The sequence below is a fragment of the Erpetoichthys calabaricus genome, chromosome 11, assembly GCF_900747795.2.
Source record: "Erpetoichthys calabaricus chromosome 11, fErpCal1.3, whole genome shotgun sequence".
In the NCBI taxonomy this organism is placed as follows: Eukaryota; Metazoa; Chordata; class Cladistia; order Polypteriformes; family Polypteridae; genus Erpetoichthys; species Erpetoichthys calabaricus.
In genome coordinates, this window is record NC_041404.2 from 93,616,796 (window position 1) to 93,760,974 (window position 144,179).

General features: G+C 37.7%; 2 protein-coding genes across 2 annotated transcripts in view; both read right to left on the minus strand.

Moving 5' to 3' along the window:
- The window catches only part of LOC114642651 (circularly permutated Ras protein 1-like), a 334,580-nt gene extending 326,300 nt beyond the window's left edge, over nt 1–8,280 (minus strand). The window contains exon 1 of the mRNA XM_051933702.1: nt 8,181–8,280. The gene's annotated coding sequence lies outside the window, so the exon portion shown is untranslated. The remainder of the gene's footprint in view (nt 1–8,180) is intronic.
- A 12,761-nt stretch (nt 8,281–21,041) lies between these two features.
- Nucleotides 21,042–111,541, minus strand: gys1 (glycogen synthase 1 (muscle)). Its single transcript, XM_028791505.2, has 16 exons — nt 111,301–111,541; nt 106,609–106,731; nt 70,729–70,910; nt 61,908–62,099; nt 61,630–61,815; nt 61,394–61,538; nt 60,549–60,666; nt 60,283–60,403; nt 60,089–60,195; nt 59,649–59,708; nt 32,348–32,540; nt 32,117–32,243; nt 31,936–32,031; nt 31,662–31,825; nt 31,291–31,371; nt 21,042–22,880 (listed from the first exon to the last, which is right to left on the minus strand). Exons 2-16 carry the CDS (start codon nt 106,724–106,726, stop codon nt 22,542–22,544), a joined length of 2,229 nt encoding a protein of 742 aa, XP_028647338.2. The 5' UTR covers nt 106,727–106,731; nt 111,301–111,541; the 3' UTR covers nt 21,042–22,541.
- Between the last annotated feature and the right edge of the window lie 32,638 nt (nt 111,542–144,179).

Consider the following 144,179-nt stretch of genomic DNA (forward strand, 5'->3'; position numbering starts at 1 on the left):
ATATCACGAAGGGACAACACTCTGCCTGGGGTTTTTTGGTTGTTGGTGTCATGCCAGAATATATGCATTGAAAGGCACTGAAGGTACATTTACAGATTTACAGAAATGCTGCAAAAAGTGCATTGAGCAATAAAACAAGGAAACACATCATAAAACAGTCTGCTATAAGCAGTGGCTTGCTTACTTTCCTTTCTAGACAGTACCTACAACTTCACATTTTCTGTTTTATATACAGTATGTTTTATATATGTTTACATATGTTTTATACATAACCACTTTCACATAAATACTTCTTTATACATTGCTTTTGGAATTTATTATATTCTGTAGTGTGACAATAAATGAGCTGGCACTCAGTTATTCAGCTCACAGTGGTGCCATTCTCCTTATTCATGGAAATTCTGATTAAACAGTATTTTTTGTATGGCAAATTTCAAACAATAGATCAAGGCACCCCTGTATTGCTAAAATGTTATCAAGCTTTAGTGATTGGAGTGTTAATTTAAAAATGACCATCAGTATTACGTATACATGCACACTACTACACTAAATGATCCATAGGTGTGACTGGCAATACCTGGATAAACCAATCGGTAACAATAAATGTGTACCCATGCTGCAATAGCTTTCCAAGGCTCTAAAAATTGATCTAATTGGATAACATTCTTCCAAGCAATGACTGGAAAGTTTCTGCACTTAGTTACAGTTAGAGTGTTTTTGGGATAACTACCTTAGAACAAAACAAAAAAAAAAGATGGTAGCCTGTTAGTGACCTTAGGTAAGAATCATAAAATATATTGAAATTGAAGACTGATATTATTTTAAACTGAACAAAAATGAGTAAGATGCAACAATTTACTACCCTCCCCAAAACAAGTCCATCTATGCACTTCTAAAAAGAAAAGTACCCCAGACTTCAACTACTGTACTACTAAAAGTACTTATAAACAAACAACTTTTGAAGCATTTACAAGAGAAGGTATTGAATACAATCGAAAAACCCACTTCTTTGGTAGAAGGAATATGAAAATAGACTTTTCAGGCTATCACAACAGTATGCCTTGGAACAATGTCTCTCCAGGGAGATCCATAAAACTAGATAAACTCCATCATGACCTTGTTTTTTCAATATTTCTGATTGCACTTTTTATGATTCATTTTTATAACCAGTTTCAACTTATACATTTTGTTTGTTATGAATAGGTTATCATTTGTAGTGAAGTCTTTGTTTAAATACAATTTTACATAGTTTGTATAACAAAACAATAAATCACACTGTTTAAATAGAAAATAAATACCTTATATTTTGGTACATTCTACAGGCTATTGCAGGTAGTCATTTACATAGTTTAATTAAACATTTGCACTGTTTAAATACAAATTATTTAATTCAAATTGTAGTTATAATGTTTGATTAAATAAAAAAAAAATCAACCCCACTCCATGACAGTAAATTATACTGAAACACCTGTATAAACATTCACCTGCACATCCATAATTGACTATTTCAGTTGTTAACAGATTTGATTTTAATAGAATACTTTGTGTTTCATCTGTCACAGATATAGTTTTTACCTCTTTTTTCTTTCAATGTTTCACATGTACTTGGTTAATTTAAACAGTAGTATTATTTGTGTAAACATTTCAGTCAGGCAAAAAGTTTTTAAAACGCATTTCTTCTTTAATGGTAGCTAAACTGCTTGTTAGCTGTTTCTTGAGTGTCAGAGTTTAAGGACCTAAAAACTAGAAACATTTCCTATGTAGTTAAAAAAACATAACCAGCAAACACGTAAAGGTAAATGGCTATAAATGTTAGAAAAACAAAACTCTGTGGGGGCCAATAAATCTCAGACAATCAAAATACAGTACTAATTTAGTTCATGCTCACTCAATATTTCTTGAACATTGGGTAAAATGATATATATATACAGTATATATATCACTAGATTTGACTTTTTTTATACAAGCACGATAATGCTTCCTTTCTACTCTACTTTTATTCAGCGATTCAAAGGGATGGTTTTAGATACAGCACATTCCAAGATTTAGGCTTTATTCTATTTAATACACCCAAATTTTCCCATGCTTAGTACTCACATATCCCTGTATAATAAAAACTGCTCAATGTACTCTTCCTTTTTTTAGCACGGTTAACTTATCTTATGTTCTATTTTCTCCTAAACATTTTCTTCTGATCTTGTACTTGTACTTTAGTCTTCCTTTTTTGTTCTTAGTCTCATAAAACATTAAAGATTTTATTTTTTTCCTTTACATCCTTAACCCCTAGTGCTGCTTTCTTTTTGCAAAAAACTACCAGAAATGAGCAGTTTCAAGCTGAACACAATTTTATTTTCAGATGGACTCAAATGAAAATTTGGAGAAACATTAAATTAATTATATTGAATTTAGTGTGTTTATCCCTTAATGATGTTGATATACATTGTACAGTACTAGTTTAATTGATCTAAAAATGGTTTCCTAATAATTTTTGATTGTATACAGCATCTGATGTTGTTAGCCATGCTCTAAAAGCTATAAAGAGCTTTTTAATGTCACTGCCAGATCAGAGGTTGCACAACCTGCACAAAGAAATTTGTTGAATCCCCTTGTGAGCTCTGACACAACAAAATTTTTGTATCTGGAGACAGCAAACCTCATCCTTGTAATCTTGAACCCAGTAGTTCTGCTTTTGACATATCTAAGTTCCTGACCAGATCATTTATTCTCTGTTATCAGATGAAGTTCACTAGACGTACACATTTGAAAAGATGGAGAAATGTAATTTTCCACCTACACTGTGGCATCATCATCTGCCTAATCTAAGCTCCATGTCTCTGGTGGATTCAGTACTAGCAAACCGTTGCCATGCAGCACTGATCTCATGAGTGAAGGCAGATTGGGGATTTCTAATTTTCAGTAGAAAAACCAGATGCATTGTTCAGACAAAAGTAACAGTCTGTCATGTGATCCTTTTGTTCTAGCTATTTAACTGGGACTGTGAACGGCTTTGGCTATTAAGTACCTCTTAAATCAACCTCTCAGATTGACAGCGGATGTGGAACAACAAATGTGAGCAGCCCATGGTTTATCCTGGTCACCAGTTTTACAACCAAACTAGAGCTCATACATTTCCTTAAAAATACCAGTCATACTGCTCCTTTGGGGCCTTATTGTGTATTCGCCAGAAATGTAACAGAATGTATTGTGGCTGTTGAGACTTTGGTGAGACATTTTTGCTATTTACAAATTGTACTCTAGATAATCAATGCTAGGTTTGCACACTATAATATGCCTATAGAACATGTGGATCTGTATATGTTGTGGCAAAGGCGCTGTACAGGCGTCGACCCAACACAGACTGACAGCAAAGGCACGTATAAAAATAAACAAAAAGGTTTTTAATTTTTCTTCGGCCATGGGGCACGTCTTCCCCATGTCTCACAGGCCCAACACAGTCCCAAAACATCACCAAAGAAAACACCAAAAACACCCAAAAATCACTCCTCTTCCTTCACTCCTCCGAGGTAGCTTTGTTGTCATCGTCGTCTTCATCCTCCTCCTCCTCCTCCTGACTTTGGTGCCCAGAGTGGTGACTGTTGGCCCACCCGGAAGTGCTGCAGGTGCTCGTTCACCTTCTTCCGGCTGCACCTCCGGGTGTGGCTGCGTTCCCGCCCAGACGGGCTCGTTAGGCCGTGCGGCTCCCCCTGGCGGTGGAAACGAAGCCCAACAGGAATGAGCTCCAGTGTTCCAAAATTTTGGCCCCGGTTGAGCTCCAGTGTTCCAAAATATTGGCCCCGACGCAACCCGGGGGGGGGCTGCCACCAACTGTTCCGGGGGACGTAGTGTGCATCCCATGGTTGCTTCCCCGGATCCAGTGTCAAAGTGGTGTCCCGACCGGGCATGGGTCCCGGCCATCTTCCACAATGTAATAACTGATATCAGCATAATGTAAAGCATGTGTGTATCAAGCAGACTTTAGAGCCTGTACTGCCAACATCCATCCTGACTAAGCATTCCCACGCACACCTAAGCCTTAGCAAATTCATTTCATGTTGTGCAGCTGGCACTGAGTGCATTATCACGCAGGTCTGGACTAAAATAAAAAACAGCTTACTTTGTGAGTAACTTATTAGTAGACTTAAAATATGAAAGGAAATCACAGAAATTGTCAATTGTAATAAACTGTTACATAATAGGACAATTTAAAGGTAACTTTTCTGATGAGCAGGCTAAACTCCATCACAAACATCCATAAGTGTTCAGGAAGCAATATCTTTATTGTACAGTCTTATTAGTGCTTTGATGATTAGTCTCTCAGGGATATTTCATTAAATGATTTTTAACATTTACTGTACACAAGATAGCATGGTCTACTGCTATCAGATGATTTAGCTGATTCCTCATGATAACTCAGTATACTAAGTTAGACCATTTCAATCCTATCAAAAAAACCCTGCTGTCCACTGACACAACTGGTACAGAATATCACATGTATACAGTTGTCTTTTTCTTTGAGTTACTGAAACATAATTTAAGCTAACTCAATCATAATTACCAGGGTCAGTCTAATCAGAACATCTGTGATCTGTCAGTCTTTAAGAAATTAAATGGTTTTTACATATAATTTCAACCTTTTTTGAGTATTCTAAGATAAATATTATCCAGTCAAAGCAACTTTATAATTTTTGTTATTTTTAATGCATAATCTTTTTACCAGATCATTTAGTATGTCATGAATAATCCTTGCAGCTACTGACATAGAAATGATGGCATCAGGATAGTACAAACTATGAGAATACATTTTCTCCCTATCTTAATATTTAATTTTCTGTTTTCTTATTATACAATTCACCTTTTTCCATGATTGTTCTTTTAATGCTAAAAGAATGAATAACCATTAAAGACTGACTTTTGCATTGTTACAAATTTTTTGTCATACTTCCTTTTGACATTCCTCCTTTTTTCTTTTAAGTGTTATTCCAACAAGGTCATAAAAATCATCAAGGCCTGAATTTAATTTCTAGATGTAGTGGGATTTCCTAAACATAACCAAAATTGGCAGTTTTCAAAGGCTCATGAGGGGATTTCAGCATAGAGTTTATATAATGATCTGATCAATACTGAATGCTTGATATATTTTAACATGTGTATGTATTAAAATGAATGTATGGATATTTTCTGTTTAGTAATTTAAAAAAAAAACTGCTTAAAAATAAATACTAAAAATAAAAATGTATTATTATATCGGTGTCACATGAATTAGTGAATTCCAAGATTATTCGGGGTATTTTCATTTACACAAACTCTTTAAAACTGGTTTTGCAACAACACACCTTTCAAAACAAGCTTGTCAGAAAATCACTTTGACTGATTTTTGACATTGGTTGTCATGTGATTTAAGCGTGCATGAGTACATGAAGGAAACAGCAGCTTGTCCTTTCCTCCCACACACCAAGGGCATGCAGGTTTGACTATCTGATTCCTCAGAATTGGTCTCATATGTGTAAGAGTGAATGTATGCAAGTATAGTGCCTGATACAAGGTTGGTTCCCTGGCACATGCTCCCTCTGAAACTGAACTGAATAAGTCTATTAGAAAATGGGTGGATAGTTAGATGGACAACAGTAGCTACATGCATTACATATAGAGGATAAATAAAAAAATCTCCATTTCTTTATCAATGATATGTGAGGTCCTGTATTAAAAAAAGAATATTCCTTTTTTTTCTAACTTTCTCATTCAAATGTGTGACACTACAAGATACACCCACTGTAACACAAAACTGATTCGTCACATCATTATGCTCTCCAAAGCATTCACAAGTCATGAAATATCATCCCATTCCATAATGTGATAAAAACTACCATAACAAAAGGCTTATTTTTGCCTTGAAAATCCTGTGGGATTTTCCCAGTTTATTAAATCAATGTTTTCAATGGGCACAATCACTCTGAAATGGAAGTTCTGATCATTGGTTAACACTGTCACTACTTTTCTTACAGATTCTTGGAAGCTGTCTTTCTTTCAGTATTTTTTAAAAATTTTATCTTCTCATTTATTCTTCATGAAGCCCTTTTAGTTAACCTATTACTTTTACTTTCCGTCATAAAGTTACTACCTTGTATTCTTTTAAACCTACCCCATTTCTCCTAGACATTTCTAGACATCTGTTGCCTTCATCAATTCAAAACTTGCCCTTTTGAAACTGAATGTGATAATTTACATTTTGTCATATTTACTCAGCCATGATCAAGTGAAACATGTTCTATTATAATACCCAGATCGTAAGTGTTCTGAATTATGTCTTGATCATTACATAATATAAAGTAAAGCTGGGATTCCTCTCTTTCTGGTGCACTGTAATACAGATTTAGACACAATAACAGCTTGAGTGGAGACTCTAAACTGGCCACATGAGTGTTCCCTTAGAAAAACTGGCAGCCTTGCATAAATGATGCTGAGACAGGCTCCTACTTCGTACACCAGAATTAGTGGGTTTGGAAAATTAATGTGTATAGTGTTTGATTTTATATTCATCATCAAAATTTACATTTAATTCCATTTGTATGGTACTTTTTGCATTATATCAAACTGAAACACAGTTATTTGCCTTTAAAACTGCTGATTTTAAAGTACTGTTCTTTGTTTTGAAACACACTATTTTATTAAATTAAGAATGATCAACTCAAAAACATGATGGTGCAGCAAAAGTATAACTTCTTAGACCTCATTTTGATTCAGAAATCAAATTTTCATGAGATTGATATCTATAGTTGAAAGCCATTCATCAAGCCAAATGTGTAACATTCTTTACAGAAAGTCGTCTCCTGACCTGTCAAGGATAGATGCTTACCTTGCAGCTGTTGCTGCCAGAATTAAACAGATGACCTTGACCCTGGATGAAAGGCCAGATTGACCAGATTAGCATTGCTTAGAAGAGATTAAGTGAAATTGGATTTTATCCATTCCTATGTCTACTGAACCAAACACTCTAAATTTGCTAGGCGTTTTCAAATATATTGTAGCGTCCCAGCCGGGTTGAAGGCCTTTTGGAATGACTGTTATGTCCGATTGAGGAAGGCGGAATACAGCGCGGTGGGACGGGAAGAGGGTGGAGAGGCTCGTTGGAGAAGGAACTAGAAGGTTGTGTTGTTGAGTTACGAAGTCGGCGTTTTTTCTTTTTCTGTTTTTGCTTTCCTTTAACAGCGTTTCTCATATCCACAAATATGACAGAAATAAGTATAGGAGATTGTAAATAGTTCAAAGTCAAAGACGTTCTTTTTTTTTTTGCTTTTACAACCCTGTGTTTTTCCCCTCTTTATTGTTCACGTAAACTGTTTTGTGAACTTTACTTCGTCCGTCTGTTTTTTCTCTTCTTTTCGAACCTGACGCGGAGGTCGCTACAATATATTAACTATACAAACAAAAATAGGTTATAATGGGAGGAAAGGGTTTCATTTTTTATGTTTTATTGCGTTTCTGAGTAAAGTCGCAATGTCTTCTTTATTCACTAAATGTTACAGCTGGAGATTTTGTGCTCATTATCGCATGAATAAAGCATAATTCAGCGGCACACGGATATGCTTAACGTTTTTCAGAGCTGCGAATAAGCAGCTAATTTCAGCCTCATAAGTAACTCAAGAAGAAGTATTAGACGATTCCGCGGAATATAAAAACGTTCTTGGTTCCAGCTTTGCCTGTTTAGCAAGCACATCCACGTATTGTATAAATAAATGCAGCACTTGTTAACTCATCAGGAGTATATAAATACAACGAATCGAATGTTTCAATTTGATGATGGGGACACTGTTGAGAAGATAATGTTCCAGGACTTCTAAACAGATTTGGGCCTTCTGGTCAAGAACTGTCTGCTTTACAACGAGTCGCGCGATTCACATACACACACATACAAAAAAGCAAATAAGCGTGTATATTTGTTGATTGTGTGGCTCGTTTAAAATGTTCAGACTTCCAGTTATTGTATTTAATTTATTTTGAATACGAATGCCCTAACTTACAATTACGAACCGATTGTAATTTGAGATGTATGCACATATAAAATGTAAACATTGAAAACAGTGAATTACTCATATGTGAGTAAGAAAAGCATTTTCACTTAATTTGTTTCCCTTTTCTCTCTCTCTTACAAATTAAAGCACTGAAAAGATTCAACTACTTACTTCTGTAAGTCAGAAAAAAAACTTTCCACTTATTGTCTTCCAAAGTACGGTATGTCAGCCTATGCGCACCTGCCAAGTGCTGTTGTGGGTGCCGCCTACAAAGTTACCCTGGATGTGTATTATTATACAAGCTAGCGATAATCTCCGCCCACTTCTCGACGCGTTCACGCCAAATCAAACAAGGTATATTGACTTAACACTTGAGCAAGACATCTGAAGTACTGTAAAAAGACAGGTTTCGTTAACAATTTGCAACAACCAATAGGAAGTCAATGTTTTGGTAGGCTCATAATGTACTGCCTCCATAGGAGGACAATCACAGAATGACAACCGTTTTTGCAATACAGAATTCCCATTAAAGCGTTAACTCTCTCTCTGTTAATCGCCCAATTAATCTGCACACCTTCTGCTTACATTTCATGGAGTTACGTACAATAGCTTCCCCCCTCGTCCCCCGAAGACACCCCCTTTAAGTTGATGAGAGTGCCAAGGTAGGAAACGCTATAAATGCGACTCGACAGCATCAGTGCCTCTCCTCAGATCCAAGCAGACGTGACAGTGAAAGACAGACAACGTCACGGGTACTTTTTAACCAGGAAGGTTGATTATGGAGCCTTAGTTCAGATTAGCGCTGCCTACGTGGACAATAAATTTTTTGAGGCATATTTTTTCTGTGGTGCTGTACATTTCGGGCTCTTGCAGATGTAAGAACTTTGCCAGGGTTACCAGTAGACAAATGCATCCAACTTAATGTCTATAAGGCAGAGGGGAAGCCTGAAGTTTTAAAGCGGGGTCTGGCAACAACTGGGTGCACACGCATTAATTTCTAGACCACAGAAAAAATAATGACTCTTGTAGAACTATCGTGAAATGCACATTGAACCACTGCTTTTCAGTTAGTACGAATAAACTGACAAAAAACTTAAAGTGATTCGAATTTCTCAACACAATTTTATATTATGGAAATTAACAGTTGCAGATTTACATATTGTGTATACAAATATTATACAGACAGTAGAGGCATAATTATCTGGCTACAACAACTTCCATGAAGTTCCATTGCTGTCATTCAACACAGCCAGAGGCGATTCTAGAGACTCAGTGGTGCCCTCCTCTCCTCTTATCTTCCAATCCGGGTCCTGACATGGTAAAATTTATTTCCATTATTTTAGCAGTCTAAATTAAAAAAGATCAACAGGGAGAATTTAATAAACTCAAATCCTTATTTTAATTTTTTGCAAAACAGATTATTTAACTAAAACACTACAATAAATACATTTCTGCAAAAAATTGAAAAAATAATAAAGTTAATTTTGAAAATCTAAAAAAATGAAAAAGTAAATAAAATTCAAATAAATATAAGATACACATGGAAATAAAAAATAAATAAATATTGCAGATTGTAATATTAAAAAATAAACTAAAATTGCACATAAAAGTAAATTAAAACAAAAAAGGTCTTGTAAAGATATTACTGTAGTGTAAGAATGCACATTTGGGGACAGTTTGTTGAAAAATATTATAGTGAATGGCAACGAAATCTACTACTACAAAGGCTCTACCCACACCAGCACCAGCCCCTAACTTCTCCAGTCCATGCACTTTATAGTGCTGGGGTTTCAGAAAGAGAGGAAAAGAAAGTGAGCAAAAGACTTGACACTGAGAAAAAATAAAAAGCTAACATTGCTGTTATCCATTCACGATCACAGTACCACTAGGTAAGTGCAGCTTAAAGATGAATTTGTATAGTAGATTTTAAAGAGTGTGGTGAAAGAAGACACAGATTGACAAATAGACCACTGCAGCTACTTGGCTCCTTGCATTTGAGAAGTTCTGTCTGCAATGATATGTTTCTGTCATTTTGACTATTGCATCACTATATGGCATAACAATAGCAAAAGCACTTTAGATAAGTGGTTTATTTATATATTACTTGTTGTAAAATAATCCACACAACACAGGAAAAAGGTTTGGGGGCAGCTGCCCATATACTTGCAATTCGCTGCCAAATCATTGCAAAGATGTGGTTCAAATTGGTACAGATCAGTCCATAACAAAGAACAAACAATATATGAAAACATGTCACTTACTGTATATATATGGCAGACAGGAAATGATGATGGAACCAGAAGTGACGTCCTTGGAGCCAGAAGTGGCATCTTGCTACCAGAACTGGAAGTGACATCATCTGACCCAAATGGAATTTCCCGTGATTGGTCTGCTAATGGAAAAGAGCAAGGATTAATGCACTCTGCCATCCCCTGGTTTGGCAAGGAATTATTGTCTTTTGAGCCTTTTAGCTGCCTCCCATGCACACGTGCGTGATAGTGTCTAAGCGATGTGGATATATTCTGGCATGGCACGTTTGCATTTCCAATTAGACAATAATGTTAGCTAACTTCAGTTTTTCATTTAGATGTCCAATCCAAAAGTGAATATTGTGCAGCCTTTTCCCTTCTTCTACTGGTGTTGTTAGGCACATTTACCAATTCATATGTTTTTAGTACTGACATCTGCATCTCCTTTGTCTCTTCATTATCAACTCTGTTAATGGCAGTCCTTTTCACCACCTTTTGAAAGGGTGTTAAACACCGTTTTCTTCAAATGTTTATGTAGCAATTCATATTTTCATGAACATAGCTACCAATTCTTTCAACGCTACATCAACTCTGACATTATCATTATAAATGAGAAACAGAGAGCAGCACACACAGCACCTGTCACAATGTATCATTCATTTTTTCCACTAGTACTTCAATGTTTTCGATTGCCAATGTACAATCTGAAATTATGGAAAAGTTTTCCCTTGCAATAGGTTATGTTTATTTTTAACTTGTGCAATGTTCTCTCTGTGCTCAAACACACATCAATATGTTTAATAGGGGTCTTCTTAGGAGACTTTTCAACTGTAAACAGTTTATCGTGATCAAAGGGTTATTCTCTGTCAATCCAGGTTAACAAAATCATCATTGCTCTGCAGTTCAAATCAAATAGGCAGGGCATTGCACTAACAATGTAGGGTTGGGTTCATGAAGCAAGTTCTTATGGGTTCACCTTACGGATATAGCTTTCAAATTAGTTTTAGCACCAGATACTGTTGAAATATGTGCTGCCTCTTTTTAGTCTATGTGTCACTATAACTTGCAAAACATTCAGTGACATGTCTAGCAAAATATTTTTTGTATACACTGAGCCTTGACACATTCTGTGTTACTCATACACTATTGACACTCAGTTCATGTTAGAAATGTTGTTTGGCAAGATGACAGATCCAAATGGACTTTAGGAAGTCTATAACAGGGATAAAAGTAAAGGATAGTAAAAGAATAGGCTGGGCTCAAAATCATGTTTACCAGAAGACCAAATTATCAAAACCAAGACGCCCAGTAAACTCAAAGTCAAAAGCAAACTTCTTCTACTAACAACCTTTCCGTAAGTACTTCTTTGAAGTGTATTGAAATTCCTAACTTTGTTGCTTTGTATTACTATTGGTTCAAAGTTCCTAGAAACTAGTCAGTGTGCTGTCGTCTTTTAAAGGAAGTCAAATGACATCACAAATCAAAATCACAAATCATATGACCAGCAAAAGACCGCATTGCTACAAACAATATGATAGCATCCAAAATTACTTGAGGATGCACATCAGCCATTTATATATTTACCACATGTTTCAGAGACATCAATAACCGGATGCATGCTAAAATATTTGTTAGCTCACTTTTCATGGATTCCCTAGCACAGTTCAAAGCCTGCAATACTGTATTCCCTCTAATCATCTCATCTTCTTTGACCAGTCACAGAAAAAGACTAGCTACTATTTATGCAACATTGTAGGCCATCCCTTCCTCTCCTTTGCAAGTCATGCCGATATTTCATTACAACTTCATTAATTCTCTTTTGGATAAGCACAGTGAATTTGTCAAGGATCTTCCATCACAAAATACCAACAAATCAAAAGATGTTCAGAATGCCATTGAAGTCTTGACTTATGGCTTCTTTTCAGAAGGCATTCAGATTTAAAGACTGAACACTAAAAATGCTCAGTAGGTAAAAATAAATGGAAAGTAGAGAAGCTATATACTTTATAGTGTCCATTTCAAAGAGCAAATGTGGGAAGAGAAGAGTTGAAGGACCTTCTTTTAAATTTTGTGCTTGGAGACTTACATACCGGCTTACAAAGAGAGTCTCAGAAAGCTGGAGCTACAAAGCTGTGTGTCCTCTAATATGTGCTTAATGAGGAAAAAATTAGAAGACATGTAGCAGAAGGTCTCATTGGCAGACATAGACAGCAAAGACATACATTCTGGAATGTTGGCGCTAACAACTTTGTGTGAGTTTGAAAAATGATTTATGCATCGGGTTTCTCAAGTACACAAGTGTCCTCCTAGATTTTAAAATATGGAGGTTGGGATGACTGGCAACTCTAAATCAGTGTAGTCTTCATAAGTGTGTCTTGTGAGAAAGTGGCATACTATTCAGGGTTGTATACTAAATTGTGCTAAATGTTATCAGGGTAGACTCTGGACCCCAGTGTACCAGTGCTGTAATAAAGGGTTCAGTGAATAAATATGACTGTCTAAACGAATGAATGATTCCTTAGGCATATTTTTTTAAATAGGCACAACAATCTGCCTAGAGTGTGTAGTGAGGACTTTAGGAAAATGATAGGAAAGCCAGAAACTTCTGACAATTGTTCACAATTTAGATTTAGATGTTAGACTCAAGTCAAGTCAAGTTGGGGAGCATGCACTGGTACAGTGCGTTGCCGCACCCACTACACGGCGAAACAACTCAGGATCCCGGTTGGCAACCCCCCAGGCAGACAAGCGGTCCAGTCCCACCCTCTGGAAATGACCCTCTATCTGCCACAGCCAGGTGTTATGTGGGCGACCCCTTGGCCTGGTTCAGCAACTCGGGTCCCCAACAATTAGGATCTTACCAACTGGATCACCCTCGGGGAAACACGCCACATGGCCGTAGTGCCGTAACTGATGCTCCCTCACAATGCAGGTAATGTGCCTCATTTGGGACTCCATGAGAAACCACTCATTCGACACAAAGTCAAACCAACAGTACCCAAGGATTTTCCAGAGAGACACAGAACCAAAGGAGCCCAGTCTTCATCTCAGGTCACTAATTAGTGTCCATGTCTCGCAAACATATAGCAAGACAGGAAGCACCAGGAATCTAAAGACTTGGACCTTCGTCCTTTTGCATAGATATCGGGAGCGCCATACACCCCTTTCCAGCGACCTCATGACCCCCCATGCTGTCCCAATCTGTCTACTGACTTCATAGGAAAAGTCACCAGAGACATGAATGTCACTGCCAAGGTAAGTAAACCTCTCGACAAGGTCGACACTCTTTCCACAAACATACACACACTACTAATGGCTTTGTCCAAGAGGTCATTAAATGCCTGGAATTTGGTTTTTATCCAGGACACTCGCAAGCCCAGACACTCAGACTCCTCACTAACTCCCTCAAGTGCTCCTATCAGAGCCTCCATTGACTCCGCGAAGATCACAGCATCGCCAGCAAAGTCAAGATCTATGAACCTTTACTTCACCAACAGATGCCCCACAGCCGCTGGACCCCACAACCTTGCCCAACACCCAGTCCATACAAACATTGAACAGAGTAGGAAGAAATGAACAGATGTTAGACTGATTTAACCTTATTCAGCCTTGATTGTTTACTAAGGAAATCAAATCCAGTTCTGAATGAACTCTGGCTTTAAGCAGCCTATGAAATATGCAGCGCTCTGTAAATGGTCCAATTGAGGGTTTACACAACAGGCCCTTGATGGCTGCTTAATTAGCTTAATGGAACCAAAGGGAGGGGAACAGAAGATTGTCATTTATTCAGACTGGCATATTTCAAGGTGGATCATGTTGCACCCCTCATTATGTATCACTATGACCCATGTGAAGATCTTACCAACCTTATTACATTTCACAATGAATAATACCCTCTCGCTATATTATAAGCAAAGATAGCTTACTATAATGTTTAAAAATTAACAAAAGCAGAAAACCCATTATAGACACATATCAAGGAAAACTCCATCCAACCAGACATTTGTAGAACCTACTTAATCAAACTGAATGCGTAAAAAATGATGGAGCCCACCCGGATAGCTTCGGTTACACTGCATATGAATGCAACAGCAAGACTTAAACCAGGCTAATTTAGAGTCAGCAGTTAACCTAATATCAAAGCCAGTAGGATGTAGAAGGAAAGCTTAAAGAATGACATGAAGCTACTGTAAATTATTCCAGTGAAGCAAAATAAATGAAAAAGAGGCTTTGTGTATCTGTGGGCGTTTCTTCTAAAACAATACAAAGAGATCATAGGATGAAATGCCAACTCTATATTCTGAATGATCAGCAACTTACAAAAAAGCAGCAACCTAGACAGCAAAATTCAGAGTTTATGGAATAACAGTTTAACTCTTTCCAACAGAGCCTATGGGTTGCATTCATGTCTGATCAGCTCTTCATAAATCCTACATTCATCTTTAATCCAAACCCTCCAGATTTTATTACTATATGCAGGAGTGAAAAATTAACCTGACAGCACTTACTTTTCCTTTTCTTAGATGTATAGTGGAAAAACAAATTGCACCGTGTTCATGTTGTTGAACAGGCAGGCATGTTTTAACTGTACCATAATTAAAAAGCTGTCAATGTGCTGCATAAGCAGTGGCCAGGTGAATAAACGACTGTATATTCATCTGAAACTCTTCTTTCTTATTTATAAGATGAAGTGGGTGCCTCTGCCATGGTGGCTCCCACTACAATAACCCATTTTATGGATATCCACTATCCACAATGTATTTCAAGTTCATTTTTATGCCAATGATTTTACTTGAGAGTATTTCTTAAATGCTGCTTGCTGCATTATTGCCAAATGTCCATAATTATAAAGACATTAATCACATTTGTGTAAAAAATGACCTATGTGGAATGTACTAATATACTGTAAATTACACTGCATATTTAACATAAGAGATGTCTACAGACACATATGCTCAGTACTGCCTACGTTTGCTCAAGATTTGTATGCTAAAAGAGCATTTCATTGATGACTCCGTTACACATACTGTGCAAAACACTGCTGAGAACCAGATGCGTCATTTATTTTTATTTTTTAAAATATGAATTTTTACATGTGGTTATTTCACATCTAGCCATTGTGTACCCACTGAAGTGTGTTTTCCTTTAATATATCTGGTATGTTAGTGAGATTATCTATAATAATTAAACATAAGTCTATGAATTGAAGGGGTGGCATACTGTATAGTAAGTGTACAGTAATTAGTGCTGCTTCCTCATAGCTCCAGAATCCTGGTTTCTGTATTCTCACTATTTTCAAATGGCTTTTCTGCAAGTACGCCGACTGTAAAAATAAGGTATTTACCATTCCTTAGAACTGTAAGCTGAACCAGTGTGTGAACGTGTCTGGTGATGCTTCAGTTTTGCATCCAGAATTGGTTCTTACCTTCTACCCAATGTTGTGCCGGGCAGGTCCACTTGACCCAGAAATGGATGGAATATGCTGGTTTATAAACAAATGAATAATTTTTTAATATGACATCAGGAGTCCTTTAAAAGTGTATAAATATTTGCTTCTTCAACACATTATATTTTTCCAAAATATTTCCTTTACAAGCCAGAAAAGGAAACTGTTTCCATCAGTTTTGTGTCAGAGCTGGCCTCATATGGATGTGATCTGGCCAGAGTGTGGCTGTTAGAAGTGCCTGATATTATAGTAGCTCCAAGTTTTGCTTAACTTACTCCATTTATTATTAATGCTAGTTAACTAATAACCATATCTCAAGTTGGCCGGTCAGCACAAGACAGTTTTTGTACTTTGGAATTTAATAAAGGGGAGAAGGCCCAGGTATCGGATTCTATTAGCCACAAACCAGATTTCTTCACCAAACAGTGCTGTGGAAATTTGAATCACATTTTAAAATATACACAGTTTATTCACAGCGAGCTGTATAGGCAGCTCATAAAATAAACAGCCAGACAGCAGGGGAAACTGCAAACGTGGATGGCAACTCATTACATTTTTACAATGTACTGCCATCTTGTGGCTACATAAAGAAAAGAAGTCAAAAGTATTTGTCTCCCAGTAAACCCGAATAGTTAAAAAGGGACACAAAATAAGTATCACGCCATGACAAAACAAAAAAAAAAAAACAAAAAAAAACAAAAAACAAAATGCAAATGAAACATAAGTAAAATTATATGTCAAAAGCTAACATCAGAGTGACGCTACTGTTTTGTACTGAAGGAGAAACTTTTTGAGCAGTCAAAAATATTCATAATATGCAAAGAGGCAACACAATACAGCTCCCCAAGAAAATAATAATTCAACTCCAAATCCTAAATATATTTATGAAACAGAGTTATTTACATTGTTAAATTAAACACAGTATAGGAAGAAGTAAAGAAGAAGGAAGAAGTAAAAGCTGTAGAACACATTAGCATGAAGTAACAAACTGACGGTTTGGGCCATTTCTCATCTAGACAGCAAGAGTTTAAATGTCTAACAGTCAGACATTTAGATTGAAAAGGGTGGTAAAAGAATCTTACAAGACATGTTGACTACTAGCGCTGGCTACATTTACACATTGTAATCTCTTGTGCACTTACGCCAGGCAGTCTAATGTAAATCTGGCATTCTTCTTGTGGCTGTCAAATTTCAGTTTTAACCATATCTTTAAAATAAATGGAAACAAAATAAGGAGTTCTTACTTCTATTAGTTTTATTCACAGCTTTAAACATTAGAAAACAAAACCTAAATGTTGGTACTTTTACTTAAAAAAAAAAAAAAACTAAAAATATTTGCAACCAAGAATTAGTACTTCACTTAATCATCCAGTGACATGCTTCACCATTCTTCAACTGAAAATAGTGGTTATTTTTCAATGTAAGGAGGATCCCATATCTTCCTACTGTTTTCAGTTTCCATAATACTTTTGGGCTCAATGATCTGGTTGTTCATCCAAATCCATTCTTGAGTGCTTTTGGATAATTCTCAGGATCTTTATCATGCTGGAGGATCCAATACTTCTAAAAGCAACCCAGTTTCAAAATGCTGGGATATTGTGTTTAAGAATATCTTCACAATCTTCAGATTTTATAATGTGTAATAAATGATATAAGGAGATTAAAAAGAGTTGAGGTCTTATTTGGGAAAACCCCATTTATTGAAAAGGATTGTGTATGGCTTAATATTGCTTCAAAAACAGTAAAAGAATGTATTCCTCAGCAGTACTGCTGGTCAAATGACTGTGACTTCCCGTATTCTGGTCCTTTTATCCTGACTTCATCAGAATAATAGATGAAACCTTTCCTCCAGTCCTTCTTGTGTCCTGTTATATCAGTCACCAAAAAGCACTCAAGAACACTGCATGCATGATGCCTGTCATGAACACGTTCAGCACTAGAGGTGGCAAACAACTGCACAGCATTACTGAATCCCAAATATATTTACAGTATCTTACAAAAGTGAGTACACCCCTCACATTTTTGTAAATATTTTATTATATCTTTTCATTGGACAACACTGAAGATATGACACTTTGATACAATGTAAAGTAGTCAGTGTACAGCTTGTATAACTGTAAATTTGTTGTCCCCTCAAAATAACTCAACACACAGCCATTAACGTCTAAACCGCTGGCAACAAAAGTACACCCCTAAGTGAAAAATGTCCAAATTATGCCCAAAGTGTCAATATTTTCTGTGGCCACCATTATTTTCCAGCACTGCCTTAACTCTCTTGGACATGGAGTTCACTAGAGCTTCACAGGTTGCCACTGGAATCCTCTTTCACTCCTCCATGACGACATCATGGAGCTGGTGGATGTTAGAGACCTTGCGCTCCTCCACCTTCCGTTTGAGGAGGCCCCACAGATGCTCAATAGGGTTTAGGTCTGGAGACATGCTTGACCAGTCCAGCACCTTTACCCTCAGTTTCTTTAGCAAGGCAGTGGTCATCTTGGAAGTGTGTTTGGGGTCGTTATCATGTTGGAATACTGCCCTGCAGCCCAGTTTCCAAAGGGAAGGGATCATGCTCTGCTTTAGTATGTCACAGTAGATGTTGGCATTCATGGTTCCCTCAATGAACTGTAGCTCCCCAGTGCCTACAGCACTCATGCAGCCCCAAACCATGACACTCCTACCACAATGCTTGACTGTAGGCAAAACACACTTGTCTTTGTACTCCTCACCTGATTTCCGCCACACACGCTTGACACCATCTGAACCAAATAAGTTTATCTTGGTCTCATTGGACCACAGGACATGGTTCCAGTAATCCATGTCCTTAATCTGCTTGTCTTCAGCAAACTGCGGGCTTTCTTGTGCATCATCTTTAGAAGAGGCTTCCTTCTGGGATGACAGCCATGCAGACCAATTTGATGCAGTGTGCGGCGTATGGTCTGAGCACTAACAGGCTGACCCCCCACCCCTTCAACCTCTGCAGCAATGCTGGCAGCACTCATACATCTATTTTCAAAAGACAACTTCTGGATATGATGCTGAGCACATGCACTCAACCTCTTTGGTCCACCATGGCGAGGCCTGTTCTGAGTGGAACCTGTCCTATTAAACCACTGTATGGTCTTGGCCACCGTGCTGCAGCTCAGTTTCAGGGTGTTGGCAATCTTCTTATAGCCTAGGCCATCTTTATGTAGAGCAACAATTCTTTTTTTCAGATCCTTAGAGTTCTTTGCCATGAGGTGCCATGTTGAAATCCAGTGACCAGTATGAGAGAGTGTGAGAGCGATAACACCAAATTTAACACACCTGCTCCCCATTCACACCTGCAACCTTGTAACACTAACGAGTCACATGACACCGGGGAGGGAAAATGGCTAACTGGGCACAATTTGGACATTTTTCACTTAGGGGTGTACTCACTTTTGTTGCCATCAGTTTAGACATTAATGGCTGTGTGTTGAGTTATTTTGAGGGGACAGCAAATTTACACTGTTATACAAGCTGTACATTGACTACTTTACACTGTATCAAAGTGTCATATTTCAGGGTTGTCCAATTATAAGATATAATAAAATATTTACAAAAATGTGAGGGGTGTACTCAGTTTTGTGAGATACTGTAAATGATAATAAAAACCTTTCCTCTTAGGCGGTTTCATCTGTCACCTGTAAACAACAAATGGAAAGGTCAGGCTGGTTCTTCTATGGTTCTCCACACTTTCAGCAGCAGAATACTTGTTGGCCTCAGACCATGTAGCCCTACAGTAGTGGCCAAATGTTTTGGCAGCGACACAAATGTGTTTTGCAAACTTTGCTGCTTCAGTATTTTCAGATTATTTTTTTTACATGTTTCTAAGAAAATTATTTTATACTATTATTTTTTTTTACTCTATGTTCTCTCTCCCTTCAATGGCCTTGAACCAGTGAAAGCAAATGTGTGTAATCCCCTTCTACCACCATTTTGAATACTGCACATAAAGCCTCTTCTTCAGTAACTTCTTCATCACTTCCATTCCTTTTCCCATGGATAGGAACTGAAGGGTGTAAGATCTGGGCTGTATGGTGGACAGGAAAGAACAGACCATGTGAAGTGTATGATGCAATTGCAGATACAGATATTCTGGTCATGGGATATAATGTCTACTAATATCGCCTCTTTTTCATAACAAAAAATAGGGGCCATGCCATTCCCTGCTGAGAGAACTTGGATTTTACAATTTCAATGACTGTACTTTGCTTTCCAATTAGAAAAAAAAATGGATCCATGTGTCATCCCCAAAGATGATCAGAAACAAAACGCTTTGAACCTTAGTCTCACAATAAGAGAGTGAATCTGATCACATTTCTTGCCACATTGTTTTGTTATTAATTGGTTAGGTTTAGTGGAACTCAACATGAACATTTTTTTTTGAATACCCTAATGTTCATACCTAACTTGGATATTTAAAGTTCACTTGTAAGCTTTCTAGTCCTAATTTGTAAGTCCGCTCAAAGAACTCAGTGACTGATGGCACTTCTATTACTAACATTGTCTTTATATAAAAGTTTTTAACTGCCTGTGAATGTTCATTACTGATCATTTTCTCCATCAACAGAGTTCTTTGTTTAAAATGCACATCATGCACAATGCCATTTCAAGTGCCAAATGCACAAGTGCTAGGGACATTTCAATTGAAGTGAAGAGTAAGTTACACATTTTCTGTTAATTTTAACTTAAATATACAAAGTGCTGGACACTATTTCACAATCTTCATTTCTCCAAAGTTCTGTAGGTCACAGAAAAATCCTACAAAGTTAATTGTCACATCCTCAATTACTGGGTAAAGAACAAACCAGGTTGTTTGTTTAAAATAAATGTGTCATAGTACACACCTACATAAGTAAACAGACAGGCCATATAAAACTAAATCATGGTAAGATACAAACCTAGAAGCAGGAATAAACACTTCCATTTTCAAAGCAGATTTTTTTTATTGTCTACAGGCATTATGTGACAGGCACACTGAAATAATAAAGGACTATTTTACTTCTTTAGTATGTTTGTTCAAAGCAAAAATAAACAGTCTTTCAGACTGTAGATTGCACTGTAGTCGTGGCAATAAACTTCACTTCACCATGTTTTCTCAGTGAATTGAAACAAGTGGCAAAACAGTAGTAGTAACACCATCTGTATAAATCATGAACATGACAACTGGAGTTGTTCAGAAACAGGCGATCATCTTTACTATGACATCACATACTTTCTATTTTAATCATACTGGAGCCCCTGCTGCTAAATGTCAGCTATGGCAGTGGTATGCTTCTCTCTGAGTCACCTTTTGCACTTTTTTTCCACACTGGATTTTACTGTATAAGGAATGCCATATGACAAGAACTTTTCTATAAAATTTCCAAGGCTGTAAAACTTGAAAAAATGAATGAATTCAAACCTGCAATGATATCTGCATTGAAATCACCTTCTTTGATGGCCTCTATTACTTCAAACCTCCATGTCCTATTAAGATTAGATATCTTTTCCTTTCACAAGCATACATTTTCAAAGCATATAGTGCTAGAACTTGAGCACTGGTTATTTGCAGCTTTTTTATTTATGCCAATCACAGTATAATTAAACACCTGTTTAAATAACTTAACTAAAACCAGAAATAAAAATACATAATAATATAAATTCATTTCTCACATCATCAGTAACCGTGTTGCAGAAGTCTTGGGATTCCTTTGACTTACTTCATGTTTGATCAGATTCACTTTCTGTTCATTTGCTCATCAAGTGCAAAAACATTTTCAGCAGGCAATACAGAATGATATCTTGACAAATTTTTCTCTTGGCCCTTGGGGGCACAAGAACCTAATCCTCTTATGTCATATAAAATCTTGAATTTGTATTGTATTTCACATTAAACTTGAACGAATCATATTATAAAATGATAAGCTGCAGTTATTTTGAAGAAAAAAAAAAGTTTGGAAATAAGCCAGAAATATTTTGAAGGTTTCTGTAAATTATTAAATTGAAGAATATTTTGAGGATGCATGAAACATTACTATATGAGCACTGAAAAGCAACTCAGTTTGGGTTGCAATGTGCCTTTTAAGCAATATGATCAAAGTCATAGAGCTATCATTCTGAGACTTTCGGCTAATGTGGCTAACATAAAAATCAGGGATCTTCTAAACAGAATTAACACACCTCTAATGAAAGTTTGCGTGAATGATGGCAGGCCTTCATGAGGTGTAAATGATTACAAAACAGAAGGCTGAACTATTATTAGATTGTGCTGACCACATAAACAGAAATGAGAATGTAAAGGAGCACGCGTCCTTTCCATTCAATCCAATAGAACAGAACAAACATAAAAGTATAAGAGAAAGTGACTATAAACTGGTGTATCAATACTGTGCCAGCACAAAATGTGGAGATAAAAATTCACATAACCCACATTTGCCTAAATATGAAATCTAGTGTCTTCATTTGTACACCAAAATAATTTTTTAAATAATTCTTTCATATAAATCACACAATAGACATTTTTATTTTAAATATTAATAAATAATATGAAGCATTTAACTCATCGACAGTATTTGGAAGAAAATCTTCACATTAGCATGAAAAAATTTGTTTAGAAGCAATGCATGCAGTTTAAGATGAAGTGAAAAAAAATGGGCAGAGATTCAGCACTGAGGGGAAAGGCACTGAAAACTGCTTCATGGTAACCTAGTGAAGGTGGAAAGAAGAAACAGCTATCTCTGTATCTGTCTAGAAGGAGAAGTTATTTTCTTCAACCATCTAAATGCGGTATCTTTTTTTTTTTTTTTTTTTGCAAAATACAAACTTGCCACCTTTCTAATTCCTCTCATCAATAATGGAGCTACTTGGTGAGCAAAGTTCAGTGGGGGAACTGGCTGAACTAGTCATTGAAGAGGCCGTACTGGTGGCATTGCTTCCCAGGTCCACAGATCCTTTCTTACTATTACATCTGCGCCAGTCAGAGCCAGAATTCAATGACATATTCATTGTTATCATTGCTACTGGCTTAATATTCTGTCTGTCTTTCTCTGCTTCAAGGTCCTCATCATAGCGCTCATCATCTTCTTCCGTCTCACTGTGATGAGGTGAAGAATGACGAGATAGTGAAGGAGATGGTGGGACAGAAGCTGGACGTGGATATTTGAATCCCTGAACCTATAATATTTAAAAGAAAAAAAAGAATAAGGTCATAAAGATTACTTGGTTGCCAGGCAGTTCAAAGTAAAAACACTTTAAGAACTGACATAAAATGTATTATTTCTTAACTACTAAAAAAAGAAAAACAATCAATTTACACAGGCAGAAAACAACTGAACTATTTTTTAAGATGAGTTCAACTAAACACATACAAATATGTTTGTAAGTCTCTCTGTACTAGTGTTCAGGATTATGCTGAAGTTTTGATTTGTACTATCCATGGTTTATTTTATACATGAACAATGTACTAAGCTTCAAAAAATATACACCAATCTGCCACAACATTAAAACCACTAACAGGTGAAAGGAATAACATCAATTATCTCACTTCAATAGCACGTGTGAAGTAGTGGGATATATTAGGCAGCAAGTGAACTGGAAAAGCAAGAAAAATGGGTAAGACTAACGATCTGAACAACTTTGGCAAAGGCCAAATTGCAACAGCTAAACAACTGAATCCAAGCCTCACCGGGGTCTTTTGGGGTGTTATTGGTATGCAGTGTTAGTATCTACTAAAAGTAGTCCAAGCAAGGACAACCATGAAACAGTAACAGGGTCATGGGCACCCAAGGCACATTGATTCACATGGGGATAAATGCTAGCCTGTCTGGTCCGATCCCACAGAAGAGTACTGTAGCACAAACTGCTGAAAAATTCAATGCTGGACATGAGAAAAAGATGTCTTAACAAATAGTGCATGACAATTTGCTGCATAGCCACAGACTGGTCATAGTGCTCATGCAGACCTCTGTACACCACAAAAGTGTCTACAAAGGGCATATGAGGACCTGAACTGGACCATGGAGCAATGGAAGAAAGTGGCCTGGACTGATGAATTATGTCTTCTTTTATTTCATGTGGATAGCCGGGTGCATGCGTGTCATTTACCTGGATAAGAGATGGCAGCATTATTCACTATGAGGAAGAGGCAACTAGACAGAGGCAGTGTGATAGTCTGTGCTGTGATCTGCTGAGAAACCATGGGTCCTGGCATTCATGTGGATTTTACTTTGACACATACCACCTACCAAAAGACTGTTGCAGATCACCTTCACCCTTTTCATGGCAATGGTGGCATGGCAGTGGCCTGTTTCAACAGGATAATGCGCCCTGTCACACAGCAAAAATTGTTAAGGAATGGTTTGAGAAACATGACAGAGTTCAAGGTGTTGACTTGGACTACAAATTCGCCAGATCTCAATCCAATTGAGCTCCTGCGGAATTGTTGGAAAAATAAGTCCGATTTATAGAGGCCCCACCTCACAATTTCAGGACTTAAAGGACCTTCTGTTAAAGTTTGATGCCAGATACCACAGGACACCTTGAGACGTCTTGTAAAGACCATGCCTCATTGGGACAGAGCTGTTCTGGCAGCATGAGGAGGACCTACTCAATATTAGCCAGTTGGTTTTAATGTTGTGACTGATCATTGTATGGTAAATGTTTCTTGTAAAATTAATATTTGTTTGTGTGCTTCCACCTAACATTTTAAAGCCAGTGTTTGTCGCTCTTTATTCTTAACAGTACTTATACTCAATGACTCACAGAATAAACATTGGTGTGCTGAAGTTTCTGAATCTGTTGCTAACAGCAACACCTTAATTTCTATTCAGTATAGTTTGCTTTTCAATTCACAATGCTTTAAATAATTTATTTTTGGCATAATGTGGAATATGGTTGATTATTCATATATTTTTAAATATAATGCAGTCCTAAACAATTATGCAGGAGTACTTTTCAACACGATTAAATGGATCGTGAGCTATTTAGTTGACTGAAGCTAAACAGGGGCACTCAAAATTAAACTCCTTTCATAATTCTTGCCTTCGCCAGTCTTTCCTCCACTCAAAATCAGAGTCCCTATGTGACTTTGTTAAGAAGAAATTAAAAACTAATTCAATAAACCATTGACTTTTAAAAGGCTTTCTTTGATGTGAAACCAAAAAAGTTCCAATGATTGATTCATAATTATACACTAAAAGTCTGGGATTCTGCAGGTCAAATACAAGTCAAACAAAACATGTGTATGAAACTGACCAAGTTTATAACCTGAATGTTGAGCTGCTCGTGATGGGCTTATGACCTTATTATATGGATAATTATATCTCCCCCTAGGTGGCAATCACAACAGGCAAAGTATATTCTGTAATAAGCAAACTCGCTACTGACCATCCCAGTGCTTTCTCCACAATTTCTGGGGACATTTACCATGTTTTACTTTCCTCTACCCTCACCAATTTTTACCAGTTTGTGGACTGTACAACAAGAGAACATACGAACCCTAGAATGTAATATGCCTATGTTAAAGAGGCATATAATTCAATTGTTTTGCCATCTTTAGGCCAATCAGACCATAATTTGGTACAGCTCATACCCGCATAAAAACCCATTGTCCAGTGGCTGCCAGTCATCACCAGGACCATGCAGGAATGGAAAACAGAAGCTGAGGGGGCTCTGAAGGATGCCTTTGACAATACTGACTAGGATATGCTTTTTGAGTCACATGGCATGAACAATGAGGGACTCAGCCAAGGTATCACAGACTACATCAGGTTTTGTGTGGATAACACAGTCCCCACAAAAACAGGTAACTGCGCTGTTCTCCCAACAACAAGCCATGAATCATAAAAGAGTTCAAAGCCCTACTGAATATGAAGAAGAGAACATTCAGATCTGGAGATAAGAATGAAATCAAGTGGGTGCAGTCAGAGCAGAAGAAGCAGAAGAACAGGAAATCCCACCTATGGTCTCCTGCCACCTCCACTTCCTGGACTGTGTGTCTCTACTGATCAAGTGAGGAGAGAACTGGGTAAACTCTGCATAAACTAGGCTTTAGGGCTAGATGGAGTTAGCCCCAGGGTACTGAAAACATGCGTCAACCAGCTCTGTGGGGTCCTTCAGCACCTGTTCTCCCTTTCCCTGAATTTTCAGAAGGTTCTCCCCTGTGGAAAACATCCAGTGTGGTCCCAGTGCCATAGAAATGTAATGCTAGTGAGCCCAAGGACCTTAGGCCAGTTGCTCTTTCTTCATAAATCGTTAAGACCTTTGACAGGCTGGTACTAAAACAACTACAGCCCCTGGTTTCAGAACATCTACATACTCTGCAGTTTGCCTATCAAGACAAATATAGGTTTGGAAGATGCTCTGATTTACACGCTCCACAGAGCTTACTCCCACTTGGATAAAGCTGGCACCACAGTCAGGATAATGCTCTTTGATTTTTCCAGTGCCTTTAACACCATTCTACCTCACTGACTGGGCTAAAAGCTGAAGGCTTTGAATCATGATACCCCCACAGGTTCCTGGATCATGGACTACCTAACCAACAGAGAGCAGTTTATGAGTCTGAGGGACTGTGTGTCAGAAATGATGATGTGTAATAATGGAGCACCTCAGGGAACTATCCTGCCTCCCTTCCAGTTTACCCTCTACACAAAAGACATCCAGCACTATACCAGTGCTTGCCATCTACACCAATTTTCAGATGACTCCTCCATCACAGACTGCATTAATAATGGAAACAAGTCAGAGTACAGGAAGGTTGTGAAGGACTTTGCCTGGTACAGGGACAACAACAGGCAACTCAGTATCAGCAGCACAAAAGAGCATGCGAAGAAGCCTCTCAGACCAGTCACGAGGGGAGGACATGAAGTGGTGCAGAGCTACAAGTACCTGGAGGTTCACATGAACAACAAACTGGACTGGTCTGACAGCTGAGTGGCAGTGTACAAGAAGGGTCAGAGCAGCCAGTACTTCCTAAGGAGACTCAGGTCTTTTGATGTATGCAAAAAGCTACTGGAAATGTTCTATTCATCCAAAGTAGCCAGAGTGTTGTTTTACACTGTGGTCTCCTGGGGAAGAAATTTGAGCTTAAAAGATGCACAATGCCTGAACAAACTTATCAGGAAAATCTGCTCCATCACCCTAGACACATTGAAACCTGTTATAGAGAAGAAGATGTTGGCAAAATTAGATGCCATCACGAAAAATCCCCTCCATCTCCTCCAGGAGGTGCTCTTTTAACCACAGGTTTATTCCACAAGAGTGTGCTAAGAAGCGTCTCTGGGGTCTTTTCTGCCCATTGCTATCTGGCAATTCTATACTTCTACCCAATGTACTAATTAACTTAAGTTTTGAAACATCTGCATAATATACATTTACTTAATTATTTTATTTATTTTTAAATTGATTGACTGACTGGCTATGTTATTTGTCCCATTAATACTTGATTTTTAATGTTTCTGGTGCTCTGTGTATCTGAATTTCCCCCTGGGATTAATACATCTAATCTAATCTCAAAACAACAAGTTTAAATGGTAACATTGTTATAGTAATAGGGATTTTAATTATCCAGATATAAGATACAAAGACCCAGTAAATTATGGAGAACAGAAGCAAGAACTAATAGATGTAATCAAGGATTGCTTCTTGACCCAGTATATCAAAGCTCCAATAGGAGGAAAAGTCTTTCTAGACCTGATATTGAATAATAACATGGGCAGATTTCACAGCATAGTGGTTATTGAACCAATAGATTTTTTTATCATAATATTTAATGTTTCACAGTGTTCTTTTTTTTTTTAATTTTATTGTAATCATTCCATACAAATAGATCAATTTTTACAAAAAATAGGATTGAAACTACTCAACCCCCACCCCCAAGAAAGAGAGCATGGCCAACGGAGTAAAACTTAAAGCTAGTAAAAATAAACAAATTGATGAGTTTAATAGGCAGACAAAGATAAATGGAGAAGAAAAAGAAATGGGAAGAGAATCTGCTTCCTCAGTGCTTTAAGAGATTATTCTAAAATATTATTGATTAGATCCTGCCAGGTTTTGAAAAAGTTCTACACAGATCCTCTAAGTGAGAATTAGATTTTTCCAATTTTCCAAAGTTTCACAGTGTTCTGACACTTCAGTAGAAGGCTCAGGTTTCAAGGACGCACAGGATGTTTACAATGAAGAGTTAGTAAGATAAAGATGTTTTTTTAATTTTCATTTACTGGAGGTGGGATTACATCAGGGATCAGCTCTGAGCCCTTTTTTATTTGGAATGGTGATGGACAGGTTGACAGACAAGACTAGACAGGAGTCCCCATGGACTATGATGTTTGCTGATGACATTGTGATCTATAGCGAGAGTAGGGAGCAGGTTGAGGAGACCCTGGAGAGTTGGAGATATGCTCTAGAGAGGAGAGGAATGAAGGTCAGTAGGAACAAGACAGAATACATGTGTGTAAATGAGAGGGAGGTCAGTGGAATGGTGAGGATGCAGGGAGTAGAGTTGACAAAGGTGGATGAGTTTAAATACTTGGGATCAACAGTACAGAGTAACAGGGATTGTGGAAGAGAAGTGAAAAATGAGAGAAGAGGAGAGTGTCAGGAGTACAGACAGGTATCAGCAAGAGTGAAAGGGAAGATCTACAGGACAGGACAGTAGTGAGACCAGCTATGTTATATGGATTGGAGACGGTGGCACTGACCAAAAAACAGGAGACAGAGCTGGAGATGGCAGAATTAAGGATGCTAAGATTTGCATTGGGTGTGACAAGGATGGATAGGATTAGGAACAAGTACATTAGAGGGTCAGGTCAGGTTGGATGGTTTGGAGACAAAGTCAGAGAGGCGAGATTGAATTGGTTTGGACATGTGTAGAGAAGAGATGTTGTGTATATTGGGAAAAGGATGCTAAGGATAGAGCTACCAGGCAAGAGGAAAAGAGGAAGGCCTAAGAGAAGGTTTTTGGATATGGTGAGAGAGGACATGCAGGTGATAGGTGTAACAGAGCAAGATGCAGAGGACAGGAAGATATGGAAAAAGATGATCCTCTGTGGAAACCCCTAACAAAAGAAGAAGAAGAAGAAGAAAAAGATCTGAAGAAGTTTTTGCTTACTTGTTGTATTGCTGTCTATTTAAGCAGCTAACTTGTATCCAGTGTTGTGCATGAACTAGTTCAAAAGAGCGCGTACATTAAACAAGCTAATTTTTCTAAGAATGGTATTTGCAAGTGAAGAACTTGAACATGAGCTAGTTCAGTTTTATATGACATTCTGGATCTGATTTAGGTCCAGATTAAATGTTTTGCCTTACAGGGGTGGAGATGAATCCGAATACGGTATTCGGATAAGCAGAAATAGTGGATTTTTACAAATATTTATTTTGTACACATTTTTTGCCATTTATTTGTATTTGGAAAAAATAACGTAAAATCAAATAGAGCACTGTCTGTGTCTGCCTGTTTGTGCTTAAGCTGCACCCCTGCTGACATGAGCACGCAGTGAAGCTCTGCTTTCACGTTTAAGAAAATGTACTTCACAAGGCCATTTTATATTTTTCCCCGTTGGACATCCAATATGTGACGCGAATTTTGACCGGCAGTGCAATAGATTAGTTCACCTACACGCTGGTTCCACAATCACCATTTGTGTCACGCGGTTGGAAATAGAGCGGTAATTTATATGTATACTATTTAATTTCTTTTTTGACCGGAAGGACATTAGCATATATGGTTATACATGTTTGTTGCTGAGTATAAATCAATAAAGTGTACTTAAATAAAAAAGTCTTCACAATTATAGTATTTTATTCAAGAACACTGTAAAAGCCTAATATAAGGCATGCAAAATTGAAAAAAGTAAACTCATGGGTCATTTATTATCACTCCTTAAAAATACAAAATTATCTGAACATTAACTAGTTCAAAACTGAAAGGGTGAACTATGAATGTGAATTTATTCATTTTAATCTGTGTGAACTGAACTTTGAGCTAGTTCTTGTGAGGTGTGAACTTGCACAACACTGCTTATATCCCATCTGAAACAAATGCAACTTGGTGTAATATTAATTTTGCCTTTTTTGAAGGGAAGGAAAACAGGCATTGAAAAACACTGTCAAGGGTAAGGGATCCTCAGGGTAAAGTAAGGCAAAAAGACCTCCTGTACAGAGGGGATTGGGAGCATGCGCTGATACAGTGCGTTGCCGCACCCACCACACGATGAAACACCTGGTTGGGACCAGAGTGCAATGGGTGACACCTCAGCACTACACTTTTTTTTTTTTTTTTTTTAAAACAGTGGCTGGAGTGCCAATCCTACCACTAACCCCCAAGTTTTCCCTGCAAATTGGATGACATGCTTGCAGGGCTTGATGCCAATTAACGTCATACCCTGGACAAATTAATTGCAGGTTAAGGGCCTCGCTCAAAGGACCAATGGAATATAGTCACTTCTGGCATTTACGGGATTTGAACTGGCAACTTTCTGATTGCCGGCAAAGACCCCTAGGCTCACCACTCTGCCTCCTGTACAGAGGGAGCCCCCACATGGCATGTATAGTGCAACTATGCATGCCAGTATTGAAAAGCATGGGTTTCTACGTGCAGAATGGCAACAAGAAGGGACAGAGGTATAAAAACGAAAAGTTAGAAAATTATATTGTGGAATGAAATGTGCAATTCTCCCCAAGGATGAAAGTTAGCAGACAATTCAGCAGGTGCCAGGAGTGCATTAATCTTCATCAATAGAGACTGTACCCAAAAAAGACTGACAGGAGTCAGAACACCTCTTTGCTGATAAGGAGAGTCTATGGTTGTAGGTAAAAAGATGTGTATTTTTAAATTAACTTTGATCTGTAAGCTGAATGAGAAAAGAGTAGTGGGACTAAATTGGAAAATGGAGTCAACAAAGAAAAGCCCATACAGACACCGGAATTATAACTCCATACAGATACTGACCAGGAAGAGACTCAAACAGAAACCACATGATCCTGGAAGGCAACAAAGCTAAACAGTGTATCACCACACCTCCAATATATAATATATTAGATGAAAAATTATTTGAATAACTAATCCAAATCATTTATGTAGATATGCAAGTATGTTTCAGGTCAGAGAAGCAACATAATGTGAAACTACAAATTACTATGAAAATGAGAATAAAAAATACTCAGTAAATACGCTAATTGTTTTTTGATTTTGCAAAGCTAATTCATATACATTTCATAATTAAATGAGATAGCTGTTAGACGTAATGATGATTATACAGTATCAAAGAAGTTCGGTAAAGTTTTATAGAGATTTATGAACATATAGTAATTTATAAAGACTTATAAGGTACAGAGGATAACCAGCAGAGCAAGATGGCCTTGCATTAATCAACAAACTACATGAGGTACATGTATCTTAATGCAGGATATTCAGAGATGTTTGAGCATATTGCATATCAAATACCTTTACAGTTATTATTAAAACTGACAATTACCTGTATGCAAAGGAAATAGTAACATTAAATAATTGTTCAGTCAATGTGTTCATGATGTTCTACTACATGCTCCCATACATTTAAATTAAAATGAATGTGCAGTGCCTTACCGTGCTTGGCTCATGAGGTTCATAGGTGAATTTATCTGGGAAGGCTTTAGCTAGTGCCATGTGACGAGCATACATGTAGTACTAAGAACATAAAGAGAAAACAAATTGGTCAGCCAAATTCTGAGGTATAGAGCCAGTTTTTTGAAACTGGAATTAATCTAATGTATAAGAAGAACATGAATCAACTCCTGACAGCAGTCAATGTGAGAAAACAAATTGGTCAGCCAAATTCTGAGGTATAGAGCCAGTTTTTTGAAACTGGAATTAATCTAATGTATAAGAAGAACATGAATCAACTCCTGACAGCAGTCAATGTTTTATTTTTTCAAGTCAGGAAATTTTATCTGCTAAAACCATGTATCACCACTCACTCGTCCAAGATATTTCCAATCCAACAAATCGGAGAGTCGCTCTGTTCGATTACGCTGAATAATTCTTTGTCGTCTAGTTTGTTGACAAAAGGAGTACAGAAAGGATGTCAGCTGATTGCAGGATTCATCGACACCACGGAATCTCCGATCTAAAATGTAGATACCTAGGAAGCAAGAAATAATCAAACTAATGGCCCTTACTTCTAGAAAGTTCTACACTCCCAGAATCTGAGCTAATAAATATATAATATATAGACCATATCAATCAACTCACCATAGGCAGACGGATCAGCAATATGCTCCTCCATGAAGCAGCCAAAGCCAGACAGATTGGTTGATACACTCGGAATTCCCATAACTGTGCACTCGGCTATAGAAAGAGTAACACAGATGGAAAGTCACTCAATGGTGAATGGGACCCCAAATTTTGTCATGTTGAATTTAACTGCACTTACCAGGTGTATATCCCCAAGGTTCATAATAGGAAGGAAAAACTCCAAGATGACAGCCCCTGACAAACTCCTCATAATCCATGGGAAGAAGAGGACTGGTAGAGGACAAAAACTCTGGGTGGAAGATCACCTACACAACAGACCAGAATTTACAGGGGTAAATTAACAGTGCAGTCTTTCTTTGTAAAAGTGTTCTATGTAAGTTACTCATGTGCCATTTTCCTATGTAATCACCTTGACTCTGTCAGAGCTGCTATTAAAGAGACCCATTCGACGAATGCTGTTTAGGATAGGGTCTGTGGAGTCATCAAGCATATTGTGTGTACAGACTGGAGGTAAACTGTGCCTCTGGGTGCCAAAAATTGCTCTCTTCATCATTGTAAAATCTTCCTTATCCATCATTTTGTTCAAGTCAGGCAGCTGACCCCTATGGCAAAAGGAAAGTGTCAGATGTCATGGTATAAACAGAAAAAAAGTTACAAAATAAAATAGCAATAAATTAAAAAGGCAATTCTTCAGGGTAGTGTTTGATTAGAAATACCAGAATTCATTCATACTACTTCATCAACCATTACATGGCATCAGGGCTATAGGAGACATGGACTAAGTTATTTATTTCATTTTAAAATTTATCATCATTAATTATTCAGATATTCCTGGCAGGAAATACGCACTTGAGACTGAATTAAATAAAAGAGAGACACTGTAGTTAATGTACTTTAATTTGCACAGACTGTGAAAAAGTAAGACAAGGTACACTGTATTCTAAATTAAACAAATTGATCTAATCCCAATTATCAATCAAAGCATATCTGACATATACTGTGCTATAAGATATTTCATATAAAATATACATACATGATAGTAGTACACAAATGTAGGAAACTAAGTTAAATTTGTAAAATTTTATTCAGCTGATAGTTAGAAAGGCTTTTCTTTAAAACAACTACATAGGTTTATGGAGTACTCAGCATCAGCCTAGAACTATACACAAATTTAATGCCTGTATTAACAAAGAGCATGCATCACAAAATTTGATCATATGCTGGCTATGGTGATATAAGTCACATATAATTATCTAATTAATTAATGGACAGCTACTGCTGTGCCTCATTTATATTAATCCATTAAAAACTACTTTCTTTTCCTGTCTGTTTAAACAAATCTGCGTCTTCAAATGTACTCATTATGTAATTAACAACTAGTAAAGATTGTACTTGCATTTCACATGAGCAGTTGTCACAACACTTTCAGCCTATGCTCATTGAAGAGCACTATACAAAAATAAACTAAACTGTGTAATATATAAATAATTGTTGCTTTTTATATTTAACACTTTTTTTACACAACAGTGTAGCTCATGGTGCTTTAAATTTAAAAAAGTAATAATTAAAACTAGAAAAACAAAAAGTAAAAATAGAAAAATTCTTGATGAAAGTCTCTTTTTTAATTTCAAAAAGCAGACCATTACAAGGGCCTGACACTCAAACAAATAATAACAACGACATAGCTGATACAACCATATACTTCAAAAGTATTAAAAAGAAAACAAAAGAAAAATAGATATGCAAAGGAAAAAAAGTAAAACAAGATTCAACCCTCCGGAAAGAGAAACAAAGACCTGAACTTAAAAAAAAAAAACAAAAAAAAACAAAACCCAAACCTACCACTTCTTCCAGTTGAGCAAGCTGAGCATGCATGCTAGTAGTTGTGATATAGGCTATTATAATCAATTTATCCCCATGCCCTTTAAATCCATCCAGTACTTCACCAAATATCACTGTTAATGAACTATTAATGACTGTAAACACCAATGCTCAGAAGTATGTAAAGATTTTTGTCCAAAATAATGTTAATTTAGTGCATTCCCAAAACAAGCAGGTTAGTGATGCTAGAACTAGATAGCAGCCATTAGAGGCTGGATTTCAGGGTACATTTTAAATAATTTTAAACAAGATAAAACTGCTGCGGTGGGCTGGTGCTCTGCCCAGGGTTTGTTTTCTGCCTTGCGCCCTGTGTTGGCTGGGATTGGCTCCAGCAGACCCCCGTGACCCTGTAGTTAGGATATAGTGGGTTGGATAATGGATGGGTGGATGGATAAACTGATTGATACCTTCTGTTGAATTATGAAATGCTTTGGGTATATAGAACTACAGTGTACTCTATGTATGGTTGAACTCCACTCCTTTTCTGGGATGCTTCTTTCAAAATCCTTTTCCCACCATTTCCTAAGTTCACTTAAGGTTTTAATCTTTGACAGCACTTCTAAAAAATATAAAAAATATTACATAGCTTCTGAGATAGATACTGATGTGAGATGTAGAAATATGGGTAGGATTATTTTATCAAAATGTACAGTTTCCATACAGAAAAAACCTGAGTAGCTGGAACGTTACATATGGAGCATATTTGTTCATTACATGCAAATATGTTATCGCTATAAAGATCCCCCAAGTGTTTTATCCCTAGCGTTTTCCACAGGTTAAATACTGAGTAGGTCTGAGAAGATTGAAAAGGTGATTATCATGTATTGGAGCAACATATAAGAGTTTCTTTACCTTCAAATGATTCTGCTTTGGTTCTAAATTTTAACTATTTCCTAAACGACTCGATTGCTGGCAAATTCATGATAGTATTGATTAGAGCACTAAGGAGGGAATAGAAAGGAGATTTAGAACAGATATCATTTTCCATTGCAAACTAGGCTGGTGAGAATTCATGAACTTCTGCCAATTTCTAAGATTATATTGTGTGTATATTTGCTGCCTAGCAGTAAATGTGAAAGATAGGTAGGTGCCATTCCACCTTCTGATTAAGATCTTTGTAGATTTGCCTTTTGGATGTGTGGCCATTTCAAATTCCAGATGAATGACAATATAATTGAATCTAATTTCTTAAAGAATGATTTGTTTATGCATATCGGGATACTCTGTAATAGACATAGCAGCTTATGGTTCATTTTGACAGTACTCTCTGCTGAGGTGAGATGGAGTGTGGAATATCTGCTTAACAGCTTGCTTGATTCTTTCTGTAGCACTTTCTAAACTGTATTGAAAAAGATCTTTATATTTACTTGTGATAGTTATCCCCAGTTATTTAAGCAGTTTTGGTATTAAGAACGAATAGCTATCCAATATGGTATGATGTGCTAGACGCTTTACTGGCAAATGCACATGTTTATGCAAATTCATTTTGAAGGCATATGAAATTCTCCTATTGCATTTAAGTCTAATGGTAGAGATCATTGAGGGTCTGATATATGAAGCACCGTATCGTCTTGATGAAATTCAGAAACTGAACTGAATTCAAACTGAATTCAGGCAGTTTGTTAGTCTCTAATGGTTATCATAACAAAACTCAATATCTAGTCTAAAAACATATTTTATGTTCAGATGGCCTGGGAAGACAGGAAAACAAAAACTCCAACCTGTATGGATGCTGAAGGAAAAAAAAAAAACACTACGGGTTTTAGGGAAAATGAAAACGTATTTAATAATTAGTAAAAAAAACTGTCTCATAAGTGCACATCCTACAAAAAGAACAAAATGAAAAAATACAGTCTGAGACTTGGCTGCACATATAATTTGGTAGCTGCTGCAGGTTTTGGAAGGTGGTGGAACCAAGTGAATAGCTTGGACAAAAAAAAAATTATATCTGTGCAGCACATTAGCCCATTTGTCTGTGAAACTGATTTGATCAATGATTAAGTCCATTTAGTTAGTTTTGATTTCGATAGTCTGGTATTGACTTGTAGTTCTTTGTTCTCAACTCGGTATACAATTTAGGACTGTTTTTACCTTCTCATCTTTTCTGAATGTTTTTTCACTAGTTTTGCATTTGGCTATGGTCAGTGTCGCTACTGGTCGCATGAGGTAATACCTGGACCCTACAGAGGTTGCACAGGTAGTCCAACTTCTCCAGGATGGCACATCAATCCGTGCCATTGCCAGAAGGTTTGCGGTGTCTCCCAGCACAGTCTCAAGGGAAAGGAGGAGATTCCAGGAGACAGGCAGTTACTTTGGGATAGCTGGACAGGGCTGTAGAAGGTCCTTAACCCATCACCAGGATTAGTATCTGTTCATTTGGGCAAGGAGGAACAGGGTGAGCACTGCCAGAGCCCTTCAAAATGACCTCCAGCAGGCCATTGGTGTGAATGTCTCTGACCAAACAATCAGAAACAGACTTCATGAGTGTGGCCTGAGGGCCCAACGTCCTCTAGTGGGCTCTGTGCTCACTGCTCGGCACCGTGGAGCTCAATTGGCATTTGCCATAGAATACCAGAATTGGCAGGTCCACCATTGACACCCTGTGCTTTTCACAGATGAGAACAGGTTCACCCTGTGCACATGTGACAGACGTGAAAGGGTCTTGAAAAGCCATGGAGAACATTATGCTGCCTGTAACATCTTTCAGCATGACCAGTTTGGTGGTGGGTCAGTGGCAGTCTGGGGAGGCATATCCATGGAGGGATGCACAGAGCTCTACAGGCTAGACAACAGCACCTTGACTGCAGTTGGTCCTGGGTTCCTCTTGGTGCACGACAATGCCCGCCCTCATGTGGTGAGAGTATGCAGGCAGTTCCTGGAAGATGAAGGAATTGATACCATTGACTGGCCCTCACGCTCACCTGACCTAAATCCAATAGAATACCTCTGGGACATTATGTTTCGGTCCATCCAACGTCACCAGGTTGCACCTCAGACTATCCAGGAGCTCAGTGATGCCCTGGTCTAGATCTGGGAGGAGATCCCCCAGGACACCATCCCTAACCTCATTAAGAGCATGCCCCAACATTGTCAGGTATGCATACAAGCATGTGGGGGCCATACAAACTACTGAGTACGATTTTAAGTTGCTGCAATGAAATTTCAGCAAAATGGACAAGCCTTCCGGATCATTTTTTCACTTTGATTTTCAGGGTGTCATTGAATTCAGCCCTCTGTAGTTTGATCATTTTTCATTTCCATTAAACAATGTGGCATCCTTTCATTTCTAACACATTACCCAGTCCATATCAGTATAGATATCAAGCATGATTTTTTTTCCCCATTGAGATCTGATGTGGGTGGCACAGTGGGTAGCTCTGCTGCCTCGCAGTTGGGAGACCTGGGGACCTGGGTTCGCTTCCCGGGTCCTACCTGCGTGGAGTTTGCATGTTCTCCCCGTGTCTGTGTGGGTTTCCTCTGGGTGCTCCGGTTTCCTCCCACAGTCCAAAGACATGCAGGTTAGGTGGATTGGCGATTCTAAATTGGCCCTAGTGTGTGCTTGGTGTGTGGGTGTGTTTGTGTGTGTCCTGCGGTGGGTTGGCACCCTGCCCGGGATTGGTTCCTGCCTTGTGCCCTGTGTTGGCTGGGATTGGCTCCAGCAGACCCCCGTGACCCTGTGTTTGGATTCAGCGGGTTGGAAGATGGATGGATGGATGGATGGATGGACCTGTGCTATCAAACGCTGCACTGAAAGAAAAGACTGTGCAAAATGTGTCATTAGTCCTGTTCTGCAAATGACTTATTATTAGCCAAGCCAGTACTCACCACCATGATTCACATCCTTATTTCCTGCTATCCTCTAAAAAGGTCAGAATAAGTTTCCAAGAACTGTGGTAAATAGAAGAACCTTCAAGTTTCATATTTTGCAAAATTAAAGTGAATATGATTTAGTAAAATTAAATGTTAATCATCAATTAAGAATTTAATTGTTCTCTGTACATGTGACAACAATCACCCTGAAATCCTATGATTTATGTTGACCTAAATAACCTGTTCTTTTTACAGTTTGTCTTGTGTTCTTCATAGTAGCTTTCGCATTGAAATGTTTTTTCAGTGAATATTAAATTTGATGAAAGCAGATGGAAGCACATTGGTAAGATGATTCATGCCTGGATCCACAGAGCAATTGTTTGCAGTCTCACTTGGTGTTCAGAGATCTGAAATGAACTCACCATTTACTTATATTTTTAGTTTACTTTTAGTTATAACATTTATTCTTAAAAAAAAAAAAGAATTTGCATATTTGTTTTGAAACATTACATATTGTTCATTACTGCGGTCTTTCTTTTTACAATCCAACAGTAACATGTCATACATCCACAAGAAAAACCCACTTGACCAGTACAAGTTCACTAGGGCTAAACTATTCCAGCAGCAAGACCATCACAAGCAAAATATGAATTGTGGATTAAGTATCAATCAACTCCAGAGCACACTAATTCACTCACCTACATTCATTGTATCAAACCAGTTTACAGTAATTTTTTTTTAACCCAACACATGCATCTTTGATAGGCAGCAGAAAAAAAACACAGCAACTTGATGTAAAAACTACACAGACACAAGGAGAATTTTATGTAGGCTGTGCCTGTGCTGGGATTCTTACCAACCAGGACCCAGGCACTATGCGATACTTCTAGGATTGACAGTGAAAATCTCACACTCTTGAAACAGTTACTATATACTAACTCTGAGTCCTTTACTGACTAATAACTCTTCCTTGAGCTATAACAATCTGCAGTTATGTACTTTTACATTTCAAAACTCCTGAGGTAAATAAAAGTGAGGTTGTGCTCAGCTGGGTTGTCATTTGTTTTTCAACAGAACAATGACCCAAAACACATCTGCAGGCTGTGTAAGAACTCTGATAAAGAAAGGCTGAAAAGTGAAGATTTTTACAATTGCTACAACTAATTTTCATTTCTGAACTAGGAGGAATTTTATTTATTTAAAAATAAATAATAAATATTTAAGTTCAGATCACTTATAATGTTGACATGAAATACATGGTAAATTAAATGAAATGCAAAAAACAGAGCTGAACATAACCAATTCAATAACAGATTTGACACTTTCAAGTAAATCCATATAAGCATTATGAAAATGTTTACAAACTAACCTCCTTTACTTTGCCAGACATATGACAAACCAACTGAAGTGTAAATACAAATCCAGACCATACAGAATGTCTGACAGACTAAAAACAGATGGATTTATATTTATTGCTTGCATGGTAATAGAAAAGCAGACAAACCTTTGTTTCAATTTATTAATTTGTGGCTGAAAAATAGATAGATGTAGTTCCAAAAATAAATACGTCTACCACATTATCCATTAAACAAACCACATAGCTACATAGCTGCATTCCTATGGTTGGAAAATGCAAAAAACATTTGTAAACTCACATTGCTATTAGAGCTAAACCCATTATGTGTTACAATAAAATTTGAAAAATACTTTTGTTGTTCTTACAGTAATTAAGGGAAAATTATAAAGTGTGAAAGATAAAGGAAAAAAACTACTAATACAATAACAATTCGGTTAGAACAAATGAATAAGAACCATGCAGTTTAATAAAAGTTTACTTATGTATCTGCAGTAAAGGGCAGGGCACAACAATGATTATATACACAGCCTGATAAACCTATTAGGACTAAGAAAAAGATGAATGGGGTACAATAAAGAACAATTAATTGGATACAAATGTGCACCCATTAGTGATATTAGCACAGCCAGAACAAGAATGCTTGAAATGATGAAAGTAAATGTTCTTGAGTGACCCAACAAGAGTATTCACATTAATCAACTATTTCCCAATTAAGTGGGCAAGGCTAAACCCACTATTTTTCTTATATTTTGGAAGGTACTTTTTGAAGAATGTATACAAAACTCATAAATAAAATTCTGATATCTATTTCATCTAAAATTCCACACAATTGGGGACAAAATACTTTTCAATGCATTTTTTTCAAAATATAACCCTAGACATTATTTTTAAAATTATATATACATCATGAATAAGTGCAACAAATTTATCCAAATTGTCAGTTTAAATAAAATGTTTTACATTTCTGTTGGATCAACTCACCCTCGACCTGAAAAGTAAAATCTAATATGGTAATAACAATTAACAGTTAGTAAATATTAATAAACATATCTGTTATAGTGGGTGCCATGGTGCCATAGTAAGGACACAAGGAAGGAAGTCCTTCCTGTGCAAAGTTTGTATGTTCTCTCCATGTCTGCTTGTTTGTATGTTCTCTCCAAAGACTTGCTGGTTAGGCGGACTAGTAAAGCTAAATTGGCCATGGTGTGTGTGTGTGTGTTTCACCCTGTGATGGGCAGGAGCCCTGTCCAGGGATTGTTCCTGCCTTGGGCCACATGCTTACTAGATTAGGCTCCAGCTCCCCAGCAACCCTTAAGTGGGCTTAGAGAATGGTATGGTATATCTCTTATATCAAATTACTGTGATGAAAAAGTGTACATTTCTGTGGCCCACAAGTGCAGTGAGATTTTGGTTATACAAAATGTTTGAGGAAATGACCTGTACTTATTTTATCAGCAATGTTTTCACAGTAAGCATAGCCAAAATAAAATTGTTTGCATTTATAAATGCAATGTGTCAATTCTGACTTACCAAGAAAATACAGATTTCCAGCTTTTTAGCTTTACTTATGTATAATATATTTTTATTTTGTTACGCAAGTATAAGAAATTTCCAGTTCAATTAAGGTAAAAAAATAAAAGTAAGCCATCCAGATACTGTAAATACATTGTTAAGTATAACTGTTCAGGTCAAAGTAAGTAGCACAGAAAGCAATGATTAACAATCCGTTTTAAACAAGTTTCTGTTACAACTATGGGTTCAACTTTCTTCTCATTTAAAACGCATTTCAGAGATGAATAATACATGAGAATTAAAATGAATAGACATACAGACCAAGGGCCTCATGTATAAATGGTGCATACGCACAGAAATGTTGCATACGAACGTTTCCATGCTCAAATCGCGATGTATAAAACCTAAACTTGGTGTAAAGCCACGCACATTTCCACGGTACCTCATACCCTGGCGTACGCAATTTCTCCGCTCGGTTTTGCAGACTGGCGGCACCCAGCGTCAAAGCAGTGCTACTGTTCCTGTGTGGTCACCCTTTCTTTCTTAGACCCACATTCCTGACTCAGCTTTATAAATACACTGAAACTAACTGCATATTGATTATTAGTGTAATGCATCTGATTGTAATTAACCTGTAGCAATATAATGGTCCAGGGAATAGCCATAGTATTCCAAATACCATAACTGCTTTAGCATTGTTACTCTCACTGCATCTTCTTCTTTCAGCTGCTCCCGTTAAGGTTTGCCACAGCAGATCATCTTTTTCCATATTACTCTCACTGCACCACTCGGAGTATTTATATCACTGTATCTGAGTGGGGAATCACAGCAGCACCTGATCGGAAACAGAATTATCGGTATACAATATCAAGAACGCTGCCTCAGCCACGGCAAAACGGTTCAAAGCCTTTCCTGTACGGACTTCGTGGTTTAGAAAAAGTTTCATCCCAAGAACTATAAATGCATCAATCAGTCCATCAAGTGCTCCATGTAGAACTGTTTGTACTTATAAGTACAATTACTTCATTGTAAACTTGCACTACAGTTATAATATTGCACAACCTGCGCCACTTTATAAAGTGCGTATTTACATATGATGATGATATCATTTTATGATGAAATGCAGCAAAATATGTTGATTATATTATACAGATAAAACTTTAACTTCATTTAAATAATCTATGTTGTTAATAATTAAACATGTGAGGACATGGTGCCGCAGCGCTAGCTAGTAAAGGGATTGTTCCTGCATTGCGTTGTATTCTTGCTGGCGCGGCACTGGAAGGATAGACGGATAGGATAATTAAACACATACTATGAAGATATTTCAATGTTCCTTAAAGGTTTTGAAGAATTGCCATTCTAAGCTTACAAATGGCTTCACGTCCATTACAGAGCTGATTGTGTGGCGATTGGGTATTTGGAGAAAGAAAAGTAAGGACAGGAATTGGAGGTTAGTACGTTTGAAAGAGACAGTACTTCTGTAATAAATTATTTCATCGAAGGTCGCGCATGGCGCAGCAAGCCTCTTGCATGAGACACGACCAATCACTGTGCTACCGTGTTCCCATGTTTAATAACATGCTTTCATTCCTATCATCATGAAAAAGGTATCACATATACATCTCAGTATTTTAATTATTCAGAGAGCTGTAATATCACGAATGTAATGGATTATGTGTCCTGTTGGAGAAAGTCCCTTTAAGAAGCAGGTAGTGATTCACACACATAGAGCACAAAGAAGATCAAATACAGAACAAAGCATTTAACGTGCTACTTTAGTTACGATGGGATTTGAGAAACTGGTAAATTAAACGATTTTAAGATGAAGTTTATGATGTTCTACTTTAATAACAAAATAAACTATGTGATTAAAGTGGAAATTTCGAGATTAAAGTTGACATTTCGTGCTTTTTTCACACTGCGTGTCTTTTTTTCACTGTACCCCAATAAGCTTTCATATGACACTCAGACGTTGGGCTACGGGTTGCCTTTTCACGCCGACTTTGATATGTGACAACTTTTTTTATTTCGGGCACTGTGCGACTTTGTGAAGTTGAGCTTTCGAGTTTCTCCGACATGCTATGTCACCCGATCAGCTTCGTTTTATTGCTTATATAACTGTTTTAACCAACAAATAGTACATTGTTCTTTGCCTCCATTTGGTATTCGCTGAAATTCTTCTGTTTTTCCTCGTACTTTTGCCATTGCCTTTTAACAGATTGCTGGGCTTAAGGGCTATTTATATTGATTTGCATATTCAAAGAGTCGTAATTCTGGGAGGAGTTGGGGCGGGACAGCAAGCACGTGCATGTGCATTTATTTCCACGCTGAGCGGGATTTATGTAGCAGAAGAACGTGGAAGTTGGCGAACGCACAGATTCCTGCATCTGGATTTTTCTGTGCATAAGCACATTTCAGCTTTTGTGCTTACGTCATGTTATAGTGCGAATTCTACGCACGGCGTTATGCATGAGGCCCCAAGTGACTGACACAGTGAGTCATAAGATCATCAGGCCATCGAACAAAAAGAATGCAACTGAAATACCAAGACTAAAAGCATTTCTTTATCACTCCTCAAACCCTTCTAACCACAAGTGGGGAAAGTCCCTTCTTGAATGCTCAGACACCATCCCCCTCTATAATGATCAGATGTGCCTGTGGTGCTTAATCCATGAAAACACATTCACCAAAAAGAGGTCTTGGAAGAAAAAGACAGGTCAGAGCGGGCATATCCTAAGGAAATACCAAACTTGTGGAAGTTAAGAAACTAGAGCTCAGGATCCCCATATATGCCGTCACCTCATAAATAATCAGGTGAAGACCAGAAAGATCTATAACACTGCATCAGTTTCCTCAGCAATCTTTAAAGAGGAGACTAAGCTTCCAACAAATTTGAAATTATTATTGCAAGGTAAACAAGGTTTCTCATTGCATTACCTACAATAGGAAAGAAACATGGAGTCTCAGCAAATAACTACATTAGACAAGATAAATGGGTACTAGTAGGTTCCCAAAATGAAAAACTCAAAGAAAAAAAAAATGCATTTGTAATGACTAACTCTATACTCCCTTGTACTTTTCATGGGGTACTAGCAAGCTTTCAGTTTTTAGCAAACTACTACACCATGTAAGATATACTGTAGTGTGGAATAATTGGAAAGCATAGTAATTTCATAGAATTGTGGTAAAATTTCTTATTGTGTAAACTCTCTTGACTCACTTATAGGAATATTTTTGGAAAAATAATGTCCTAGTAGCAGTGAATACAAGTCAAAATACAAACCTGGAAACAATGCTTGCCAGTAGTAGGGCATGTTCCAGCACATAGACACACTAAATGACAAATTGTATGCTTACATTCACTGTTTAGCAAGGCACAGCAGGAGATAAGCCTATGAAAATATGATAAGAATGTGAACACGCTGTACAACTCATTTAGGCTTGAAGTTGAAGCCACATGTTGGACACAATAACTAATAAATTTACAATTTTACTTCTGGCAATCATGATGCTGATGTACCATGTGATTTACATTGAAACACTTCCTATATGTTTTTAAGAGTAGAGAAATAAGAACAAGACAGTAAAGACTGTAACAACACATAAAAATTACTGACTGATTTGACAATGACCTCATAATAATTAATTAATCAAACATTAATCAATAATAATGTAGCCAAATCAAAGTACTCTGAGCTAAAAAAGGTTGATGACTTTAGTCCAATAGTGGGGCGGAGTGGCGGCTCTGAGGCTAAGGATCTGCGCTGGTATCCCGAAGGTTGCCGGTTCGAATCCCCGTCACTGCCAAAAGACATCCTACTCTGCTGGGCCCTTGAGCAAGGCCCTTAACCTGTAATTGCTCCAGGGGCGCTGTACAATGGCTGACCCTGCGCTCTGACCCCAAGGGGTATACGAAAACTAACAAATTCCTAATACAAGAAATTGTATAAGGCAAAATAAAGAACAAAAAAAAAAAAAACAAGGTACTAAGAAACACCAGTTTAAAAGAGGAAAAGTAAAGACTAGATGACTTCTGAATATGTGACATGATGACCTAGAACCTTCCTTTTTATTTTCAAAAATGCAATGCAGCCTGATTAAAGGTTTAAAGTGCTCTGCTATTTTGTGGCCGGCCTAACAAATTAAGAAATTAAGAGCTGCACAATGAAAGACACATAACATTATATATTACAGATTGCACACAAGCTCAAAACAAAACATATAACTATTGAAACAAAATGTAATTATAGCAAGGAAATATGGTAAGAAAATGAGGTTAGCTGTGTTCACTCCCTAGTACTACATATTTGAATCCTGTGCTTCATCTCTGACCAATGTTTTTTAAAATAGTTTAATAGTGTATGGATTTTTACTTCTTCCTAAGAATGTTTTAACAGCCAGACTCCATTAGTTTTTATTTTTGTATAGTGCTCTTCACGGATTGCTGTAACAAAATTTACCAGTCAGTATAATTCCAAACTTTACAAACTACCAATTACATGATTACAGTGATCCCTCGCTATATCGCGCTTCGCCTTTCGCGGCTTCACTCTATCGCGGATTTTATATGTAAGCATATTTAAATATATATCGCAGATTTTTTGCTGGTTCGCGGATTTCTGAGGACAATGGGTCTTTTAATTTCTGGTACATGCTTCCTCAGTTGGTTTGCCCAGTTGATTTCATACAAGGGACGCTATTGGCAGATGGCTGAGAAGCTACCCAACTTACTTTTCTTTCTCTCTCTCTTGCGCTGACTATCTGTGATCCTGACGTAGGGGGTGTGAGCAGGGGGGCTGTTTGCACACCTAGACGATACGGATGCTCATCTAAAAATGCTGAAAGATTATCTTCACGTTGCTACCTTCTGTGTGCAGCTTCGCATACTTAACAGCTCAAAGGGCACGTATTGATTTTTGACTTTGTTTCTCTCTCTCTCTCTCTCTGCTCCTGACGGAGGGGGTGTGAGCTGCCGCCTTCAACAGCTTTGTACCGGTGGTGCTTCGCATACTTAAGCCAAACAGCCCTATTGATTTGTTTGCTTTTCTCTCCGTTTCCTTTGAAGAGGAAGATATGTTTGCATTCTTTTAATTGTGAGACAGAACTGTCATCTCTGTCTTGTCATGGAGCACAGTTTAAACTTTTGAAAAAGAGACAAATGTTTGTTTGCAGTGTTTGAATAACGTTCCTGTCTCTCTACAACCTCCTGTGTTTCTGCGCAAATCTGTGACCCAAGCATGACAATATAAAAATAACCATATAAACATATGGTTTCTACTTCGCGGATTTTCTTATTTCGCGGGTGGCTCTGGAACGCAACCCCCGCGATGGAGGAGGGATTACTGTATACATAAGAGCACAGGCCTGTTTAAACAGACAAGAAAATGAAGTAGTTCCAAACTGACCAACATAAATGGGATCCAGCAATATCTGTAAACTTATTAAGCTGTTGAACTATGAACTATTAAATAACTATGTACCTCGTAACCTAAATATGAAAAAATTTAAAAACAGTCAAACTATGGAAGTGCAGTAGTCGCACTGAAGAATTAGTTGTGCAATTCATATCCTACAAATATTTCAAAATACAGGTTGATGATTAATTGACATTTTCTAAGCATGCCTTGACCTTCCTTATGAAATTTTAAAAAATGCTCAATTTTCTTACTTAAACAGAAAGACTTCCATGTTATATTAATTGGCGTGTTTTACTAACGAAGATGGGATGGTGTGGTGGGCAGGTCTAATGTTGCTCAGTGTATTTATATTTTATTAATATTTTTGAATTCTTTACTATAATGCTGGCATGAGAATTCACACAGATATTTTTCACTCATGTTAACAATGTTCACACAAACAACAGTTCCACAAACTACAAGGCACTACGCCTTCATTCAAATCATACATGCTACATTATGACAATGTGTTACATGCATCAAACCAACAATGATAACAAACTACTACTGTAATCACAAATTTAAAAAATTCCAGTAATATGACTGCATTGCTGATGGCTATGATATAGTTCACAAAACCAAAATATAATTGTCTGCCTGCCAACTGCCCAATACTGCTAAGGTAGACTCTTGCTCCCTGAGACACTGAACTATATTGAAAGGTGTTGAAAGTGTTACAGTATGTAGAATTCACGGACTTTGACTGCTTCTATCATTAACAATGAGATGCAAATCTTGAAGGAACCAGCAGCTAACCATCTAACTTGGTCCTATTTATTCCCATGAATGAGGTTTCTGTTTCAATACAAAAGTAAAATAGAAGTGAAAATAGAGAACGACTTAGAATTTCCTATCTGTTCCTGGCTTCAAATCACTTAGATAATAGTAAAACAAAAAAATCTACCATATAAGAATAACCTGACATGGCAGAATTACAACACAGACAACCCATAAAATTAAACAAGTCCTGTTATTGTCAAGAAATGACTTATTATTAAGCAAATAGAATGGAACAGACAACCTGGAGCCAGTGAATAGTACGGCAATCAGCAGTATCATCAGTAGGACATTCTCAGACTTTGGACAATACAATACATTAGTTATGTAAAATGCAATCAGTCATGATCTGCGTATTTTAACAAGAAAATTACATTACACACAGATATAACAATTTATAAACAAAAGAAAAACTAACTTCAACCTCTGAGCAACATCAGGCAGAACAACATCTGTGCCACAGATATACTTTCTTAAAAGGAGTGTAAAACACTAAAATGGCTATTTCATCATCTGCATTAAGGTCATTTTGCATAGTTTGAACCAATTTACCACCCTAGCAAAGATAAGATTCAAGATAAGACTCTTAACAAATGATTGAGGGTTAGAGACAGGTTTTCAAGTCAAAAGCACACAATTATGGGAATATGCCTTTTCCTGTAATGTTTTTAGCAAAAAAATGCATGTGTTTTACACAATTTGAGCATTCAACTGAATAATGGACATGTGGAATACCAACACTGAGTAATGCAAGATTTTTTTCATGGGTATTTTTCACATAATTTGCTATTAGATAGCAAGGGTCGCCATTACATTCCATTATATGCAAAACATTTACACATTTTAGTTAATTAACCAGATTGCAAAACATTGGACAGAAAGATATAACCCACATACATAAAAGAACATATGAACGCAAATGGCATATCACTACAGAAATCAGACCCAGACCACAGTAATGTTATCCTCTGTGTACCCATATTCTTCAGCATAAGGAGCTGGCAATGACTTTTTTTCCATCCATATAAAACTAAGATTATGAAAATGTATCAAAAAACAGCACAAATACAACCACTGACCTTCTTTCATGCCCTACCTATCCTTTTTTATGGTTAACACTTAAAGAAATTAAAACATAATATAAATGTTTTTAAGTAATTGGGTAAAGGCTAACCAACCAAGATTGATAATATAAACATTTTCTACTCTGGTTTGCAAATTTCTGGACATAATAATATATTAGTACCAAGTGGAGAATCATACAGCTTTTTATTCTACAAATCAGTAGGATTTCTGAAAGCTTACTTACTCAGCAGAATGTCATTAACAATGAATCGTGGTTGTTAACATCTGTCTGTGTTATGACTCATGTACTTCAGCTAGATTATATTAATCACATTCTCTTAAAATAATAATAAATTGCCCAATAAGTAAAACATCAAAATGTGCTCAGCATATTAAAAATGAGTGGAGGAGGAGGAGGAGTATAAAGAGTATAAAATGAGTACATTCCTATACTACAGCTCACCAATATCATTGAAAAGTGCAATTAATATACTCTACAACAAAAAAATATTTTACTTAAGAAGCAGGAATGTAATGTACATAAATATTTGCATACTGAACAAGTGATATGCTAATAAAAAATAATCTGAAAACCTAAACTAGGGATTGATTTATTTGTCCAGAAAGGAGTTACATGTGAGGGTTGATAACATTGGGTGTCAGATGGGAATTCTGAAGAGGAAAGAAGAAGAAAAACAAACAAATAAATACAGTGTATTAAAAGAAGCAGGGAGGCAGACAGAGTCATCTATACTAAGTGGTCAATGGCAGATATCATTATACAAATATTGAATGAAACCCCACCTCTGCAAGTTGTCAAGCCATGGTTGAAGGATTTACCTCGTAGTTCAAACCACAACAAACAAAATTCACAATCACTGTAATGTACTTGGGCGGCACGGTGGCGCAGTGGGTAGTGCTGCTGCCTCGCAGTTAGGAGACCAGGGATCGCTTTCCGGGTCCTCCCTGCGTGGAGTTTGCATGTTCTCCCCGTGTCTGCTTGTGTTTCCTCTGGGTACTCCGGTTTCCTCCCACAGCCCAAAGACATGCAGGGTAGGTGCATTGGCGATTCTAAATTGTCCCTAGTGCGTGCTGTGTGTGTGTGTGTGTGCATGCGCCCTGTTTCCTGCCTTGCGCCCTGTGTTGGCAGAGTTTGGCCCCAGCAGACCCCCGTGACCCTGTAGTTAGGATATAGCAGGTTGGATAATGGATGTAATGTACTTCAACTACTTTAAACAGCAGGGAGGATCTGGATGATATGGAAAATAAAATTAAATAAACATTCCTGAAGGAAACTACTCAATTCGTATGAACATATTAAGCATAAATGACTGGACAGTGTTTTGTTTATTCAGTATTTTTGCTCAGTAAATGCTTTAATATAACTGTTAGTCTAGAAGTATTTCTAGTACTATGGTGACATTCTTACTTCCATGCATGTGCTAATCAACATGCAACATCTCAACACTCTCAATGCTTTTTACATTACAAACTTAATCAGTTGGTCAACAGCAGGCATGTTTCACACCATACAGCATATACAGTTAGGTCCATAAATATTTGGACAGAGACAACTTTTTTCAAATTTTGGTTCTGTACATTACCATAATGAATTTTAAATGAAACACTCAGATGTTTTCGCAGCTTAAGGATGGCTTCTTTCATCAGCATGGAGAGCTCCTTTGACCGCATGTTGTCTGTTCACAGCAAAATCTTCCACATGCAAGCACCACACCTCAAATCAACTCCAGGCCTTTTATCTGCTTAATTGATAATGACATAATGACGGGCTTGCCCACACCTGCCCATGAAATAGCCTTTGAGTCAATTCTCCAATTACTTTTGAGCCCCTGAAATGAAGGGATTGTGTTAAAAAAAAAGTTTTAGTTACCTCACATTTTTATGCAATCATTTTGTTCACCCCACTGAATTAAAGCTGAAAGTCTGCACTTCAACTGCCTCTGAGTTGTTTCATTTAAAATTCATTCTGGTAATGTACAGAACCAAAATTAGAAAAAAGTTGTCTCTGTTGAAATATTTATGGATCTAACTGTATAAACAATTACATATACAGAATGCTAATAGGTTTGTGTTAAACTTTACTAGAAAAATGAAAATTACATACTTAAATGTGTAATGAAATGTTAAATACAATTAATACAATATACAGGTCACTGGTAATCTATAGTTTCTTATTAGGAAATATGTGGATCATTATCATAGGTATGTGACTGTCTACACATATTTTTGTGAATCAAATTAGCTGCATGCTCATCTAGATCTAATGAGGAATTCCTACATATGTTCCAGTTATTGGGATCAGGACAATCCATCAGTCTTTTTCCCACTTTGTATGATTAATCTACAGTTAGCTAATATTCTGATAAGAATAAGTGTGAATGTCTGTGAGCTGGCCATGTACCCAGAATAATGCTCCTGAGTTGAACAAAAAAGGGATTTGTTGGGGAAGGAAAGGGTCTAGAAAGGTGAAAAAGAAATAAAACAATGAAAACAAGGACTGTGTCCCTCCTAGTTTTAACTAAATGCAAGTGTTTACATTCTTCCCATCTCCAACCTTAATCCAGGACTTTGGTACAAGGAAAACAGCTATACATGAGAAGTTTCACCTGGTGAACCCAAATGACTCAGCAATCCGAGAGTTCTTATTAATATTTAACAAGTACTGGACAGAAATCTAGAGCCTTGCTGCAATCTGTTGCTGCTGCCAAACTTATTGTTGGAGGACTAAACTTCTATCCTACAGTGCCTTGTAGCACTCTTTTAATAGTTTGGCATTCCATGCAGGTATTCTTTAAATCATCCTAGATGCTAGCAAATACACCGTTTCTGTAAACTTTAAATAAAAATTGTAAAAATGAATGCTGCAGCTAGCAATTTGAAAAAGGTAGTGTAGATTGAGGGATTTTACATATCATATACATTACAGCATCATCGTAATTGTTGCCATTTGTGTTGTATGAGAAAACTTTGTACCACTCTACCTGCCTTACTACAAATTGGACAATTTAATGCCATACATAATTTATTAAAAATCCTAGAACATCCTGAAAGTAACGCGTTGTCCACCTATGAATGCTTGAATCCTCATTCCTCTGAAAATGGTTATATTGTACATGAGAATTAATAAATTGTTAGGGTGAAAAATATAAGATGGAAAGGCATCATAAGTTGGTAGACAATAAAAGAATATTTTTTCCCTATAGTTTTTCACATCATCTTGTAAAAATTACAAATAATAATATATTATTTATCCTATACAACTCTAGGCAACTCACACACAGGCAAACAGACTTGAGTTGAGAGAATTTTCTGTGTTGGTGGGGGGATGGGATAGCAGGCTGCTTGCTGCTTGTGCTTATTGGCACATTTACAACACAAAAGACACTGACGCAGAGGTGCGAAGGGATTTAAGGTGGGCCAGGATTACAATTTTTTTTGTAGGCTTTGGTAATTCTAGTACTAAAATTATATGAAAATAAACTTTAAAATTAGATTTGTGCGCATACATACTCAGTTTAAACATAGAAGAAAAATGACAGTTTCACATAAACCACATTTTTTAGGGTTTTCAAAAGTATTATACGGCAATTGGTAGTATTCATTCCAGTTTTTGTAGTTTCCCCTACAATCTAAAAAGATGGTGTCTCCAAGCTGTGTCCCAAAATGGACCAGTGTCCTACCAAGGATGGTTTCTGGTCTTATGCTTGATTTATTTTTTTTCTATTTATTTCTTGCATCAGGATAATTTATAGTACCACAGTAAGCCTACTTTTAAATTATTAATTGTAGAAGACAGTGAAAATGTTGAAAATAGCCTATTAAACAAAAAATTACATCAATTAGTTTAGCTGAAAAGCTAGGCTAGGAAAAAAACCCACTGATCCTTAAGTTGTGGATCTGAAATGTTTTACTTTATTTAAAATGGAAAATGAGGAAACAATATGTGCATTGATACAGAAAAAGATGCATCAAGATCGAAAAGTCCTTTTCAGTAAAATATGGTTAATTTCCATTTCAGCTGAAAACACTGCTAGCTGCAAATTCTTAAACTGTTACTTATTGAAGTATATTAACTATTTTTGTATTACTTTTTATTTAACCTAACTTAAGTCAAGTCAAGTCAGTACAGTGCGTTGCCGCACCCTCTACATGACAAAACAACTTGGGATCCCAGTTGGCAACCCCCCAAGCAGATATGTGATCCAGTCCCACCCTCCGGAAATGACCCTCTATCTGCCACAGCCAGGTGTTACGTGGATGACCCCTTGACCTGGTCCAGCCACTTGGGTCCCCAACAATGAGGATCTTACGAGCTGGATCACTTTTCGGGGAAATGCGCCACATGGCCGTAGTGCCGTAACTGACGCTCCCTCACAATAGAGGTAATGTGCCTCATTTGGGACTCCATGACCAACGGCTCATTCGACATAAAGTCAAACCAACGGTACCCAAGGATTTTCCGGAGAGACACAGTACCAAAGGAGTCTAGTCTTCATCTCAGGTCACTGGATAGTGTCCATGTCTATGCAACCAGGCAAGCATCAGGACTCTAAAGACATGGACCTTTATCCTTTTGCATAGATATAGGGAGCACCATACACCCCTTTCCAGCAACCTCATGCTCTCCCAATCCATGTACTGACTTCATAGGAAGAGTCACCAGAGACATTAATGTTACTGCCAAGGTAAGTAAACTTCTCGACAAGGTCGACACTCTCTCCGCAAACAGACAAACTGTTGATGGCTGTGCCCAAGAGGTCATTAAAGGCCTGGATCTTGGTTTTTATCCAGGACACTCGCAAGCCCAGACACTCAGACTTCTCGCTCAGTCTCTCGAGAGCCCGATCAGAGCCTCCATTGACTCAGCGAAGATCACAGCACTGTCAGCAAAGTCAAGATCCGTGAATCTTTCTTTACCAACAGATGCCCCACAGCCACTGAACCCCATGACCTTGCCCAACACCGAGTCCATACAAGCATTGAACAGAGTAGGGGCAAGAACACACAGGCAGTGAAGAGTTACCAGACAGCTGGGCAACTACTGCAGAACCAGTAAGGGTGACAGCAAGAAAGGTGCTTGGTGTGACATCTGGACAAAGGAAGGTGGAATGAGGAAGTACAGAACAGTATACAGAGGAAGAGGTTGGCGAAGAAGAAGTGGGAGTGTTAGAGAGATGCAGAAAGTAGACAAGAGTACAAGGAGATAAGGCATAAGGTGAAGAGATAGGTGGTGAAGGCTAAAGAAAAGGCATCTGATGAGTTATATGAGAGGCTAGACACTAAGGAGGGAGAAAAAGACCTGTACTAATTGGCTAACAGAGGGACCAAGCTGGGAGATGTGCAGCTGGTTAGGGTGATAAAGGATAAAGATGGAAACATACTCGCAAGATAGAAGAGTGTGTTGAACAGATTGAAATAGTACTTTGAAAGGCTGATGAATGAAGAGAACGAAGAGAGAGAGAGAGAGAGAGAGAGAGAAAGAAGATGATATAGTGAATAGTGAATCAGGAAGTGCAACGGGTGAACAAGGAGTAAGTAAGAAACGATATGAAGAGGATGAAGAATGGAAAGGCCATTGGTCCAGATGATGTACCTGTGGAAGCATGGAGGTGTTTAGGAGAGATGGCAGTGGTGTTTTAAACCAGATTGTTTAATGGAATCTTGGAATGTGAGAAGATGCATGAGGAGTGGAGAAGTATACTGGTACAGAATTTTAAGAATAAGGGGGACGTGCAGAGCTATAGTGACTACAGGGGGATAAGCTATGGGAAAGAGTAGTTGAAGCTAGAGAAGTTGATAGAAAAGTATAGAGACGGTCAGAAGGAGTTGCATTGCGTCTTTGTGGACCTGAAGAATGCATATGACAGGGTGCCTCGAGAGGAGATGTGGCACTATATGAGGAAGTCGGGAGAGGCAGAGAAGTATGTAAGAGTTGTACAGTATATTTAAGGGGGAAGTGTGACAGTGGTGAGGTCTATGGTAGGAGTGACAGATGCATTCAATGTGGAGGTGGGATTACATCAGGGATTGGCTCTGAGCCCTTTCTTATTTGCAATGGTGATGGACAGGCTAACAGACGAGATTAGACAGGAGCCCCCATGGACTATGATGTTTGATGATGACATTGTGATCTGTAACAAGAGTAGGGAGCAGGTTGAGACCCTGGAGAGGTGGATATATGCTCTAGAGAGGAGAACAATGAAGGTCAGTAGGAATAAGACAGAATACATGTGTATAATGAGAGGGAGGTCAGTGGAATGGTGGGGTTGCAGGGAGTAGAGTTGGCGAAGGTAGTGGAGTGTAAATACTTTGGATCAGCAGTACAGAGTAACAAGGATTGTAGAAGAGGAGTGAAAAAGCGAGCGCAGGCAGGGTGGAATGGGTGGAGAAGAGTGTCAGGAGTGATTTGTGACAGACAAGTATCAGCAAGAGTGAAAGGGAAGGTAGTGAGACCAGCTATGTTATATGGATTGGAGATGGTGGCACAGACCATAAAAACAGGAGAGACAGCTGGAGGTGGCATAGTTGAAGATGCCAAGATTTGCATTGGGTGTGATGAGAATGGATAGGATTAGGAACGAGTACATTAGATGGTCAGCTCTGGTTGGGCGGTTTGGAGACAAAGTCAGAGAGGCAAGATTGCATTGGTTTGGACAGAGGAGAGATGCTGGGTATATTAATAATAATAATAATAATAATACATTTTATTTATACAAGGCGCCTTTCAGAGAACTCAAGGACACCGAACAAACAATAAATAAATAAATAAAAGACATAATTATAAACAATTTAAAACATCAGAAACTCTAAAAATTAAAACCAAACAAAACCACTGTAATCATAAAGAAAAAGAAAAAGCCATTTTAAACAGATGCGTTTTAAGTTTACATTTGAAGAATGAATATGATTTGATGTTTCTGAGCTCGGTAGGTAATGAATTCCAGAGCTTGGGAGCAGAACGGCTGAATGCTCTGCTCCCCATGATGGTTAGATGGGCGAGAGGGACGGTCAGATGGGTGGAGGAAGAGGATCTAAGGTTACGGAAGAGAATGGCAACATGAAGAAGGTCAGACAGATATGGAGGGGCGAGGTTATGAATGGCCTTAAATGTTAATAGTAGAATCTTAAAATCAGTTTGAAACTTAATTGGGAGCCAATGAAGCTGCTGCAAGACCGGAGTAATATGGTGAATAGATGGGGTTCGAGTAATGATGCGTGCTGCAGAATTCTGGACTAACTGAAGCTTATGAAGAGATTTATTAGGGAGACCAAAGAGGAGTGAATTCCAGTCCAGCTGAGAAGTGACAACACTATGAACAACAATGGCAGTGGTATGAGGAGTGAGGGAGGGGTGAATTCGATTAATATTACATAGGTGGAAGTAAGCAGACCGGGTGATGTTATTAATGTGAGATTGGAAAGATAGAGTACTGTCGAGGATGATACCCAGACTCTTGACCTGAGATGATGGGGAAACAACAGAGTTATCAATAATAAGAGAAAGATTATTGGTTTTGGATAATGATGATTTTGAACCAATGAGGAGAACCTCAGTTTTGTCACTGTTTAAGAAAATTCGAAGAAAACCAGGATTTAATTTCAGCAATGCAGTCAATAAGCGAAGATGGTGGAAAAGAGGAGGTGGGTTTACTAGCAAGGTTGAGCTGGGTGTCATCAGCATAACAGTGAAAATTAATGTTATATTTACGAAAAATATTGCCAAGGGGAAGAAGGTAAATAATAATAAGAAGAGGCCCCAGGACAGAGCCCTGGGGCACACCTGAAGTAACAGCGGTGGGTTGGGATGTGAAGATTTTAAGCTGTATGAACTGAGTGCAACCTGAGAGGTAGGATCTAAACCAATCAAGTGGAGTGTGGGTAATGCCAATCAAAGATAATCTATTTAGGAGAGTGGTATGACAAATAGTATCAAAGGCCACACTCAGAGCAAGGAGGATGAGAATAGTAATTAGACCGGAGTCAGCAGCCATAAGGAGGTCATTGGTAATTTTAACAAGTGCCGTTTCTGTACTATGAAGAGGGTGAAAACCAGACTGGAACTTTTCATATAGATTATTATGAGATAAGTGGGTGTGAAGTTGGATAGCTACTATTTTTTCAAGAATTTTGGAGATAAAGGGCAAATTAGAAATAGGGCGAAAATTATTGAAATTAGTAGGATCAGCACCAGGTTTTTCAGTATTGGGGTTATAGCAGCAGTTTTAAAAGATGAGGGAATAATACCAGTAGTAAGAGAAGAGTGAATGATGGCAGAAATGAGAGGGACTAAAGAGGTGAGGCAGGCTTCAACCACAACTGTAGGCAGGGGGTCCAGCTGACAAGTAGATAACTTAGATTTGCAGATGAGATCTGAGATTTCAGAGGAAGTGTGAAGCTGGAAAGAAGAGAAAGAGTGAATAGGCGAGTGTAGTTCAGAAGGAATACAGAGAGGATCTGGACCAAGGTGCTGATGTATCCTTTGGATTTTCTCATTGAAAAAGGAAATAAGAGAATTACAGAAAGCAGTTGAGTAAAGGTGAGATGGTAAAGAGTCTGGAGGTTGTGTGACATTATTAAGTAAAGAAAACAAAGACTTGGTGTTACCTGTATTACAAGTAACAGTGTAATAATTAGATTTGGTTTGGGCTATACAATCCTTGTAATAGAGTACATGATTTTTATACATCTCTTTGTGGACAAAGAGTCCAGATTTTTTATATAACCTTTCAAGTTGCCTGCCCTTAGCTTTCAGAAGCCGAAGTTCAGGCGTAAACCAGGGGGCAGAAAAAGAAAAAGAAACAGATCTGGTTTTTAGCGAAGCAAGAGAATTAAGAATACCATTAAGACAAGTGTTATAATATGAGACTAATTCTATGGGAGTGGATAAATTATAAAAGTCCATTTGGGAATCAATCCTAGAAGACAGCAAATTCAAGTTAATATTCTTAATGTTACAAAAGGCTATGAGACGTGGAAGCTTAGGAACAGAAAAGGTAAGTTTGGCATTGAATGAAAGAAGAAAATGATCAGTTATAGTGAGTTCATCTGCTGTAAGATTGAGAGGAACAACACCACAGCAGCAGATCAGGTCCAAGATATGTCCTTTACAATGGGTAGGAACATCAGTGCGCTGCTGGTATCCAAAACTCTCCAGGCAAGATAAAAAGTCTCTAGTGAGAGGGATATTGATATTGTCCAGATGTATATTAAAATCCCCCAGCAGAATTATGTTTGGAGTAATTGTAGATAAATGGGTAAGGAAGGTAGTAAGATCGTTCAAAAAATTGTTGTTTGATTTAGGAGGACAGTAGACAGTTGCAATGATGGTAAGAACTAGCCCAGACAGTTGACACACAGTTGATTCAAAAGAGATAACAGCAGGAGCACGCAACGGCAGGACTTTCCACTTCTCACGATAAATTATCGCGACACCTCCTCCACGGCCAGAGGCAAGTGTAAACAAACCCCGGGGGGTGCATTCATTAAGTTGTGAAAAGTCTTGAGGTTGCTGCCAAGTCTCGGTTAAACAGAGAAAGTCAAACTTACGGTCAACGAGGAGATCCTGAATGAGATGTCCCTTGCTCGTGAGTGAGCGGATGTTCAGTAGACCAAAGCTGACAATGCTGCTGTCAGCAGTGGTGTTAGTCAACTGAGCTAAGCTGGCCAACACACTATGGTCAGCGTTCCTATCTGTGTTATGTGGAGGGTGCCGAAAATCAGACCAAAAAGAGTTAATTGCTTTCGAGGCATCCATTCGGAATCTCCGGCGGGACCCACGATGAATGTATCTCTGACGAGGGAGAAGTATGACGTCCAGGTCGAAATACAGCACCGACAGAGGCGGCACAGACTGGAGCAGACGCAGTCGAAGAAGCTCAGCAGCTGGGTACTGGAGGAGGCCAGTTGCAGGTTGGATAACGAGTGACAGAAGACTCCAAACAAACATTAACCAGGCGAATATCCTACCAGTCCACATTGTACGCGAGGCCACAGGCAGCTCAGGCATCCAGAGAACAAACCGGTAAGCTTCAAACGAAACGAGGGTTAGGCTGAAGCTAAATACATACACAGCATACACAGCCACACAGAGATGTCAGCAAAAATGGCAAAAAAATACCATCAAAATCACTAGTCATAGCAAAATCAATACAGTAATCCCTCCTCCATCGCGGGGGTTGCGTTCCAGAGCCACCCGCGAAATAAGAAAATCCGTGAAGTAGAAACCATATGTTTATATGGTTATTTTTATATTGTCATGCTTGGGTCACAGATTTGCGCAGAAACACAGGAGGTTGTAGAGAGACAGGAACATTATACAAACACTGCAAACAAACATTTGTCTCTTTTTCAAAAGTTTAAACTGTGCTCCATGACAAGACAGAGATGACAGTTCCCTCTCACAATTAAAAGAATGCAAACATATCTTCCTGTTCAAAGGAGTTTGCGTCAGGAGCAGATGTCAGAGAGATAAAGAAAAGCAAACAAATCAATACGCTGTTTGGCTTTTAAGTATGCGAACCACCACGGCACAAAGCTGTTGAAGGCGGCAGCTCACACCCCCTCCGTCAGGAGCAGAGAGAGAGAGAGAGAGAGAGAGAGAGAGAGAGAGAGAGAGAGAGAGAGAGAGAGAGAGAGAGAGAGAGAGAGACAGAGTTTGTTTTTCAGTCAAAAATCAATACGTGCCCTTCGAGCTTTTAAGTATGCGAAGCACCGTGCAGCATGCCGTTTCAGGAAGCAGCTGCACAAAAGATAGCAACGTGAAGATAATCTTTCAGCATTTTTAGACGAGCATCCGTTATCGTCTAGGTGTGCAAACAGCCCCCCTGCTCACACCCCCTACGTCAGGATCACAGATAGTCAGCGCAAGAGAGAGAAAGAAAAGTAAGTTGGGTAGCTTCTCAGCCATCTGCCAATAGCGTCCCTTGTATGAAATCAACTGGACAAACCAACTGAGGAAGCATGTACCAGAAATTAAAAGACCCATTGTCCTCAGAAATCTGCGAACCAGCAAAAAATCCGCAATATATATTTAAATATGCTTACATATAAAATCCGCGATAGAGTGAAGCCGCGAAAGGCGAAGCGCGATATAGCGAGGGATCACTGTAGTTTAGTTACCGGCAAGCAGCAGCGACCAGTCCCGCCAGCGTTCATTCAAACCGGAAGTCGATGGGAAAAGGATCTTAAGGATAGAGTTACCAGGCAAGAGGAAAAGAGGAAGGCCTAAGAGAGGGTTTATGGAAGTGGTGAGAGATGACATGCGGGTGATGGGGGTAACAAAGCAAGATGCAGGGGACAGGAACAAATGGAAAAAGATGATCTGCTGTGGCAACCCCTTATGGGAGCTGCTGAAAGAAGAAGGAGGCAGAAGATCTGCACTATAACCCAAGAAATGAATATCAGAATACAGGTATGGGAATTGCTGAGAAAAGCATTTTTGCACTAAGCAATTTATTCTTGATGTTTTAATCATCAAAATACTGAACGAAAAAATCTGATTGTCTAGTTTTCTTTTCTGAACATAACACAATAATATAACACATAAACATAATAGATAGATAGATAGATAGATAGATAGATAGATAGATAGATAGATAGATAGATAGATAGATAGATAGATAGATAGATAGATAGATAGATAGATACTTTATTAATCCCAAGGGGAAATTCACATACTCCAGCAGCACCTTACTGATACAAAAAACTATTAAATTAAAGATTGATAATAATGCAGGTAAAAACAGACAATAACTTTGTATATTATTATATTATGCATACTGTATATATCATTCACATACCTACACACACGGAAATTATTGCATACTCACACTAACAAAGACTCGTATAACTTTTTCCCAAACTTCTCTTTAACAGCATTGGCAGTGTCCCTGAAAAAGGAAAACACAATGAAAAAATATCCCTTAAGAAAGAGCGTTTCATGTAAAGCTATACAGATTCCCCGAGTCCCTATAAGCTAAAATGTTACAGTGTTTTTTAGTTTTTAGTTTTTGAATGTAAACAATTGTCCTCCAAAGGACACATAATACTTCTTAAAAAAAAAAAGTGGAAGTATTAAAAAACATTCATGACTCATTTAATGCAAAACAGGTTAATCAATGCCACGGATCTACTTGGGAAATACATGAATTGTGTGTACTTCAATAACATATTCAAACATCAGACTGTTTTTCAGTATGTCTGTGGTAATTATAGATGTACATCATCTATAATTAGAATCAATAAAGAAAGACTCATCTGTCACACTCACCACAGCTGTTTCCTCACGGCCTGGCCTTTCAGAGTCTCCACATTGAAATTGTTTGTTCGTGCAGGCATAATGAAGAATGCAACTACAGTTGTCTCACTTTGGTTTACCTGGTGGTGAAGGAAATGTATTCATTAGAAATAAAATAGTTATTATAATCAAACAGTACAATAGACAAGCTACAATATTTGACTAACCCTTAGCAGATAATTTAGTCTTGAAAGAGCTTCCAAGAAGATGTCTGCACCCTTATTAGAGAACTCGTATCGGCCTGCAATAAAAAAGAATATGGACCGATCCAAATTGAAGTCCAAATGCCTGAAATCAAGAAGAATAGATGGTTTATTGTATTAATGAGTAACATTTTAGCAAATGTCAAAAATATTCAAAAACACATTGATACTGTATAATCACACAGAAACTGCTGCTTCTTCTTCTTGACCATTTCTCCCTTTTCTCTTACCCATAAAAGTGACCACGGATAAATTCCTGAATACGAGCTTTGCTTTGTGCGTGTAGATTCTGGAACTCATGCATTGCTGAAAACTTCTTAACATTCAAGCCATTTGGAGTCACAAAATCTAAGATTAACAAAAAAATCTAAGTAAGTATTTGTGAATTTACAGGTTTCTGACTAGCAAAGGCTTCTGTCAATTAGAGATATCAGGAATATGATTACACATACAAAATAATAATTTCTCAGATGGGGTGTTTTAAGTCAGATAAATTTGATGCTCTCTGCAGCTAAATCAAAGGCAGGTTTAGAATTCATAAGGTAACATTCCAAGTTACGAGGCTGAGGCTAGTCAGGCCATCACAGCAGTGAAATGCTCAAGTTTAGAACTATACATTCAAATATGGTCACAATCCTCCATCCATTTAGAACAATTTAGATGTATCAATCAATACAACAGAAATAATTCCAATTGTGGGAGAAAACTAGATTCTCAGATAAAAATACCAGAAAAACAAATTCAGACTCAACAGAATAGATAGATAGATAGATAGATAGATAGATAGATAGATAGATAGATAGATAGATAGATAGATAGATAGATAGATAGATAGATAGATAGATAGATAGATAGATAGATAGATAGATAGATAGATAGATACTTTATTAATCCCAATGGGAAATTCACAATTAAGGTAAATGCACTTCATATTTAAAGCTGAAATATGTTTTTTTTTTTCATAAAAGAGTACTCACTTTTACAAAGAAGGTTAGTAATAGTGCAAATAACCTTGTACTTTATATTTTAAAACATATTTTACAGTAAAGAATTCACAGAGGCTATCAGTCCTTACCTGGTTTTCTTTTCAGGAGGTGCTCTGCTTCCACAGCAGTAATCTGGGACACAGTAGTAAACACATGGGTACAATGAACAGCTGCCCTCTCCATACAGTAACGATGGTAAATCTGACGGTCACCTGCTTCCCTGTCAACATTGAACTAAAATAAGAAGCATGAACAATAAATGAGAGAACAGAAGAGCAAGACAGAGGGAGGGAGAGAAAATTAGTAAGAATGGGACAACACTCACATGCTGCAAATTGTTGTAGAAGTCAACATTTCCAGCGCAGAGGTAGCGTCCTAAGAGGGTAGCATGAGTGGTGAAGATGGTAGCCACTGGTAACTTTCTGATGCGGCAAAGAATTAAGCCTACCCCAGCAAGCCACTCATGGAAATGTGCAACAATATATGGGTTTTCTTCACACTGAGCTACAAACTGGGGAAGGATTGACATACATATATACATACATTCATATTTAGCTGTGATTTTACAGGGAATCCCTGTAGAGTTTTATAAAAGCCACTCACCTCACCAAGGAACCAGGCTGTTAAGAAACCAAATAAAACAGCATCATTTGCCTCACGATCATACCAGGGAATACCAATGGAGCAGCTATCCCACAACTCTGTCTTCCATTGGTCCAGTGACCATGCTGTGGCACCAATGTCTAGTAAAATCACATAAGGCCCACCTTCAATGAGCCACCTTCCAAAGTAAACCTACAAAAATCAGTCATAAAATAATTAAATGGTCACCATATAAGAAAATGCCATCATAACAGCTAGCAGTTTTGTCTAACCAATTTTTGATACGATTTATTAACAACAATCGTTACTGAATTTTCTGGTAAATTCATTATGCCCTTATCTTTGTTTGTGTATTACTATGAAGATGACACATATCAAATATCAGGTTATGCTACCTTCTGTGTAAAGACTTAGATCGACATATTCCAGTTTGGCTCTGTGGATAACTATTAATTATATACTCAGTATAATAACTGACAAGTAAAGGGTGTAGTCACATTCCAAACTATAATGCAACTCTTTTTTTAAACTTAAGATACTAAACTAGGTACTTTTTAAAACCATCTTACCTTTTAAAAGTTCAGGTCTGAGCACTTGACTAAGACATAAACTCAAATTCACAAACATGTGGTTAAATATAGTCATGATGAGCTACATAATAAAAAAAATGAACTCTTGTAAGCTTAAAGATTGTTATGTACATGCTTTTTTAATTTTTTTTTTTTTTACACCCATGTGGTGGTAGAAATTGTATGCTTTGTGTAAGATAAAGCAATGCAATAAACTGTAAGCAAAATAAGTCTTTTATGAGCTGTGTACCATTTTTTGTGTAATCTTAAATTGTGCACTTATTTTTTGTCTAACATGAGTTGATAATTGACACTAGACAGTAGTGTTGCATGATATACTGGTACTGAAAAGTACAGAAATAGCAAATTTTTAAAATGTCACTAAACCAGCATTCTGCAGATTTCAGTACTGTAGGTAAATGTTTGAGTAGAGCACTTGAAACTTTGAGAACCTATTCTTTAGAATATGCATTTATCTCCCCCAACTTATTCCTTGTTAGAGTATGTGCTAAAGAGTGCTTATTAGAATATGTGTTTAACAGATTGCGCAAAAGACTGAGGGGCTAAACCCCATATGTAATTATACGAGTATATCAGAACACACAGGTTGCCCTTCAGAATGTGTAAAAGGAGTGCGGAACAAAAAGACGTTGCGCATGTGTGTAGCAGTACTAAAGTTTGAAAGATGGTATAGGTGCCAAAGTCAAAATTTTAGTATTGATCCAACATTTCACATATTCAGACCTAGTTTTAGTGTTACTGTGAAAACAGCTAAAGAATCTCTGCTTTGCATAACAGTTTTTAATTACATGTCAACAATGATTCCAATATTCTTCAGAATGTTGAGAAATTTCATATTTAACAATAATATTCATATTTAATAATAATGGTTGTTTATTTTGAGAATATTAAATTCTATAAAGAACATACATAACAAAAATACTGACACCCCTAAAGAATACGACATAAACGTGTATCCTTAGTGAAAAAAATCTTCTATTTCATTGCTCATTTTATTCAGAAACTCATCTATTGACTATGATAATTCCCTATTCCCCTGGGGTATAAATAAGAAGTTGCAGACAAATAAAATCCTTTTGCTATCCATCAACATGGGACACTCCAAAGAGCTTTCAGCTCTGGTAAGATTGTTGACCTATGTAAATTAGGTAATGGTGTTAAAAATTTCATAAGCAGCTGAAAATACAATTAAGCACATAACTGAAAATTTGCCAGGAGGTGAATGCATGAACATACTGCCCCTACACACAGTAAGGAGGATGGTAAGAGAGGCAAAGGAAAAACCCCAAAGATCACATTTGTCTTAGCTGCATAGTTTGATTGAATCTTGGGGTTATAGTATTTCTAAAATAACTGTTAGACACCACCTCTATGACAAGGAGAATTTTGGAAGCGCTTCTTAAGAACAAACCATAAAATATTGCACCTGAAATTTACTAAGCACTATTGAAAATACAACTGGAATAATTTGTTGTAGTCAGATCAGACAAAAATCGAACGTTTTGGTCATGCACACCATTGTTATGCTTGGTACAAAAAGAAGACTGCAAACAAAGAAAAACACCTGACACCCACTGTGAAATATGGTGCTAATTCCATTACTTACCAGAAAGTTTTAGCCCAAAATCTGACTGCCCCAACCAGAAGGTTGAAACTTGGAAATGAAGAAATCCTTTCAACATGATAATGACAGTTGGAAACTTGTTATGGGTAAATTTTGCACAAACATCAGGAAGTTTTTCATTACACAGAGAATCATAGACACATGGAATAAGCTACCAAGTAGTGTGGTAGACTGTAGGATGTTAGGGACTTTCAAAACTAGACTTGAGGTCATTTAAAAAGAAGTAAGTGGACAGGACTGGTGAGCTTTGCAGGGATGAATGGCCTGTTCTCATCTAGATTGTTCTAATGTACTCTATGTACTCTAATGACACCAATCACACATTAAAATCAACACAGAAATGGTTATGAGAACACAAAGTCTAAGTTTCATAATGATTACCTCAATCTCCAGATTTGAAACTAACTGAAAACCTGAAGTGTGAATTGAAGGGGGTAGTACACAGATTCAAAACTAACTGGAAATATTCTGCATAAAGGAGTTGTCCAAGATCTCTACAAGTATTCTCTAACCTAGTTAAACATTACAGGAAGATTAAGTCATTGGCCATTCACTTTTGAAATGCATCAGAGATTAAGGGGATTATCAGAGAAGGACTTGAACAGAAAATATCACTATATGCAGATGATATGGTACTGTATTTAGTATATCCCTCAAACTTCGTTACCAGTAGACCTTAAAGCACTAGCAGAATTTCAAAAGATATATGGACTCAATTAATTTGAATAAATGTGTGCTTTTTTCACTGACCTCTCTAGCACACAATAATAGAATGGACATTTACCCATTTATTCTATCAGATCAGTTCAAATACCTAGGGGTAAACTTCACAAGTATAACACAATTTTGCCACCAGCATGGAAAAAAAATCAAACAAGATGTGAACAGATGGACTACTGTCCATCTAACATTAGCAGGGAAAAATCAAAAATGAACATCCTTCCCAACATTCTTTTTCTATTTCAGAGCATCTCCATATACATTAACAAATCATTCTTTAAGAAATTAGATTCAATTATAACCTAATTTATTTGGAATTCAAGATATCAACACATTCAAAGGGTGACTCTACAAAGACCTAAAGCAGAAGGTGGCATGACACTACTTAACTTTCAGTTTTATTACTAGGAAGGAAATATACCGGTATAAGCTATAAAGACCTGAACATTGACACAAATTGCTGAATATACACAAGCCTTGTCTGCAATAGAAATTAAATTTTGCTGTACTTCTTGACATGCCCTTCTTTGTGCCCCAGTAAATAAAAATTATCAATATACCAATAATCCAATTGTCCTTCAATCACTCAAAATATGGAACCAATTCAGGAAGCACTTCAATGCAGAGAAGCTTTTATCTGTGGAACCTGCACACGATAATCACCTTTTTCTATCCTCTCAAACCTATACAGTACTTAATGTTTGGAAAATGTCCAGGATTAAAACACTCAGAGAAATGTAAAGAGATAATGTTTTTGCATCTCATGAACAATTATGCTTCAAATCTTACTTCCCATCAACACAATTATTCCACTACATTCAAATCATGAACTTTGCTAAACGCAACCTATCCATTTTTCCACACCTCCCACGCATTTCTATTCCAGAAAAAATGCTGATCAGTCTTGAAGACTTAATAATATATAAAAACATATTTAGTCTCTTCCTTACAAAGATCCTATGGTACGGTGGGGAAAGGATCTTTCTCTTAATATCTTGGAAAAGGAGTGGAAGGCAGGCATGCATAAAAATACAATCTAGTTCCATATACACAACGCATTCAATTATTCAACTTAAAATCTTTCATCAATCACATTTATCTTGATTAAAATTGTCCAAAAAGTATCCAGGGCAAATTTCAACCTGTGAATGTTGCAATCTAGCTCCAGCTTCACTGGGCCATATATTTTGGAAGTTCACCAAATTAAAACCATTCTGGACAAATATCTGAATGCCTATCAGTCAACCTTGGTGTCACAATCACTCCTAACCCCATTAACAGCTGTGAGTGGTGTTTTCCCAGAAGGGGTTCAAGTGGAGAAAGACAAATTGATTGTAATTGAATATATTACACTATAGCACGCAAACTTGTCTTGCTCAATTGGAAGAATCCCAGTCTACCTGTCAGTGAGTAACTGAGGTTCTATACTATTTGAAATTGGAACAAAATCAAATTCTTGCATAGAGGATCGGTTCAAACTTTTTAAAAAAATATGGCAAGCTCTGATTGAAAACATTTTAGGATAAGCATTACATATATTAGAGAAAAGGACATTCTCCCTTCTTTATTGATTTTAAAGATTTGCTCTTGTTGTTGGCTCGCATCTCTTTTCCTAGGATAGGGTTGAATTCTGTTTTTGTTAAGTTTGACTTGATTGCACATAATGTCATCTTCTTTGCTGTATAAGTTAGACTTGGCTGCATGGAATGTCATTTTCTTCAAATAAAATGTAAAAAATTAAAAAATAAACAAACATTACAGAAATTGGCTCTGTTCTTTTTGCTAGGAAAGGTCTGACAAATGATTAATTAAGGGAGTGCCAATATTTTTGAAACCTATTTTTTCAATGGAAAAAAAAAAGTGACTACATAAAGGTTTTTGTTTAAAAATAAATTGTTAAAATAAAAGATAATGGTTTATCCATGCCCAAAATATAACTTGTTGAATGTGTAGTTCATCTTATATATTAATGTTTAACTAATTTTCATGAGAGGTTCCAGTCAGTGTAGAGTTCACACATTATACGAGGGATGTTCAAAAAGTTTCTGCACTTTTTTTTTTTTTTTTTTTTAAGAATTTCAAAAACAAATTACATCACTTTTTTACATAGTCACCTTCCTTTGAGATGCAATTTTCCCAGCGTTGTACCAACTTTTTAATGCCATCAGCAAAAAATATTTGTGGTTGAGCGCTGTGACAGACGGCCAGGAACCCTGTCCCGTCAGGACACCTGGAGGAAGGACAGACCGGGAGAGCGGCACTATTCTTCCCTGGGCGCCTGGACGGTCCTTGAACCCTGGAGGACAGCGCTTCCGGTACACCAGGAAGTGCTGATGGACCAGGGTTGGTGTATGCCCAGAGTGCTTTCGGGTGCAAGGGCAGCACTTCCGCCACACTGGGGAGTGCTGCCGGAAGGTCATCATCGTGCACCTGGAGCACATCCGGGGCAAGATAAAAGGAGCCGACTCACTCCAATCGAGGAGCTGGAGTCAGGTGGAAGAGGACAGAGCTTGTGAGAGAGGAGTGGAAGTGGCCAAAAGGAACAAGGACTGAGCTAAACACTGTAAATATTGTACATAAGCAAAATAAAACGTGTGTGTGGTTTGAGCATCAGGAGTCGTGTCTGTCTGTGGCCGGGCTATCTTTTACAGCGTGTAGCTACTGATGCACCACTGCTTTCAAGTCAGGGTTCTTTCTTCATTCCTCTAGGTCGTGGAAATGGACAAACAATCTTCCACAGATGCTCCAATTGCACTTCGGGATGCACTTCAGCTTGTAGTTCCCATTGTGTGGGGGGGTGGGTCCCAAAAGAGTTCAGAAACCTCACAATATGAAGAAGAAAAGGATGATTCGGCTTCCGATTGATAACTGTGCGCCCCTCAACATGCTTCCATCTATATATATAATTCTCTAAGCCGCCGCCAGAGCGGGCAAGACACCCATGAAAGCACGCAGGAAGAAGCCACGCCCGCACCCATGAAAGCACGCAGGAAGGAGCCACGCCCACCAACTCTAAGACCATTGGATACGACGAAAACTCACAGAGCCACACCCACCAACTCAGATGCGACGCCTCGGAAAACACGCCATCATTTCTGTTTGTCTGTGCTACAGTCCACAGCTCTGAGCCGCGTTGACTTTTCGGTTACGACACACGACCACGTGCAACATCACAAACTGTTTTACATGCTACATACAGCAATTCGCATCCACGACAAACATGCGTCTTCTTAGATGGTCCTGCAGGAACACAGAAAACGTTTCCCTGCCCACCAACACTTTATTCCCTGGCCCGCGTCCACCGCATCTGCGACAAACATGCGTCTTCTTAGATGGTCCTGCAGGAACACGGAAAACGTTTCAACGCCCACCAACACTCCTTATTCCCTGGCCTGCATCCACCCTCGCTCTCTAGGCATTCCCACTGCCTGCTCATGTGCCCGGACGCAACAACTAACCGAGTCCACATGCACCTCTGAGCCAAGTTGACTTTTCATTATTCTTTTCGGTTATGACGCACGCACCACAATCGCAAACTGTTTTACACGCCATGGTCTTAGAGTTGGTGGGTGGGTCTCCATGAGTTGCTCTTGCGAGCGGGCACATGACCAGGCGGTGTGTATGCTTTGAGAACAAGGGTGGACGCGGCAGGACCATGTAAGAAGAGGCATGTTTGTCGCGGATGTGAATTACTGAATGCAGCGTCTAAAACAGTTTGCGAGGGGTATCCCATGGGATCCTTAAAACAATCCTTTAAAACTGAGGTTAAAACACAATGAAGGAAGCAGTCTTTAAAAACCAATAAGCCCTGTGCCTCTGTTTCATTAGCATCTCACCTGCTTCACCGATGCAGGCCCTGCAACAGTCGAGACGCTCTCTCAGCAGCTGACCATCTCTGTGCCTGACTCCACTATAGGCTGCAACAAAATTATGAAAGTACGGGTGCATTTGTTTCACACAAGCTGTGTGTGTGGGTGGGTTGGTGCTAGTTAGTTAATTAGTTACTCGAAGGATTTCAAGATTTAATATGCACAAGCGGTAACACTGCAAAAGCAGCCCAAACCAGAAAAGACGGCTGGCAAAAAGTGGCCGACAAATTAAACGCGCGTGCATTGTACTTACTGAAAGCAGTGTTACGGATTTTGCAAATGTTCATTTTTTTCCATCTGCTTAAAAAACATTTAAAAGTGGCGTGATTATGCGGCGTATACTACGCCGCGGGTTGGTATGCAGCGTGTAAAACAGTTTGTTTGTCACGGATAATTTGCCTTTTACTATTATACGAAGACAATTTCCTGTTAATACTTTGTTACATTGATATAGCGGTGTTCTCAGTATTCAAAGCGCTATCCACACAGGGAGGAACCGGGAAGCGAAACCACAATCTTCCACAGTCTCCTTACTGCAAAGCATCAGCACTACTACAGCGCCACAAGGCAGTTAAAGAATACAATGGGCTCGATTTTGTTTTCACTTCTGTTTACAGAGATCGGGTCGTAGATAGCATTGTTGCAATGTTACTTTTCTTGGTGGCTTATTACATTACAGATGTTTCACATGTTCATTTTTTCCCCTGTGCTTAAAAGACATTAAAAAAGTGTTTCTCAACTGTGACTCCAGAACATCTCAGTACGCAAGCTATATTAAGCGTCAACAACGAAGACTTGCTACATCTTAATCTACAAGTACTGACACTTATCCGTACCGATGAAGTAACTTTCACCAGCGTAGCCTTCTTTGTCACAGACAATCCCGCTTTCAGTCACGGACAATTATATGTTGCTCTCTCCAGAGGTCTATCTTTTCATTCACTCACAGTGGTATCCACAAACCCATCCCATCTGGACAACTGTGTCGTTCAGGAAGTGTTCACCCATCAATACATAATTATGATACGCCGTGGGTTGGCTAGTATTTAGATAATGTTCCTGTTGAATTCCTCTCACCCAATTGCATAGCAGTGCTTCAGCCAATGGATTTGGACATCATTCACACCCTGAAAGTGTATTATCGCAAGGAAATGCTGAGAAACATTCTCGTCAGCATAACTTGTAGACATTAAAATTAACGTGAAATAAGCTATTGAAATGATTGCAAATGCCTGGAAGCAAATTAAAGAAAGCACTATAGCTACAATTACAGAATCTCATTACCACGAAATTTTCATTACAACTAAATATTTTGTAGGTCCCTGGTAGTTTGTTGTAATGGAATTTTACCTGTATATACAATACACACACACACACACACACTTACAGAAAATAAAGCAAATTTGACTAGCTTTAATTTTTAAATAAATATAAGCAGTGCATACCAAATACCAATAATAAGTCACAAAAAACAACAGACATGAGTACTCAGTATACAATTAAGACAGACCTTTTCATTGTTTTGTAGTAACACTTCCATTTTTTTAATACTGTAATTTTTGTAAAGGAATTTTTTAATATGCAAGCTGTCCTATTATTGTTATTGTTAAATTACTTATACTAAAAATAACTCATATATTATAGTGCCATACAGCAAACATGATGGGATGAATATGACGGAAATGGCCATGAGACAAAAAAAACGGGCATATACATACAGTATATTCATATAATATATTACACACACACAAACATATATAAATACACACACAGTAGATTCCTGACTACTTACAAACATGGAACTGTAGCAAGAAGCACAAGTTTAACATTTTAGTTGGTTACTAAACACAACCGTGGCCTTTTGAGCTAAAATGTCACCTTGTAATTTAATCTGTGTGAGATGACAGCTGCAAGCTATTTATCATTCAGTTTAACTCGTACAGTACTTCCCCATAGACTAGCAAGCACAATATTTAAAGGCCCTGTCTAGAAATAAAATAAAGCATCTCTCAGTTTACCTTGCAGCCTTTGCTGTTCATGGATTCAATAGTCCTGCGCACAGCTGGATTTGGTGGTTCTATCAATTCTACTTGGGTGCGCACATTATGCTCAAAGTAAGGGCCAATCAGAAAGTAGTTTTCACCCCACTCTTCCACTGTCAGCCTTGCTTTCGTCTGAATCACAGTGTAGATTCCACCCACTACAGAAGACAGGTGAAAAAAAAAAATTAATCTAACAAAAAAATATATATATTCTGATTACATTCTGTTTGCAATGGTGTCTCCTTCATTCTATTTGCAGACACCTATGTAACTCATTTTCAGAGTCAGAGGGGCCCAGTGTCTATACATAAAATAATGCAAGGAAAGCAGGAACATGCATATGCCAACTCAATATTTTTCAGTGATCCAATCAAGAATGCTGAAAAGCATGCAGATCTCTTTGTATGATGAAAAACCAGATATAGACTGTAAATCCACACAATGCACAGTAAATTTTATTCCCGGAGTTACTGAAATAGACTGAACAGCATCTCATCCCACATACAGTGGTGTGAAAAACTATTTGCCCCCTTCCTGATTTCTTATTCTTTTGCATGTTTGTCACACAAAATGTTTCTGATCATCAAACACATTTAACCATTAGTCAAATATAACACAAGTAAACACAAAATGCAGTTTTTAAATGATGGTGTTTATTATTTAGGGAGAAAAAAATCCAAACCTACATGGCCCTGTGTGAAAAAGTAATTGCCCCCTTGTTAAAAAATAACCTAACTGTGGTGTATCACACCTGAGTTCAATTTCCGTAGCCACCCCCAAGCCTGATTACTGCCACACCTGTTTCAATCAAGAAATCACTTAAATAGGAGCTGCCTGACACAGAGAAGTAGACCAAAAGCACCTCAAAAGCTAGACATCATGCCAAGATCCAAAGAAATTCAGGAACAAATGAGAACAGAAGTAATTGAGATCTATCAGTCTGGTAAAGGTTATAAAGCCATTTCTAAAGCTTTGGGACTCCAGCGAACCACAGTGAGAGCCATTATCCACAAATGGCAAAAACATGGAACAGTGGTGAACCTTCCCAGGAGTGGCCGGCCGACCAAAATTACCCCAAGAGCGCGGAGACGACTCATCCAAGAGGTCACAAAAGACCCCAGGAGAACGTCTAAAGAACTGCAGGCCTCACTTGCCTCAATTAAGGTCAGTGTTCACGACTCCACCATAAGAAAGAGACTGGGCAAAAACGGCCTGCATGGCAGATGTCCAAGACACAAACCACTGTTAAGCAAAAAGAACATTAGGGCTCGTCTCAATTTTGCTAAGAAACATCTCAATGATTGCCAAGACTTTTGGGAAAATACCTTGTGGACTGATGAGACAAAAGTTGAACTTTTTGGAAGGCAAATGTCCCGTTACATCTGGCGTAAAAGGAACACAGCATTTCAGAAAAAGAACATCATACCAACAGTAAAATATGGTGGTGGTAGTGTGATGGTCTGGGGTTGTTTTGCTGCTTCAGGACCTGGAAGGCTTGCTGTGATAGATGGAACCATGAATTCTACTGTCTACCAAAAAATCCTGAAGGAGAATGTCCGGCCATCTGTTCGTCAACTCAAGCTGAAGCGATCTTGGGTGCTGCAACAGGACAATGACCCAAAACACACCAGCAAATCCACCTCTGAATGGCTGAAGAAAAACAAAATGAAGACTTTGGAGTGGCCTAGTCAAAGTCCTGACCTGAATCCAATTGAGATGCTATGGCATGACCTTAAAAAGGCGGTTCATGCTAGAAAACCGTCAAATAAAGCTGAATTACAACAATTTTGCAAAGATGAGTGGGCCAAAATTCCTCCAGAGCGCTGTAAAAGACTCATTGCAAGTTATCGCAAACGCTTGATTGCAGTTATTGCTGCTAAGGGTGGCCCAACCAGTTATTAGGTTCAGGGGGCAATTACTTTTTCACACAGGGCCATGTAGGTTTGGATTTTTTTCTCTCCCTAAATAATAAAAACCACCATTTACAAACTGCATTTTGTGTTTACTTGTGTTATATTTGACTAATGGTTAAATGTGTTTGATGATCAGAAACATTTTGTGTGACAAACATGCAAAAGAATAAGAAATCAGGAAGGGGGCAAATAGTTTTTCACACCACTGTAAATAGGCAGGAGATGCAATGCAGGATTGCAGGAATGGAATGCCATATTTTCAAAAAAATGTAAATACGCTACAGGTTTTTATATTGTGATTTGTATAGCAGATTCTAATCTCCAACCTCTTGGACTAAAAAAATGAATTGACTCTGAAACTGCTTTCTGATTTTAAGACACCATATAGTCTGCAAGTATCACATGAGCAATGTACATCTGGTTAATACTACATTTACCATTTCACACATTTTTTAAAATGCTTTATCTAACACAAGGTTAAGGTGTTCCCTTTCCTTAGCTCACTTCAAGCCATGTTTGGCCACTAGTTCCTTCCTTCTTGTGCAGTGAGTTGAAAGGGCCACTGCACTCTGCCTTACTTGGAAAGCCAGGGGGATTTTACATCCCAGCTACATAAATCCAGTAGTATTTGCAAGCTTGAAGTTTTTATTTTTAATTTCAACACTGAAAAGAATTTCAGACCGAACTTATCTTCATGTAGTGCCAAAAACAAAGAGTAAATTCACTCTCCCTGAGATCTGTGATAAAACACAATTAGAAACAAAGTGATCTGTGTAGGTTCTGCTTATTAAAATGCACTGGTACATAATGTTTAATGCAAGATATTGAATAAGATGTGAAATGTCCCACCATTTGAAAATTATCTCAGTTGGAAAAAATGACACTGTAATAATTAAACAGCTACTTTGTCATCAGGTTAAAAGGTTCTGCCCATGTGTATGTTTTCACAATTTTATTTGTGGTGGTTTTCCACTATTTCATTAATTGATGTTTAGAATTTGACTTTAAAAAGGGAGAGATATAGACAGACAGACGCACACACACAATATTACATGACAACATCTTTAAAATGACCAGCAATACCATTCTGTACTATCAGATTAAAATCATACACAGACATCAGCATCTAGATTAGTACACCTGTAAAGCTTTCTCAACTCCAATATTTCATGTTTGGCTTTAATTTGCTTTTATAAAAAAGTACTTTCAGGAGGAAGGCATGTCACTTCATTTGGTATTGATTAAAAAATTGCCTTATTTATCACCAACTTAAGAAGAAAAGGTAGGTACAGCTAAATACAGTATTATTAATCAATTTTATAAAAATACTGTTTATAAAGTACCGGTATATACTGATAGAAGAGACATGAAAATAAGGAACGCTATAAACTGTAGACAAACATTGTGAAAATAATATAATGATCCAAAAAAGATATATAAATGATACAAATACCGCTCTTGATATTCATGAAATGTCTGTATGAATACATAGAAAATTGTGAGACTGTATCCAGGAGCGAATCATTGATCATAACCAAACAGCACATACGTATGTTCCAGTAAGCTCACTTACAATCCTTGATTGAATGGCTCCTGTAATATGAATAACTTTGTTGACATACTTAATAAATTGCTAGGTAATGCAAATGACCAGTAGGCTCGTATCACATTATACAAAAAGAGATTTTTCCAACTAAAAAGTAAATGCTGCAGTGTGTGATTTAATGGTGATAGATCGGAATCAATAAGTACTGATTTCCACTCACTGTAAATTTTAAAATGGATGCTTTAAAACCAATGTTAAAAATGCATTATACAATATTATAAAACCTTTTTATTGCAGAGAACATACATTTTGACTACAGGTTTCTTCTTGGGTTTGAGTGTTTTCAATAATGAAACCTATTATTTTGCTTGTAACCATATATTGGCAAGTGAATATGGAAAGTGAATATTGTCATTTTCATCATCCTATAATTAATTTTATATTTAATCAATATAGAGTGACCTAAAAATCAAAAACATGGACATCTGGGCATGCTTCTGATGAGATGGCAGGTGGTGTCCATGGTATCAGTGAACTCCTGGACAATCTGTGGCACTACTTGGTGGCATCTGATGCACCAATACATAATGTCCCAGAGGCTCTCAAATGGATAAAAGTCTGGGGAACGTGCAGGACAGTCAATGGCATCAGTGCCTTCGACACCCACGAACCGCCTAAACATTTTGGCCACTTGAGGCTGGGCACTGTCCTGCACAAGAAGGAACCCAGGGCCCACTGCACCTGTGTAACAATGGCTCTAAAGATTTCATCCTGGAACCTAACAGCAGTCAGGACACCACTGCCTAGCATGTGGAGGTCTATGCAACCTTCCACGAATATGTCACACTATACCATCACTGACCCACCACCAAACCAGTCATGCTGGATGATGTTGTAAGCTGCATATCATTCACCACACTGTCTCCAGACTCTTTCATGTCTGTTACATGTAGTAAGTGTGAACCTGCTCTCATCTGTGAAGAGAACGGAGGGTAGAGTACTAGTTTGTACTCAGGAAAAGTCATATAATGCAATGTATATAAAACATGAATAATAAGGGGTAGTATAGACATAAAAGCTGTACATATGTGTAAGCGTTTAAAATGTATACTCAACAAAACATGCTACTTGCACTTAGAGATTGATAATATTTCCTTTGAATTTCAACACAATATTATCTTAGAAACCAAGATGGACAGTCATCATCAGCAACCCTTTTGCCAAACACACTTCTAGGGAATCCATTCCCGGACATTTTTCATTCCCGGGAAACTGCTGTAATTCCTGGGAAAACGGGAACGGCCAAGCTCGCATATATAGCATGTAAAAGTGTAAAAATCGATCAAGAAATTACAGAGTTATAGTTGAAAATAATTAAGGTGGCGCCATTGCTGCAGCTTGCACTTCATCAGACAACAGCTTTGAACAGCAATTTGAAATTGCAATGCATCAGTCTGTTGCATTCGTATTATCTGTGCCAAGAAACTTGCCATCACAGAATGATGACAAGAAACTGGATGCATCAGTAAAAGCTGAAATGGCGGTGTTTCAACGCAACGGCAAGCACAGGCGTTGTTTAGAACAAGTGTATCAGTATCTGATGATTGTGCCGCCTACTTAAACGAATTAAACGAATCCCGATTGACTGTCCATTGTCTTTTGAGTGCCTAGCTCTTAAACTAATAACGAAATCAGGTCCTGTCTCACTCATTTTTCTTTATCGTCCCCCAAAATACAATGCATCCTTCTTATCCGATCTGATTGAACTTTTGACCCACCTAAGCTCTTACTCTCAGAGAATTATCCTTCTTGGTGATTTCAACATCCATATTGACATCCCCACATCTAAACTGAGGAATGAATTCCTATCCTTACTGGACTGCTTTGACTTGACACAACATGTTGATTTTCCAACCCACTCTGGCGGTCATATATTGGATCTGATCTGCACTTCTGGACTATCTGTTGCCAACATTTACAGCACTGATTTGGGACTCTCTGACCATAAAGCAGTATTTTTCACTGTTTCACTGCCTTTCACTCCTCTTACCTGTAAACGACAAATTTCTTACAGAAACCTTAAAAATATCTGTCCCTCTATCCTTTCTGGATCCATTTCTGATCTTTTACTGTCTTCACCTATTCCACCAACACTAGATATTCTTGTTGACCTCCTTGGTATAACTCAGAATTGCGATCTATGAAAGCAGCTGGCCGACGCCTTGAGAGAATGTCACGTAAGACTGGCCTCACCGTGCACATCCAGGCTTTCTCTGACCACCAAAGAGCTTACAGAGAAGCACTAACTTCTGCCAAGAACACCCATTACGGCAGAATAATAGAAAGTGGCCACGATAACCCAAGGGTTCTGTTCTCTGTAGTTAATAAACTACTCGAACCCGCATCTGGCCCAACTACCTCTTCTACTGAAGTCTGTGAGGAATTCCTCCACTTTTTCCATAACAAAATTAATGATCTAAATAATTCAACTAACATAAATACATCATCTGTTTATATCTCTCCCTGTTTTCCCACTCCATCCAGCTCCTTCTCTAAGTTCTCACCAGTCACATCTGCGTCTGTTAATAACCTGCTTTGGAAGATGAGGCCGACTACTTGTGTACTGGACCCCATCCCCACCACACTACTTAAATCCTGCCTTTATGTCATAATCCCGACTGTTACAACAATAATAAACTCATCCCTTGACACTGGCTCTGTGCCGCTCACTTTAAAATTGCTTCTGTAACCCCAATGTTAAAAAAGTCTGGTCTTGATGCTGACAATCTTAACAATTTCTGGCCTATTTCCCACTTACCTTTCCTGTTAAAAGTTCTTCAGCGTGTTGTAGCTTCCCACCTCACCAATTACCTAACCTCTAATAATTTGATGGAACCCTTTCAGTCTGGTTTCAGGGCGCGGCACAGCTGTGAAACTGCTCTGCTACGGGTAACCAATGATTTGCTTATGGCAGCAGACTCTGGACAAACCAGCATATTAATTCTGTTAGACCTCAGTGCAGCATTTGACACTGTCAGACATGACATCCTACTGTCCAGAATGGAGAACATGCTGGGTATCTCTGGCACTGCCCTCCAGTGGTTCAAGTCCTATCTGACTGATAGGCAAGAGTTTGTTAGTCTTGGCAACAGCAGATCCAGCTCAGCGCCAGTCACACAAGGAGTCCCTAAAGGCTCTGTCCTCGGTCCTCTGCTTTTCTGTATTTACATGCTTCCCCTTGGCCATATTATCCGTAGCTATGGACTGGGTTATCATTTTTATGCAGATGATACTCAACTCTATTTCAATGTTAAAAGTGGAACTTCATCAGAGCTTTCTCAGCTCACAACCTGCCTTAGTGAAATTAAAACCTGGATGGAGCAGAACTCTTTAAAATTAAATTGCAATAAAACTGAACTCCTGCAAATTGGGACTAAAATGCAACTTAATAAAATGAGCTCCTTCTCAGTCTATCTTGGCAGTGATCTCATCAGACCTGCCTCTACTGTAAAAAATCTTGGTGTCATTTTTGATTCCTCCCTCTCTTATTCCTCCCACATAAATCACATTAAGAAACTTTCTTACTTTCACCTCCGTAATATATCCCGTGTTCGCTCCTTCCTCTCCTTTTCTAACGCTGAGAAACTTGTCCATGCTTTTATCACATCCCGCATCGATTATTGTAATTCCCTACTGGAAGGTGCCCCTTCTAATCTTATATCACAGCTCCAGCTTATTCAAAACTCAGCTGCAAGAGTCCTTACTCGAACCAGCAGCAGCGAGCACATCACACCCATCCTGCTCCGTCTCCACTGGCTCTCTGTGTCTTACAGAATCGAATATAAAATCCTACTAATAACTTACAAAGCCTTAAATAACCTCGTGCCAAACTACATCAGTGACCTTATCCATCAGTATGTGCCTGCCCGCCCACTAAGGTCCTCTGATTCTGGCAATCTTGTTGTGCCCCTCACTAATCTACACTCCATGGGTGACAGGGCCTTCATCTGTATAGCGACCAGACTCTGGAATGACCTACCAAAATTAATCAGGTCAGCTGACTCCATGAATTCTTTTAAAAAACAACTCAAAACTCATCTGTTCAGGAAGGCTTTTAGCTCTATTTGACTTTATTACCCTTCTCTCAGTTTACTTCTCTGTTTAGATGCTAATGTAACCTGTGTGTGTGTGCTAGACCATCAATTATGTTGTCTGTTTCTTTTTTTTTTCAGAATTCACTGTCCTAATCTTCTTTATTTATTTATCTGGTTTGTACAATGCTATATACTGTATACGCTGCCGTTCTTTATTATATTCTGTAAGTGCCTTGAGTATGGGAAAGGCGCTATATAAATAAAATGTATTATTATTATTATTATTATTACTTCAGTGGAGGCAGAGCGTGCTTTCTCAGCGGCTGGTGTACTTCTGCATGAAGGTGCGCTCTCGCATGGACGACCACACGCTGGACACAATAATAATAATTCATTACATTTATATAGCGCTTTTCTCAGTTCTCAAAGCGCTATCCACACAGGGAGGAACCGGGAAGCTAACCAAAATCTTCCAGTCTCCTTACTGCAAAGCAACAGCACTATCACTGCGCCACCTGTGAGGATATTGTGCTTTCTATGCTCTTATTACTGCAACTAAAGATACACGTACTTCTATGACAGCATGAATTGCTTGTAGATAAGGTTAGTCTTTTATTTGTGTTAACATATTGCAGTAGTTTGATTAAAAATAAGTGTCGGTCGTTCTAAAACCATTCATATGTAAGATTCCCGGGAATGAAATGCGGAATTTCCGAATTCCTAGGAATGGATAAACCCGTCCGGGAATGGATTCCCTAGTCAACCCTCTTTTAAAGCTATTATGGTTTTTCTTTTAGCCCTAATAGCCATTACTGTAGCTGGCAAGCACTGGCCAGTATTTACATAAGTTTGCTACATTAGTATCTCTGTTGTTTAATGAACTCAGGAATACTACCTGCATGAAAGTATTCAACTGTCAATATGCTTTCTCTATCACTCATTCACATAGTTTTGTGCCCCTACCTATAATATACAAGATGTGCCCATACATGAAATAGTTTGATAAAATAATGCAGTGCAAACCTCCTTTTGTTATGTATGACAGCATACACAGCATATGTAGAGGCTATCAATCATTCCTTTCATCAGCACACAGCTCTCCCATCACTATTTGAACTCATACCTGTTCTTTCATTCTCAAAGAAGCACAATTCAAAAAACATTGTGCTTTTTTAAAAAACAACTCTGTTAGCTTTCTAAACAATATCTTGCATTATTACAGTGCTGTTTAAATAATGATAACATCAAATATTTATTTAGCTTAGCTTTATTTTGATGGAGGACGGACACATTAAATTTAGTATTAATAGAGACATACACAAAATCAAATATAATTGCGGAATTTAAATTTAGAGAATAAATATGCATGGCTGGATGCAAACCTGTAGCCAGGAACACCACGATCATAGGATAATAATGGAGTCTACATTACTTTATTTGGTTCTATGCATAGTGCTTTAATAAAAGTGATTAGTTTTATTAGCAACATATTCGTTAAAATATGTGGCATTACACGTTAAACCAATTGGAAACCACAGCTAATAGGTAACCACCATGTTGTCAAAGCACGCATGTATTATGTACTTGCTTTTCTGAAGTAATTCCACATTGATTAATTGATTGATTACATCTTGCCTGAAGAAGGGGCCTGAGTTGCCTCGAAAGCTTGCATATTGTAATCTTTTTAGTTAGCCAATAAAAGGTGTCATTTTGCTTGGCTTTTCTCTGCATTCATAATGGCTAACATGGTACAACACCCTAGTACTGAAGTAATTCCACAATTGGATAAATTTTGCAATAATGTAAAAACTTTTTTCCAGTTTTATTAAATTAAATTATAGAGAATTTCAAATAATAGGTGTGATTCCCACAATCCCACACTGAGCTCTGGTATTCATTAGGGCCTAACTGTCAAAAGAAAATGTGCTTATTTTTTGAAAGAAAGTGAAAAGACAATGTCACTAAGTTTAGCTCCAAAAAGTTCACTTCGGCATTTGCATCTAAACCTCAGCTCTGAGAAAGCTACAGATTTTGTGCATGAGAAGAATGTAGAAAACATTGGTAGCCAAATAGATTCAGTTAATTAAAATTGCTTTATGTTAAGCTTTAAGTTATTACACAAATGTAGCTGGTAAAATATCCCAGCAATAATCAGCTATACAGTGGCTCTTCTGGAACTCACTGTGCCCATCCAGATAGGAAACAAAGAAAAGTTAATTTAAAGCTAGCACTCAAAGAAACTGAAGTGTTCAAAAAGTTAGCAAAGGTTTAGAATTCTCAATTAAATAAGGTTTAATAAGTTCCTGCCAAATTCTACTAGACTTTAAGACTGTGCCAAGTAAAGGAAGCTTGATTTTTTTTAATTATTGCTTGGAGATACTATATCTTTAATGAAGCTATAAAGTATAATGTTACAGTAGATACTGCGACAAGGTTTGGAAAGTGGTCTAGGTTTATTTTTAATCAAAATCTGTTACGTTGCAATTCGTAAAGGAAATTCTTTGATGAAAAAATGATATTAGGTGAAGTTGAGTAATGCAAATATATTGTCAAGTGTCCCTTACACATAATGTTGTACTTTAAGGATGGTGGAAATATATTACAGTCTAGTGCACCCTTACAAGACAATCATATTTCAGCATTAAAGTGTCTTGTGCAGTAGTACCCTTATTCAAGTGAAAGCTGAATCACCAGATTTCTGCAGAATAATGCAGAGAGAGAGAGAGAGGAAGTAGGGCAGGGATTCCTCTCTGTGCTTAATCAAGATGGTGCAATTTTGTTTTTTTTGTGATCTTTTTCTAAAATTATACGCGTATTTGTGATGCAATAACTGGATTGGAAATTAGCTAGCACAATAATCCGCCTCTGCTTAAGATCTTTTCCTTCATGGGCTCTGTGTTCCAAATGAAAAAAAATATGAATGCACTTAAAACAATAAGACATTTTGGGTAAATATGTACTTTAATAATTTTACTTTGTCCAGCTAATACTAAATAAAGAGATGACTAGTTGATAATGCATTAGGTCAGTATACTATAAAATTTGAATAAATTGCAAAATTAAAATTCCCTAGTAAGTGAACTGTTTGAGAGAAAATTAAACAAAACTAATCAAATATAAGCTGAAAATAATAGGTTAAACTTGAATGCCAAGATTTTTTTTTTAAAATCGATAATATATTTAGTATTTACAAAGATATGAAATGTGGTATAGTGATATAAAGCACCATGTCACCTGCAAAAACAGATATTTTTTGTTCAAGTCCTTCCCTTACAAATTGACTGTTACTCATTCAAGTTGATAACTAGTGGTTTGGAGGGATAGGACATGTAAAATTGGTGATAGAAACCATTATAGTCTCAATCTAAAGCAAAACAATAATTAATATTAATTACATGAAATTTCTTACTTTGCACATATATTAGCTGTAAACCTAGAAGTTGTATAATGTAATGAGTAAGTTATTTTATTAACTTCTACAAATGGCATGTTAGCAGGTATTGTATAGAATGCCTAGAAAATCTACATAATGCGTGACTTTTTTTAGGCAAAGCATGAAATTTCTGTCTTACTTTTATATAATCTATATTTTCCTTAGGCATTGTATATAATACCTAGGTATTACACAGAATGACAAGCTGGTTTGCCTCGTAGCATTGCATAGAATGCTTAGGAAATGTTCAAAATTTTAATTATTTCATACTTTGACGTCCCACTTTCGGAATTCTATAGATTTCCTAGGCATTCTACACAATGCCTAATTTCACATATTGATGGCAACCTATATATTATATTGAAGACAAATTAAAGATTTTAAAGTAGAAAGTTTGTAAGAACTCTGTCCAGACCCTTAAAACTGCTGTTCAATAATACAACTTGGTGGAGGAAGTGCTTTCAGAAAGTTTAATTTTCTTGTGAAAAACAGAATTTGACATCTGGCATACTGCTTTAGGTAGAAACTTCCATAAACATATATAGTCTTTAACAGCCATACTTTAACATAGGGTCTATACAGACATGGCTGAAAATATTCCTACACTTTCACTCCCAGATTTCTCTGATCTAAGAGGAACCTGAAAAACATAGTTGACATTAACAGTTTTTTATACCACATTTACTAGAACAAAAAAAATGTTTCTGATGTATAACTAAATATATTTTAAATAAGCAAATGAAAATGGCATATATAAATTCAAAATATTGGTAACCTTAACCGAATATTTGTTAACACAGTATCTGGAGACAACAACTGCCATCAAATACTATATATAGCTCTGAGTGACATTTCTACACTTCTCAACTCTTTGTTTGGTCCACTCTTCCTCAGTTCTCTGAAATCTGACTGGGTGCCTTCTTTCAACTGTGAGTTTCACTTCTTTTCACTGATGTCCAAAGTTCTAATATCAGGCAAATTTTGAAAGGTCTTAATTTTTTTCTTCTTCTCCATTTTTGGATGCTTTCTGAGGTGTATTTCAGGTTACTAACCAGCTAGAGGATCCATGACCTGTGACTAAGACACAGCTTGCAGACACTGGTATGTACGGTTCACGTTTCATCCCAAAATGCTCTTATTCTTCCCTGCACAGATTCAAAGAGGCAGCAAAACAACCTCAAAACATCACTAAGCCTACTAAATATTTTACAGCAGGGATGGCATTCTTCTCTTTGAAAGCTTTTTATTTTATTTTATTTTTTTTTTACTGTAAACACAGAAATGACGTGATTTACCAAATACCTCTCATATTGTTTTATCTGTCCAAAGGAAATTCTTTCAGGACTGTCTGTGGCTTATCAGCATGTATCGTGGCAAACTCCTAAGCTTACAAGTGAGGTCTTTCTAGGTCTTACACCATAGAGCCCACTTTCATGCAGACAGTTTCAGATAGTGTAACTTGTTCCACCTTAAGCTTGGAGGCCATCTTGGACTTGTTTTGAAGTTTTCCTTGATTCTTTCTCCACCATTTAAACAGCCTTTTTGTTCAATCTTAAGTTCATTTTCCTTGTGCGTCCAAATCCTTCTTGATAATAATTGGCATTAGATATCACAGGAACAAAAAAAGGTCTTTGGAGATGATCTTGCCGCCTTTACTTTTATCATGCTTGGCTGTTACTCTCTGTCTTGCCTCCTTAGACAACTGTCTGATTTTCCTTCTGTTTCCCATGTTTAATTTGACACAAACAGTTGAGTGAGTTATATTCCTTATTTAAACTGGCTGAAAGAATGATTACAAGATTGAGCACTCCAGTGATAATCAATTAAATCCCATTAGTCTGCTTGAAGGATCACTACAAGATAGTGATTTTGTATAACTTCTAAAGGATTCCAATAGTTTTGTCCTGGCTATTTTGGAGTGTTTTTGTAGAATAAGCATAAATGGAGTTCTTTTCATGGGGTTTTTTGTTTTATTTCACTGCAAACGAATGAAATGCAGTTATGGATGACAAAAGATGTTTTAATTACAATATTTTTCAGGAACAATGGTGCATTATTTGAATACAATTTAAGGGTACCAATAATTTCAGTCATGCCTATATATGATGCCTAGAGCTATATGAAAAAAATCTTTAGTTATAGCATAATTTTCATTACAGTTTTGTGATAGAAGCATATTATATTATTACTTTAATGCTTTACTTAATTTTTGATCTTCAGTAACCTTGGTCCAAAATGAATTACTTATCTCTGTAATACCATTTCAAACTTTTGTCTTACATATAATTGTTCTGACTTTGAAATGAAAGCCAGGAAAATGAGGAAAGACCAGGGGCCTCATGTATAAATGGTGCGTACGCACAGAAATGTTGCGTACAAACGTTTACACCAGGGGTGTGCAAAGTCATTCCTGGAGGGCCGCAGTGGCTGCAGGTTTTTGTTCCAACCCAATTGCTTAATAAGAAGCACTAATTGCTCTAGAAACACTTCTGCTTCATTTTAGTTATCTCCCTCGTTAAGATTTTGAACCCTTATTGCTTATTTAAGTCTTAAACAGCTGCATTCTTGGTTTGTAATTGCTCCTTATTAGCAATAAGATGCAAATGACAAAAGAAACCAGCAGTTATCCATTTTGCTTGTTACCCTTTACGCCTGTGTGTATTTATCAGGCACTATTTGGTTTAATTAAATACTTGGAAGGAAAGAGAAGAGAAAAAAGTGAAGGACTGAGAATTACCCATCCGTTTTACACTTCAAAATATTTGGATGATATCTTTAGAATGGAAAAAAAAAATCTAGGATTTGAGAATGACTTGACATAGCAGAGTTAAAGCACTAACAAGCCATGAAATGTAATTATTGGCAAGGATTGTTTTCTAATTAAACAACTGGGTTGGAACAAAAACCCGCGGCCACTGCGGCCCTCCAGGAATGACTTTGCACACCCCTGGTTTACACACTCAAATCGCGATGTATAAAACCTAAACTTGCCATAAAGCCACGCACATTTCCACGGTAACTCATACCTTGGCGTACGCAATTTCTCCGCTCGGTTTTGCAGACTGGCGGCACCCAGCGTCAAAGCAGTGCTACTGTTCCTGTGTGGTTACCCTTTCTTAGATCCACATCCACGGCGGCGGCTTTATCAAATACACTGAAATTAACCGCATATCGTTCATAAATTTAATGCATCTGATTGTAATTAACCTGTAACAATATAATGGTCCACAGAATGGTCAAACTACTGTTCCTGTGTGCTCATCCTTTCTTTCTTAGCTCCACATTCCTGATGCGGCTTTATAAATACACTGAAATTAACTGCACATTGTTTATTAGTGTAATGCATCTGATTGTAATTAACCTGTAGCAATATAATGGGCCAGGGAATAGCCATAGTATTCCAAATACCATAACTGCTTTAACGTTGTTACGCTCACTGCATCTTGTTCTTCTTTTTGCTGCTACCGTTAAGGGTTGCCACTGCGGATCATCTTTTTCCACATTACTCTCACTGCACCACTCGGAGTATTTATATCACTGTATCTGAGTGTGAATCACAACAGCAGCTGATCGGAAAGAGAATGATCGGTATACAGTTTCAAGTACACACTACCTCAACCACGGCAAAAAGCGTCAAAGCCTTTCCTGTACGAACCTCGTATTTCAGAAACAGTTTCATCCCAAGAACTATAAAACGCACTCAATCAGTCCATCAAGTGCTCCTTGTAGAACTGTTTGTACTTATAAGTACAATCACCTCACTGTAAACTTACATTACAGTTATATTATTGCACAACCTGCGCTACTTTATAAAACGCGTATGATGACAATATCATTTTTAAGATGAAATGCAGCAAAATATGTTGCTTTTAGTATACAGATAAAACTTTAACTTCATTTAAATAATCTGTATTGTTAATAATTAAACATGTGAGGACACGGTGCCGCAGCGTATAGCTAGTTCAAGGATAGCTCCTGCGTTGCGCTGTATTCTTGCTGGTGCTGATGCGACACTGGAAAGATAGACGAATAGAATAATTAAACATGTACTACGAAGATATTTCAATGTTCCTTAAAAGTTTTGAAGAATCGGCGTTCTAAGCTTACAAATGGCTTAACGTCTATTACAGAGCTGATTGTGTGGCGATTGGGTATTTGGAGAAAGAAAAGTAAGGACAGGAATTGGAGGTTAGTACATTTGAAAGAGACAGTACTTCTGTAATAAATTATTTCATCGAAGGTCGCACATGGCGCAGCAAGCCTCTTGCGTGAGATATGAACAATCACTGCGCCACCGTGTTCCCATGTTTAATAACATGCTTTCATTCCTATCATCATGAAAATGTTTCACGTATACATCTCAGTATTTTAATTATTCAGAGAGCTGTAATATCTCGAATGTAATGCATTCTGTGTCCTGTCGGAGAAAGAGAAAGAACGGAAGCACGTAGTGATTCACACACATAGAGCACATAGAAGATCAAACACAGAACAAAGCATTTAACGTGCTACTTGAGAAACTAGTAAAATAAACGATTTTAAGATGAAGTTTATCATGTTCTACTTTAATGGCAAAATAAACTACGTGATTAAAGTGGAAATTTCGAGATTAAAGTTGACATTTCGTGCTTTTTTCCCACTGTGTGCCTATGTTTTTTGTTTGTACCCTAATAAGCTTTCATATGACACTCAGACGGTGGGCTACGACTTGCCTTTTCACGGCGACTTTGATATGTGATTTCTTTTTTATTTCGAGCACGAAATAAAATGCGACTTTGTGAATTTGATCTTTCGAGTTTTTCCGACACTCGATCAACTTTCTTTTGTTGATTATACCACTGTTTAAACCAACAAATAGTACGTTTTTCCTTTGCCTCCACTTGGTATTCGCTGAAATTCTTATATTTTCCCCTGTGCTTTTCCCATTGTCTTTTCACAAAAGGCTATTTATATTGATTTGCATATTCAAAGAGGCGTAATTCTGGGAGGAGTTGGGGCGGGACAGAAGGCGCGTGCACGTGCGTTACTTTTCACGCTGATCGGGATTTATGAAGTGGAAGAACATGAAAGTTTGTGTGCGCACAGATTCCTGCATCTGGATTTTTCTGTGCGTACGCACAATCCCGCTTTTGTGCTTACGCCATGTTATAGTGTGAGTTCTACGCACGGCGTTATACATGAGGCCCCAGGAGAAGAGAATAGGTAAAAAAAAAAAAAAAAAATAGCAAAGGTCAAAACCAGAGATCAAAGTGGAAAAAAAAACACAACAGAAATGCTAACCAAAAAACAAAGCCAAATGTAACACACATCTTTGCGGATACTGGAGAACAGATGGGAGTACCAGAGCATAACCCAAACAGATATACAGTCATGTGCAAAAGTCAGTCAGTCATCCCATAAAATGTTTTTTGCTTTTAAACAAATGGGGCATATCAAGATGTGATCTTCATTTAAACAATATCCTGACATAAAGGTGATGTAACTGAAAATATGAAAAAATTAAATGAAATGCAGTCTCCGTGAAAAAAAGTAAGTACACCCTTTAATAACTGGTATTGCAGCCTACTGCAGAAACAACCTCAAGTAGATGTTTCCTATAACTGTCTACCAGTCTCTAACATGAACTGGGAGAAAGTTTTTTCCACTCCTCCATGCAGAATTCTCGCAGCTGTGCAATATTTAAGGGTGTCTTGCATGTATAGCCTGTTTCAAATCCCCTAACATCATCTTAATGAGATTCAAATGTAGGCTGTAACTTGGCCATTCTGGAGCGCTCTGCTTCTTCATTTTCAGCTATTCCTTAGTTGATATACTGGAATGTTCAAGGATATTCTTATTTTGCAAGGTCCACATTCTGAATAGCTTCAATATTCTGACAGATGGTCTCATATTATTGTGAAGCACCCACTGATACAATGAAGAATGCATAATGGATTATAAGGTAGTGAGTGAGCTGCTCAGACCCTGATGCAGCAAAGCAGCCCCAAACCATAACATCTTTACAATCATGTTTTAAAGTTGGTACCAGGTACTACTGGTAAAATGCTGTCTTTGGTTTTTACCAAACATGTCTTCCGGTAATATGGCCAAATTATCATATGTTTGCCTTGTTTGTCCAGAGCATACTGTTCCAGATGTCCTAGTTTTTGATTAGTTGCTCATGGGCGAACTTTAGTCTTGCCCTGATGTTCATTCTGGACATTAAAGCTTTCCTCCTGACATACTGTACCTCCCATGTAGATCTACTGTAATTTGTGTAGTCTCTTTATAATGGTAGACTCACTTTGACATCAGCAGTGGGAAGAGTTACAGGTAAGACTTATAATGAAATTCTGGGGTCTTAAGAGACTTCTTTCAGCATCATTCAGTTTTGCTCCTAAGCTGAACTAGCAAGGGTGGCCTGGCCTATATCAGTTGGCAGTTTGAAATCGAGATGCTATTCCAAACAATAGAATGGCTGGTTTGCAATTGTTTGGTGATCTTTTTAAATCCCTACCCAGATTCATAGGTATATACAGCCTTCTTTCTGAAGGACCCAGAATGCAATTTTGATCTACATATGATGACAGTACACAATTCAACAACAAAGAGAAAATGAAACTAAAAGTTTAAGGTTTAAATAAGACATGTTCCTCCAAGATCCTCAAATGATATTCTAATCACCTGCACCTGACCTTATGCACTTGAATCTAATTTTAGTTATTTCAGGAAGTGAAAAACTTACAGATGTACTTATGTTTTTGAGCTGTGAAATTTCCATTTATGTTTATTTCAGTTATACATCGAATTACAACATGTAAATGTGGAATGATGTTTGTTATATAATATAACATCTATCTATAGATACTGTTTAAATGAAGATCAAATCTTGAGGAGTCCAAATATGTTTAAAAGAAGAAACTTCATGGCGTATACTTACTTATTTTTTCACATGGCAGTAGATAGCAACAAGTTCACTATGATGCCTAGGTCCTTCTAATAATTTGTATTTTCATGTTTCAGACCTCCCATCATGTACCCTTTCTCATCTGCACTTCATATTGATGGAAAGATGGCGCCAATGTGTGTGTTCATGTTGTCCACAGCTATTTTGCTCATGTTTTTGTTGTTATTTTTGTGTATCATGCAAAATGTCAACTCACTATTGGCGTATGATCACCAAACACTGGAGCTTCATTTGCCTGCTTTAAAACTTGTGCAGTTTGACAATGGAGGACGAGATTTTCCTCCTCCTCTGGTCTTATCTGGAATACCAGCTTTCCTCTACCATGCTTCAGGTCCACGTCACTGGAGAAAGCGTCACGGACGCCAAGGTAAAAGCGCGGGCGGTTGGTGAAGCTAAAGGCCTGTTTGGCTCAATTTCCCAAAATTTTTCTGGCTCAGCATAGATCGGATCCTTGCCTCTTTGCGTCATTGTGCTCCTAAGACCCTGTGGACTCCTGGTTGGTACCTATTTTTAGCTCAATCAGCTGATACCACCACCGCGCCTCTGCCCACTTCACCTGCACTGGCGAGGTGCAAACCTCCAGAATTTGCGTCCTCTGGTGCGTGCATTTTAATATTCATGCTTGTTGTACTGAGAAGCCTTTGGTGATGGACTTTTTAGATTTAATGGATTTTTTAAATTTAATTCAATTTGTAAATGGTCCCACTCAGGAATGTGGGCATACATTGGATCTTGTGGTGAATGTGTTCTTAATCTGGAAATTGGTGATGCAGTGTTTTCAGACCATATGTCTGTCTTATTTGATTTTGTTCCTCTCTGTCAATCTGCTAAACCGTGCACTCCTGTTAGGCACTGCCGTGCTCTTAAATCTTCCACTGCTGTTCAGTTCTCTGCTGTTTTTAATTATGAAGTGACCTCACAGCCCTCAGTGTCTTCCAATACTGAGGAGCTAGCACTTCAATTTAATTCTGCTTCCCAAACTGCTCTGGACTCTGTACCTCCATTAAAAAGCAGGCAACTAAAACCCAGCTCAGAGCCATGGTTAAAGGCTAATATCCGTGCCTTTAGACGGGAGTGCAGGAGAACTGAACGGAGGTGGAAAAAGGACAGGTTGCAGGTTTTTTTTGAAATTTTGAGAGAAAGTTGGTGTTGTTATCAGAAAGATTTGAAAGTTGCTAGATCACATTTTTTTTCTGATGTCATTGTTTCTAACTCTCACAACACCCGTGTACTTTTTAACACACTGAGTTCTGTTCTTAATGTTCATGAACCTGTCTATCTGGAAGCTTGTGATAAATTTCTCCACTTGTTTTTTGAAGAAGGTTGTAAGCATTAGGTCCCTTATTTCACCACCTTCTCATGATCCATCCATTTTAATACCCTGTTTGGCTGTGCTTGGCTCCCCGCTTGATGTTGTCCCTCCTCGGCTTCTTAAGGAGGTCTTTTGTACCCTGGGTCCTTCTATTATTATTATTATTATTAATAGTAGTTTAATAATAGTGCTGTGCCTACAAATCTTAAACATGGTGTTGTGCAACCTCTGCTGAAAAAAACAGGTCTAGACCACTCTGTTATGTCAAACTTTAGGCCTATTTCCAAGCTACCTTTTTGTTTAAACTCTTGGAAAAAGTCAATTCTGGAAGTATTCCAGTCTGGGTTTAAAAAGTCACCACAGTTAAGGGTTTCTAATGATATTCTTTTAACAGTGGACTCTGGTGACTGTGTACTATTTATGCTTCTGGATTTAACAGCTGCCTTTGACACTATAGACTATGAGATCCTCATCTCCAGGCTGGAGCAGTGGGTGGGCATCACAGGTTCAGCTCTCCAATGGTCTAGGTCCTATCTCTCAAATAGAAGTTTCTAAGACACGATGCAAACTTAGAGGTGATAGGGCTTTTTCAGTTGCAGCTCCAAAACTCCTTCACTTGCTGTCTTTAAATCTTATTTAAAAACGCACTTTTACTCCATGCTGTATTGAGCTTCATATGAAAAGACATTACTTTTGCATCTTTCACCAATTGCTTTCCAAGCATACTTATATATATGCATACATATATATTTTAAGGTTTCTAAACTCTTTTGGAACTCCTCCCAACGGGTCGCAGCAAAAGCAAAATTGAGCCGACCGCATTCATGCTATAAGTGCCTGTCGTCGATGGCTGAAACAAGGAACATTATAAATACAGGGAACCGTATTACTTGGCTACTAACCTGGCCACGACCCGGCCTGATTGTTGTGTACATATATGCATACACACACACACCGGACACTTTATTAGGTACACCTGTTCAATTGCTTGTTAATGCAAATATCTAATCAGCCAATCACACGGCAGCAACTGAATGCATTCGGGCGTGTAGACACTGTGAAGATGACCTGCTATATATCTATATTTAAAAACACACAAACACATATTAATTATACAGTGCCATGAAAAAAATATTTGCCCACTTCCTGATTTTCTTTTTCTTTTTGTTTATTTAAAACACTTAATTGTTTCTTATCTTCAAACAAATTTACTATAACACAAAAAACAACCTGAGTAAGCACAATGTTCTTGGCAGGCATGGCTACTTTGTGTTTTTTGTGTCTGTGAACATCCTAGCATTCACCAGGGGTGAAGAACTCACACTATAACATGGCGTAAGCACAAAAGCGGGAATGTGCGTACGCACAGAAAAATCCAGATGCAGGAATCTGTACGTACGCAAACTTCCACGTTCTTCCACTACATAAATCCCTATCAGCGTGAAAAGTAACGCACGTGCACTCGCCTGCTGTCCCGGCCCAACTCCTCCCAGAATTACGCTGCTTTGAATATACAAATCAATATAAATAGCCTTTAAGATCAGCATTCTGTGAAAAGACAAAAAAAATAGAATTTCAGCAAATACCAAGTGGAGGCAAAGAAAAATGTACTATTTGTTGGTTTAAACAGTGGTATAATCAACAAAAGGAAGTTGATTGAGTGACAGAGTATCGGAGAAACTCAAAAGCTCAAGTTCACAATGTCGCACACTGCCCGAAATAAAAAAGAAGTCACATATCAAAGTCGCCGTGAAAAGACAAGTCGTAGCCTACCGTCTGAGTGTCATATGAAAGCTTATTAGGGTACAGACAAAAAAAATAGGCACACAGTGTGAAAAAAGCACGAAATGTCAACTTTAATCTCGAAATTTCCACTTTAATCACGTAGTTTATTTTGCCATTAAAGTAGAACATCATAAACTTCATCTTAAAATCATTTAATTTACTAGTTTCTCAAATCCCATCATAACTAAAGTAGCACATTAAATGCTTCATTCCGTATTTGATCTTCTATGTCCTCTATGTGTGTGAATCACTACCTGCTTCTTAAACGGGCTTTCTCTTTCTCCGACAGGACACAGAATCCATTACATTTGTGATATTACAGCTCTCTGAATAATTAAAATAATGAGATGTGTACGGGATATCTTTTTCATGATGATAGGAATGAAAGTATGTTATTAAACATGGGAATACGGTGGCGCAGTGCTTGTTCATGTCTCACGCAAGATGCTTGTTGCGCCATGCGCGACCTTCAATTAAATAATTTATCGCAGCAGTACTGTCTCTTTCAAACATACTAACCTCCAATTCTTGTCCTTACTTTTCTTTCTCCAAATACCCAATCGCCACACAATCAGCTCTGTAATAGACGTTAAGCCATCTGTAAGCTTAGAACGACGATTCTTCAAAACATTTAAGGAACACTAAAATATCTTCTTAGTACGTGTTTAATTATTCTATCTATCCTACCAGTGTCACGCCAGCCCAGCAAGAATAAAGCACGAGGTGTAGAATAATCCGTGAACTAGCCAGCGCTGCGGCACCGTGTCCTCACATGTTTGATTATTAACAATATAGATTATTTAAATGAAGTTAAAGTTTTATCTGTATAATATAATCAACATATTTTTCTGCATTTCATCTTAAAAATGATATCGTCATCATATGTAAATACGCGCTCTATAAAGTGGCGCAGGTTGTGCAGTATTATAACTGTTGTGCAAGTTTACAGTGAGGTGATTATACTTATAAGTCCAAACAGTTCTACACGAAGCACTTGATGGACTGATTGAGTGCGTTTAAAGTTCTTGGGATGAAACTGTTTCTGAACCGCGAGGTCCGTATAGGAAAGGCTCTGAAGCGTTTTGCCACGGCTGAGGCAGCGTGTGCTTGATGCTGTATCCCGATAATTCTCTTTCCGATCAGCTGCTGCTGTGATTCCAAACTCAGATACAGTGATATAAATACTCCGAATGGTGCAGTGAGAGTAATATGGAAAAAGATGATCTGCTGTGGCAAACCCTTAACGGGAGCAGCTGAAAGAAGAAAAAGAAGGTGCAGTGACAGTAACAACGCTAAAGCAGTTATGGTACTTGGAATACTATGGCTATTACCTGGACCATTATATTGTTACAGGTTAATTACAATCAGATGCATTACACTAATAAACAATATGCAGTTAGTTTCAGTGTATTTATAAAGCCGCATCAGGAATGTGGATCTAAGAAAGAAAGGATAACCCCACAGGAACAGTAGCACTGCTTTGACGCTGGGTGCCGCCAGCCTGCAGAACCGAGCGGAGAGCCTGCGTATGCCAGGGTATGAGGTACCGTGGAAATGTGCATGGCTTTATGCCAAGTTTAGGTTCTATACATCGCGATTTGAACGTGGAAACGTTCTTACGCAACATTTCTGTGCATACGCACCGTTTATACATGAGGCCCTAGGTGACTTGGCACTACTGACGTCTGAACTGGCGACGGATTTAAGGGTTGTCCAGAACGATGCCACTGCATCTGACTTTAGAGTCCCAAAACTTATTCTGTGCCTTTATCCTTGGGATTTGTTTATTTTTGATCTCCCAGTATTTGAGTTTGTGCTTTCATTTCTTGTTTTTGATTTCCATCTTGTGCTCTATATTTTAAAGATTTTGTTGGCTCGATCTCCTGGTTTTGACCTCTGCCTATTTCTGTCTACATGTTTCTCCCGTTCACTTTCCTTCTCTGTGCCCTCACAGATTTGATTTATTGAAGGGGAAACAAGCAAATGGTTTTTCATATCAATGTACATCCAGACAGTGTACAGAAGCCATTAAGTAGGCTAATGCTAATAGGATATTAGGTTATACAGAAAAATGTATAGAAAGCAAGCGAAGGAAAATTATGCATAAGATATACTGTACAACACACAAGTCAGGACTCATCTGCGGCATTGTGTGCAGTTTTAGTCTCCATTACAAAAGAGACATGGCAATGCTTGAGAAAGTTCAGAGAAGAACAACTGGGTTAATTCTAGGACAGTGAGGATCAAGCTATAAAGAAAGACTGAAGGAATTGAACCTTTTCAGTTTACGCAAGAAGATTACAAGGTGACATTATTTAAGTTTTTAAAATTATGAAAGGAAGTAGCATGGTGGATTCCATTAATTATTTTAAAGTACTTTAATCACAAAGAACACAGGATGAAAGCTTGTTAACAAATTTCACACAAACATTATAAAGTTTTTTCTCCAAACACAGAACCACAGATACATGAAATAAATTATTACGTAGTGTAGTAGAGAGTGGTATTTTAGGGACTTTCAAAAATGTTACCTGGGAAAAATGTGGTGAATAGGATTGGCAAACTTTGTTGGGCTTTTACTTTTAAGGTTGCTTGAGAGGTAGTTTATATATTGTTTGACAATGGATGTGACTGGACATATTATAAAAGCCTTTTTCATTCTTTTTCCTTGCTCTGTATTCTGCACTGAAAGTTGGTATCACTACAGTATAGATTATTGTAGATCATCCCTCCTGGCTGGAATGATACTTTAGAGGAGATGTGTTCTCATCAATGACAGACCTGACAGTGGAACATTTTTCCATGTCACCTGAGATGTTATGTATTGTTTAAGTGCTGACACCAAGATCAAACGATCAATGGGTGTAGAAGAAATATATTCAGTGGTGAACTGAATTTTGATTTTCACTTTTATTTCCAGCTGATATTAGTTTCATATATTGATACCTTGTAATAATGCACCTGAATATTAAATTAAGAGCCATTTTATGCAGACAGGTACCAGTTCAAACAGCTATATTGCTTAATGTTTTTGCATTCCGTATAGTGTTTTTAGATTATTTTGCATGTTATGTGTTTTTAAATTGTACTACATTTGTTAATGTGTACAGGGCTCTATTTTTTGTTAGTTGAAATGTGATATTTGGCAAATTGAATACAGTAACACCGCTTCAGGTCCTGCATTTATGGTCAGTGAAAGTTGTTTGCATTCCTTCCCTGCTACTGTATGCTTCAGAGCAAAGAACATTAGAACTGTAGCAGGGATGATTATCAGTTGCAGAAAACAGAATGCAAGCTAATATGTTAAGTAATCCAGTATGCACGTTTATTCAGGAAGTTACATTAGAGTGAAGCTGAGTGGAAAGAAATAAGAAGCAACAGATTTAAAAAATAATTTGAATATATAGTGTGTATTTTTTTAAACCACACCCATAAGATGGTATAAGTAAAGGCTTTCTATTAACACAATTACCTTTATAAGGTTTCTTTCTCCTCATTTACGAGTTACAATAGACTTTTCCCCTATACTCCTCAATGGCAAGCTTTGTTATTCCTTTGCACCAAACATCAGCTCCCCCGGGTGAAGCTGTGCTGCTGGTTCGAAAGGGTGTGTGGCAGTAAGAAAACCATTCCTTAACAGGACAGAACAGAGCCTTGAAATACCAGTTGTGGAGTACTGCAGACTGAACAAAGTCTCCTCTTCACAGCAGAAGCTGAGACATGATTTTTATGATCACTGTTAAGCTGTACTTGAAGCTTTTCTTGAAGCTGTTGTGCTGTGAGGCACCTTTCACGGAGGATGGTGACCCTCAGAAACTTGTCTTATGATTGGGTTGTAACTGCGGGCCTGCCAGATCTCTTCCTATCGGAGTTCAATTGCCTTTGGATTGTGTAGGACACCATACTCACTGACACTTTGGATTTTTTCTTTTTGTAATTTCTCTAAAAGAAAGGCCTACATTTTTAAGGGTAACAATGGTCTGACTTATTTCACTTGTTAATTGCCGTTTCTTGCCATTATCATTGGAATATTGGCCAAGTAGTTCTTTGGAGGGTGTAGTAAAACAGTTTGTTCCAACTCTGCTTTAAGACAGACAAAGGGTTTTTTAAAATATCAACTGAAGTTGGGACACCTTGCGACTTCTAAGTCTTAATTTACTTTAACTGCTGCAGAACACGTGCAGGTTGTAATGTATTAATTGTTCCCTGAAGAAGGCCCATTTATAACATTCTGAAATTTCCTTTTTTGTCAGTTTTTGCTAACCTAAACGATAAACCTCTTGTAGTTTACTGCTTACCTTTTTCGGTCATTCATTGCATTTTAACTGATTAAATTTGAAGAGAAACTGGAAAACTTCTGACTGCCTCTTCTTTTCCTCCCTCTACAAATCAGATTGACAACTTGACCACCTCTGGCATCAATTTCAGTGTCTGTTCCCCTGGACCTGCCTCTTTCTGCCTGACCTGCAACTTAACAGGAAATGTCATCATCCTTATCAGTCTAAATAGAGACTTGTGTCCTAAAAGGCATTAATTTTGCATAAAAGCATTTATTATTTTTGCATTTATAATATACAGGGTTGCAGTGTTACCCCAAACCTTTTTCATTTGTTCTGTCTCTTTTTAAAGTGGCATAATCAGCAGGATAATGAAAATTTGCCATATGAGCAAATCCCAAATTGTTGCAGTAACTTTGTGGGCCATGGCAGTGGAGTTACAGGCACTTCGAATCCAGGTGGTAGAACAACAGACTCAGCTTGCCAAGGCAGAGGTGCTCTGTCTGTTTTTACAATATTATATATACAGGGGTGGGCAAAAATAAGTTTACAGTTGTTTGTTTGGAAAAAGTCAGGCAGGTTATGATTATTAATATAGCTTTATTACCCCAATAGCTTTATTAACTTTATGAACTTAAAAGAATGTAACAATGGCACAGTGCACTTACGTATAATCTTGTAAGTGCTGAAATTGCCAATCTCACATACTCAAAACTGTAAACGTATTTTTAACCCAAAATGTAAATATTGTATTTATTATATAGTGATATGTTTGAGCTCTACTGAGACCCTCCCCAACAGTGCTGCACACCGAAGCATGATTGACATGTCTGTCGAGGGTAGCTTGTCCATCACCAAAGCAACTGCAGGTTCGCTGCCCTGTACATGCTCATTTGCGGTGTCTGTGTGTATTAAAGTGGCAGCTCCAGTTTGAATAAATACCCTGACTGTTCCTGTTTTGATGAGAATCAAGTTGGTTTTCTTGAATACATTTGACCCAAAATGTGTTAATTTCTTTATCTAAGTCTTAAAAACAGATATAGAGGATGCAATAAAACAATTCTATTTTTCATCATTTATTGATTGAAATGATTTAAAATTAGACATCTTTGTCCAAAAAGGTATGTGAAACTATGCTTTCAGGAACCCTAAAGACATCAACCAAAGTACTGAATATCACAAATTAGTTTGGGGGAATGTTGGTCCATTCTCCTTGCATAACTGATACAGCTCAGTGATGCTGATGGACTTTCTTCCACGAACTGCTCACTTTAGGCACTGGCACGTGATTTGATGCATTTTTTAATGTATAAACCATTTTTTGGTAGACATACACTTGTGTATTTGGAGTCATTGTATAGTTGCAAGACTCACCTTTTGTTGAGCTATGGAGGAATATTTTGGATGAAATTAAATAAATTAATAAAAGCGTAAATAAATAAAATTACTGTGAAATGTGAACAAAAATAAATGTGTCATGAAATGTGAGCATAAATAAATGTGTCACAAAATATTTTTTGTTGTTTATTTATTTTGTCCATTATATTCCTCCAAATGCATCATGAAATGCCCAATTCAATACACAGTACAGGAGATGGAGGTAAATGAGATTGCACAAGACTTAATTAGAATAATACTTACTCCTTCCGATGAAATGGATTGTGCCGAAGTTATTACGTATTTCAGAGAGAAACTGTTAGTTAGTGCTCCTTTTGGCTTTCCATGTCATAGTGTCTAACCTGATGCAGGTGCAGCTCACAGTATCTCACACTTGCTCATTTGCCTTGTGACCGTCTTCTCTTATACTGTGATCTGTCAAACTTTTAAACCGCATAAAAGAAAAGTTTTCTATTAACTCAGCTAGATAGTCAAACAATGGGCATTCAGGGCAGGTAACTTTGTCACCTCATCTGACCTGTAGCTAGTCCGTTGCGCCATTTCTTGAATGTTTTCAAAAATAGTTTAAGCGATATTATAGCTTAAAAAGGTTGCCAACATTGTAATTTCTTCTGATAAATCTTCAGTTTTCTGTCTAAAATATGTGATAACTTCATCAGAAACACAGCATATGCTAAAGCCCACCTTCTCAACTTTGATGAGTGAAAGTGACAGTTTTATTTCAAGCCGTATATCATGATGTGTTTAGAGGAATATTACATACAATATTAAATAAATAAGCATCAAAAACAAATTTTGTAACAAATTTATTTATTTATGCTCACATTTCATGACGCGGGCTGCACGACGGCGCAGTGGTAGCGCTGCTGCCTCGCAGTAAGGAGGCTTGGGTCCGCTTCCCGGGTCCTACCTGCATGGAGTTTGCATGTTCTTCCTGTGTCTGTGTGAGTTTCCTCCCACAGTCCAAAGACATGCAGGTTAGGTGCATTGGCGATCTTAAATTGTCCCTGGTGTTTGTGCGTGGGTGTGTCCTGCGGTGGGCTGGTGCCCTGCCCGGGGTTTGTTCCTGCCTTCCACCCTGTGCTGGCTGGGATTGGCTCCAGCAGACCTCCGTGACCCTGTGTTAGAATATAGCAGGCTGGATAATGACTGACTGACTGACTGACTGACATTTCATGACACATTTACTTATGATCACATCTCACAGTACTTTAATTTATTTGTGCATTTATTTATTTAATTTTGTCTGAAATTTTCCTCCATATTCAGCTTCAGTTCATCGATGGACACCTCAACATTAACTTGAAAACCAAATGCATCCTAGAAAATCAGACTGTCTCTTCCTGGTAAGCACCTACTGTCCAGAAAGAACATTTCTGCCCAGTGTTATTCTAGTTGTGGAGTCACAAGCACTGACCTTTACTGAAGAGCGATCATCCTGTAGATCTTTTGGTATTTTTTAGGATCTTTCATGACTTATTGGATAACTTTATGCAGTGTCATTCAAGTAGCATCTGGAACACTAGCCACTTATGTGAAGATTCACTACTGTACAAGGTATTTTCCACTTGCAATCAGTGATTGTCATTGTATTTTGGTAGAACTCCAAAGCCTTACAAATGACTTTGTAGCAAATTACAGACTGACAGATTTCATTTTTTTTAATCTGCTCAGTAATTCTATTTAATTGTGGCATTATGAACTTCTCAAATGTCTGTTGTGAAAATTTGACTCTGATGGTAATGGTCAACTTCAGTGAGGTTTTTAACTGAGCACAGCTGGCCATAATCAAGCATGGCTTTGTCCCCTTAACTTGGTGGATTTAACTCCTGAGTAATTACTTTTACACACTGTGCCATTTGGTGTTGGATAGCTTTGTTCATCAGATAACTAATCAAATTAGTGTAAAGTTTGTTATATGTTCTTTCAAGAACCCTTTATCTTGTCTTGTAATAGATTTTGATTATAGATATGAAAACACACTTTTTAAAATGAATTAGGATCTTAAAATGCATAAAAACAAAATATTAATGTGCTTAATTATTATCAAGAGTATCTAATAAATTATTTATTGTTATGAGACTAGTAACACATAGGATAAGGATGTAAGTAAATGGCAAACAGAAAGTACACTATATATATGTATAAACCTAAATCTGTTACTTGCTTTACTTTAAAAATTATCCATTACTTGAGTATAAAAGCAGATGCTAATCAAAAAGAAGTAAAATATGAATATAGCATTTTGTTCAGAACTTAATACATTTTATAAATGCAGCAGCATTTGTTTTCTCTAGGACAGTACTTCTAAACCTGTAGGTCACAATCCAAATGTGGTGTGCTAGAAACCCTAGATGGGTCATCAACTTATGTTAAAAAATAAATAAAAAATTAGCCATTGATTTAACATTTTAGGGGGCTACTGATTGTTGATTTCAGTTCTGTACTCCATCAAATGGACATTGTGCTCCTATATACTAAGGAATTGAAATTAATTACTTAAGTCCAGTTATGAACACATGACAATACACCGAAAGCTTCTTTAAGAAAGTCAACGAACGATGGGCAAGTTCCTCAAATGCTCTGTAGCATCACCTACTCTAAAACCTTCCAATTCCATCTCAGTCTCCCAAGATTCGTCATAAAAACCTGACACAAATAGGAATATTTAAAGAAAATATACGTTTTCACTTTTATCATGAAGCTTGGCGAGCAACAGCTGTTAGGTGTTACTTACAGTGTGGCACTACCAAACAAAAGCATGAAGCCTTTGAAACTTTAAAGACATTTGGAAACAAAGCATGCTACTTACAGAAGTAAATTGTTTAACTCTTTTAAATCAAAATCTAGAGGCTTCACAAAAATATTTTAGCATGTTTATACAACAAGCCAGCAGGCATACGGGGCATCATCTCATTGTACACTAAACTACCAAATACAAGAAAGAACACTCCATTGTAGAATAGCATGTCATGCTTCATGCAATAGACATATGCACTAAAATTCTAGATGGTTCAGCTCTCTCAATTTCTACATTTGTCTTTAATTTTGACAAACTTGTGAAAGAAAAAAAAAAGACAAGGCCAGTTTACCCATTAAAAAGAAAAATTAACTCAAAATTTGGTTCAGCATTAACACTAGAATTACCAGAGCCTACGAAAAAACTCGTAAATCCGTCCCACCTTAAATCGCGTCTTAAATCCGTTTGCACCTCTCCGCCAGAGTCTTTTGTCATCTAAATGTGCTGATAAACACAAGCTACTAGCAGCCAGCTATTCCATCCCCCCACCGACTTAGAACGAACTTCTCCTAGCTCATGCCTTGCCTTGATTTGATTACAGTATCTGGGATTGAACCCCATCTGACATAAAGACGCGCTATAGGTCTGCAGTGTACCACGATGCATACTGCTGCCCCCCCTCCCCCCAAAAGGGTTCTGACACACAAACGCTGGCGAAGCTGCCTTCTTCGTATCTCACTGTCACTTGAAATCAGCAGTTCTTAGCATTGCACCACGCAAGCTGTCGTATCAACCACCAACTGTAACTTGCTTTCTTTATTCTTCGGTTATAGTCTTGAATAAAAGTGCACTTTTATTTATGTGAAAACAGCTGTGTCAGATGGGGTTGTATGGATTGATTCTAAATGCGACTGCGAGAATGAAAAGTGAATTAAAAAAAAAAAAAAAAAAAAAGCTAACCTTTACCAGTATCATAAGTTACACCGGCTGTTACAGACTGAAATCAAATTTACGTTGTTATTCTAAAATTGTAAGAATAAGAGCAGTTCACTTCTCGAAGTGGAGCCGTGCGGGATCTAACTCGCCACCCTCTGATTCCCAGTCAGGAGCTGATACCATTACGCCACCGCGGCGGTTGTAGTAAGAGTGTCAATGTGGCATGCTAACGCGGCTTTTTTTTTTTTGTGCAGTTATATTTTTGAATAAAAGCGCACGTGTTCTCTTATTTGTACCTTTTGTGAAAGTGTTTCTTTGATATATGGACTTCAGGCTTCATACGTTATATAGTTTATGCCTACATTTTGTCATTTACTATTAGAATATGAAAAACGTTCCTGTTTTAAAAATGTGTTTGCACAGATTACTGTAGAAATGCAACACATATGAAATGCGTGTGTTCCAAATAACAATCTATTATTTCCACTCTAAAACTCCACTTCACTCCCAGATAATCAATCAAGGCATGAGCTGGGAAAAGTTCATTTACGTTCTAAGTCGTTGGGGGGATGGAATAGCTGGCTGCTGGCAGCTTGTCTTTATCAGTACATTTAGATGACAAAAGACGCTGGCGGAGAGGTGAGAACGGTTTTAAGAAGTGATTTAAGGTGGGCCGGATCTACGAGTTTTTTCGTAGGCTCTGGTAATTCTAGTGCTAATTAACGTGCTTATAGCGAGTGCAAAGGAAACATCATACCTCTAACAAAGCAGAAAATAAAATTCAACCACACAAACAATATGAAATACAACAGAAGCAAATCACATAAAAAGAAAACCTTCTTAAAAAACAAAAGCCTCAATGTGTGAAATTCACAAAAAATCTCACAAAATATGATGCCATGCTATTCAGTGAAGATTACAAAAGCTGATGTGTTTTTTGTACTATAGAAATATTTTATAAAACGACAAAATGACTGTTTTGACATGTCACAAAATCTCATTATCCATATATTTTAACCCACTGGGTGTATGCATAGCAAATGACAAAATTATGTCCTTTTTAAAAACTCAAAAACAACAGGCTATCAAAATGGGGACAAATTGTAAAGAATTAAAAAATACATTTTGCAGAAAGAGAGCAAGAAAAAAATGCCTGCTAATCTCAACAATTTCAATATACAGGAGCAGCATAAACAAGTAGCTACATAATATAAGGGTAAACTCAAGGCTAAGCACAACATTGCACAATATGGCATCTTCTAGAATGAAGCAGTTTTGGCTGCCATATTACCAGATGCATACTTACCAGGCTTCTTATAAGACTGTAAGAGCTTGATACAAGGTATGACACATGTAATATTTTACATTTGAAAAATGACACCAAGATGGGAAATAAAGAAAATAAATATTGTTGCTAGCAGCTAATATTATGTTGTTCAGAAGCATGTAGCATATATGAGAACACTGATAGCAGATATCAAACAAACGTTAAGATAGAATTCCTTCAATAAAGGAAACTGTAGATACATGGGGCAACTAACCTAACAATTTGGATGAAACTATCACCTTGAAAACATTCAAAGCTCAACAAAACAGCATTACATATGGTAAAGGTATACTGACAACAATAATGAAACAAAAGCCCAGTTCTCACCAATGTGATGGCGGTGAGATTTTTGCTTTTCAACAAAATGCACTCTTAGGCAGCTTACCAAGGAGACATGTTACGTACCTTCTGTAGTGATTATGGAATTCAAATGCATTGCTGACTAATCTAGCTGCTTTACATAAGGCTACATTATTATGACAGTTGAGGATATTTGAATGAGACAGGCAACTAGTGATGTAGAACATGAGAGGGTCTCAAGGGTAAGCGGAGATTAGAACAGCATGGAGATTGTATGATATAAGCTGATGGAGTCAATACCAACCAAGCTGACAACCTACTACACACCCTGGGAGCAACGTTCCCTCTAAGCTGCGCTAGCGTGCGCTGGCGCACCAACTGTTTAACCTTGGCGCACAACTTTTAATCCTAGCGCACGTGGCGGCCGATTTGTTAATTTTCGTAAAATCACGTGCCGGCGGACTGCGGCCTGGCGGGAATCCTGTTGCCTGCGTGACTCGGGAGTCTCGGGCTACATGATTCAATCGGCATAATAACGAAGTAAACTTTGGCCTTGGGCGAAGTTGGGCCTTGGCTGGTGTAATATGGCATGTGACCGGTGACCGCGTGATTGGTGCACTTTCCCACCATTCAGCTGGTCTATATTTCAATTAAAGTCCATGATGTTGTCTACTGAAAGGTCGGAAGTTCCGGTCCGGTCCAGTTCGCATTCATAACGTTCGTTAAATTACTGTTTTCGCAAATTCGCAGTAAAAAATAAAAATTTGAACTTTACAATTTCTTTTCATTATTTATGAAAATGTCGAAGCGCAAAGCTCAAGATGAACTGCTATGTTTTATAATGAGAATAACTTGGACATAAATCGCATGGTCATGTTTACATCTGATGGTGCATCTGTGATGCTTGGAAAGCATAATGGTGTTGCTGCTATATTAAGACAATCAATTCCTCACTTGCTAGAGCAGCACTGTGTAGCTCACCGAGAAGACCTAGGAATTGATGATGCTTGGAAACAGTTACCATTAATGAGGGAAATTGAAACTCTCATAAGAACAGTATATACACTGTTCAGTAGATCAAGTGTAAAAAAAAATAAATTTCAGGAAATGGCCAGTGCTGCAGACTGTGATGCTGTTTCATTTAGACCTATAAATGAAGTTAGATGGCTCTCAAGACACTTTGCTGTACTTGCCTTGAATAGGAGTTATGACATTTTGTTAGAATATTGCAAAGAACAAGTAGAAGAGGACAATGATCCAGTTCACAAATATTGTATTGATAAATTAAGCAAACCTGAATATCGTGTGGCATTACATATCCTATGTGATGTACTTGGTGAACTGGCAGAACTGTGCAAAATTTTCCAGAGAAGTGCTTTAACCACTGTAGAGGCATATCAATTTGCCAAAGCTAAAATCAGGAAACTGAGGTCTCAGTATCTGGGGGAACACGTGCATTTCAGTGACACTGTAAAAGATTTAGTTGCTTCTTCCCCATCTCCAGTAAAAACAGATAACATTCTTAAATTTATTAAGCAAATTTGTGATCATTTGGACAGAAGATTTCCTGCTGATGAATTAAAAGACTGGTGCATATTTGATAAAGACCATTTCTGTAATCAAAGAAATCTGGATGATTTTGCTTTTGGTCATGAAAATCTTGCACAGCTGGCTAAGCGTTACTCTGTCTTGTTCAAGAAAGATGAGAAGATTTTTGCCAAGGATGTTTGTAAAGAATTTTCGGATTTCAAATGCATCGTTTCAGAGAAAATGAAAGCTGGATTAATGAATACATTTCAGGACATACTAGCATTCACCCAGCAGGAGCAGGAGCAATTCAAAGGACTAAATCTTTTGCTTGATGTTTGTGGAACTTTTCAAGCTTCCAGTGCTGATTGTGAAAGGGGGTTCAGCTTGATGAACGCCATTAAAGTTAAGACCAGGAATCGCTTGGACAGTGATCACCTGGAAAATCTTATGCGAATTAAACTGTACACAGCAGCTGGATATGATGTAAATATCAACAGTGTTTATAAGTTTTGGAAAAAAGAAAAGGGAAGAAGAGAAAGACTGTAAGACATGTACAGAAATAGACATTCATGATACATGTACAAGACTTCAAGTTTGATTTTAAGTTACCACACTGTTTCACTTGAAACTTACTGATTTGGGATTATGACTATCTATTGGTAATTTAATAAATTGGTATTAATATTTATAATGCTTAACTTTTGAATTTTCAAGTAATTTTACTTTGTAATTCTAAATAACATACTTTGTAAATGACATACTTCATCGCCACTAAAACGAAGGCCTACAGAAGCGTTGATAAAAAGCGCAATCAACCGATGTTGGTAAAATAACAAATCGAAGCCGGTAAGGAGAAAGTGGCTCACAAGTTTTGAAATTGATAAAATTTTGGCTCACAAAAAAAAAATTTGGCTCACAACACCCAAGTCCTTAGAGGGAACGTTGCCTGGGAGCTGGATCATGGCAAAACACTGATAAAGGAGAGATGTGCTACTAGAAGACATAATTGTTAAAATAATGGACTTTCGAAATGATGGATATATATGCATAAGCAGTAACCAACAAGGCAATCAGTTCAGATGTGGATATATTTTTGAACCACTTAGTATAATGACGTATATTTAAGGAGCTGACAGAGGCCCCCGTTTCAACAGATGGTGCTACAGCAAGGCAAAGAGAAGTGACGTTAACCAGGTGACAGCTGCCAGCCTCCAAGCAAGCCACAAGACAATGCACAAGCAGAGGAGTGTGAAAAGGGCCAATACCTGCTTTTTACTGGGTACCTATGTCTCACTCGGCTTTGCTATACATCTTTTCAGAAATTACCTTTAAATGATTAACTGCTTTTGAGAAGTACACCTTTGCTAGAATTTGTGAGAATTGTGATGCTTAATAAGACAATATAGGAGGATATATGGGCTATTGTGTGCTAGTACTTTGAATCAGAAAAAACCAAGTTAAGGAGTACAAGAAGTACAGTTGTGTGTGTGCTTACAAGGTAAAGGTGAGGTCAGCTTGATAACTGGAGGGCGGTGGATTAAAGAGAGAGAGAATATACTGCTTTGACTCATATTCAGCCCATAATATAAAAGAAACATTTTTATACCACAGTTATTGACTTTACAGTATAATAGTCATCAGTTTGTTTGGCATTATAAAATCTACTTGAGATCTACTAAAATGCTGTTGTGAGCATGGCACAGTAGAAATGGAGATTGAAAAAGCAGCATTAGGATCCTTCATCTCTTATCCCATTCATTTCAAAAAAGTTCTTTTTTATGGTAATGCTTCAGAAGAATCCAGACAAATATAAGAAGCTGTGGTTTGCCTTTATTAAGCTGCAGATTGAAGAACTAAGAAGACTCTTTAATTTATAAAGTACAACAGATTATTAATGCTAAACAAAAAAAAATAATAATAATGAAAACCCAAACAATAAATTTAAAGCTTCTAATTTATAATTTGAGTTTCTCAGTGTTCTTCAGTATACAATATCTGTTAATAGGAATCCTACTATATATTTAAAATGTCATGCCATTAATAAATACCCATTACATATAAACAAAAGGAACACTTTAAATCACTAAAGCACAAAAAGAATAAGTATCATTGGCTAAATGACAGCCTAACCTAAAAGCAAACATATTAAAAATTGACTTTCCTACAAAATGTTTTTTGTGCAGCTATAAAACACTCACAAATTAACTTTGCAACAAGCAAAGAAAGAATGAAAGAAAGAAAAATAATGTGTAATGTTAAGCAGATTTTCATTCTTTAACAATGTACCTTTTTATTATAAATATTTTTTTGCTACATTACCTTTATTGGCAACCTCCCAAGCAATCTCAAAGAGAATGGCATCTTCTTGGTCGAAGTCATCATCCCAGTCTTCAAGACCAGTGAGAGAGGTAACAGACAAACTGCGGGCTAGTGGCATGCCTCCTGTGAAACCCAAATGGGGTCAATGAAAAGCCAGAGAAAAGCAATAGTTCCAGAATCATGGCAACATAGGAAAAAAGTGCTCATTACTACAATGGCTAATTCTAGATACATTCTGTAATTTGATGATACAAATTATAAATATTTTGAGATACTTTAATTTTTCAATAAATCCTGAACTAGGTTGGAAAATGCAAGAAAATCATGGTCAAAGTAAATCCATCTGAAAATATTTGTTATGTCATTGCTTTAATACTTTACTATAAATTATATACAAATGAGAGGCCAAACATTAGAAATGCATACATTAATGTAACAAATATTTCCGGGTCCATTGTAGTATTCAGCTTCCTAGGTTTTCATAATAAACCACAATGTGTGTTAAAATTTTACGTTTAAAATGTTCTGGAAAAAAAAAGTCAAGTTTTCATGCTATATTCGAATCTTAACTAAAGATGGGAGAACATAATAATGAAAAAATCATATTTTTACAAACCTTCATCAGGCAAATAACCATATTTGGTAACTTCAATGGACATCCGTAAGTGCCTCCCCTCTCTGCGAGGTTGTGGAACCACATAGATTTCTCCTAGCCAATCAGTGAAGACTAAGCTATGTCTCAAATAGTGACATCATGGCATCTGATGATTCAGTGGTGGCCCAGAGCATTTCAGACATCAGTGTTCATCCAGAATTCGAAGTACAGCTGTGCGTGCCCAACTACTCCCAAATCTACAGTCATAATGTCGAAACTAACATTGGTAAGTTAATGAAACTCACACATTATGTGGTTGAATAACTGTGCTAAATGCTGAAATAGGTGTTGCTTGCATTGGATTTCTAGAAATTGTGAAATTTTTGGCATGAAAAATGGCGAGATCATATTTGATCATACACCCCATTATTACTAGTGACGGTAAGTCAATTTTTAGACATGCGCCCGATTCTTCTAGTAAGCCATACTTAGGGTATTTTATTTACAAATAATGCATTATAATATAGGACAATGGTACTCAATAGTCCACAGTTTTGTATAAAATTATACAGCAATTCAGTGAGAAATTTAACCCATTTATAGAAATTTGCAAGCTATAAATAATCAAAAATGTTTGATTTTGGACAGTTTCATGACCTTATAACAGTTTTTATTAGACTTCAATGGCATATATTGGCGTTTACTTTTACTGTGAGTCTTATTACTGCTAAAATTAATTTAGTAATTCAATGTTTGTGATTTATTTAGTTTTTCTGATTGCAAAATTTTGTAGCACGTTGTTAGCCAAACACCCTCTTCATCCCCAACAATATTTATAAAGAATAGGATTAGTAAAACTATGAAAATTTATTTTTCTGTGTACCTTTAAACAATTTTCTTGTGTCATGAATCTAATTATTTATCATAATTGTATTTATTGTTTGGAATATCATTGTTGTACAAACAGCAAACTAACAGGTAACCTGCTAGAGCCATAGTCTATTATATTTTTGATTTTTGTGGGATGTACTGGAGCTTCCTCAACATGCCTTACTTAAGTCCTTCTTTATTCAGTAGATAAGGGTCAATGAATATTATGTATATTTACCAGTTTTTAAAATATGTTTACAGGGACAACAGACTAGGCAAGCATCCACTCAATTCTATCAAAGAGATTGGGAAGAATGCTGTCCCTCATGGTACATGTAACTATGTCACCAGTCACAATGGGATCCTAACCATCACGTGGAAGGACAACAAGGTTGTCACTCTGCTGTCAACGGACATGGGGTGGAACCTTTGTCCTCAGTCTATAAGTACTGCAGTGACACCAAGAGGACGGAGTAAGTGAGATGCCTTGCTGTCATCAAGACCTACAATGCCAACATGGGGGCACTGAAAAGAGCGACATGCTGGTCCACCTCTACCGTACCCCCGTGAAATCCAAGAGGTGGTATATGCGGACATCTGCATATGCAATTAAAGTCAGCCTCACAAATGCCTGGGTCATCTTCAGGTGGGACTGCAAGTCTCTTGCTGTGGATGGCCTGTCACTAAAGAACTTCAAGTCCAAGGTTTTCAGAGATTCCAGAAGACAATCACGTCTCACCACAAAAGCAGCTCAGAATTTCCAGGCAGGCCCAGCACTTTTGATGATGTCTCCAAGCCTGTCCAGGGACACCGCAGCCACACCCCACATGATTCTGTGCAGTTTGACCTGTCCCTGTTCCATGCCCCTGTCTACACCAGCCATCAGATCTGCATGTACTGCAGTGGGAAGGAGAACATCTTGAGGTCAAAACGTGCTCTGCAGGGTGTGCAAGGTCCACCTGTGCCCCAATTCTAAGCGCAACTGCTTCATCAAGTACCATGAAACAGTTGCCTAAGTGAATGGACTGGACTTTGATACAGTATGTGTGTGAAATTTAAAACAAGAAAAAAATGTTCCTAAAGTGCATAAATAAATGTACATTTAAGTTTATATGTGTTTTTCTTTTATTTTTATACATACACTTTTTGGAAAAATGCATACCTTTAGACCAGAGAGAAACCATATATGTTTAAATTTATTGACCTTGATTTTCATCATAAAAATGAAAAAACGTGAAAAAAGTCACAGTAGTAAAAGAGTCTTGTAATATCCTTTAATAACACACTAAGTATTTCAATTAGTGCTACATACTGTCACTAATTTCTAATTCAGAATTATTGATAATGATTAATGATAATAGCATTACAGCAAATAAAAGTGATATTTTTAAATTTGGACCTCAATTTATAATGAATTAGGAATAACTATTACAGGATTACAGCTATTTAAAAACATTACAGAGAGTTATATTGGCAGCCTTTTCAGCAGCTCCGTGTATGCTGCTGCTGAAGAATGTGAATTTCCCATTGGGATTAATAAAGTATCTATCTATCTATCTATCTATCTATCTATCTATCTATTAGTGTTAATCAATTATTTTAGATATTCCATATAGCTTATGGATTACAATAAATACAGAATGTTTATTGATTATACGACTGATGATAAAGTAATTCAACTTTGTTAATTATTGATAGTATAATAAGAGCAGTAAAGAAACAGTAAAAGAATTAAGGACTAGTATCCAGATGATCAGAATAAGTAAACAAGAAGTTTTCTCCACAGTCAATACAATGTATTATTTAACAACTTCTGACTGTATAACTATGCTTATAAAATAAAATTGTAAATTAAACCACTTATGTTAATAATATCAATAACTGTGAAAGTTGTCTATGTTTATCTATGTTAACTAACAAATCATTTATAGTACGAATTTGATTTGTCTTTTAAACTGTGGCCATTTTTTTACAGTGTCAGTGTATTCTGTGTAAAAGGTAATCTTTGAATATACAGAACCACACGTGGGTTGATGAAGAAAAGCCAATGTCAACATGAAGGAATACTACCTGCTGTACACCTTTAAAACGAATGTAAAGGAATGTGCTTTCTCCTCCTACTGGCAGATTAAAGTATCGCTTTTCTTCTCCTAAGAGCTTCAGATTCATTAGTTACTAGGAGATGTACAGTAAATGTTTACAGCATACAACCCATTCTCTTTAATAATAAAAGATGACATCTGACTAGACTGGAGGGGACTGATAATTCCAGGTAACTTGTTTGGTTGTTGTACAAGTGAGTTTCCCCACTAACTCTTCTAGTCGATTCTTAATCGGCAGCACTTGACTAAGAACAAGTATCTGCTTTGCTGTTTTTGGGGTGCACATTCCTTTAAATGACGACAAGTACGTTTCACCGTCGATCTGGAATAAATCTGAAGCACTTACTGTACTTTGACACCGAATTGTGACTTGCATACCATATTAGGGCATTTTTTGCACGGAATACACCCGGTAAGTGTGAACGAGTGTCAGATCCACGCCAAAAGAGTACTTGAACATTTTTATTTTTTATTATATTTAACGATGGTGTACTCATTGTTGTCAACACTACAATTACGCTTTACCTGTAATATTATGGTGTCCGTTATTTGTAAGACAGACACACAATTGAAATCCACCGTAACTTTATGAATTTAACACGTTTATTGCGGACGGTAATTCTACAGATCGCTGCTACACGACCCTGTTAGACGTAACATAGTGCAGAGATAACCCTCTACGCTTTTTGTCCATATTGGCGTCCCCTACATATTCCTATGTGTGCGATCGCATTTAAAGCGGAACCGGGGACATTTAGGGTGAGATCCACTATACGTAAACTTGCCCGGCAGATGAAAAGCGAAAGAGAACATGTTACTATTAGCTTAATTAAAGCTTACCAAAACACCTTAGTTTTACAAACCTTATATACACTCCAATAGAAAAAAAGTTTTTATTGTGCGCTGCCGATAACACTGCTTTCGTACAAGGGTAAGGGAACAAACCTGAAAGAAGGAGAGTGCACGGCATTTATTTATAGCGCAGCAATATGATAGCCATTTGCACATGCTATGAAAATGTATTCATTTGTCGAATCGAGTATAACAACACGTGCGCATTTTATGCATTGCAGCACTTTTTTGACAAGGTTCTTGTTGTTGTTTTATTATTATTCTGAAGCCTACCTGTGCGACCTTGAAGTTGCTCCTTGACAGTATGATGTGTAACGACCTGGACAATCAACCAGTTCCGGTATCTTTGCTTCTTTATTATAACCTTTAATTGATCTTGTAAACGTTGAACATACTAATGTGTCTACACCAAACACATTGCTTCAGCGCTGCCCTATTTGTTCAGAGCCGATTCTCATTCAGCTGGCCTTGTCTGTCAACACACACTTAGCTTTGCCGCAATGTACTGATATTCCATTTCTGCTTCGCTATTGGCTTGGTGGTTGTCAGTCAACGGTGAATGGTAACGTATCCGATGTAACACGCAAGCGAAAGGCGTGACCTCTCTTATGTGTTCCCGTTTCCTTTTTCTTGATGCGAATCCTGTCAGTTAGTGGGTGGATACATTCCTTGCCCATATTTGGTTTATTCATTCTTTTTTCGCCGGTGTTTCCGAATGCCAAATTTTTATTGGCTGATTTATTTTTTTATTCGTTACTGACAACCCTCAAACGTCACGTTCAGTAGTCTCCATGGTAACGGCGATGACGTGATTGCTGGACGTCGGCACATTCTTGAAAGGCAAGATATTTCGAAGGATGGGGAACGGATCGTACTTTTAGATTGATACATTTCTATTTTGACTGAAACATGCGACCGTGCTATTTTCTGGTAGTCTGCTTGGTTAATCTTGTGATAGGTCAAGTTTCTAAAAAAAAAGCAGGACTTAACTAGCACCATGCATGTGTTCCAAATCGTGATATTTATCCGTTCGTTCGTCCTTCGGTCAATTCATTTTCGGAGTACACTGAATCCATTTCTGCTAGCGTAATTCACTCACACAGAATCAAGATCTGTGTTCAGTACAATGTGCAATAGAGCAAGGTAATGTTTCTTTTTATAAAACGTCTGTATAGTAGTAATCAAAATCAACTCGAAAGACGGAGTTTATAGTTTTATAAGGTCATAGGCTCCAGCGACCCGGCACTGGATACGCAAAGAAAGAAGATAGTTGGATTAACTATTGTCACTAGTATAAAGCACAGAGAAATTCTTACTTGTATGTGCTAATCAACATTCAAATGTCACCACTTCCTGGTGCCAGGATTAGTGAGTTTTACCTTAAAGCTTCAGTTTCTCAGACAAATTTAATAAGGAATTTTGTTGTGTTCATAAAAATTACTCATGAACGCTTTGAAATCATTTCAGGTTTTTTTGTTCATTTTAGGCTATGAAATTACTCTGTTACGAAAAAGAGCAAAGCAATAGGTGTCTGCAGCAAAAATGATCAGAAGGAATATCATATTGTGCATGCCAAATCAACTGGCCCCATGGCTTCTCTCCTTAAAAGGAATCAAAGTTAATAATTTTCCCAATACTTCGAATAAATGGGGATCAGTAATATAGGCATGTGGTGTGTCTGTTTATTCTTTTATCGAGGTTTCTTATTTCAAATATTATATTTTTGATATTTGATTCTTTACCTATGATCCTAGCTCACTAAAAGCCACTCCTTGAAGGTTACAAATGACTAATTTCATAAGTAAACTTGTGGGTAATTGTTTCTGACTATTTCAAAAATCAGTGATTATGAATGTGATCTTATTTTTTATTTTTGGTTCCTTTACTAGGGATCAAGAGGGTGAAAAATTACACGTCTATTGGAATCTGGGATATTTATATATTTTAATAGTTCAAATTTTTGACACAACTATTCTTGTTTATTATGTGCTTCTACTACATTAAGTAAATATTTACATTTATTATGAACACCCTAAATTAGGACAGCATATGGTATTTCATACTTTTTCATATTAGGGTGTAGTTTGCAGTTTAAGTAATTACAAATGTTTATTCTAGATAGATGCATCTATTTAATAAGCCAATCATACTACAACATGAAGGCACACTTTAAAATGCTCCTGCACCGTTGTAAAGGTCACTTCAGTAGTGAAGCCCATGAGCAACATTACTGAATTGAAGGGATGAGCAAGAAAAAACAACTAGGAGGACCCATCACTTCATTCTGAAAGGAATCAAATCTTTGTTTGAAAATGCTCAAAACCCTCCAACCATCACCCTTGCCCATGAGAAGAGTATCTATGAAGTGCAAGAATACCAGCATTTAATAAGCAGATGAAAGTTAGAGCAAAAAATCAAAATTGGGCTTATTACCCCTAACCATGTGGAACATAGTTTATTTTATAAATTATTATATGAAAATTTAAGTTGTAGCTGCAGCAATTATCAGCATTTCCATATTGCTTGCACCATGATTGTATATTTAAATGTTTGACCTTTTCCCTATATCATTTCACATGACTTTGCAAGCTTAAACATGCAGCTACAAAGGCAACCTGTATTAAATATTAGTACATTCTAGACACTTAATCATGTGATGTGTTACCAGAAAATCAATCTCAATTTAAATATTAAATATTAAAGTTTAAAATAATACAAGAGAAAACAGAAAACTGTGGGTTTTTCTGCAATATTTGAGAAGTAGTGTTGCATAACTGGTCAAGAATCAAGAGGGTTTTGCCAGTTGTGTAATGTTGCTGTTTCTCAGTTCTGCTTAGTTTTCCTGTAAGGACTGCCAGTATAGTAGCTCAGTTTTGTTTTTTGTTTCTTTTGACTTTTACTAAATACTGGTGAAGCAGAATAAGGTAGTTCAATAATGGATAGATATATCAACTAAAACAGCTATAAACATGATTACCCAACCTCCATACAATTATTTTATTTTTTAGATCCTAGCTTGTAGAGCTGCAAACATTTTCAAAATTGATTATAGCCAGAATATAAATTAGAAAGAAATATGTGTCTGTGCAATAGTATCTAGGGTTAGCGGTGCTGTTATGTCCCCTAGTGGTCACAAATGCCATAGTTGGCATGGAGTACCCCATAACACCTCCCTTCCCCAACTCTCTTAAATTCTTTACATATACATTGGCATCTGCGGACATTAAAGAAGAACCCAGATCATTTAAAAAGCCTCCAAATCATAGTACTGGCAGTTATTTTCTTCTACTTCAAGCACAAGAGAAAACAACCCCAAGATTAAAAACACAATTTATTGCATTTACAATGTAAATCATTACATTTAATTCGTTTTTCCATTTTGAGCAGCAGGCAGATGTAGTGACTTGCTCAAGGTCGCCACAGCATCAGTAGCAGGATTTTAACCCACAACATCAGGGTCTGAAGTCCTTGGCAAATAAAAAAACTAGAAATATTGTATACTGAAAAGTAATTGCATAAAACAGAACTTGTGATACATCCAGTTAACTAACAGCACTATAAGTGTGGCCCATTGCCTTACAAAATTTTGCTGGCAAAGCATGGTAACATTGCTAGCATACAATATATTGTATAGAACTGTGCATATACAGTATATATAATACATTGTCACACACAAGCATTTTCAGTGATCTAAAAAGGTAAGCAATACCACCCCATAACAAGAGGGGCTGTCATTATTTTTATTTCTCCCTCTTCATTCACAGTTCATAGTCTTCTAGACCAGAGGAGCACTGATATCACTTCCACTTTTGCCCTCTTCTAAACTCACCTCTTCCTCTCCACCAACATAAAAGGAGCCAAGGCATTGGAAGTCCAGATTAATACACTCCGTCTTTATTTCCTGCATTTGTGGTTGTGATTTTCACACCCACATGAGCGGTTTATTTTGTCTCCTTTTTCATCTACCTTTATTAAACAGGGTTGTCATTCGAATGCATGTCTTTTATCTTTACAATTTATATATACAGTTATTTAAATATATATATATATATATATATATATATATATATATATATATATATATATATATATATATATATATAAAGTGGTAAACCAGCCCTGGACACAGACAGGCAGATACTGAATGGTTCCAAAACACACAAGTTTAATTGTCACAGTTTGGCACATACAGTGCTCTTGCACCAAACACCTTTAACGCAGTCTTTTTCTCTCTTCTCTGGACTTCTTCTTCCGCCTTTCCACCTCTCCTCCCGAGCGTTGCCTTCTTCTTGGTTCCTGTGGCCTCCATCCAACCTGTGCGGCTGCCCTCTCGTGGTCCAGGGGAGGTGTAGTCCCTCTCCTGGTCCTTCCAGGCATCCCGGCTTGGCACAACCCCTGGCCGTCCACCACAATATATATATATATATATATATAAAACCCAGCCACAGGGAATGCACAAACCAGTGTGTTTCTTCATTCCTGTCCCAAGCCCAGAAAAAATGGAGAGTGTTAAGTCAGGAAGGGCATCCGGTGTAAAATTTTGTCAGATCAATATGTGGACAACAATACAGATTTCCATACCAGATCGGTCGAAGCCCGAGTTAACAACGGCTGCCACCAGTACTGTTAGCCAACAGAGTACTGACGGAAATTGGGCCACTGTTGGCTGAAGATGGAGAAGAAGAGGGGGCAGACGTGTGTAGAGAGAGGAGGAGGGGAGGAAGGTAAAGAGAGTGTAACTGAGAGTAGGAACTTTGAATGTTGGCAGTATGACTGGTAAGGGGAGGGAGTTAGCTGATGTGATGGAGAGAAGGAAGGTTAATATATTGTGAGACTAAATGGAAGGGGAGTAAGGCCAGGTGGATCGGAGGTGGATTCAAATTGTTCTATCATGGTGTGGATGAGAGGAGAAATGGGGTAGGAGTTATTCTGAAGGAACAGTATGTCAAGAGTGTTTTGGAGGTGACAAGAGTGTCAGACAGAATGATGATTATGAAGCTGGAAATTGAAGATGTGATGATGAATATTGTTAGTGCATATGCCCCGCAAGCTGGGTGTGCGATGGATGAGAAAGAAGATTTCTGGAGTGAGTTGGATGAAGTGATAGACAGTGTATCCAAGGGACAGAGAGTTGTGAATGGAGTGGATTTCCATGGACATGTTGTTGAAGGGAACAGAGAAGATGAGAAGGTGATGGGTAGGTATAGTGTCAAGGAGTGGAACGATGAAGGTCAGATTATAGTGGATATTGCAAAATGGATAGAAATGGCTTTGGTGAATATGTACTGTATATTAAGAAGAGGGAGGAACAAAGGGTGACGTACAAGAGCGGAGGAAGATGCACACAGGTAAATAATATCCTGTGCAGGGGGGTCAATCTGAAGGATATTGAAGACTGCAAAGTGGTGGCAGAGGAAAGTGTAGTTAGGCAGCATAGGATGGTGGTCTGTAGTATGACATTGGAGATCAAGAAGAGGAGGAGAGTGAGGGCAGAGCCAAAGGTTAAATGATGGAACTTGAAAAAGGAAAACAGCAAGGCTGAATTCAGGAAGGAGGTAAGACAGACACTGGGTGGCAGTGAAGAGTTTCCAGACAGCTGGGCAACTACAGCTGAAGTAGCAAGGGTGACAGGAACAAGGGTGCTTGGCGTGACATCTGGACAGAGGAAGGAGGAAAAGGAAATCTGGTGGTGGAATGGGGAAGTCCAGGAGAGTATACAGAGGAGGAGTTTGGCGAAGAAGAAATGGGATAGTCAGAGAGATGCAGAAAGTAGACAAGAATACAAGGAGATAAGACGTAAGGTGAAGAGAGAAGTGGTGAAGCCTAAAGAAAAGGCATATGATGAGTTGTATGAGAGGCTGGACACTAAGGAGGGAGAAAAGGACCTGTTGTTTATCGATTGGCTAGACAGAGGGACCGAGCTGGGAAAGATGTGCAGCAGGTTAGGGTGATAAAGGATAAAGATGGAAACATGCTTATAAGTGAGGAGGGTGTGTTGAGCAGATGGAAAGAGTACTTTGAGAAGCTGATGAATGAAGAGAATGAGAGAAGGTTGGATGATGTGGAGATAGTGAATCAGAAAGTGCAATGGATTAACAATGAAGATGTAAGGACAGCTATGAAGAGGATTAAGAATGGAAAGGCCATTGGTCCAGAAGACATACCCATGCAAGCATGGAGATGTTTAGGAGAGATGGCAGTGGAGTTTTTAACCAGATTGTTTAATGGAATCTTTGGAAGTGAGAGGATGCCTGAGTAGTGGAGAAGAAGTGTACCAGTACTGATTTTTAAGAATAAGGGGGATGTGCAGAGCTGTAGTAACTATAGGGGGGTAAAATTGATGAGCCACAGCATGAAGTTATGGGAAAGAGTAGTGGAAACTAGGTTAAGAAGGGAGGTGATGATTAGTGAGCAGCATGGTTTCATGCCAGAAAAGAGCACCACAGATGCTGTGTTTGCTCTGAGTGTGTTGATAGAGAAGTATAGAGAGTATAAATATCAGTTGTATGAGAGGCTGGACACTGAGGAGGGAGAAAAGGACCTGTTGTTTATCGATTGGCTAGACAGAGGGACCGAGCTGTCTCTCTGATATATTTGTGTTTTGCAATGAATATTTCATATTACACTTTGTATTTTATTGTAATAGCTTTGTTTTTTCTGTAAATGTGTACAACATTTTGACTCTTTCTACTGCAAAGAGTGATGCTGAATTCTATTAACAAACATTTGTTGATAATATTGATAAGCTACATTTGCCAGGCCATGTTGACATACACCTGAGTAAAAAATCCAATCTGGTAAACAAAATGGTCCAATATAAGGATAATATAAAGAGTATAAATCTTGGTAAGCTTTTCTGTGTTACTGCCATCCTTTAATTTTTTTTAATCAGACATTTGGTTGATTGTACAGAGAGTAAGATGTCCCTGAGGTATTTCATCAATAGTGACAGTTGGTATTGATTAGGAAACTAGTTTTAGGACTTAATACAACGGTGTTGGTTTTTGTGTCTTCACATTTGTGAAGTTCCAGCTGACCCAGCAAATTAAAGTAATAAAATAAAATCTTTCCTTTATGTATTTGTTCATTTATTTTTGCTTTGGTTCAATTTATTCTGTATTTAGAGATGGCAATACTTGATGAACAATGAACAAGCAAATCCAACCCCTGGGCGGAAGCAGCATCTGGATTATTTTTATGGCAAAAAGGAGCTAACCAAGATACAACTAAGGGAATAAAATAAGGTGGATTAAAATTATCTAGAGGGCCTCTCTAACTTTCTCACAAGAATAATTAGTGCAGGTCTTCCTGTTCTTGCCATATTCTAACTGACCTTTCTTGTACTGAGGGAAAGAAATGTTTGTACTGTTGTGAAACAGCAATACACAATAGTCAAAAGTTGTAAACAGGCCTCAGAATAAAAGAAAACCTGACTAAAACTTTGTCAGCCTGAGAAATAGACCTCACCTTGCCTCCAAACTCAAAAGTCAGGTTTTGAAGCCTGAACAGGCCCAAAGTTGAGGCTCATGCTCTTAAAAGTTCAAAATACTTCTATATATACATGCAAATGGCCTTCAGGGGATTGGAAAACCATAAACCTCTGTGTTGAAATTACAAAACAAACAGGTTTACATAGAGAATTTAATTAAATAATCAAAAAATGAAAGAAGAGCAAAGAAAAGGCAAAATGGTATGCCTAAATAGACAACCCAGAGTAAGCAAATCCAATCCATAAACCAGAGACTAAACCCAATGAAAGAAGCAATACTTTACAAAACCAAAAAATCCAAAAAACAGTTCTTACAAATGGTCTAGAACAGTATTTTAAGCTTTCTGGTGTCACAACCAATTTTTTTTCCATGGTGAATTGAGTATGAACATGTGTGCAGAGTAGCAGGGTCTTGTGTGATGTGATCATCGAAACAGTGGCCTTCCGCAACCCAGTGCACAACCCACTCATTACCCACCACTACTAACTTTACAACCCACTAACATTATAAACAATAGCAACTCGCATCCCAGTGGTTGAGAAACACTGCTCTAGAGTCCACAAACCTTAACCCTCAATGACGTTCCCAGGAATCAACCTCCTCTTCCTCAATTTAAAGGCTGAGGGTGGTCCCTTGATAGGGATATTGGGATGAACCTTCCTCTTGTGATTCCACCCACAGACGAACATAGCCAAAGAATATACAGTATATACACAATACTTACAAAATAAATACTCAAAACAATGCAACATCAATGAAAAACAATGTCACAACCCATCCATCCATCCATCCTCTTCCGCTTATCCGAGGTCGGGTCGCGGGGGCAGCAGCTTGAGCAGAGATGCCCAGACTTCCCTCTCCCCGGCCACTTCATCTAGCTGTTCCGGGAGAATCCCGAGGCGTTCCCAGGCCAGCCGGGAGACATAGTCCCTCCAGCGTGTCCTGGGTCTTCCCCGGGGCTTCCTCCCGGTTGGACGTGCCCGGAACACCTCACCAGGGAGGCGTCCAGGAGGCATCCTGATCAGATGCCTGAGCCACCTCATCTGACTCCTCTCGATGCGGAGGAGCAGCGTCTCTACTCTGAGCCCCTCCCGGATGACTGAGCTTCTCACCCTATCTTTAAGGGAGAGCCCAGACACCCTGCGGAGAAAACTCATTTCAGCTGCTTGTATTCGCGATCTCGTTCTTTCGGTCACTACCCATAGCTCATGACCATAGGTGAGGGTAGGAACATAGATCGACTGGTAAATTGAGAGCTTTGCCTTACGGCTCAGCTCGTTTTTCACCACGACAGACCGATGCAGAGCCCGCATCACTGCGGACGCCGCACCGATCCGCCTGTCGATCTCACGCTCCATTCTTCCCTCACTCGTGAACAAGACCCCGAGATACTTGAACTCCTCCACTTGGGGCAGGATCTCACTCCCAACCCTGAGAGGGCACTCCACCCTTTTCCGGCTGAGGACCATGGTCTCGGATTTGGAGGTGCTGATTCCCATCCCAGCCACTTCACACTCAGCTGCGAACCGATCCAGAGAGAGCTGAAGATCACGGCCTGATGAAGCAAACAGGACAACATCATCTGCAAAAAGCAGTGATCCAATCCTGAGTCCACCAAGCCCGGACCCCCTCAACACCCTGGCTACGCCTAGAAATTCTGTCCATAAAAGTTATGAACAGAATCGGTGACAAAGGGCAGCCCTGGCGGAGTCCAACTCTCACTGGAAACGGGTTCGACTTACTGCCGGCAATGCGGACCAAGCTCTGACACTGATCGTACAGGGACCGAACAGCTCTTATCAGGGGGTCCGGTACCCCATACTCTCGGAGTACCCCCCACAGGATTCCCCGAGGGACATGGTCGAACGCCTTTTCCAAGTCCACAAAACACATGTAGACTGGTTGGGCGAACTCCCATGCATCCTCCAGGACCCTGCTAAGGGTGTAGAGCTGGTCCACTGTTCCACGACCAGGACGAAAACCACACTGTTCCTCCTGAATCCGAGGTTCGACTATCCGACGGACCCTCCTCTCCAGAACAATGTCACAAGCCAACCACTAAAACAGATGGCCTTCTAGTAATTCGGGACTGACCAGGACTGAAGGGGTAATAAGAGAGGCAACGAGATGCAGCTGTACAAAAAAAAGTAGGTTTTTATTCAACAATAGTAAAAAGAAAGTTGGTGTAAGCATTTGCACTAAACAGCAACAGCAGTAGTCCAGAGTTTAAACAATTTTTATTGTGAGAATGCAAAGAAGAAAAAAAAAAGAGTGCATAAAACAACACAAAGGCGCTTATTCCTGATGTTTACTCAGTCTCTTTCAGTTTCTGTTTCAGCCAATACCATAAATGCATAAGTGCAACTCCTCGAAAAGAAAAAAATATGTCAGAAGCTGTTTTTGGTTTTCAGCACCCTCAAGCCACTCCTTAACAGCGACCAAAAGCTCAGCCGCCAGACACCTCTATGTCTGGCGCACCTCGCACACCCTAGCTCTTTCTCTCAAGTATCTCTGATCGATTGTAAAAGTACCCCCTCTTCTTTTTCTTTTTTAACTGGCAGCTGGCAAACTACCCCTTCTTGCAGCTACAACCTTATTGATAAAGAGTTTCAATTTCCCAGGTCAGCTTGGGAGACACCATTTCAGTCCTGCAGAGGGAAATCACACAACTCAAGCAAAAACCAAAAACAAAGTGTCAAACAACAAAATAAACATATTTAAACACTGAATCAAAAAATATAATTATATCTAACCTACAGGTTACTAAGACAAAAAAGAAAAATGCTACAGTGCATATCCACTACTTAACCAAAATGGACTACCCCGTGGCTGTCTTAATGCATTCCCAGGCATCCATGTCTGTGCATAGCTTCGGCACCACCTTTAAAACTCCAGTAGGTAAACTACGTGAAAGGCTCCTACCTGAAATGATTGGCAGAACATCTGAAAAAAACAAGAAAGAAACAAGCTGCTGGTAAGTCCAAAACCTTGTTAAATATATATATTTTTCACTTACAAATTACTTATTGCAGCTCGCAATTAATGGTTACATTGCTTATTAGAATGTCAGGATTGTCCAAGAATGTTTGGCAGCAGTATTGGCTTGTTCAGCCACATTCACTCACATAATGGAGGAATGGACAGACAATGTGATCTTTGCATTGTCGATTTGCAATGCAATAAGAAAATATGGACTTTCATATAGTTCAAATCTTCTTAAAACAAAATTTTATAGATTGAATCTAATCTAATGAAATGATTGAAAAACTTCCTAAAAGGAAAGCCAATTAGAAAGAAACTATTTGCTCTGGAAGGCCTTTTACTTTCTTTTTTAAAGGTGGCAAAAGCCGCTGCTTCAGTTTTCTTTTCACCATCATAGTGTTAACTGTATTTTGGTTGCATCTTTCTCTTTTTATTATGCATTCTTGCTTGCAGTCATAATTGCCATATCAAGTAAGAGGTTGATATGAGTTTTCTCACAGACCTTTAACCCTTAACTACTTCACCATTTTTCATCCCATAAGTACTCGCGTGGTATACACTTTGCACCAATGTGAAAATGGCTATTTATATGCACTCTTTGAGGTTGTAATATAAAATATTGTAATAATTTTAAATTGTACATGTTTATAATGTAATTTAGTACCATATTACTGAGTCGTATTACACAGTCTAGGACTATCTGAAAATAAACCTGATCCACTTCTCTGGTGCTAATTTGTCACTGGTCACACTTTCATTCGCTGCAGGATTTGCATGTATATCACATTTCACTTCAGTTGTTGAATGTTCATTGCAGACAAAGTCATTGCAAGAAGGACATCTCATCAGTGTCATACATACGGAAGTACCTGCGCGGTGTACCAAATGCACCATATGGAACTTGCAAATGTGCATCCATTCATAAAACCAGCTGGAGGCACGCTGGAGGGAAACCATTGCGACAACGTACTTGTGAATCAAGATGGGGGTAGATGGCAGATGCTGGCAGTAGGTTCAAGTAAAAGTAGTTGGACAAAAATAACTGAAATTGGTGTACAAAATACACCAGTGCAAATAGTTAAGGATTAAGCTGATCTAGTAACTCTCATTATCTGTGTGCCACTCATCAAGTAGTGCTATGTAGCTCTGTGTAATCTTTTTAAAGGACGAATCACTAATTTCCTTAAGTTTAACTTTAAAGTTATTAAAACACAAGTGTCTATCTAAGAAATGGTTTCACACATAAAACATATGTTGCTCAAAGGCAGACAGCTACACGAATGTGTTCAGCACCACGATCAGCTGGGGGGGTCATCAGCTGAGGCTTGTACCTTACGTTGGTTTTCGATGACTTGCATTTGCTTCGATGTCTCGATCAAACAAATGAAGCTAACTTTCCTTCTAGCAAAGATAATTGAAATAAAACATAATGGGGGATTTTGTTCTCTTGACAAAAGTTGACACCTGTCCGGAAAGAAATGAGCATATTTCTCCACCACAGAGTGCCTCGGCCTCAGTGAGGTGGGACATCATTATCTGTGCACTTTCTTCCAAACATACAGGGTGTCATGTATTTGTGATGCAGTACACTATCATAACCTTTTCCTTTGATAAGATCGGACGAGCAGACAGCGTGTACCTTTTTCTTTCTTGTCTTTATTGAACAACAACAACTAACAAAATGTGCAAGCCATTATCAATCATATCACTAGGTTTCAACCCACAATCAGACATCAATAGCTGAAGTGAAATGCACACTTATACTGATATATAACAGTTCCTCCCCTGTAAAAATTAGAAGTAGTTAGCTTATTCCCCCCACACACACTCTTTTTTGTCTGAAAAAATCAAAACATCGAATTCTAACTATACATTTAAGTTTCAATTATTCTCTGTGGAGGCTTGCATATGCGAATTGGGTAAAGTCTCTCTTCACATGGCAATTTTTCTTGATTTGTTACAGCAGTGTTAGCCTCTGCAGAAGGTGATGGAGATAATACACATGGGCTCTGTACTTGTGCTGTTTGAGGAGATGGTAAGTGCTCTTGGCAGTTGATAGGATCAACAGCAGGGGAGTCAACAGGCGGTGTGGGTATCTCTTCAGCTCTAACCAACCCTGATTTTCTCAACTGGTCAACATGACGTCGCCATATGACACCTTGAGTAACCTCTACCTTGTAGGACAAGGGAACAGTTTGCTCTTTGACTAGTGCAGGAACCCATTTCTTGTCTCCTCTGTGGCTCCTGGCAAGAACTGATTGTCCAATGGCAAAGCTACGTGTAACCTTGTCAGTTGCTTTATGACCTTGTTTGATTTGTCTGTCTTGCACAGTCAGCTTGAGATTTGGTTGCAGCAGGTCTAATCTAGAGCGAAGAGGACACCCCAAGAACAATATAGCTGGAGTCTGGTTAGTTGTAGCATGGATGGAATTCCGATGTGCAAACAAGAAGTTGGCCAATTTTTGCTGAAGGGTCAGCTTCTCATTTGTGATTGCTCCAAGGGCTCGTTTCAAGCTTTGTACAAACCTCTCCGCCAGGCCATTTGTGGCTGGATGCCATGGGGCAGATGTGATATGCTGTATGCCATTTCTGTGGAGGAATACATGGAAATCTGTAGCTGTGAACTGGGGTCCGTTGTCATTAGTTGTTGTGGAACTCCAGTTCTAGCAAATTAATTCGCTCAGCACTTCAATGGTGTGAGAAGAAGTGGTGGTGCTCATAGTGAAAACCTCTGGCCATTTAGAGCATGCGTCGACTACCACCAGGAAGGTTGGCCCCATGAATGGTCCAGCAAAGTCAATATGAAGCCGCTGCCAAGGTAATGTAGGCCATTCCCATGGGTGAAGTGGTGCACGTTCTGGCTCATTCTGAATCATTTGCACAATTTTAAATGAGATAGAGAAATTTTAAGTTGAATAATTGAATGCTTTGCACATATGGAGTTGGAGTGAATTCTGTACATGTCTGCCTTACACTCCTTTTCTGAAATGTTGAGTAAGAGATCCTTTTCCCACTGTACTTTGGGATCTGAAAAGGAAGGGACTTTAAAATGGTTTATTTATTATAGAAATGCTGTCTGAGTCTTCAAAACTGATCAATATCTCTTCTGGAATAGAAATAGGTGGGAAGTGAGGAAAATTGGGCAGATTTTGTTTAGCAAAGTTTCTAGTTTGGAGATAGTGGAAAAATTCTGTTGATGGGAATCTAAATTTAAAGTTTAATTGTTCATAGGATGCAAAGACATTATCTATATACAAATCTCTAAATGATTTAATCAAATACGTTTTCCAAACGTTAAAAACTGTATATGTTTGAGAGAGTGGAAAAAGGTGGTTCTCATGTAGAGGTGTCACAGATAAAATATTCTCTGACTTGAAGTGCTTCCTATATTGGTTCCATATTCTGAATGAATGAAGGACAATTTGGTTGTTAGTATATTGATGATACCTTGTATTTACCAGTGTACAAAGCAAGGAATACAAAGAGGTCCTGTGTGTGTTCATCTATTTGTGTCAGTGTCCAGATTTTTATACAGTACCTTGTATGTTTGCCGCCCAGTAAGAAAACTGAAAATTAGGTAGAGGCATGCTGCCTTCTGATTTAGGTCATTGTAGGGTCGCCCTTTGGATGCGTGGATATTTCAATTTCCAAATAAATGAGGTTATGATTGAATCTAATTTCTTCAAAAATGATTTGTTAATGTATATGGGGATGTTTTGAAATGGAAGCAGAAGCTTAGGGAGGATATTCATCTTGATAGTGTTAATTCTCCTTGCTAAAGTAGGATGGAGGGTAAACCATCTGTGCACATCTTGATTAATTTTGTCCATGCAAACAGCAAGATTTTGTTGAAAAAGAGCTTTATAATTACTTGTGATGTTTACCCCTAGATATTTAAACTGATCTGCAATGAAAAAAAGGAAGGTGTCCAACCTAATGCTGTTTTCTAGAGAATTCACAGGAAATACATACTTTTCGTTCAAATTAATTTTGAGTCCAGATATCTTTTGAAATCCTACTAGTACAATTAGGGCTACAGGCACTGAATTTTGTGGGTCTGATATATACAGTACAATATCATCTGGATATAGTGATATTTTCTGTTCAAGTCATGCTCTGAAAATCCCTTTTATCTCTGATGCATTTTGATAGTGAACAGCCAATAGCTCAATGGCGATTGCAAGTAGCAGTGGTGACAAGGGGCATCTTTGTCTAGTACACCATTCTAGTTTGAAGTAGTCTGAGATAGTGTTGTTAATACAAACTGAAGCTTCTGGACTGGTATACAGTAGTTTGGTCCATGCGCCTATGTTAGGGCCAATCCCAAATTTATGCAAAGTGGTGAATAGGTAATCCCATTCAACCATATCAAATGCTTTTTCTGCATCCAAAGATAATAAGATTTCTGGAGTGTTAGACTTTATGGATGAATATATTGCATTAAATAGGTGTTGAAGATTGGAAGCCAAATGTCTACCTTTAATAAATCTGGTTTTATCTTGTGGTATTACTGAAGGGAGCACTTTCTCAATCCTTCTAGCTAGGGCTTTGGAGAGTATCTTAACATCATTATTCAGAAGTGAAATTGGCAAAAGGGTCTGGCTGCAGACCGTGCACTCTCAGCCACATGCACGCTCAGCACTGACGTCAGATGCACGCTCAGCCACAATAGGAAGTGCAACCGACGCTCATGCACCAACTTAGTTTTCGAGGCCAACGCGAACGTTAAGTTACGTTTTATTATTTCTTTTACCGAATTATATAGTTACGTTTTATTTTATTTCATGCCATACACACATTATTGCAGTGTAAATGTTTTGGTCAAGTGCGTTAAGTAACTTCTTTCTTTAATGACTGGAGTGAGTTTGTTTTCAGTTATGGTGACTACTAGCCAGTTAGCTCACGTTATCTTACCGTTAAATAGACACATGTCTACGACCTTAAGATATCAGAAGCATATTTAAATTCGTGTGAATTAAAGTGATGTAAAAATGTTTATTAAGCTTATTAATAAAACAAAGATGTGTTGTTTCTTTGTGCTTTTACAGATGCACCCCTCCATAAGATGTGAGGCTATTGTGCCACAACAGTGCATGAATTGTTGCAGTTTGTATCATTGTTCACTATGCCCTGCCCTACAGTCTATGAGGTTGGCAAGAATCCAACAGCATTTAGATGAACATTTAAAAAATGCAATCATTTTTGAAGGTAATGCAAGGTGGATTATTACAATGTAACTAAGGTGAATGAATAATTAATGTGCAAAAATGCACTGAACTCTTGCATGTTAAAGTACAAAAAACCTGAAAACTTTAGCAAGACATGAGAAAAATATTATTTTAAAAATTTGGTAAGAGTCCCCCATGTAACAGAGTCTGTTTTCAGTCTACTTTAAGGCATTGTACAGACATGGAAAAAAATCACTTAAGGTGCTTGTAAATTTACTGGACACAGACCATGATATAGCCCACATAATAGCCACAATAGTCCCATTGTTTAGCATCTGAATGCTTTGTTTCAAGATTAATTTATTTACTGACTTGTTACCTTTTACTTGTTCTTATTTCTAACAGATAAGAGAATATGTCGTTGCCATCTGCCATGTAGGTCTGAGGGTCACTACCATTGTCCGTTTTGCATGAAGACAATACTTCGAAGAAACAGTATGGAGTGTCATCTAAAAATATGCTCAAAATCTGCATCTGAGCCTTCCCACAGCCTACTTTTTCCAGCACAAGAATCTTCCCACAACCTACCTGTTCCGGCACAAAAACCTTCCCATACCATACCGCTACCAGTACAAGAGCCCTCCCAAGCTAATGAGCTGGGTCCAGAAAACAGTTCTAAAACAAGAAATACAAGAAAGTGCCCTCATTGCTCATTAGATTTGCTCAAAAAGAATTTGGACACACACATCTTAAGAAAACATACAGACATATCCCAGGATGTAACACTCATGTCTCATCTTTCCAGCATTTGTGTTGATGTATCTAATGGAGTGTCAGTAGTTCAACGAACTGGCCATGGTTTTTCTGTTCCGGTCCATGTACAAAGGAAGACAACAGGCAACATTCAACATGTTAAATGAGAACTGGAGGAATGCTGCCAATTCCACCTTTTGGCTCAGAGAAGTGGATTGCCTTTTAGTCAGTGTGAACATCTCGGCTCACTTGATTATTGCCAGGACACTGCTTTTGAAGATATCTTAAATCCCATTGTTCTAGATGAAGTGGTGGCCCTTAAATTTTTTGGGAATGAAAAGAAGGCAGTTTGCCTAAAACGGCAAAAAGCAGCACGGGCAGTTTGTGTCCCATTTTCTGTTCTGGTGGAATTTGATGGCTCCAATAAGCAGATTACGCTATCCATACATGAGCCTACAATACATTATTATAGCCGTCTCTGTAGAGTCATGGTCTGCTATAATTTGACTGATGGCACATCCTGTACTCACAAAAACATTGGTAAATGGCACTTGTTTCAAATTAATAGAGACTTTTTCAAGACTGGACCATCTAAATCAGCAGATGCACAAACAATGCAAGTGGGTATTTATGTGCCCAACATTGTCAACTTATCTGCATAATTCATATCTTTTTGAAAGCTGGCAAAAATGCAGATATCCAACCCAGCAAAACTCAATTCAGGGAGATAACCACTATGGTACTTGTATAACACATTAGAAAATTGAAAACTCCTTTGTGATAAAAAGATCGTAATGGACGGTAGCATAAATAAAAGTTATGAGATGTAGCCACAAATTATATGAATCCAAATTGGACCCTAAGGTGTGTTTGCCCCATGTACAGAAAAATCATGTAGGTTTACTTAGCACAAAGAGAGGCCAATCAGAATGCCCCCTCAGTCTCATACAGACTCTTGCCCACAAAAACCACCTATTTGCGATATTCTGTGTTGTCTGAGGGAGTCATGACGCTTATATCAGAATGCAGTGGACATCTGGAAGTACAGAAAATGTGGGATGTCTGCACGTAATCCAAGGTGGTCCAGTTATTTTTTTCCCAGAGAGGTAGTACTGTCCTGAAACCACCACATAGCCAGATAACTGTAACTAAGTGTTATGTTTTGCAGGCACAGGATGAATGTGAGGATGCATCAATACCGCCAGAAGTACAAGTAATTTTTTTTATCAGTTTTTTATATATCAATAATAATTGCATAAAACACATAAATACACCAAATTTTTATTCCTGTCTAAGGTATCTGTCCTTGCACACGCAAAAACAGCCAGTCAGTGGTGCAGTGACAGCCAACACCAATTCATTGGTCTGATCCAGTTGCCCCAGATACTGACTATGACAGAGGAAGATGCTGGAAAAGGCTCTGCAGGAGTACGAAGCAATGAATGCAGAGGAAGATTCACTAGTTAATAGAGATGATGTTCTGGCTCCATTTTGTTTTGGGTTTAGCCATGTGCAAGACATGCACAGATTTTTAGATGAAATGGTGAATTGCAGGAAGTTCACTATGTACTGCTGCCTCCTTAACTAAATTAATGTTTTTTATTGGTTTGTGTTTTGTTGTTGGGGTTTTTTTTTTGAAGGGGTGGGGGGTCTTATGTATAAATAAATATATAAACGTTTGATTACTGATGTGTCCAATGTCCTTTTCCCTCCACCATTTATTAATCACAGTTTGGTATGTCATGACATGTAAAGTATAGGACGTATTACAGTTCTGATATATAAGATTATTAACAACACAGAAGTGTTCTATTTGTTTTATTTTCATTTTACTCTTTATTCACACGTAAATACTGTATACATTAAATTTAAATGATGTTAGCAAGTTATGATGGTTGCATAATTGTTTTTTCCTTGGGATAACAGCGGGAACACTAAACTAGCACGCTCTAAACATCAGCGCTCTCGCTACGCTACCACGGCCATGCTGCTAGTAATCACAATAACAGGCAAGCATTTACCTTGGTTAACTTGATCTGTTAAAATGGTAAACATGTTAATAAACCAACACAGGCCAGCCAAACAACGTGAATATGCACAAGTTAACATGATTAAGAATATTCCATATCGTTCATAAATGGTAAGACTATAACTAGCAAACGTACCAACTTACCAATCGGGAAACGACTCCCCTGTTGCACTTCCTATTGTGGCTGAGCATGCATCTGACGTCAGTGGCTGAGCGTGCATGTGGCTGAGAGTGCACGGTCTGCAGCCAGACCCTTCTCGAAATTGGCCTGTATGATGCACTTTGATATAAGTCAAAAATGGAAAAACACTAATTAATGCTTGGAGAAAAGTTTGAGGTAGAATTCTTTTGTCTCTGACTTCTATAAAAGTTGCTAATGAAATTGTTTTAAAAAATTCAGTAGGATAGGCATCAACACGTTTTGCTTTCCCACTCTGAAGTGACTTTTTATAGTGTCTAGTAATTCTGATAATGTCAGATGTTTATCCAATTCCTCTGCACTGAGCGTATCTAGCTCTGGTATCCATAATGTATCAAAAATGCATTACATTGTGTCTTGTATTCTTTAAACTGAGTAGAATATAAGGACTATTAGTAGTCTCTAAATATCTGCATTATATTTTTACGGCCAATGGTTCTACCTCTGTCTGTGTTGGTAATTACTGATATTGCATTGCGAACTTCCTGCTTGTGGATTTGTTGAGCTACAATCTTATTAGCCTCCTCTCCGTGTTCATAGTAATGATGTCACAATTTAAAAAATGAGTTGTTCTGTTTGTTTTGTTGTCAAAAACTTGTTCTGATTGTAAAGCCTGTCTTTTCCTAATTTGGAGACCTGGCATGTTCTTTATCTATTCTAGTATTTTCACTAATTAACTCTGAGGACTTCTTGGTTTCCAATTTATTTTTGTGGGAGAGATATGAAATAATCTGTCCTCTTTAAAATGCCTTCAAAGTTTCCCAGAGTATTCCTGCATAAACCTCTAAGGATGCATTTGTCTGTAAATAAAAAATGAATTTGCTTAGATATAAATTCTGTACTGTTCTCGTCAGCTAATAACAGGGGGTTAAGATGCCAGCTGTGAAATGAATATGTAGGGTATAGTGATATGAGCTCCATGATCAGAGGGGCATGGTCAGAGATTACAGTAGCATTGTATTTGCAAGATTTGATCACGGGCAAGAAATTGTTATCTATAAAGAAATAATCAATTCTTTAGTAACAACGATGTACTGGTGAGAAGAAGGACTATGCTCTTAAGTACAGATTTAGAAATCTCCATGGGTCTGATAAGTTATGATCAATTAAAAACTGTGTGATTATTTTTGCAGTGTTAGATGTTGCCATCCCTGTAGCTGAAGACTTATCTAGGTCTGGATTTAAAACACAATTAAAGTCTAATTGTATGAGTGCTCAAGTTAGGAATCAATGCAAATAAATTTTGGATAAAGTCTCTATCATCCACATTGGGTGTGTAGATATTTATCAAAATCACTTTACAATTAAATAAATTACCCATCACCATCACATATTGCCCTTCAGGATCAGATACTACATCTGATACTGCAAATGAAATTGTTCTATGAATTAAGAGTCCCGCACCTCTAGTTTTCTTTGTATAGCTGGAGTGGAATATTTGGCCACTCCAGTCTCTTTGCAACTGAAACTGATCCTTGCTGATTAAGCGAGTCTCCTGTAACAATATCTTCTAGGCATTTAGACCTGTTAGTTGATAGAATACTTTTATCCTCTTTAATTCATGATTAAGACCTTTAACATTCCAGCTCACAAAATTCACTGTTTTGTCATAGAGACATTGCTTCTGAATTTTTGTTGTCATTTTATAATTTTAAATTAACCTTGTACATTCTTGCATATGATAGCTTTAACCTTAATTTCTAATATTGACAGGAGTTATGGCTATGAAGCCTATAAGCCTATGAAGCCACAATTGTGGGTATGAAAAGGATAGATTAGAAATAACTTGCTCTCTTTCTCTCTTTCCCCAGTCCCCACGCCCCTATTTGGCTTTTTCACAAAGTCCCAGTCGTCTGACATGCCTAGAGACATAGCACATCCAGAACAAAACAAGCCCCCAAGCAGCAGTGTAGAAGGAATAGAGTAAGGATATCAATTGGTAATACAATCCAAATACTATAAACCTAGAATATAATCTTGAACAGGCTCGAAAGAATAAATCCAGGGTATGATGTTAACACTAGAATTACCAAAGCCTATGAAAAAACTTGTGAACCCGGCCCACCTTAAATCCATTCACACCTCTCTTTCAGCGTCTTTTGTCTTGTAAATGTGTCGATAAGCCCAAGCAGCCTGCTATCCCATCCTCCCACCGTTGCAGAAATGGTGAAAACCTCTCCCAGCTCAAGACTTGTTTATCAGGGAGTGAGGTAGTACCTAGAGCTGTATAGGCTAAAAAAATATATTGTTATTTGGAACACATGCATTTCATGTGTGTTCCATGTCTACAAAAATTTATGTAAGTGTAGAATAACAGGAAATACAAGAAATGTGAACACATACCTAAAAGACAAACTTTTTTCAGGTTTTAGTACTAACAACAAAATTTTGACATGAAGTATATTATGTGGGAAGACTGAAGTCCAAATATCAAATAAGCAATTTTGCAAAAGGTACAAATATAACAGAACAAGTGTGCTTTTATTCAAGACTATAACCGAAAAAAAACGAAATCAGGTTAGTGTGGTTTATTGTCGTGACTTCTTTGGTAGTACAGCGATAAGAACTGCTGACTCCTATTCAAAAGGTCACGGGTTCAAGCCTTCCTGCGTAACAAATTGAACTTTTTGAGTATGGAGCTACTCTTGTTGTTACTATTATACAATAAAAACATACATTTGTTTTGAGTCTCTAACAGCCAGTGTAAATGTATGGTACTTGTAAAGGTTAACTTTTTTTTAATTCAGTTTCTCTGTCGCGTTCACACTCCCCCCATGATCTGACACTGCTGTTTTCAAATAAAGATGTGCTATAACAGAGATGAACTCAGATGAGGACGAGGTTCTATATCGGAGAAAGAGAACAGAAGCCCTCCCCACAAGAAACGTCCGCTCACATATAAGAACAACGCAACTGCACCTGGCGTAAAGGCGAAAGATGGCACTGTTTGGATGCAAGATGAGGTCCAGCATCATCCTGCCAGTCAGTCTGCCCCACACCTGTCCTTCAACGAAACAGCATGGCTTACAGACCTCACCAACGTATCGTGCAAAGTCCTGTTTGTGATTATGTTTTGTGACGGTCTTTACATAAGAAACATTTATATGTGACTTATATAAAAGCAATATCGAATATTATTTACCTTGATTTATTTACTTATCTTACTACAGATTAAAGTCACAAGTAGACCGCAGAGCTTCCTGTGTTTGATTGACAAGGGCATGCTCACAAATTACATGTGTAATGCCATGAAAAATGCCCGCTGACACTTCAGTATGCGAGCAATGGTACAAGAATGCATTTAGACTGCTTTTTGGGCACATGTACTGTCCAGATCTGAACACTAGCGTGGAGAGTCACTCGCATACTGAAGAGTCTATAGCTGCATGTGTTACAAATAGCAAGATATTTTTTAGCCTATATAGGTCTAGGTACTATCTCATGCCCTGGTAAACAAGGCTTGAGCTGGGAGAGGTTTTCGCCGTTTCTGCGGTGGTGGGAGGATGGGATAGCAGGTTGCTTGCCGCTTCGGCTTATTGACACCTTTACAAGACAAAAGACGCTGATGCAGAGGTGCGAACGGATTTAAGGTGGGCCGGGTTTATGAGTTTTTTTGTAGGCTTTGGCAATTCTATTATTAAACAGTACCCATGGAGATGCAGATAACATATGTTAAACAGTCCCATTTGGAAAAAAATGTATACATATATATATAAAGTTGCATATACACATACATACACACACGTATATGTAAATGTTTATATGAAAATATGCATATGCACATATATACTTACAAAAGTTAGGCAGGTTTCATTTCGAAATTCAAAGCGTAATGGTCATAACTGGAACATATTTTTTGTCCATACACTGTAATGGAGGAGGCAGAGTCACGTATCGCGTCATCACGCCTCCTACGTAATCACGTGAACTGAAAACAAGGAAGAGATTTACAGCACGAGTCACACGCGGGAACGAAGGTAAATGGCGTTAATTTTTGACTGTCTTTTAATACTGTGTAAGCATACATATTAACATATGTGCAATTAAACGTGTGCATTTACGGGGTGATTTCTCAGGCTTAAAAGCTCACCTTTTATCAAACGCGGGAACAAAGGTAACTGACGTTGTTCACTGTCTTTTAATACTGTGTAACCATACATATTAACACATGTCCAATTAAACGTGTGCATTTACGGGGTGATTTCTCAGGCTTAAAAGCTCGCCTTTTACTAAAAAGGTAAATGCAAAACTATTTTCAATCATTCTATGATCTGCTTCTCACAACTGAAGGCACCGTGGCTGATGTTACGTCACTTGCTGTCCGACCATAAGCTTTACCTGGTAGGTAGCCGGACACTCACTTCACTCCCTTTCGGGAATCGAACCTCTCAGGTTTTCTTTTGTTCTTAATTAAAATTTAAAACCAATACTTCACCGCTGCTAAGCCCCTCTAGCGCTGACGTCTGAGGTTCGATTACCGTAAGCAACTGCAGTGAGTGTGTAATTACATTCACGGCATTCGTAGTCTGATTCACAATCTGATTGTATGGGTGCTTACTTCCAGGTAACGCTTACACTTGGCCACCAAGTCAGCTCGAAGTGATCACTCGAGTAAAGGCAGCTTCACAAAAAAACTGATCCTTAACAAACTGTTATTAGTATATTTTCCCTCAATTTAAAAACGTTTTATTTTCTTCTTAATAAAAATTTAAAACCGGTACTTCGCCGGTGCGAAGCGCGTGGATTTCACCGACTGACACATACAGACATATTCATGAGTGCAGGTACTTCGGAAAGAAAGCACCGCGTAAACCTAAACTTTAAATTAACTTCATAGACCTACAAAAGGTTGCCATTCATTTGAGGCAAGATTGCTTTTCTTCTGTACAATTATACGTTGCATTCTCAAAAGAGTGTGCTTGCACGGCTTCGGATATAGATATATATATATATATGTATGTCTATATATAAATATGTAAGCTTATAAGTACTGCTTTACTTCTCTTTAAGAAAGGAAGATGTAATGATACTTGATTTAAACGATTCCATGTCTTCCTGGGTTTGCGTAGCTTATTGTCTAAAAAGGAGAAACCCTCATTTATAAAACTTTGCTGCAGATGACTTAGCTTATTGTCAATATCTTTACATGTTTTTTTAACACTTATTGACTGAAACGTGCTTTCACGAAAAAAGTTACGGCTTTGCTACAGGATACACCCTCCACAAGTTAAGCAAGTAAAAATAAAATATATATTTCTGTTTTATTTAAACCTTTTAAGTTCGTATGCATAGCTCCATTTGGCTGTTTAATTTTTTTTTTTCTTTCTTCAGTAATATTTAATCTCCTTAAAGAAAAAGAACATATCCATTTTACTTTTTTTCTATCTCTGTAGTAATATTTTAGTGTAAAACAATAACCAGTATTTAAAGTTTTTATGTTACTTTATACATTTATTTTACACAATGTTGAAAAATTAATAAAAAAGCTACATATTTTGGCAGCTGCTGCTTTCATTTTCAATAAAATGAAAAAAGCTCTCCAAGAGAAAACGTCAATAAAGAAGAAACAGTTTGCACTATCTAAAAATCAGAAACCCTCATTTATAAAAGTTTGCTGCAGATGACTTAACTGAAAATAAATGAATAGTTCCTATGTGTATAATACATATTTATCTATTTTACTTATGCCTTTATTCCACCAACTTACAACATCTGAGGTACAATTTGTTACATTACTTTTGTTTTTTGCACAACATGCAGGTGAAGTGACTTCCTCAGGGTCACACAGTGGTGTCAGTACCAGGATTTGAACTGACAAGCTACGGGTTTGCTGAAATATTACTGAAGAAAGAAAAAAAACGAAAACGGGCAAATGGGGCTATGCATACAAATGTCCATCCGTCCATTATCCAACCTGCTATATCCTAAATACAGGAGCCACTAAGTACATATGTATATATATATATATATATATATATATATATATATATATATATATATATATATATATATATATATTATACAGTTTATATATATATATATATATGTATATATATATATATATATATATATATATATATATATATATGTATGTATATATATATATATATATATATATGTATATATATATATATATATATATATATATATATATATATATATGTGTGTATATATATATATATATATATATGTGAATGTATGTATGTATATATATATATATATATATATATGTATATATGTAGATATGTGTATATGTAGATATGTATGTAAGTATATATGTTTATGTATATATATGTTTACATAACCTCTTTAACACACTACTTCTCCGCTGCGAAGCGCGGGTATTTTGCTAGTATAATAATAAAAGGCAAAGCCCTCACTGACTGATTCACTCACTCACTGACTGACTGACTCACTCATCACTAATTGTCCAACTTCCCGTGTAGGTGGAAGGCTGAAATTTGGCAGGCTCATTCCTTACAGCTTACTTACAAAAGTTAGGCAGGTTTCATTTCAAAATTATACGCGTAATGGTCATAACTGGAACCTCTTTTTTGTCCATATACTGTAATGGAAGGCAGCAAGATGGCCGTAGGAGACTGAGTTGCGTGTCGCGTCATCACGCCTCCCACGTAATCACGTGAACTGACTGTGAACTCAGTACGTAGAAAAGAAGGAGGAGCCCCAAAGAGTGCTGAAGAAAACATTCATTACACAATTGACAAGGCAGCGAAACAATAAGAAGCGAGTGAGTGACGCATACAAGCATCTTCATAAGACACGAGGCATAAAAAAGCACGGTGTAAACCGTAAGTCTAAATTAACTTTATAGAAACGCTCCCGCTGCCGTTTGCAATACCATATTCGCGAGATACAAGTTTAATGAGAAGACACGAGGTATAAAAAAGCACGGTGTAAACCGTAACCTTATATTAACTTTATAGAAACGCTGCCGTTTGCAATGCCATATTCGCGAGATACAAGTTTAATGAGAAGACACGAGGTATAAACGAGAGTTTGCATCACTTTGTAACAGAGTTAAAATTGCTGTAGCGAGAAACTTTTAACTGCCGGGTCTTAGCTAACATTAAATAAACCCGTGGACATCGCAACATCACACAAGAGAGCGGCTCACGTGAAGTGATTGAACGCAGCAGGAGTGATCACTTCCATGAATCAAACCTGTTCAAAAAACACATTACACAATTGATAAGGTAGGAAAAGAATATGAAACAAAGCACGGTATAAACCGTAACTTTAAATTAAGTTTATAGAAACGCTGCCATTTGCAATACCATATTCGCCCCTGCGAATCTGTGAATCAGACTACGAATGCCTGCGATGTAATTACCCCGATCTACATGCTGTCAAATGAACGAACCACACGCCGTGGCACAACGTTAGGGGCTTCGCCTCTACATCCGAGGATCGATTCCCGTAAGGGAGTGCAGTGACTGTGTACTCCTGATGAGCCCACAATTGCGGCGAAACACGTGTCGCATACTATGCATCTTCAAAGCACGGTGTAAACAGTAAGTTTAAATTGAGTTTATAGAAACGCTCCCGCTGCCGTTTGCAATACCATATTAGATGACTTTGTAACAGAGTTAAAATTGCTGGAGCGATAAATTTTTAACTGCCGGGTCATGTCGCGTGTTCTTGGGTAGGTACACCAAAAAATGTATACATTTATGCATGTAATGGGCAAACAAAAAATGTACTATACCCGAAAGCACTACAGTAGTACTCAATGTAACTTTACTTCTTAAATGTTAATGTTTTACTGTTTAATAATTTATACGCTTCTTATATTTTATTCAGATTCTTTTATCAAAATACCAGTAACAGCGCACTGCACGATAACGTGGAGTGAATACACTTGACATGACCATTCATAGTATTTATCCTCTTTCTCTGTACGTTTACCATTCGTTTGCTCAGAGGTTGATGCGCTTGCTGCTTAATGAGCAGCTCTTCACCCTAGCGTCCCGCTGCTTCTCTTCTTTCGTCGGCATCTTTTCCCGTTAAAACTGATTTTTTTTAAAACTTAGTATGTTTTCTTTAATTTTTCAGTTAAGTTGGCACTTAAGTCTTCAATCTGCCTCAAGAATGATTAGCGAAGGTGGTAGACAATGAAAACGTCAGCCGTACGCATCCGCCACGCACGCACTGGTGCGCGCAGCTGTGAGTTGATTCTACAATAAAATAAATAAAGATAAAAAGAGTAATAACTTGCAGCACCGCTATTCAATTACACTTGCCTAACGCCTCTCCTAAGGGGAAATACTGTGGGATCTGGGCATCCGTCAAAGCAGCAATCACAAGCCCGATTAGAAAGCGGGAAGCTGTGATTTGTCCTCTCCCTCCCATGTAACAATCACAGCCCGTGTTGCAACGCACTATGTATATATATGTATATATGTGTATGTGTGTGTATATGTATGTGTATATATATATATATATATATATATATATATATATATATATATATATATATATATATATATATATATGTTCATATGTGTGGGAAAGCGAATAGTAGGCGTGACGTAGTATATGTGTACCAAATTTCAAGTCAATAGGTGAAACGGTTTGCGAGCTACAGCTGATTTAAAATCCTGGACAGACAAATGAATAGCCACGGTAGCGTATTATAGAAGAACATTTTACTGTTTAATAATTTATATTTATATGCAATGTGCTTCTTATATATTCATATTCTCATATGATAATGATGTTAATGTTGTTTATATTGATTTCTATGTTATTGTAAGTGCTCTTTATTTGTGGAAAAATAAATTTGGCAATTAAATTTATTTTATACATACATTATATTTTTTTCTCTTGCACTCAGTGAGCGAATCCACTGGGTAATCCGCTATATATATATATATATATAGATAGATAGATAGATAGATAGATATATGTGTATGTATGTAGATATACAAATATGTATATGTATATATATGTATATATGTGTGTATGTATGTAGATATACAAATATGTATATGTATATATATGTATCTATGTGTGTATGTATGTAGATATACAAATATGTATATGTATATATATGTATATATGTGTATATATATGTAGATATACAAATATGTATATGTATATATATGTATATATGTGTATATATATATGTAGATATACAAATATGTATATGTATATATATGTGTCTGCATGTGTGTGTATATATTTAACTTATAGGCAGGTGAAGTGACTTCCTCAGGGTCACACAGTGGTGTCAGTACCAGGATTTGAACTGACAAGCTCCGGGTTTGCTGAAATATTACTGAAGAATGAAAAAAAAACGAAAACGGGCAAATGGGGCTATGCATACAAATGTCCATCCATCCATTATCCAACCTGCTATATCCTAAATACATGAGCCAATCCCTGCCAACACAGGGCACAAGGCAGGAAACAAACCCCGGGCAAGGTGCCAGCCCACCGCAGGGCGCACACACCCACACACACCCACACACCAGGGACAATTTAGAATCGCCAATGCACCTAACCTGCATGTCTTTGGACTGTGGGAGGAAACCCAGACAGACACGGGGAGAACATTCAAACTCCACGCAGGGAAGCGAACCCAGGTCTCCTAACTGGCACCTTTCACTGCACCACCATACTGCCTGCATACAAACTTAAAAGCTTTAAATAAAACAGAAATATATACCTTTATTTTTACTTCCTTAACTTGTGGAGGGTGTATCCTGTAGCAAAGCCCTAAGTTTTTTCATGAAAGCCCCTTTCAGTCAATAAGCCTTAAAAACAGGTATAAAGCTAAACTTGCAGCACCGCTAATCAATTACACTTGCCTAACGCCTCTCCTAAGGGGACATACTGTGGGATCTGGGCATCCGTCAAAGCACCAATCACAGGCCCGATTAGAAAGCGGGAAGCTGTGATTTGTCGTCTCCCTCCCATGTAACAATCACAGCCCGTGTTACAACGCACTATGTATGTATGTATATATGTATATGTGTGTGTTTATGTATGTGTGTATATGTATGTGTATATATATGTTGATATGTGTATATATATATATGTATATATATGTGGATGTGTATATGTATTTATATATATATATATATGTAGATATGTGTATATGTAGATATGTGTATATATATATGTATATATGTATATGTATATATATGTTTACATAACCTCTTTAACACACTACTTCTCCGCTGCGAAGCGCGGGTATTTTGCTAGTATAATATATATATAAAAATAAATAAACAGTGGAACGGTTAAACCACAGTGTTCCAAAATTCAAGCTATTCTCAAGTGGCCCTGTCCAGTGACTAAGAGGAAAGTACAAGCCTTTCTGGGTTATTGAGCTACTACGGCCATTTTGTACCTCATTTCTCAGAGATTGCTTCACCCTTAATAGACTTGACAAATAAAAGTGCACCTTTAAAAATGGTTTGGGATGACAAAACTGAGTCTGCATTTTGTGACTTGAAGATGGCACTGACTTAAGCACCTGTATTAAAATCATCTAACTTTTCTTTTCCTTTTGTCCTCCAGACTGATGCATCAGACACATGACTTGGAGCGTGCTGAGCCAATGCATCGATGGTGCTGAACACCCTTTTATGTACCTAAGCCAGAAACTGTTCGATCGGGATACCAGGTATGCCACGGTGGAACGTGAACCCTCAGCGATTAAATGGGCTGTGACCCAGTTGAGGTACTACTTATTGGGATGAGAATTTACCTTGGTTACAGATCATGCCGCTCTTCAGTGGATGGCCATGCATCAAGAGTCTAATCCTCTTGTCACTAGGTGGTTTTTAGATCTTCAACCTTATAGATTCAAAGTTGTTTATCGTAAAGATTCTTTGCAGGCCAACACGGATGCTCTTTCTCATATCTATGACCTCTCGGTTCAGGCTGCCCGACCCGATGGGTCTGGGCTGAGGAAGGGGTCATGTCACACACATACGCTTTGAAGGCAATCAACAAGCTCTAAGGTGAGTGAAACATCACGAGATGAAGGGTTGATTTATGGTACTAACGCCTCTCTCTCTTTTTCATCAGACTAAAACAAGAAAAATAACTTAATTTACTCACCACATAAACTTCCGGGTTCACAAGATGGCCGCCCAACATCATTTCCACTTCTGACTCCAGATGATGACATTTCTTCCGTCACAACCACGATGACATCACGTCCGGTCTACCGATGATGACATCAGTTCTGTCCACCCGTTATGATGTCATCTCCTGCCACATCACTTCTGTCAGCCATATTTTTGTATATTGACACTATGTTACTGTTACAATTTGTCAAATGCTTTTGGGTTTTTGATCATTTTTGCAAATATTTCTTTGCTACGTCCACAGGACACTTTTTTTGTGGTCATTCCCCAACTCTTTTTATTTTGTGGAGAATCTTTATTTACGACAATATGTACATATACACGTGTGTATATATGTATGTGTATATATATATATATATATATATATATATATATATATATATATATATACAGTATTATAGTACACACACACACACATGCATACACACATAGACATACAATAGAATTATAATTGTAATTAAAACATTAAAATAGCAGTGAAGGGAATAAAATGTATAATTACCCCAAAATTCTCACTGCAAATAGGCCAAATTGCAGGTACAGTCTTCCTTGCTAGGACACGATATGACTCAAAATCGTGTTTAAAAAAGAGTCGGGATCAATTTTTTAGCTCTTTTTCTACTTCATCTGGAGAACTAAAAATGTAGAAGATGCTGTATCTAAGTTCGGCTTTGCGTAAGCACTGTTTCAGGGAAAATTTGAATGCAGTTATTTTTCAAATATAATCTCTTAGATAGATAGATAGATAGATAGATAGATAGATAGATAGATAGATAGATAGATAGATAGATAGATAGATAGATAGATAGATAGATACTTTATTAATCCCAAGGGGAAATTCACAATTCATTCTGAGAATCAACATCAGATTCATTTTAGATTGTAATTCGTTGAAACATATAATGAGGCCTCTATGTTTTGAGGCATTCAATCCACATATGCGGTAAGCTGCTGATATCCCGGTGTCTGATTTGAAGTCCTCTCCAATTATTTGAGAGAATAGTTCAGAGATGAATTTCACTGAGTTTGGGCTTTCACTGTTTTCAAGGAGACCTTCAATTCTGATATTATTTCTTCTATATCCATCTTCCAGCACAGATAGTCTATCTCCAAGCACTTTGCATTCGAAAGCCAGTTGTTCAACTATTTCAATATAAGTCATGAACATTTGCTTAACGTGTTTAAGCTGAGCATCAAGTGCTCTAAATTTATTTTCAAACTACTTGCATTTTCCTGTATTGTTTCCTCAATTTTTTTCTAGCATACCTTTCAAAGGTTGTCTCAAAGTAATTACTTAAATGTTTCTTAGAGTCTTTAATATCCTGTAACAGCTTCACATTTCTCATGTTTATGTCCTTTATATCTTTCCTAATATCATTTGTGATCTTCTTTATGTTATACTACGTATATCTCATTTACATCTTTCCCTAGTGTGGTAGATATTGCGGTAGTTATTGCAGTGATCATTGAGGCGATTGTTACCTTCAGCTCAGACTGCTCGTTTCGGTCTTCTCCGAGCTCCAGGGGTGAAGTAGCAAGCCCAGTCGGAGTCGGTGATGTTAGCTTGTGGTTGGTAGTTCACAGCACGGAAAATAAGGCCATTTTCAGTTTCAATGAACCTTCTGGAATCAATGAGGTCTCCTGGCCCAACTTACTTGCACTTTCACTCTCAGCTGGAGGCGATGCTGCAGTGGCAGGTCCCAGGAGTTCCATTCTTTCGCCTATCTGTTCCTGGTCAGTCTCTGCTAGACCGTATCTTGAACTTGAACTTGAGGCCTGTTTAGACTTAGATGAAGCTTTAGCTGTCTTTTCCGTTTCTTTCTGAGCCTTTTTTTTTCTGCCAGTCATGCTAATATACACTTGCATATGCTGTAATCAAAGTCCCTTGGGTTGTGAAAATACAGGATACCTCGGGATAATAAAAAATAATCGGGAGTGTGCTCCCTTCGACTTTCTCATATACTGAGATAGAGGAAAAGGTAATCAGAACCACTTCCAGTTGCGCAATATTTCTCAAATATCATTTCTCTTTGTTTCTCATCATAACTAATTGATAATATCGATACACTATCATTTATCTCTATTTTAATCAAACTTTATATTAAAATAATATTTTCGCACTTAAGGAGATTAAAAACGGTGGTGGAATGTTTTCATGATTACATATGCATTACTCAGATTACTTGCAAAGTAAAAAGAGTTACAGTCACCTAAAAACATAGAAAAAGTGTTAGTATTATGTAATATTTGTTGCAATGCATTGTTGTAGGTAAAACTGCATTTAGCTACATTCAATTACGATAATGATGGCGGAAAAAAAATATATAAAACTAGCAAAATACCCGCGCTTCGCAGCGGCGAAGTACTGCCTTAAAATTGTTATTAAGAAGAAAAGTAAACATTTTTAAACTGAGGGAAAATATACAAATAATTATTTGTTAAGGATCTCTTTGTACAGGTATACCACGTTGTCAGTTCGGCCCTCAGGTTGTAATATGACCAAGCTGTGCGCTGAGCTTACTCTTGAGCATGCAACATACAGTTGGCCATGTGAAAAGTAATCTTGCCTCAAATCAATGCCAACCTTTTGTAGGGTTTGTCCCTGAGACTTAATTGTCATTGCGAAGCAGAGCCTTACTGGAAATTGGAGGCGTTTGAATTGAAATGGGAGATCAGAGGGTATAATGGGGATGCGAGGAATAAAAACCGTCTCCCCTGAGCCACTGCCAGTAAAAATAGTGGCCTCAATTAGATTCTTTTGCAGACACATGATCTGAAGTCTCGTGCCGTTACAAAGTTTCGGTGGCTGTACGCAAATAACAGTTCTTCGATGTGTTCATTTAGCTCTTTATGAAGAGCTTCATTTGCCAAACAATTTACTCTTACCACCAATTTTAAATATGTACTCCTTTAAACCATTGTCCGCTATATTCTTTATAGCAAAATACCTGCGCTTCGCAGCGGAGAAGTAGTGTGTTAAAGAGGTTATGAAAAAGAAAAGGAAACATTTTAAAAATAACGTAACATGATTGTCAATGTAATTGTGTTGTCATTGTTATGAGTGTTGCTGTCATATATATATATATTTATATATATATATATATATATACACACACACAGACACACATAAACATATATATACATATACATATATACATATATATACATATCTACATATACACATATCTACATATACACATATATACATATATACACATATATATATATATATATATATATATATATATATATACACATCCACATATATATATATATATACACATACATATACACATATACATACACACACAGATATACATATACACATACATACATACACATACATATATACAAGCATACATACATACATACATACACACACACACACATATATATATATATATATATATA

Bases quoted from the DNA above. Each gene is read 5' to 3' on its own strand.
- gys1 (XM_028791505.2), bottom strand. From the start codon at position 106,726: ATGCCACTAGCCCGCAGTTTGTCTGTTACCTCTCTCACTGGTCTTGAA. The intron at 59,709-60,088 runs GTGAGTGTGACA...TTCCTTTTTCAG, and splicing joins GCCGTGAGGAAACAGCTGTG to GGACACTGCCAATGCTGTTA. The intron at 31,372-31,661 runs GTGAGTGGTGAT...TTATGTTCTTAG, and splicing joins ATTGGAAATATCTTGGACGA to TACTACATGTATGCTCGTCA.